At 36.1% G+C, this 113787-nt stretch overlaps 11 protein-coding genes across 14 annotated transcripts; 9 read left to right on the forward strand and 2 right to left on the reverse strand.

Moving 5' to 3' along the window:
* The first annotated feature begins 8446 nt into the window (after window positions 1–8446).
* On the forward strand, window positions 8447–16921 carry LOC133876663 (DNA topoisomerase 6 subunit B). Its single transcript, XM_062314917.1, has 19 exons — window positions 8447–8749; window positions 8878–8930; window positions 9384–9481; window positions 10407–10512; window positions 10668–10805; window positions 10952–11003; window positions 11153–11217; window positions 11699–11805; window positions 12090–12192; window positions 12338–12423; window positions 12522–12718; window positions 14184–14299; window positions 14459–14544; window positions 14746–14818; window positions 15679–15770; window positions 15942–16080; window positions 16173–16267; window positions 16370–16547; window positions 16625–16921. The coding sequence occupies exons 1-19, from the start codon at window positions 8653–8655 to the stop codon at window positions 16769–16771; spliced, it is 2028 nt and encodes a 675-aa protein (XP_062170901.1). The 5' UTR covers window positions 8447–8652; the 3' UTR covers window positions 16772–16921.
* A 1292-nt stretch (window positions 16922–18213) lies between these two features.
* Window positions 18214–19835, forward strand: LOC133876669 (pentatricopeptide repeat-containing protein CRP1 homolog, chloroplastic-like). The gene is made up of 2 exons (XM_062314926.1): window positions 18214–18407; window positions 18484–19835. Exon 2 carries the CDS (start codon window positions 18500–18502, stop codon window positions 19613–19615), a length of 1116 nt encoding a protein of 371 aa, XP_062170910.1. The 5' UTR covers window positions 18214–18407; window positions 18484–18499; the 3' UTR covers window positions 19616–19835.
* A 4072-nt stretch (window positions 19836–23907) lies between these two features.
* Window positions 23908–27068, forward strand: LOC133878296 (pentatricopeptide repeat-containing protein At3g62890-like). Its single transcript, XM_062316829.1, has 2 exons — window positions 23908–24692; window positions 24991–27068. The coding sequence occupies exons 1-2, from the start codon at window positions 24015–24017 to the stop codon at window positions 26185–26187; spliced, it is 1875 nt and encodes a 624-aa protein (XP_062172813.1). The 5' UTR covers window positions 23908–24014; the 3' UTR covers window positions 26188–27068.
* A 1024-nt stretch (window positions 27069–28092) lies between these two features.
* On the forward strand, window positions 28093–35515 carry LOC133877029 (dehydrogenase FPY6). Its single transcript, XM_062315259.1, has 12 exons — window positions 28093–28460; window positions 29198–29338; window positions 30073–30121; window positions 30279–30296; window positions 31540–31655; window positions 31729–31842; window positions 32315–32365; window positions 33839–33927; window positions 34050–34110; window positions 34189–34266; window positions 34468–34578; window positions 35188–35515. The coding sequence occupies exons 1-12, from the start codon at window positions 28335–28337 to the stop codon at window positions 35314–35316; spliced, it is 1083 nt and encodes a 360-aa protein (XP_062171243.1). The 5' UTR covers window positions 28093–28334; the 3' UTR covers window positions 35317–35515.
* Window positions 35516–39427: 3912 nt separating this feature from the next.
* LOC133877552 (multiple C2 domain and transmembrane region protein 5) lies at window positions 39428–43003 on the forward strand. Of its 2 annotated transcripts, none has more exons than XM_062315897.1 (2): window positions 39428–39819; window positions 40105–43003. In XM_062315897.1, the coding sequence occupies exon 2, from the start codon at window positions 40475–40477 to the stop codon at window positions 42797–42799; it is 2325 nt and encodes a 774-aa protein (XP_062171881.1). In that variant the 5' UTR covers window positions 39428–39819; window positions 40105–40474; the 3' UTR covers window positions 42800–43003. The 2 variants fall into 2 exon arrangements, with proteins under 2 accessions (XP_062171881.1, XP_062171882.1); XM_062315898.1 differs by lacking the exon at window positions 39428–39819 and adding an exon at window positions 39853–39979.
* Window positions 43004–52814: 9811 nt separating this feature from the next.
* LOC133877661 (uncharacterized) lies at window positions 52815–53994 on the forward strand. The gene is made up of 4 exons (XM_062316050.1): window positions 52815–53016; window positions 53100–53302; window positions 53388–53832; window positions 53981–53994. The coding sequence occupies exons 1-4, from the start codon at window positions 52815–52817 to the stop codon at window positions 53992–53994; spliced, it is 864 nt and encodes a 287-aa protein (XP_062172034.1).
* Window positions 53971–61428, forward strand: LOC133878169 (uncharacterized). The gene is made up of 4 exons (XM_062316678.1): window positions 53971–54299; window positions 54383–54561; window positions 54651–57635; window positions 58669–61428. Exons 1-4 carry the CDS (start codon window positions 54050–54052, stop codon window positions 61258–61260), a joined length of 6006 nt encoding a protein of 2001 aa, XP_062172662.1. The 5' UTR covers window positions 53971–54049; the 3' UTR covers window positions 61261–61428.
* Window positions 61429–76345: 14917 nt separating this feature from the next.
* Window positions 76346–79597, reverse strand: LOC133877433 (ETHYLENE INSENSITIVE 3-like 3 protein). Of its 2 annotated transcripts, none has more exons than XM_062315729.1 (3): window positions 79317–79597; window positions 76778–78944; window positions 76346–76684 (listed from the first exon to the last, which is right to left on the reverse strand). In XM_062315729.1, exon 2 carries the CDS (start codon window positions 78621–78623, stop codon window positions 76812–76814), a length of 1812 nt encoding a protein of 603 aa, XP_062171713.1. In that variant the 5' UTR covers window positions 78624–78944; window positions 79317–79597; the 3' UTR covers window positions 76346–76684; window positions 76778–76811. The 2 variants fall into 2 exon arrangements, with proteins under 2 accessions (XP_062171713.1, XP_062171714.1); XM_062315730.1 differs by having other exon boundaries at window positions 76778–78956.
* A 5008-nt stretch (window positions 79598–84605) lies between these two features.
* Window positions 84606–86068, forward strand: LOC133877662 (protein neprosin-like). Its single transcript, XM_062316051.1, has 6 exons — window positions 84606–84830; window positions 84923–85084; window positions 85180–85224; window positions 85377–85523; window positions 85612–85878; window positions 85973–86068. The coding sequence occupies exons 1-6, from the start codon at window positions 84606–84608 to the stop codon at window positions 86066–86068; spliced, it is 942 nt and encodes a 313-aa protein (XP_062172035.1).
* A 14211-nt stretch (window positions 86069–100279) lies between these two features.
* Window positions 100280–103731, forward strand: LOC133877665 (protein neprosin-like). The gene is made up of 7 exons (XM_062316054.1): window positions 100280–100436; window positions 100507–100628; window positions 101456–101674; window positions 101814–101972; window positions 102115–102159; window positions 102699–102845; window positions 103354–103731. The coding sequence occupies exons 1-7, from the start codon at window positions 100280–100282 to the stop codon at window positions 103729–103731; spliced, it is 1227 nt and encodes a 408-aa protein (XP_062172038.1).
* Window positions 103732–104025: 294 nt separating this feature from the next.
* Window positions 104026–107384, reverse strand: LOC133878036 (ETHYLENE INSENSITIVE 3-like 3 protein). 2 transcript variants are annotated; one of them, XM_062316519.1, is made up of 3 exons: window positions 107204–107384; window positions 104682–106848; window positions 104026–104574 (listed from the first exon to the last, which is right to left on the reverse strand). In XM_062316519.1, exon 2 carries the CDS (start codon window positions 106517–106519, stop codon window positions 104714–104716), a length of 1806 nt encoding a protein of 601 aa, XP_062172503.1. In that variant the 5' UTR covers window positions 106520–106848; window positions 107204–107384; the 3' UTR covers window positions 104026–104574; window positions 104682–104713. The 2 variants fall into 2 exon arrangements, with proteins under 2 accessions (XP_062172503.1, XP_062172502.1); XM_062316518.1 differs by having other exon boundaries at window positions 104679–106848.
* Window positions 107385–113787: the final 6403 nt, after the last annotated feature.

Raw genomic sequence — 113787 nt, forward strand, 5'->3', positions numbered from 1 at the left:
GAGAGCTCCTCCTCCATCTATTTCTGATATAGGAAAAAATCTAGACAAGCCAATTCCCAGAGAAGCTATCAGATAAAAAACCAAAAACACCAAGCCCTAGATTGGACCGGAGGCCAACAGCTTCACCCCTAGGTTTTCAGAGAGAGAGAAAACACGTAGAGGGAAGTATTATTTTCCAAAGTTTTTCTATATCATATTACTATCTTAGATTGATTATTTATACATCTATCGATCTCTTTAGAGTTTGAAACATATTGAATTGTGAAATCAAGAGCATCCATTAGCAACATTCAAGAGAAAACAGAATGTTGAGGTTGAAGGACTTTGTATTTTATTCATTTTTATAATTAGAATCTACATATTCTTCTGCAAATTTTTTTTTTTCTTTATGCTTTTCATTTTCAAACATGTTTACCTATATGAGTAATTTTTCATAAAAAAAATGTTCATTTTTCTCTGTATTTTTTTTTTTCCTAATGTTTATAATTATTTGTGTTTTATTTGTATTGAAATATAATAGCTTAATAGGCATCACACAAAGATTCTTATTAATTTTGTATTACTGCTTTGATATTTAGATTAAACTTTATATTCTTCTTGATTTTTTTTTTCTTTATACTTTTCATTTTAAATGATGTATACCTATGGGAACGAAGATTTAAACATGTTTTAATGTATATGGATTAAACTAAGATAAAGACTTATGTTTTCCGGAATTTAATTTTTTTTTTTTTCGTTTATGTGATTTACTCCATTTTTAACCATTTTTTGAAAGTGTTTTGGGGTGATTACCTTTTCCCCCCATAAACTACCGGCCTATGTCATTTTGCCCCCATGAACTACCACATCGACCAAAAAAGAGCATCAAACTACCATTTTTACATATTTTGCCCCATTTCGTCAATCTAATTCATGCAAAGACTTAAATGTCCTAACTCAATTTCAAAAATTACCTAAATATCCTCATTTAAAAAAAAAAAAAAAAAAAAAAAACTGAAGGAAAAGGTGGTGGCGGCAGCCACCCCCAGAGGTGGCTCCGGCCACCTCTGGGGTGGCTCGTGGGCCACCCACGGCCTCTGGGGAGGCCGGCGCCACCCCTTTTCCTTCGGTCTTCCTTTTTTTTTTTTTTTTTTTAATATATTAATTTTAATTTTTTTTATTAATTACTGTAGGGGCATTTTGGTCTTTAAATCAAACTTAACGGTAAAAAATGGCATATTCCATCTAAGTTAATAGGATTCCCTGACGGAATGGGGCAAAGCAATAAAGATGGTAGTTTGATGCTCTTTTTTAGTCGAGGTGATAGTTTGTGGGGGCAAAATGACATAAGTCAGTAGTTCATGGGGGGAAAATGTAATTACCCCAAGTATTTTTATGCTTGTGAAAGCAAAATAAGACAAAAATTTATTTGATTGTTGTGCATAAAAGGAATACAAATACTTTTGAAACACCAAAGAGATATTAAGCATTGAACTATTCATATGAGCACAGAGATTTTAACATGTTTTAATTTATACTTATTTTTGGTTATAAACTATTCATATTAGCACAAAAATTTTAACATGTTTTAATTTATATGGATTAAACTAAAATTAAGTGTCTTATTTTTTAGTTTATTTGAATGTTTTATGGAATATTTTTGTTTTCATTTGTATGATTTACTCGATTTTCAGCCATTTTGTTTAGTTTGCTATGTATTTTTTTTAGAATGTTCAGAATTATATAAATTTTATTTGTATGAAATGTAATATGTATCACACCAATAATATTAGAGGTTCCTGCTAATTTTTTTTTTATTAATGCTTTAATTGCATAGATTATATATATGGTTTAATTCGACCATCACCATGGCCGAAACACACATGTGAATGATTCTTACTATGCTCATGAATCCTAATCAAAAACAAACACATGCATATTAGGCATGATTTTATAAAACTAATTTATTGTTTATGCATAATTAACACGTAACAACATGTAAATTAATTATGTTTATGTTCCTATATATATATATGATGTTTCATGCGTAGTAGAAGTTGTGTAAACAATATTCTTATGCAAAACCTGTGTTTCATTGAAAACTAAAAACTATAACATAAACTTTGAATAAAAATTAAAAAGGATAGAAAACTTAGGGTATGTTTGGGTGTTTAATTATACTTTATTAGCTCATAACCCGCGCTATGTGCGGGATTCTTCATTATAAGTTAATTTTCGAATTTAAACACATCTTCATCGTACTTTTTATTATAGGTTAAAAAATGCTTGTAAAAAAAATTATCACACATCTTTCAATAAAAAGACAATAAAGATTAAGACCTTTAATTTTATTTTAACTCAAAAAAAGTAAAACTTTTAAAATATTTGTTCACATAGGTGTAGTTTATAATGAAAAGAAGTATAAAAAAAAAAATAGGAAAAAGAAAATCTAAATTCAAAATATTACAGCATAGGTGCTGTAGTTTTTCAATGGTCAAGATGGTGTTGTAATTTTTTTTACAGCACCTAAGCCAAATCTTACAAAATAAAACAAAAATTTTCACTCAACATTTAATGAAATCAAATAAATCCTCTCACATCATGTTCAATACTTAATCAAATAATTTTTTGCCTTATTTTGCTTTCAAAAGTAGATAAAATACTTCAAAAAAAAAAATTGAGTGAATCATACCAAAAGAAGAAAAAAAAATCAAATATATTAAAAAAAAGATCCTTAATTTTATTTTAATCCATATAAACTAAAACATGTTAAAATCTTTGTTACCATATCAATAGTTTAAAATGAAAAGAAGTTAAAAAAAAAAAAAAAAAAAAAAAAAAAAAAAAAAAGCGAAGCAAGAAGAAAACCTATAGATTATGATTATCAAAACATTAATAAAAAAAATTAGCAGGAGTCTCTAATATTATTAGTGTGATACATATAATGAAAAAGATCATAGATGTTAATCTTCATGAGACCAAAATAATGATTTTTATTTCGTATTATATCATTAAGTGTCATTATAGCTGCATTAAGTTATGTGATTTTTAAAAAAAATTAAAATTAAAAACATGCATTAATTATAAGTGGTCAGATTTTTTTTTCTCCAAAATTTTAATGTATAATATTATGGTAAACGTACTACATTAACTATCCATAATTGACCATATAGGTATTGCATGCATTAATTCTAAAGAAACCGTACAAGTAAGGTGAAAAGTTATATTACTATCTTAGATTGATTATTTATACATCTATCTCTTTAGAGTTTGAAACATCTTGAATTGTGAAATCAAGAGCATCCAGCAGCGACATTCAAGAGAAGAACAGAATGTTGAAGTACATAATTTTATTTTGTTTCATTTTTTTAAAGGACTTTTTTTTTTTTTCTTCTTTTGGTTTTGTGGAGGTTGAAGGACTTTGTGTTTTATGCATTTTTATAATCAGAATCTACATATTCTTCTGCAATTTTTTTTTTCTTTATGCTTTTCGTCTTCAACCATGTCTACTTATATGAGTAAATTTTCATAAAAAATGTTTATTTTTCTCTGTATTTTTTTTACTTAATGTTTATAATTATTTGCGTTTTATTTGTATTGAAATATAATAGGCATCACACAAAGATTCTTACTAATTTTGTATTAATGCTTTGATATTTAGATTAAACTTTATATTCTTCTTGATTTTTTTTTCTTTATACTTTTTATTTTAAACGATGTATACCATGAGAACAAAGATTTAAACATATTTTAATGTATATGGATTAAACTAAGATAAAGACTTATGTTTTTTGTAATTTTATTTTTTTTCGTTTATGTGATTTACTCAATTTTTAGCCATTTTTTAAAAGTGCTTTTGTGCTTGTGAAAGCAAAATAAGACAAAAATTTATTTGATTGTTGTGCATAAAAGGAATACAAATACTTTTGAAACACCAAAGAGATATTAGGCATTGAACTATTCATATGAGTGCAAAGATTTTAACATGTTTTCATTTATACTTCTTTTTCGTTATAAACTATTCATATGAGCACAAAGATTTTAACATGTTTTAATTTATATGGATTAAACTAAAATTAAGTGTCTTATTTTTTAGTTTATTTGCATGTTTTATGAAATATTTTTGTTTTTGTTTGTATGATTTACTCGATTTTCAGCCATTTTGTTTAGTTTGCTATGTATTTTTTTTAGAATGTTCAGAATTATATGGGTTTTATTTGTATGAAATATAATATGTATCACACCAATAATATTAGAGACTCTTGCTAATTTTTTTTATTAATGCTTTGATAATCATAATCTACAGGTTTTTTCTTTTCTTTTCTTTATACTTCTTGTTAGTGAAGTTCCTGCCCTTTGACACCTCAGCATTGCTAAGACACAAGCCAAGGCAAGAGATGCTGCCACAAGAACTCAACGTGTCAGTGGAGTAGAGTCCAAGCCAAGAGAGACAGCCACGTGTGTGCAAGCCAATATGGTAATCCAGCAGCATTCCAACAAATATGCAATTTGTCTAGCTGACTTACAAACAGGAAAGGAAAAGTCCAGCTGCAGAGTGCATGGCGCGACATTCAAATCAGACTCCACGATTGCAGATCAACGAATGTGTAGCTGCTGCCCTTATGCAGAAAAGGAAACTTCCAGCTGCAACAAGCCATATTTATCACAATGCAGAAAATGAAAGGTCTAGCGCCATGAAGCTGTGCCTACCACGATTTGATCTCTAAGGAAATATACATTCAATGTGTATATTAGACATAATTGACAATCCAATATTCTTTGTAATTACCTAATTGCTTGCCTTATTTACTAGGCAGCAAGTCTGTATATAACGACTAATGTACAATGTAAAAATCATCAAGAAAAAAACAATTTTCACACTTGTCCTTAATTTCTTTCACTTCTTTTCATTTTAAACTATTGATATGAGAACAAATATTTTAACATGTTTTAATTTATATGGATTCAAATAAAATTAAGGGTCTTATTTTTTAATATATTTGAATGTTTAATTTTTAATTTTTTGGTATGATTAACTCAAATTTTTTTTTGAAGTGTTTTATTTTTTTGTTTTTGAAAACAAAATAAGGCAAAAAAAATTATTTGATTAAACATTGAACGTGATGTGAGAGGATTTATTTGATTGCGTTAAATGTTGAGTGAAAAGTTTTGTTTTATTTTGTAGAATTTAGCTTAGGTATTGTAAAAACAATCACAGCACCATCTTGATCATTAAAAAAACTACAGCCTATGCTGTAATATTTGGAATTTAGATTTTTCTTTTGCTCTATTTTTATTTTTTTATTTTTTTATTTTTTTATTTTTTTATGTTTCTTTTCATTATAAATTACACCTATATGAACCAAATATTTTAAAAAGTTTTACTTTTTTTGGGTTAAAATAAAATTAAGGGTCTTAACCTTTATTGTCTTTTTATTAAAAGGTGTGTGATCATTTTTCTTTTATAAGCATTTTTTAACATATAATAAAAAGTACAATGAAAATGTGTTTAAATTCTGAAACTAAATTATAATGAAGAATCCCGTGCTATGCGCGGGTTATGAACTAGTACTCTATAAAAGAGTAGTTTTAGTATTACTAAACTTGTCTTTAATTTTATTTAATTTATATAATTTATATATATATATATATATATATATATATATATATATATATATATATATATATATATATATATATATATATATATATATATATATATAGTGGAAGAATGATGAATTATTGTTTAGGGGGGAGTTAAAAATAAATCAAGTGTAATGACATGCGCGCAATATAATTTTTTTTTTTTTGTTCTCTTTATATATTATGCTTCGATCTATTATGTATAAAAAATAATATAACTATGATTTTTGTTAATAATGGTAGTGGAAACATCCATTAATGGAAGTGTCGGGCTTAAGGTATTTTTTTTTTTCGACATGTCCACACAAGAGAGGGAGAGAGGATTTGAACTAGTGACCTCTGCTGCTTCATGAGGCATGGTCTCTAGCCCATTAAGCCCCTTGAGGACTTCGGGCTTAAGTTTTTTAAGGACATCTTCCATGACCAATTCAAAGATAAAGGTTTGGACTAGAATTGGATCAAGCCAAGAGAGTTAAAAAGGAAAGAGAATTTGACTGTTATGTAATGTTTGGTACGCAAAATGGGTATTTCAGTATAAAAATAAATAATTACTACTATAAATAGAAGAATGTGGAATTGAATAGTTGTTCATATTATTTGGTTTGGTTGTAACACTGGAATAAAATTTGATTTGTAATTAAATTTACTAAAACACCTAACAATACAATTCTAAATTACAATTTTGATAGACTTTTTTATGTAAATGGGATTTCAACTCATTCTCAAGCAAATTTGCCACTTGAAAACCACGCGCTCCCCTCAGTTTCTGGGCCTCAGGACTTTCGACAGCACTGGCCTCCTCAAATAGAGTTGAACTTCGACTTTGACCTCGTCATTAGAGTCATCAACACCGACATCTGGCTAAGTGTAAGACCTTCAATGACCAAGACCTTAGGCCTCGTTTGGTTTGCGGAATGTCTATTCCATTAGGAAAAGAAATAACTATTCATGGGAATAGATGAAGGTGGAATGGAATAACTATTCCTATTCTTTTGTTTGGTTGTAACGGTAGAATAGAACATTGCATATGTATTCTTTTGTTTGGCACAGTGCAATACATTGGTGAATGGAATCATATTATAATCAAATTTTCTAAAATACCCTTATAATACAAATATAATTTATATTCTTGAGGACATTTTTTTTTTCTTTATTTAAGAAACATAAACAATCATACTATGACCTTTTTTGTTTTTGTTTTTTTTTTTTTTTTTTTTTTTTTTTAATTTCATAGAGTTCATGGCTTCTTTTTTTTTTTTTTTTTTTCATATACATTTACGCTACAAAATGATTTATAAGGAAAAAAAAAAACACACACACACACACACACACAATCATCATATCACCATCATAAAAAAAATAAAAAAATAGATCATCTGCAAAGCCCTTTTTATTTTATTCTTTTTTTATTTGTTTTCTAGCAACAAACATTTATTCTTTGCTTACAAAGTAAAATGATTTATAAGAGAAAAAAATAATAATAATAATTATCATAAAAAAATAAATCATCTACAAAGCCCTTTTTATTTTATTATTTTTTATTTGTTTTTCAGTAACAAACATTCGTTCTTTGCTTACAAAGTTTTTCTCAAAGTACTAGAGAGGCTGATGTGCCGGCCAATGACTTTTGTGCCTCCTCCTGCAACTACAAGCTTATCAATGTCAGCTTCTTTTGCACATACTACAAGTCCACCAACAACAAAATCAATAAGACTATCGAGTCCCGCTCTCCTAGAGACTTTGATGCATGGCCATGGCACCCATATTGCCTCCATCGCCGTTGGACGCCATGTCTTCCTAGCGTCCACCCTGGGCTACAAGCGCGGCAGGGATGGTTTCCAAAGCCTGCCTTGTCGCCCACAAGGTTTACTAGAATTCCAAATGTTACAACTCTGTCATCTCTCTGAGTGTCAAGGGTGTTGTTATCCCCTACTATCTCGACGCTATTGCCATTAGCATTTTCAAAGCCTCCAATGTCGGCATCTTTGTCTCTCCCTAGGCCTCGGCCGATAATGGCGGCCCCGACGGACTCACCGTTATGAATGTTGCTCCCTGGGTCATCATTGTTGATGCTGGCACCATTGACAAGGATTTCTCAACCCACCTCTAATAGCGGTCAATTTTGGAGAATATTTGTGTAAATATTATTCAACATAAATGAATAGTAATTTTTTAGAATAGTTATTCCTACGTAATACTTATTCTTATGACTAAAAAACTTATCCTTCAAAATTAAAAGAAAAATTAATCATTTTTTTTAATTTTTTTTTTTGTTTTTTAAGAAATTAAGAAATTATTTTTTAAAAAAAATTAAAATATTTTCGTTTTTTTTTTCATAAAAATGTTCTTCTTCTTCTTTTTTTTTTATTTTTTTATTTTTTTTATTATTATTAATTTTTTTTTTATTTTTTTAATTTATAAGGGTATTTTTGTTTTATTAAAAAAGTTGTAAAGTCGTTTTTATCTAGCTTTGGAAGTACATCGACAATATTTTAGTAGTTCGGGGAGGGGGAAGGGACATTGCCTAAATTAAAAGTTTCGGGAAAACATTATCAATGAGTGATAGATTGAGAGAGATATGTGGACTTTAAATAAAATAAAATTGTTTGGAGAAACCAAATGCTCGTTTTTATATTTTAGCCTAGAAATAAACAAGGCAATAGTGAATAATTTTGGAGGGTCATATATATTAAATTGAACATAACAATGGCGCCAAATGCCAATGCTGCTCTTGCAATGCATAAAAAGCCATAGAAACTGGCGGGAAATTGGCGGGCGATTTTAGTCTGTAACGTTTTAGCTACACCTTTCTATATCGTGGATCGAACACCGTTAATCAACGTGGAGCAATCCTGACCGTCCGATAGAAATAAAACTCCCAAAGCTGACCAGCAACAAAATCACGCGCTACTCGGACGAGAACACCCTAGCGAAACTCTCCGGTACAAGCCCTAGCTACAGTTCCGTTTGCGTGCTCTGCTACTTCTTCGTTTCAAAGCTTTCGGAGCTGAAATTCTTGGCGGCATTTCCATGGAGACCACCGGAGGTAGCAGCGAGAGCCCACCGGAGCCGAAGAAAGGCAAATCGAAAACCCCAAGAAAAGCTAAGGAAAGCGTTCTCAAGCAGAGTCAGTCTCTATCTCTCTCTCTCTCTCTATATATATATATATGTGTGTGTGTGTGTGTGTGTGTGTGTGTTGTGTGTTTGTGTGTGTATGTATATCTAGGAATGATTTTTTGTTTTTTCTGTTTGCAGAGTCTCCAGCTGAGTTCTTCGCCGAGAACAAGAACATTGCTGGGTTTGATAATGTGAGTTTCATTTACTTAATTTTTGAAAAAATTTGCCGTTTCTTTTTCTTTTTAATAGATGTTGAGCAATTGTTGTGCTAAGAGTGCTGTAAAGTTGAAATTTGGTTAGGATTTGTGGGATTTGAGTTGAGGTGAATTTTGCTCGAAAAAAAATCAATTATGAAGGTGGGAAATTTAGAATCCGAATTTCGATAGTTTCTCAATAATTCAGTTGAGAATTTACTAAATTTTTTGCCAAAAGAAAATACAGTTTAAGATTGTAGTCTGTTAACAGCTAAGTGTTCAGAGAAATGTGGAATTTGGTCGTGAATAGTCCTGAATTTACATTCCTGTTTGAAAAATGTGGAATTTGAAGTAATGCTTTTTTATTGTTTCTTATGTTATTTCAGTTAATTTCCTCCAATTCTGTTTCGGAATTTTTGAAGTTTCGCATTGTAATTTTGTGGATTTCAGCCTGGGAAATGCCTTTACACTACTGTTAGAGAACTTGTTGAGAATTCACTTGATTCTGCAGAGTCCATATCTGAGCTTCCTGTGGTGGAAGTAACAATGTAAGTATGTTTGTTTATGAACAGATGAGCATGCAAAACCACGTGATTATGCATATGTAATCCTTGGGAATAGGGGTGTAAGATGAGCCCAACCGCTCGTGAACTTGGCTCGGTGAAACTCGATTCAGTCTTAGTTCGAATAATAAATGAGCCGTTAGTGAGCACAATAATATGTTTGAATATTAAACGAGACATACTCGTATAAACTCGGCTCGGCTCGAATAAGCTTGTATAAACTCGTATAACTTCATTTTTACAATTTTTTTTAGTATTATTTTAATTTGGTAATAAAAACATCTTAAGTAAAAGGGAATTATCTTCCTAATATGATAGATATAACTTGAATTATTGTTATTGTGAGTTAGTTTTAGAGATTTGTGTGTATATGAGTGTGTTTGTGAGTATGTATGGATATATGTGTGTGCGTGTTTGTGTATGTGCATAATGAATTTATATACATACATATAAACTTGAGATGAGATTATTTAAGATTCAAGATTCAAGTTAATTTATTTAATTAACTCAAATGATAAAATTTTACTATAATTAATTAACTAATGATTAGTATAGATTTACGAAAAGATAAACAACCATGATATTTACTTTATATAAGAAATAAATAAGTTAATTGAGCAGCTCGTGAACAAGCTCGAACTCGTTTGAAAAATAAATAAGTCAAGCTTGAATAGAATATCTAGCTCAGTGATAAGTTTGAGCTCGAATTGTGTTTGAAATAAAATAAATGAGTCAAGCTTGAACTTTCAATACTAAGCTTGAATACAACCCTACTTGGGAATGTATATTCAATATGTCAAGGATAAATGATATGCATAAGAAGTGTGGCTTTCAGTGTGTTGTTCCAGACAGTAATACATAAGCATGGATCTATGTAATGTTGTTTTTCAAATTGGTCTGGCCGTTGCAGTGAAGAGATAGGGAAGAGCAAGTTTAATTCTATGATCGGTCTTGTTGATCGTGAACGAGTTGATGAGGCATTATATGATGACTATGAAACAGCTAAGGCTCGAGAGGTATGTATGCTTCTGATGTGAATTTGTTTTGGTGAAAATAAGAAAGAAAATGTGAACAAATTGTTTCTGTCTTTTTTCTTTCTTGTTTCTTGTTTCTTTTATTTTTTTTTCAATCTTATCCATTTACTATGTTGTCATTTGTTTTCTGGCATCAGAAACGACTAGCCAAGCAAGCTCGAGCTCAAGAAACACAAGCGAAGAATGCTTCCCTTGGGAAGAAAGTCAAAGAACCTCCAGTATCAAAGGGTATGAAGGGTCGAGGCGAGGCTTCATTTTACAAGGTGACATGTAAGGTGTGCCAACTTTCCATCTTGACCTTCTACCATGTTTGTAATTTTCGCTGTCTTGATTTGCTGATTATATTGGTCTGATCTATGGACTGATTTCAAACTTGTCTCTGAAGTTTTAAAGTCATGTCTGTAAATGATTTTAAATGTAGGATAATGGGAGAGGAATGCCACATGATGACATCCCAAATATGTTTGGACGAGGTTCCACTCTTACTTGCTGGCTCAAGTTTCCATTTGATTACAGATTTGTCTGCGAATGGATTTGAGTACTTTTCTTAAATTGATGAGCGTATACAACACTTTATACTTCTAAAGCTAGTTGCAACCGTATGGTGTATTTATTCATGCAGTTCTGTCTGGGACAAAATATGGCTTAAAGCAAACGCGGGGAAAGTTTGGTCTTGGTGCAAAGATGGTAATATTTTGACATTATCTTGCCAACATGCATGGCTCTGCATCTTTTCTAGTTGTATTTGTTATACTCATGAACCTATGGAAATTGAATAACTGCACTGTGTTTTTCATAGAATTTCAAGGTATGATTCAATCACGTTGAATGGGACCTTGATAAAAATAGTCTTCACCAAATCTGGGTATATGTTCTGTTTTAGGATATCAAAAAATTCCAACTTTTATTATTTTTTAATATCAGTTATATCGGTGCATTTCCCTAATGTCCCTATGAAGATGAAATTTTCTACATTAAATGATATTAGGGGTCATAGACTATCTATAGGACATCCAAATGTACACATACAGAATGCAATGCAAAGTAAGCTTCTGCTTACAGTGCCCCACAAACAGAAGCTTATTTGCATAATCTAGTTTCTATGCTTGTCCACCTGACAATCAAAGTGCAGAATGCAATGTAATTGGACTCGTATTCACTTATGCAGGCACTGATTTGGTCTAAGATGAGTACAGGACTTCCTATAGAGATCTCGTCAGCAATGAAGGGCCAAAATTATGTTTCATTCTGCAGACTGGATATAGATATTCATCGGTATGACTTGATTATTTTAAAGGACACAAAGCTTTTGCAAAGTAATATATATGAATTCCACATATGCTTGTACAAATTGTCATATTTTTATATTTGTGTATATAGACATGTTTTACATGACATCTTGATGTTTTATATGAAGTTTTATGTATTGTTTCTGGAAATTTATATTTTTCTTATGAATAATTTCTGGAGCATTTTATAAGCTTTAACCATTACAGAATTGTGCTCTAGGGTTTTACTTCTGTTCATACTCATAAAGATAGCTTCATTTAAATATTCAGGAATATTCCTCACATTCATGTACATGAAAAACGAGACAGCAAGGATCGGGGGCATGGAGCTGAAATTCAAGTAGTCATTGAGGGAAATTGGACAACTTACCGTGTATGTAATCAATCATTGCAGCTCCAGAACTGCTGTAGCACTTTAAAGTTTTGCACCACATTCTCATCATGTTTGAAATGATACTTGAGAGCAAACTGATGGGGTATGTTTTGTTAACTAAAAAGTTTTCAATGGGCTTGTGCAGTCGAAGATCTTGCATTACATGCGACAAATGGCTGTCATAACCCCTTATGCCCAATTCCTTTTTAAGTTTGTCTCAGATGTACCTGAGTATGTCTCTCTCTCTCTCTCTCTCCCCAAATCATCATAGATGCACATACTTGTTTTCAACTCTTTCTGTTCTACTTGCCGTGTTGCTTTTTGTGTAGGAAGAATGTCACAATAAGATTTGCCAGGAGAACAGACGTAATGCCTCCAGTTCCTCTTGAGACAAAGCACCATCCCTCAGCTGTTGATTTGCTGCTAATCAAACGCCTGATCACGGAAACTTCAAAACAGAACCTTTTGCAGTTTCTGCAGCATGAATTTGTGAATATACCTAAATCATATGCTGAACGATTGATTGGTGAGAATTGGCAACTAAATTTTATCAGTCAAGCAAGTTAGCATATAATGCCCACTGCTGTAATGTTATGGTACTGTTTTACATTGATAATCAAGAAAGTTATGAAAAAGATTCCCTTTTGTTGCTATATAATCACTTAGAATAGAACTTCATAGTGTCTAACTTTTATGATGAATGTGGAGAGGAGCATATTCTGTATAATTGTATGTGAGAGAAACTGATAGTTGGCAAAGTGGCAGGAGAACTTGAAACAGTCATTAATGTAACAACATTGGATTAGAAGTGAGAAAAAACTATCAGTGAGCAACACTCATCTAATATATACCAGTTCCCCACGTTGAAAGTCATAAAATAATACAACCCCTCAGGCAGGAGCATATATGCCTTGGTATGATAAAAATTTGTGTGTGTGTGTGTTACTTTTGAAAAAAGGCGTTGAACACTAGTCATCTTATGCTTCAATAATTTACCTTGCTGGTGAAACAAACAGATAATCCTGAATTGGCAATTAAAAATGATGCTTTTGCTGTTGCCTTCACTACTAGATTCAAGTTCATCTTTCTTGTTATTGTTTCTACAATGTGTACTGAAGAAGCTTTTTGAGTATATTCCAATTTTGACTGGGAAAATAGAAAAGAGATAATATTGGATGTGGCATAATGATCAACCCCATCTGCTAGACATGATTAATAGTAGATGCTGGGAATCAATGTTTTAGGAGTTCATTACTGCCAGCTCTTATATAGTTATACAGATTGACAAGCGCCTCACTTTTAGGCATCGAATTCAGGAATATCATCGTCCCAAATAAATGTCTGATTGGTTCTTTATGGGGAAGCGAATATGTTGACCACCTTCTATCTATTTAGGGCGACAAGAATGTGAATACCTTTTCCAAACTTTCCATTCATGTACTACTTCATGATAGTCAAGTACCTTTTGCTGTTTTCCAGGTTATCCAGATTGAGATGAAATTCAGTATGGATCTTCTCTTTTGTATAAGAAAACAACCATCTATATTTTAGATCTTAAACCTAGCTGATAAGCCGCTTTGCTGCCCTACCACTTTAAGTTGTATGAGTTCAAAAAAAAAAAAAACAGGGAACTTACTCTATATAAACCCTTAAAAGGGTAGGCTGCCGGATAATATGGAACCAAATGGCAGGCTGTCACAAACTTTTATATGGAAAGTACCACATAAAGCTTCACTTTCTTTGTTCAATTTTGAAAGAGTATCAAAGAAAGCTAATGTTCTTTCCCTCCATAGCATGTTACAGTGATATGTATCTTGCTATGGTCAAGTTTGAGGCTTCATTTTGATAGTTCGAACTGTTGATATGTTGCTTAAATCTGAACAGTCATTCCATCCAATTTTGAATACATTTGAATTGTGTCCTCTGTTATTGTTGCTTTCCTTAGATGCTGAAGTTGATTCTTGGTAGTGATGCTCTATTGACTTTTGTAGGAGAAATGGGCTCAGATTTTAGCCCAAAAATGGCTGCCAAGTCTCTAACATCTCAACAAATAGTTCGCATCCATCAGTTGTTTCGTCAAGCTAAGTTTGATGACCCTAGTGGTGATGTAAGCTCTTGGTCTATGGTCCAAAGTTCTTCTGTTCGTTTGATTTCAATGTCATTTTCATTTTCAGTAGTTTGTTTTGATTTCTACATATCTTTCTCATTCATGGTCCTTCACATGTTAATTTTCTAGTTTGGCACATTGCTTAGAACCCTTTTTCAGTGTCTTAGTCCTGCAGGCGAATACAATCTTCGTCTTGGAATTATAAAGGAGCTGCATCCAGACATTGTTGCAACTTATTCAGGCAGGTTGTGTTTGAATGTTTTTTTATATCTGCTTCTTTTTCATTCTCTGTGAAACTGAGTTGTACAAATAGTATGCTAATATAATTCTTTTGTATTCGAAGTAGAATGTATGTTGTTAGAGTTAGATCGTTCCTCTGCTAATTCATTTTAGTTTTTAATTGTTTTTCATGAATGTGACTTTTTCTCTTTTACCGTTATATACAGTGCTCAAGTATTTGAAGGCCACCCATTCATTGTGGAAGCTGGTGTTAGTGTGGGAGGAAAAGATGTTAAGCAAGTGCGTGAGATACACTCTAGACAAATAACTAATTTAATTAAATAAATTACAGAAGCTGCAAGGGTTTTAGATATGATATTATTCTTCGTTGTGTTGCTTTCTTAAAGACACTAGATGAAACAACTAAGTAAAGAAGTTAATTGATAAATATAAAGGAAAAGGAGGCACTGTTCTCTTTTTTGCGTCTATTATGATTCGTAAAGGCTTTTTTTCCCTTTTTCTTTTTTCTTAGATGACAATAAAGGACTTGTTGGTGTTGGGTATAAATGTAGAATTTTTGGTATCCTTTGACAAGAAGGTTCTAGTGTTGATGTGGCATGTACTCTGCACTTAAACGTGTGTGATAACAGTCCACAGTTTTACCATATGCATATATAATTCACGTTGATATTGCAATAATTCGTATGTAGAGAAGGTCCTTGTACTAATTCACTTGGATTCATGGTCTGCGCCCATCCTTTGCTATTTACCTATATGGAACTTAACCAATTGAGAAATGTGTATGATCCTAGTAAGAATAGCACATAGAATACCATTCTTCTGGCAGGCTTCTTATCAACTTTATTATGATGTCAAGTCAATCTGCTGTTAGCAGTGGACAATGTAAGCGGCAGGAGTAGCAATAAAATATAAGACTTTACTCACACACACTTGCACATATTGACAATAACTGTGGGATGTGACTAACTAAAAATATGGAAGTGTATCCTAACTCTCGCTATTTTCTTGAGCATGGTATGTTTCTTAACCATTAATTGGTTCCAATGAAAAGCTAGTCAGATGGTATTACTTTTTATTCTCTAGCCATTCGATCAATGACTCAATATTTATGTAGCATATAATGCCAGTTTTAATTGCAGGGTTTGAACATATTCCGATTTGCAAACCGCATTCCACTTCTTTTTGAGCAAGGTGCTGATGTTGTCACCAGGACTGCCCTTAAGAGAATCAAGTAAGATGTACTCAGCAGCTGAATAATTTTTTTGCTTCCTTTTTTTTTTTTTTTTTTTTTTTTTTTGTGGGAGGATGAGATGTGGGGGTTAGTTTTTGTCATGATACCTCTGGCAATGAGAAAAGTTACAGAATTTTTTTAACAGAATTTCACTGAAATATCTTTTTTCAGTTGGAGTAGTTACAAGATCAACTATTCACAAGATAAAATTGGTGTTTTTGTGAGCATTGTGAGCACAAAAATCCCCTTTAAAGGCACCGGGAAAGAGTATATTGGAGACGACATAAGTGAAATAGCTACTGCTGTCAAGGTGGGGATTTTTCAGTTTTCATGTATCTCCAGGAAAAAAAGAACAATGAAAAAAAAGATCAAGTAAACTAACAGCAGTATTTGTTTCTCCAGTCTGCTATTCAGCAATGTTGCATCCAGCTAAAATCCAAAATAATGAAGAAGATGCAGGCACGTGAGCAGCAGGAGAGAAAACGAAATTTAAGCAGGTAAATCCAATACTTCTCGTCTGTCCTCTATGCATGAGTCCACTAAATGATGTTATTCTTCCTGTTTGCATGAACCGAAATCAAATTTGTGTGTGTTGGCAGGTATATCCCTGATGCTACGGGTGCTGTTTATGATGTTTTGAGAGATATGGCACAGTCTCATGCATCAAAGAAAAAGCGTTATGATGATGATGAGGATGCTGAACTATTAAGGAAAGTGTCTGCTCGTTTGATTACAAAAGAAACATTGAGGGAAAAGCTGGCTCAACATGTTGAGCAGGTGAGCTCAACTTGTATGGAATTGGGGCTCCTATCCAATGATGGGTTCTGGAGTGACCTTTTCACTTATATTTGCAGGTGGACTATGAGATGGCATTGGAGTATGCTACACAGAGTGGAGTGAGTGAAGAACCCAGAGAAGCTATGTATATACAGTCACTGGAAGCTGAAAATAAGTTCATTGACTTGCGTAGTCCCATCTTTGTTTTTAGACTCTTACAGTAGTAATTTCTTGCTATTCTTTAACAATTTTTTTTTTTTTTTTTTTTAATGCTAGCCAAAGAAAATTCATAGTTGTTTTCATACAGGTCACTCTCATCATCTATTTTATCAAAGTTATTGAAAGAAATAAAAACTTAAATGTTTGAGACGGGATGTAAATCTGTATTGTATCAAGAACCAGAAAATGTTTTGATTGTTTCCATTTTTAAGCAAAAGCAGGTTTCGATTTATGATTCTCATGAGAAGGTTGCAACTTGCAACTACTTATCTCCGCCCCCCCCCCCCCAACTCCTGATAAAATGATAATAGTTCTATTCGAACAGAAATGTGGCATGGCATTGCAACTGCTTATCTTTGTTTTTCTGCTTACCTTAGGACTTGTTTGTTTCACCGTACTCTTATTTTCTTTTGTTTCACCAAATGTCCCGAGCCTGCCTTGGAGCATTCTCCTTCTGCTAATCAAATGTTATTTTAGTTAGTCAGGATATTTAAATGAGAGCAAAAATAGCATTCGGCTTAGCAATACGAAAAAATGTTTGGCATTGCTCACTCACTAAATATAAAAACATAGCATTTTTTAATCTCTAATATTTTTTTTTTCTCAATAAAGAATATTTAAATAAAATAGAAAAATTATATAGTTAAAATAGAGAGCATGATGTAAATATTTAAAAAAGAAAAAAAGAAAGAAAGAAAAAGTAGAGAGAACTTTTTAGAAATAGAGAGGGGTTAAGTACATTTTTGCCCATGTGGTTTCAAATTTTTATTTTTCGCTGCATGTGTTTCATTTTTTATCACAGATAGTACCTAGGTTATTGGAAAAGACAGGAATGGTACTTCCATCTATTTTTCCGTCTAAAATTAACGGATTTTCATGTTATCGACACGTAACACATTTAAAATTGTGACACATGTCCCTAGATGCCACGTAAGACGCCACATCAGCGTTGACGTGGCTATTACATTTTTTTTAAAAAAATTAAAGGCTTTTTTTAAAAAAATAAAAAAATAAAAAATATGGAAGGGTTGGACCGGCCACTCCCAACCAAAACCTTTTTTTTTTTTTTTTTTCTTCTCTCTCTCTCTCCCTTGCTAAATGGTGATGGCCGAGCCATTGATGGCTAACATTTTTTTTTTAAAAAAAATAAAAATTTAAAAGAAGCCTTAATTTTTTTTTTTTAAAAAAAATGTGTAGCCACGTTAGCGTTGATGTGACTACTTACATTATATTTGGGAATATGTGTCACAATTTTAAGTGTATTTTGTGTCGATGATGTAAAAATTCGTTAGTTTTGAACAGAAGTATCATCTCTATCTTTTTCAATAGTCTTACTACCATCTTTGATAAAAAATAAAGTACAGAGAAAAAAAAAAAAAAAAACCACGTTGAACGATAACGTATTTAACCCAATAGAGAATGCTGTTAGAATTAGCACAATCCTTTCATTTGCAATTTCCGTCTCAATTAAAATTCGTTGGCAATTTCCGTCTCAACTGAAATTCGTCACGGTTATAATCTCAAAATTTGTAGAAAAGGAGGTTATTGAGGTGAATACCTCGGAGAGATCTCAGCCGTCTGTTTCATCCATCTAGTATCTCCCTCACCTCCTCGCCGGCCGCCGCTACGCTCCCTTCCCCAGTACACTCCTAATTCCCCATCTTCAAGATCGTAATTTTTTTTTTTTTTTCAATTTTTGTTTCTACTGCTACGACAGTAAGGAAGGATTCTCAATGGCGGGCAGAACATTAACATCTCGGACTCGGGCCTTTTTGCGGGCGTCTAACCCTACTCCCTCTCTCCCTCTGACCTTTCGTAAGCGTATCTCAACATTCCATGCCTCACCACCATTTCCATCGGTATCCTTATTGCCAGCATCAGCACGCAGCATAAGCTCTTCTTTTCCAAGCAGAGGGCATTCTGGAGCAGTGCTTCCGATAACATTCCATTCTATTTACAGACAAGGCAGATTATTTTCCGCGCAAGTAACCGCCGAGCTCAGCATACAAACCAGATTATCCAACCCAAAAGCAATCACCGAGATCAGTACCGAGGACCCAAAAGACTTGCTACAAATTTTCTGCAACGTGAGGACCAAAGAAGGCATCCGCAGCAATGCCCTCAAGATGCTCGACGCTTTGTCCAAAGATGGACTCACCCATGAGGCCTCGGAAATCTCCGCTCAGATCAAGGACAATGGTCCCATGCCTGGCGTGGTGGCACACACCGCCGTCATCGAGGCTTATGTCAATGCCAGCCAGCCCAAGGAGGCCCTCAGGGTGTATATGCGGATGCTTGCCGCAGGGATTGCCCCCAATGCCTACACTTACACGGTTCTTATTAAGGGGCTCGCTACGGATGCTAAACACACTGGGGACGCCAAGAAGTATGTGATGGAAATGTTGGGAAAAGGGATGAAACCCAATGCGGCGACCTACACGGCCGTGTTTGAGGCCTTGTCCAAGGAGAAGCAGCTGAACGAGGCCAGGGAATTTCTGGAGCAGATGAAGAGTGAGGGATTTTTGCCCGATGAGAAGGCTGTGAGAGAGGTCCTTAACAACAAGCTAGGACGATCATCTATATGGAAGCCCGCTTTTGTTGATGCATTTCTGTTGAAAAATAAGAAGAAGAAAGATCTTCTTATGAACAGGAAAGTTTGGTCCCGTAGATCTTCTATTTTGCCGGAATTCGTTGGTTGCTCCTTCCGAATTTACAATGGAAAAAATCATATTCGTTGTAAGATCACTGAAGAAAAGGTTGGTCATAAATTTGGAGAGTTTGCTTTGACACGGAAACGAAGAGTGAGAACAGCTACTACTGTACAGGGGAAAAAGAAGGGGAAAAAGTAAATTCAGCGCATTGATATGATCCTAATTTTAAGTGTTTATTTATTTATCATCAATTATCATGCTTTCCTACTTTTGCACTAGTCGTGCCGAGTCTGATTTTGTAGTGTCGAAAACTAAGGAGATTGTTAAGCTCCCATTTCCTATTTCCTGCGTCTTGTGAAAAGCTTGTAGATGCCGTATGGCTCATCAAGTAATGAATGAAAATTTACCTTTCATCTAATTTGAGGCAAGGATCCTCTTGAAGTGATTAAAGTAACTGTTGGTATCAGACTTTAAACCACCTCAAATCATTTTTTCTTCTCTCTTTGCTTCCCATATACGCCCAGAATTAGCATTAAAATGTAACATTTGAATGTGCATACAATCAGATTAGCTATATCTATAACGATTCGGGGTACTTAAGATGGTGACCTTCATATGTAAATTCTTACGTTAACACCCTTTTCCATGCTATGACAGTCTCTGCTGTTGAGCAGCTTCAAGTTATGGCTTCAAAACGACAATATAAGAGGCAGCTGCACAGCTAGAGGTACCTTATCTGTTAGCAGATCATATGTAGTCACTCCTGTAGTTTAAGTGTTCTTTTGCTTTTTATACTTCTCTCTGGTCTCTCTCTCTCTCTCTCTCTCTTCCCTTTTTTATTGTAGCTTGTTTTTTATTCTCTAATGGCACAAGTCTTTTGTGGCTCTTGAATGCCAACACTTTTAGGTTTCCTTTATACAATTGGAAATGGAACTATGATTATCGATCTTTTGGTTTTGTCATCATCAATCTGTAACAGACTATATGATGCAGGGCAAATTTCTTTTCTCCTGATCTGTCTCAGAATATATGAATCTTAGCATCGTATTAGGAATAAGTGGTTTGTTTTGATGTGGTAAAGGATTAGGAATGGTTCAAGCTTGGGATAGTAGGAATTCTTCTATTCATGGAACCAAATGTTTTATGGGGTTTAATTTAATGGTGTTAGGTGTAGTTTGTGGCAGCCAAGAAAAGTGGTCTAGTTAAAAGGGTTAAAGACTATGATCTTTGTTTGTGATAAAAGCAATATCTTTTGCATTTCTGAAATACATCAGTATTATTCATATGAAGTTGCATTTTTTAATATACTTTTTTCATGACGTATTTCGGGCTGTGAACCAAGTATGTAGTCCCTTTGAAGCCTATAGGGATATTCCAAAGATCACAGAACTCAGGGAGAAGTTTAAGAATATCGAACAAATTCTCAAGTCGCATGTGTTTTCTGATTTCTCCAGTTAAGTTTTCATCAAGGTTCTTGCCATATTTAAGAACCAAGTTTACATGACCCACTAAAATGCTAATGCTCTTATTTATTTATTTTCTCTCTTGATATTCTCAAATGAACTTATTTGTTTTTCTGGTAGTCAATTTAGACGTCAATTAATTTCCTTTTGGTTTCTTTTTTAGGCTTCAGATTCCTCTTCATTTTTTTAATAATCTTCATCTACTTTTCAAAAGATGGGCGCTGGACTTCGTGGATGACTAAACTTGCAATTGAGAAACTGAGAGCTGCCTTTTTAGAGATAACATTGAGATTACTGGTATGTCTAACTTTCTACTTTGTTATGATTATGCTTTCTTTATAAAGAAAATCACTTCATATGTCCTTTACTTTGAACTTAATTTTTTTCCATATCATTAGAATTGGCTAAGTTGGATAAAACTGAAAGGAGACACGCAATAAGAACAAATGAAGAAATGTGGAAGATCTTTCCTCCTTCAAGGAATGTTCCTTAAAGCCTCTGTATCCAGTTCTGTAAGAAAACGAGGTATCCTATCTACTTGTCTTTGACATCAAATCTTGATCTTTGTTAAACAAACATGAGTGGAGTGCTTCTTGGATGGCTATATGTCTTTGATAATCTTCACTATTTTAGTATAGAAGGCACATCCTTTTCAAATTTGTTAGCAATTTTTTTTTTTTAAAATGTTTGGAAGAGAACATTTTGAAATACCAACCTAAGGAAAATTGATGTTCAGACACCAACATGGGTGTTGTCACCTCTTATTTATGTTGAGTTTCGAGTCTTTTGACATATTGGTATGAAGAAAACTATATGTTTTCTGTGCTATATAACAAAGTCATCACTTATGAGCTTCTTTTCATTATCATGCAGTCTGCATCTTTCTGGATTTCATTGTTCCTTTTTAATTTTTTTCTTCACATTTAGTTTCCTTAACATTCTTTGAAAAGTAGAGAAAGGGTGAAATAAGTTGTAATCCTTTACTTTCATGCTACAAAGGTATTAAGCCCCTCTTGGTAGTTGACTGTCAGATAAGAATTCTACTGTTGGATCATATTGTGTAGAACCTAAGAATCCATGAAACAGCTCGAGGAGATACTTGATAATATATATATATATATGCACGTACTATCTCATAAATAAATCATGCCATGGCTATTCTTCTCTTCATTTTTAGAGAAGTAATTCTATAGTGCAGGATGAATTGTTGGCAGTGGCGACCTTAGTGCATGGTCTGGAAAGTAAATTTGATGCTGAAATAGCTGCAATGACACGAGTTCCATCGGGCAACCTTGAAAGTGTCAGTGACCAATCAGAGTAAGCACAGAAATTTGAAATTTTGAACCTTAAGTTCTAGTGCCTAACACAACTTAATTTCACTGTTGACCACATCCTCCTTTCAGGTATGTTAATCGCGTAAATATGATCCTTGCTAGTAGCGTTCCTGTACTTGGAAGCCTTCTTTCACCCGTTTTCTTCCAATTCTTCTTGGAAAAGATGATTATAGAGAAGATTGTGATACCTTAGGTTTTTCTTCTCAACATAGATCTTGGTAGCTCAATCGGTTGGAGACCACGCCTCATGAAGCGGAGGTTACTAGTTCGAATCCTCCCTCTTTCTTGTGTGGACATGTTAAAAAAAAACAAACCTTTGAATTTCGGTCCTTCAAATTATCAAAAAGTTTTTACTTATAAAAAAAAAAGGTTCAAGAATCATGCATATGGATTAAACAATATTTGTTTGGATTTGTTTTTTTATTATTGATACCTTAGGCAATATGTTTACTAATACAATAAAAGGCTTATGCATGTGTTTCAGAACCAACTTAAATGGTCTAAGTTGCATCATTCGTAGCTCAATTAAATATTTGTGTGGTTGTAGTTTATTCAAAAAGAAATGCTAAAGGTACCAAATCTTTTATCAAGAGATTTTAAACAGTCCTTTGAGGTGGGAAGTGCCCAATCCACTGTATTAGTCATTAGATAGCTATAAAGGAGGCAAACATATGGCAGGATTATTGCCCAAGTAAATTAGTACATTCAGGTCATTGGTTTATTATTTAGACTTCATGTTTTTGTGATGCCAGAGCCATAGTTGATGAAGAGTTGTCTGATGCTGAGCTGATGGCGCTGGCATATTTGAACAGAGAAGATCAGTGCAAGGATGACAAGAATTGGCATGATTAGACATAATTTGGGCAATAAATTATAGTGTGCAGTAAAACGTCCATAACCTTTGGCACCCGACTGACTCAGGTCGTAGCTCCAAAGAAAAAGAAAAAAAAAAAAGAAAATGAGGCAGGTATAAGGTGGGATCAACTCATTTGTCTAACAAAGACATCAAGAAAATATTTGGAGTATTATTACTTTTATTACAAATTTCTCGTGAAAGTCAATAATTGGTAAAATAATTAAGTTCTTATACCCATGTGAAGAGTGAAGAGTGAAAATGCTTTTTAAGAGTCTAAAAACAGGTTTATTTTTGGGAGTTAATTGTTGAAATTAGAAAATCATAGATTAAATTGAAATCTTGTGAAACCTGCGCAATTAAATTTGATTTTTCTTTTTCTTTTAATTCTTTTTAAGGGTCATTAGTAATTTTAATTAAGTTGTTCGGGGTTTTGAGATGCAACCTATAAATTCACATATTCGCCTCAATTTTTTTTTTTTAATTATTATTATTATTATTATTATTATTATAGCAAACAGATATGCCCCCAATCTTTGGCTCTTTTTGTCAATGCATTTTATGGGATGGATTTTGTTTTTGGTTCGATAAAGTATTTTGATGTCATATAAACATGAAAATTATTTTTGTATTTTTAGGATGATTTGCTTTTAAATTGATTGTTAATATATATATATATATATATATATATATATATATATATATATATATATATATATATATATATATTTATTTAAAAAAAAAAAAAAAAAAAAAAAAAAACGAAAGGTAGAAAACAAAAATTATGTTCTTTTCTTTTTCTGACGAAAAGAAAAACAAACTCGTCGGCCTATTCATTCCCGCGCTTTACAATCAAAGACAAGGAATACGTTCTCAGGAATGGCATTAGCCCAAGGCACCCACCGCTCTTCTCCTTGTCTCACACTTCTGAAATTTTGACCGTTAAAATGAGACGTTGTTACTCCACCTTAAGAAAGCCTTTAAATTCAAATCACAAACCCATCTCTCTTCTTGATTCATGCAAAACAATGGAGCAAGCCAAGCAAGCTCATGCCCAACTGATCACCACCGGCCTCATCCTACAACCTGTCCCAGCGAATAAACTCCTTGAGAAGCTCACTCTCTCAAGCTTTGCTTCTGTCCGTTACGCCCATCAAGTGTTTGATCAAATTCCCTGTCCTGACCTTTTCCTCCACAACACCATAATCAAAGCTCATTCACTCTCACCCACTTCTTCTTGTAATTCTCTTATTATATTTCGGTCAATGATCCGGGGTTTGAGGCTTTTGCCTAATCGGTACACTTTTGTGTTTGTGTTTAAAGCGTGTGGTAACGGGTTGGAGGTATTGGAGGGCGAACAAGTTAGGGTTCACGCGATAAAAGCTGGGTTGGAGAGCAATGTGTTTGTTACGAATGCGTTGATTGGGATGTATGTCAATTGGGGTTTCGTGGAGGAGGCTAGAAGGGTGTTTAATCGGAGCATGAATCGGGATATGTATTCATGGAATATTATGGTCAATGGGTATGTGGGGACCGGTGATATGGATCGAGCTATGGAGTTTTTTGACCTAATGCGTGAACGTGATGTTGTATCATGGACTACTGTAATAGCTGGTTACGTTCAGGTAATAGTGTAGTATATAAAAGTGTGAATATGACGTATGTGTACATTTCAATTATTATTATTATTATTTTTTACTCTGCAATCCCCATTCAAGAATGTTGTGGCAAAGTATTGTTTCCCTTTCATTCAAAACATTATATCGGTCATTATTATCCCATTATTTTCGAATTAGATTTGCACCACTAGTTGAAATGGACCATACAGAGTTGTCAGTCCAAAAAATATTGTTTTTCCTTTTGATAATAGTATTTTTATGGCGGATGGCTTTATTAAAAAATGGAATTGTTTATCATCTTTAGGTGGGTTGTTTCATGGAGGCCTTGGATCTCTTCCATAAGATGCTGCAAGCGGGTCCTAAACCTAATGAGTTTACCCTAGTAAGTGCTCTTGTTGCTTGTGCAAATCTAGCGGCATTGGATCAAGGAAGGTGGATCCATGTTTATATTGATAAAGGTGAGATCAAGATGAATGAGAAACTACTAGCTAGCCTCATAGACATGTATGCAAAGTGTGGACAGATAGAATTTGCAACAAAGGTTTTCTTCAATGAACATGGTCTGAGGAGGAAGGTTTGGCCTTGGAATGCCATGATTGGTGGTTTTGCAATGCATGGAAAATCCAAGGAAGCGATTGATATTTTTGAACAAATGAAGATTGAAAAAGTTTCTCCGGATGAAGTCACATTTGTTTCCTTATTAAATGCATGCAGCCATGGAAATATGATTGATGAGGGAAGAGGTTATTTTGAGTCCATGGCAACTTCTTATGGAATTGAGCCAGAGATAGAGCATTATGGGTGTATGGTAGATCTACTGGGCCGTGCTGGATTCTTGGAGGAAGCCGAAGAGATCATATCTAGTATGCCAATGGCTCCAGATGCTGCCATATGGGGAGCATTACTTGGTGCTTGTAGAATTCATAAGGATATGAAAAGGGCAGAGCGAGTAGGAAAGATAGTGAAAGAACTGGATCCTAACCATATCGGTTGTCAAGTTCTATTGGCTAATATTTATTCTGCTTCCAGGAGATGGAATGAAGCAAAGATGGTAAGAGAGAAAATCAAATTAAATGGAAGAAAGAAAATCCCAGGTTGCAGCTCCATCGAATTGAATGGTGTGTTCCATCAATTCCTTGTTGGAGATAGATCACATCCCCAAACTAAGCAGCTCTACCTGTTCTTGGATGAGATGACAGCTAAGTTAAAAATTGCCGGGTATTTTCCAGAATTTGGTGAAGTTCTGCTTGATATTGATGACGAGGAAGATAAAGAGACAGCCCTGTCAAAGCATAGTGAGAAGTTAGCCATTGCTTTTGGTTTGATGAACACAGCACCTGGAACCCCAATCCGAATTGTGAAGAACTTAAGAGTTTGTGGGGATTGCCACCAAGCAACAAAGTTCATCTCCAAGGTTTATGATCGAGAGATTATTGTCAGGGACAGGATTAGGTATCACCATTTTAAAAATGGAATCTGTTCTTGTAAAGACTATTGGTAGAGATGAAGATTGCTTTGTGATGAATCGAAGCTGATCTCAAATTTCAAGTTTTCCTCCTTTACTGCCAAATCTACAAGTATTTGGCTCCTCTGCATTACATTTTGTCAGCTATTTTTTCTGCTGAGAAGGTGCCAGTTTGAGTTGGTAATATAACGGTGCTTTCTTTGTGAATGTGGCAGTATCCTTTTGCATAATGAGTTGACGACAAAGAGCAATGTGTTCAATGAAATGATGAGACGCATAGGCTTTTACATGAGAGGAGACCAAGCCTATTTTCATTTGCTTTTGATGGCTCCCTCAGGGCATGAATGAGTTTGCATAGTCACCAAATGAAAAAGGATCTTCTAAAGGTTAAGGGTTGCTCAAGGGATGTGGGAGGAATCAAAGCCAATGGACAGAGCTATACAGATAAAGACTAGGGCCAACATCACAGGCATCTTGATGTTTCAACAGGGGTGCACTAGAAGTTAATCAAGGCATAGTAGAAGTCAATCAAGAAGAAACAACTGCTTCAGTAGCCAGCAGATAGACAAATTTTCGGAGCCACTGTCAGGGATCACCTTAGTATGATACTATCTGAAAAAAGGAGTCAATTCTGTGGTTGATTTTATGCAAGTTTCTCAGCATGAATGAATACTGATGATATGATTCTGAGTCCGTGAGAAGGGATAACAGAATAAATATAATGTCTAACACATTATTCTAGAGTGCAATTTTTTGCAACTTCTTTTTGTTTTTGCCCCGGTCAAATACAATGACAGACAAAATGGGGAAGCTCTGAGTTTATTCAGCTTGTAAATGTTTGGTTTGGTCAATCTTCTTATAGAGCCTCCCTCATCCAGTTATCCTACTTATGTTAGTTATGTATATCTTATGTTGTACTTGAGCAAAAAGGAGGAGAAGAAGAATAACACTATCCCTCAATCTTTGGTTTGAAAATACATGTAGCCTAAAATCGTTCTAGCAGTATAGTCCATGAACAAAGTTTCTTCCAAATTAGGTAGGAGAAAATTCTTTTAGCCTAATCTATTATTAAATTGATATGTGCTCAAAATACATGTAAGAATTTGTGATTCTTACCTGCATTGTGAAGAATGCAAATCACATGCATTTTGGACACATATCAATTTAATGAATTGGATTTAAGGAAATTCTTACCACCTAATTTGGAAGAAATCTTTGTTCATAATCCCTTTGATTTGTGGCAGGCTTGGATTCTAGTAGTCGGGCTCCACCCCATACTATTGCAACGTTATATTAGAAACCTTCGAATAAAGGCATAAAACAATTGCTTATAAGTTGTAAAATCCACCTGCTCGAAACATGTAGGTTACACAACCCCTCTACGTGAAATTGTCCAAATTGTATGCAATTCAAGAACTGTGATCCCTTGTCAAAGGCCAAAGTGATTCCAAGTACTTTGTAATGAAATTACATGTTATCAAAAACATGTGTAGGTGTAGACCTTGGATTTAACTTAGGCGCAGTAAAAAAAAAAAAAAAAAAATACAATATATATGCTGTAGTCTTTCAATAGTGTAAATTTAATTCTAAATTTTTATGAGAAAGAGAAAATTAAATTAAATTTAGATCGTTAAAAAAGCTACAACATATATTTTTTTTTACAGTATCCTAGCCAAATATGTTTCTTTCTGCTTAAAATATTTTTTTAATAAAAAAAATTATCAATTTCTCGTTGTTTATATATTAAAAAAAAAAAAAAAAGCTCCTCTATTTTCGTCAAATATATATATATATATATAAAACCCAGTCTCCATCCTTCTTCGGGCACATGTAAAACAATCCCCCAATTCCCAAATCTTAATCGACGTCAATTTTATTTATTTTTTAATCAAATTTCCATTGCTTTATTTAAAAAATTAAAAGGTCCTCTATTTTCTTAAAAAGAAAAAAGAAAAAAGAAAAGGCCAAGCTCCATCAAGCTCAGCATCTATCTCCGTCCTGCATCTGAGCACATGTAAAACAATCCCCATTGCCCAAATCTTAAGTATTGCTGTTGATTTATTGTATTACTTCCAAAACAAGCAAAGAGACACAGGCAAAAACAGAAAAACAAAAAAGGAAACCCACTTGGGACTTGAGGAAGTGCAGGGAGGTTGAAGAACCCAATTGCAGGAACTGCAGGAATGGAAAAGGAGGCGACCCAGATTGCCATACTTGGAGCTGGGATCTTCGTGAGGACTCAGTACATTCCCAGGCTCGCTGAGATCTCTGAGCTCTTCACTCTCAAAGCCATTTGGAGCCGTTCTGAGGTGCTTACAATTTTTTGTTCCTTTTAATTATTATGCCTTCCTTTTAGAATACTATGATAAGTCACAGTTTAATATTGGGTAAATTAATTAACTTTTCTAGTAAAAATCTAGCATATAAGGAAACTGCCATCCGAATGCAAAGCCAAAGTCTTTGGATCAATTTAATAGTCTAATTAGGATTTGAATGTTTGAATTAGGAAGTACATTATATGAGGAAATGCTCAAGCATATTCTTTTCTTATTTTGTTATGTTTCTTTATTTTAAAAAGAAAAACAAAATTCATGGTCTGTTTCAACGGCAAGTTTAATTTTAAAATATTTTTCTGGGATTTCTTTCCCATCTGCAAGCTTAAAACTTACCAGATGGGTACAATGCTGTGGACCTTGTTTCAGTGAAAGCAATAATAATAATAATAATGATAATAGTAATAATAATCTCATTCCGCTGGAAAGTCATTGTTTTTTGTGCTGTATTGCTAACAAGAAACTTGGGGATAAGGAAGGCAACAATGCAATATCTGTGTGTCTATTTGTGTGTGTGTGTAAAATTTTTGTCGATTTTCTGTTCTCCATTAGAAACAAGTGGACCTTGGGGAAAACAATATAGTAGTGGGATATCTGCGTTGTCTGTTTTTCTTTTCCTTTTCTTTTTTACTTCTCTGTATAAACAAACAGGACTTGGGGGAAAGGAAGATTTTAATGGGTATTCTGTATTTTTCATGTGTGTTCATATGTAGGAATCGGCAAGAGGTACTGTTGAAATAGCTCAAAAATATTTTCCAGGAGTGGTGTGTAAGTGGGGTGATAAAGGTCTTGATGAGATCATACATGATGATTCCATAATTGGTGTTGCGGTCGTTTTGGCCGGACAAGCTCAGGTATCTTATTCTTTTTTCTTTATTTTTGCCTCTTCCATCTCTACAAATTGGCTCATCGATCAGTTCTCATGTAATTAATATCTTTGCTCATGAGTAATAGATTCCTTTCTTTGTTTTTTTTTTTTTTTTTTTTTTTTTTGGGTTTTAATTTGGTGCTGAAGTGATTTAAAGTTGCGCTCTTTGCATTTCAAGTGAATTTTTAGAATTCTAGGGATGCTGATTCACACTGTAAATTCAAGTTTCTCTGCTGTATTGGTTTTACAATCATTTGTTGATATGTGCATACAAGAGAAGAAAGAGCTCTGAAGTATTGCCTTTTAGTGTCAACATATTTTCTGGTACATGCAAGAAAATAATATATTTCTTTTCTTTCTTAACCATTGTTTCAATCGCCATTCTCCTCTGTCCTCTGAATTGCTAGAGTAAATCTCAAAATTATCTTTAATGAATTATGTTAAGGAGAGAAAATTTTGCTTTGTAGAAAATGGGAAGTAGACTAAATATAATGACAAGTAAGAAGCATACTTAGTTGACTCCGGAAAAAATCAGTAAATCAAATATATAGATATTGAAATTCATCGAAGTGTTTAACCTAACTCCTTTAGAGAAAATTTCAGCACACCATTTCGGATGTCCCTGTTCAGTTTCTGTATTGTCCAAGGTGTGAAGGCTAATGACTTTAACCTTTATAATTATTGGTTAGATGTGTCTTACATGTGAAGCAATTCGTTCAGGTTGATATTTCACTGAGGGTGCTAGAGGCAGGGAAGCATGTCCTTCAAGGTAATTTATGTTTCAAAATAATCATAAACTGATGGCAGTTTAACTGAATCTATTACAGTAGGAAAAAAATTTGTATGCTTATTGTTCTGTACAATGCACTAAAATTTCCCTTTTTGGACGTGCCATGTGTTGCTCGGCTAATTTGATGAATCTGAAGAGAAACCGGCGGCAGCTTGTAAGTATGATGCATTTTCAATCGATCAAGCATTATCATATAGTTATGTATAACTGATTAATGACATATATTGTGATAATTTCCAACTCTTTTTTTTTCTTCGGGGTTAAATCTGTTCTTGGGTGACCAACTATACCCATAATCTGATCATGCCAGGAGCTGATATTTATTTGTAGAACAGTCGGTAGATAATGTCTTCCATATTCTTTCTTTGTAACCCAAATTCTCTTTATAAAGTTTAATTTGTCTACTTGAAAACTTATATAATTACTACAATTAAACTCTTTTAGATAAGTGCAAGAAATAACAAGCTTAAATTTACAGAAAGGGGCTAGAGTAAAGGTGTATCAGAGCCATATTGACGAGGACAATTTGCACATAAAGATTAAGTCTCACTTGTTAATGAAATCAACTGCATGGACTCCAGAAAAGTTCTGAGTGGCAGAACACTAAAATGAAGCTAAAAGTATGATATCTCTGAGCTTTCCCATGTCTTCTGTAACTTGGCCCAAGTAACATCATCTTCAGACACATGTTCTTTTTCTTCTTTCCAAAAACTCCATAATATATGAAAGAAATAATTAATTATCTAGAACTTCTGGCCCTTTGCTCTCCCAAATTTAAAATGTTCTGCTGGCAGAAACTTGTTGATCAATTTAGGCATTGTCACCTGGTTTTGAATCTTAGTTGAGTGTCAATCTAGCCACAGTTTTGCATTGGAGGTTGGGTGGTAACAGAAGGTAAAGGCCACCGTGCCAATGCCACGTAATTATAACAATTATCAAACTATATTATTGAGTTAGCTTTCATCTGGAGGGAAAACTGTTATCTCTGTATCTGGGTATTCATCAAACCTCAACCCTGTTAGTCAAGAGTCTCATTTGGCTCTTTGATGTCTTTTTGGAATGATGTAAGAGTGGTATACAACCACGTCCATGTTTCAAGAATATTCTGGCCCTTGTTTTTAATCTTCTGATACTTCATTGCCACCAATCCAACCATGCTTTTTATTAATTACTTTCATGTGTGTGTGTGTGTGGGTCTGTTTCACTAATTGTGTTAACATGTTTTGTTGGGAGTCCTGGGGTTCAAAGAGGGATCTTCAATCTTTCTCATTATGAACTTGAAATTTCTGGTCTTCTTTCTTTGGATTGATATGTGGAAGCATTCAATCTAGTATCAACAGAATTTGATATAAAGGATGTGTTTTGGAAACTTAATTCTTAAGAATTTAATATTGCAGCTACTAATGAGCTGGAAATTGCACTCTCAAGCTACAAATCTATTTGTGCCAATCTCCCTGGCCAGCCTATTTGGGCTGTGGCAGAAAACTATCGATTTGAACCTGCTTTTCTTGAGGTACTTGTTTCTGTCATATTTGAAATGGTTCCAATCGCTCTGGCTTGCCAGACACTGATTGTTGCTTCCACAGTGCAAGAAACTAATGGCTGACATTGGGGATATGATGAGCGTTCAAGTTATTGTTGAAGGATCAATGAATAGTTCAAACCCATACTTCTCAAGCTCTTGGAGGCGAAACTTTACTGTATGTGTTTCATAATAAAGCTGAATAACAAAATTACTTTTTCTTATTCACTAGAGCACTTGGCATCAAGCATATGCTTTGCATCACCTTCAGTGTAAGCTAGTTCTCAATATGCTAGTCATTAAATAATTTAAATGTACCTTATCGAAAGAGGTTCATAACCTGATCCAGTGGGAGAGCTTCCCAGAGAAGTGACTCCTATAACTACTCTAACGTAACCTAACCATATACCATTGAAGTTTGAGGTCAAAAGATTCTTAGGTACCTATACAACATGATGCAATGTTAAGTATGAAGAAGACTTCATTCTTCTGATCCTTGGAGCAAATGTAAAGAATTTACTTGATTATGCATTCTGGATTTTCAGGGATGCCTTGCTTGATTGTTAACGTAGCCAGCACTCTTCCCATATTATCATACTTGAATTAGTCCTTTTATGTCTTATTCTAACAAGTTTATTTTCTTATGGCAGGGGGGTTTCATTCTGGATATGGGGGTCCATTTCATTGCAGGACTGAGGATGGTAATCTCAAATTTTCTAATAATTAATGGTGGATAAGTCATGGTTTGCGTTGCTTAAAAAACATGTCCACCCATTTTTTGTGAAGGATATTGTTATTTGAATTCCGTATGTTAGAATCGTCTACATGTGTACTTGGACCTTCCCCCTCCACCCCACCCCCCCTCCCCCCCCCCCAAAAAAAAAAAACAAATTTCTCCTTCAATTTTTTCATTTACCCATCAAAGAAAAGAAAAAGAGAAAGAATTTTATGTTCTAATTATAGTCATACTAATATTCAATTTTGTTCTTTAGACTCTCATTTGAACCCCCTTTTCACGTCTCCTTACTCTCTTTTTTGTATACGAAATTTTAGACTATTGGACTCTGGCTTTCCAGAGTCCAAATTGTATTTATTGGGGAAAAATTGGAGTTTTAAGAACTTTCATTATATCGTAGCAGTTTTGCTAAACTGATGTACATAATGTCTTACCACTTTTGGGGCTGTTTCAGTATCAAGAAGATCAGAATTACTCAAATCATGTTTGGTAAACTGGGAAGTGCTCTGTTGGGTACATATGTGTTCTGAAGCAGGTTATGCATCAAACAGAGTTTTAAGAGATATTATTTATCTTGTGATTTGGGATTGGGGAAAAAGAGAGGTGTATTGCTAACCACAAATAAACCAATGATAACTCTTCCTGTATGCTTACAACACCATCTGTGTTGAAGTTGATGAATAAATGTTTTCCCGCTTTTTGTAATAGAACGTCCCCTACTGCCTTGTGGGCGACGGGCAGGAATAAGATAATACAGTACAAACATGATGCAGAAATAACCAAAAAGCGGTTTGTGATAATGCTGCCCAATTTTGATACTAAAAGCAGAAAATGTAGGGTTCATTTGTTAGCGGAAATGAAAGTGTGATTCATCTCAAGCTGTGGCATTATAGTAGTGAAGATCTTGGTTTTTAATATTTTAGGGGTTAATGGCCTGTGTTAACATGACCTAGAAAATTATACGTTGACATATCCTGAATAGGGTAGTTTAAGAAATATTTTGAAGATGGTTTTTAACATGGCTTTCTTATGTACTTATCAAAAAAAAAAAAAAACATGGCTTTCTTATGCCATCAGCTGGTATTACTTTCTCTGATGGCTTATTTTTTAAAAGCTTTTTTACATCCCTTAAAGTTGCTTATTCTTTCAAAAAGTTTCACATAAGTCCTTTTTCCCCGAAGGATAAAAAAGGAACAAGAATTTTGTGATAGCTCTTAATATGGTTCACTCTTTACGAAACTGTCTTAAAATGATTGAAACAGCTGACTTGATATTTCTTTGTAAGAAACATCCTTGAATGCTTAACATGTGAATTTGTGCTCAAAACTTGCAGTGTCAACTCAAAGATTCCTTATTAACATGGAGTGTGTTTTTTCTAGTACACTATCTATGCCATATTGTGATTATAAATGCGATTTTCTTGTTTTCATTTGAACAGCTTGTAGACAGTGAGATAGTCTCAGTGTCGGCTATGACTTCTCATGTGGACGCAACCTTACCCCCACCAGATAACATTTCCTCTCTGTTGTAAGTTTTGATTGCATGGAATTTACTTTCCAAGAATCTGAAGACCTCTTTTTTTTTTTACTCTTTCTTTCCTGACACAATTGGAAGACTGAAGGTGAATTTTTGGAATTTCTTTGCCTTAGTCAACTGGAGAATGGATGTTCCGGAGTTTTTGTGATGGTTGTCTCTTCAAGATCTCCCAAGGCATGTGGTAAATGATAGATTTACTGTAATCTTATGCACAGTTGAAGATATTTTAATCATAGTTGTTGCTGTGTTTAGATATTCTGGCGAGTTGTTGGCTTTAAGGGAACACTGCAAATTGAGCGTGGAAATATAGATGGACGGCATGGTTACCTGGTATATTGAGAATCAATTTTATTGTAGAATAGATTTTCACATATAATTAGAAGCCTAGAGTTCTTTATAAACTCATGAATTTAAATTTTAGAGACTAAAAATACTTGATTATTATCTCGATTCGTAATTTGACTTACCATATTAGCTTGTGATGGATCATGATAGTAGCAACCTCTTATTATGTCCAATGATGCATTACAGGTTTCCTTCTATAGTTCTGACGGGCAAAGCAAAAGCTCCTTTTTCACGTTCAGTGGAGTGACCGATGAATTAAAAACTTTTATACATGACATATCACTGGCAACGCTTAAGGTAGTCGAATATGTTACTTCTCAAGCATGTATGCATGGTTGGTTTCAATATTCTATAATATGGTGATTTTGGCAATTATTAGTGTATTGACTATGGAGGGTGTATATTACTGATTAGTTTTAGTGGTTGGTTTTAATGATTTTCTTGTACTTTTTTCTTATTCTATTTAGGCGTTCTCTTGTATACTTCCTATGTACTAGAGTTGCGTCCCTTTGCACTTTTTGAAAAGCATTACATTACTTATCAAAAAAAAATATTACTGGTTCCTGCAAAGAAAATGAGTGCAGACATTTTGATGGCATTCAATTTGTTGCAACAACTTCTGATTCTTAAACTTTGCTTTTCAGTATGGTGATGGTAGCAGACTTCTGAGTTCTACTGGCTAGACGGCATTTTCAAATTTTCATAGCTTTCTTATGCATAATTCTGTCTATTCTCTCATTTAACATTCTTTCCTTCAATTATTTGGACTTTCTGGAGACCAGCTGTTGGACAGCTTATTTTGATCTTCATAACTTCATTTGAGAAATCTTTGCAATTGAACAAGAATAAAATAAAATCCCATGTGTTGCCGTGACTGATCCGCAACTCCGATTTATTATTTTGCAGAAGGGGAGTGGCTATGAAGCTGATCCTCGCCTCTCTTTTGTGGAAGGTGCTAGAGACGTTGCTGTTCTAGAGGCAATGATTGAATCTGGAACAAGGCAAGGGGCCCTAGTTCAAGTGAAAAAGTTTTAGTTTGCTGATATATGGGATTTCTTCTTCAGTGACATGATCAGTTTTTTTTTGTGACATTTTCATATTAAACAGATTAAATTAAAATGGAATAGTCCTGAGATTTATGCATGTGGGTAGTATTCAAGGGATCCAGGGGCCAATTCATTCCTTTGTAATTGAATTAAATCAATAAAAATTGTGATGATATTTTGGAACACCATATAGGGAGAAGTTCATTTTCACCCAAAACCTCACTGGATATTCTGTCAGGGCCAATTAAGGTGTATGGGCCATTTTGATGATAAACCCTTCACATGTAGGCATTAAATAGTTGCATGGCACCTCCCAGAAAGCAGCTAGGAATGCATAATTACCCAAATGACATGCTAGCTGCAGCCTGCAACTTGCCATCTCCAATTCAGTCAACTTTAGTTGGATGCTGGAAAGCTTTTTACAGTAACAAAACTTGGACTCTGTATTTGGTTTCTTGATGTCACAACAATTACAGCTTAACTCAAACTAAAACGGGTTAAGATTCCATGTAAAATACTTCTTATTTGGGCCGTTCATTTTAGCTTAACTCAGAACAAAACGGTTTGAGACCCCGTGCACCCATGCAATACCACCGGATCTCAATTCCCTGTTGAGTTATTTTCCCTATGAGACTAGTGAGTTTCATTTCTACTACCATTCTGCAAATTGATGTGGAACCCTGCACTGATTCTAGCTAGGCAAAGCTTACACGCACATTAAATGTCATGTAAGAGTACGGATAAAAGTTGTTCTCTTGGTCGGGAGGGCTACTCTTCATGCCTCTCTTTCAGTGGTTTAATGGAACAACATTGATGAAGCCACAAAACAACATTTAATGCATTAATCAGGCTATTTTCACTGAAAAGGAATGGAATAGTTCCTGAAAATGCGTACGGCCAGCCAAACTTTTGAAATGTTTCTCTGCCACAACTCACAAGGACCATAAATGGCCTTTCTTCCTGTGATTACGAGATGGAGGTTACTGGCTGGCTTCAAAATCATTCGTTTCAGTGATGTGAGCAGGACTCATTCACTCTCCATGGTTAATCAGCATGTGGCCACGTCCGCTATATTGATGTCAACCCGACCATCTACAGAGAACTGTCACGTCAAAATTAAGAATCATGTGATTGAAAATGGGAGGCGGTGTGGGATGGAACATCATATGTTTCTTATTTTTGTTTTTAATTTAATATTTTGATATGACGTAAAGATTGAAATATTTTTAAGTTTTTATTTTAAGAACATAAAACAAAAAGTTTAGGAGACCCTTTCAACTTTTATTACATTTGAAATTATCTTTTAAATTTTAAAAACTCTTAATTTAGTGTATTTATCTTTCAAATTTTTGTTTTTTTTTTTTTAATTTCATCGATCCATTAGGATTTTACGTTAAATCTTAAAAGATGATATCAAAATTCTCAAAATATCCATAATTTTTTTATAATAAAAAAAAAAAAAGAGAAAATTGTAACGATTTAGGCTGTGGTCAGGATTTAATGGAATTTGTAAAAATATACACGCATGAATCTTTGATTTATTTTTTTTTAAAAAAAAAACAGAGATATTTAAAGTTGATTTCAGAAGATTCAGAAGAAAGGTGATAATAGGATTTGAGTGAAGGAGAGGGGATGACTCGGTTCCAAACCAACCATACCTAACACTAACTCTTTCACATTAATTATGTTGACAACCGCCATTGAAAGCTGCTGGGGCCAAAATGTGTCCATTTCCCTATCAAGGAGTAAATACCATTGATGACACAAGTATGCAAGACGTTACATGTTATTTTCGAGATTGGCCACCCCCATGAAAATACTAAATAGCCCTTTCATGTGATTACAATGTTGGTATGGTATGGTATGGACTAGATGATCCAACCTAGCACTTGAAGGCATAATTTGAGTGAGTATTCAATTCACCCCCTAGGCCACATGGAAGCAAATTTGGGGTACAAAATCACTCGCATCCGGCCAACTATTTTAACAAAATATTTGATGAGCTGCTAAAATTTGGTGAGTATTGAATTTACATGAACCTCACGAATCTAATGATGATTTTAAAAAGTGAGAGAAAGTGGAAAAGAATCAAAAAATGACGTATTACATGTCTCTGTAAACAAAATATAACCCTATTGAACATTACTAATGATAGACGTAAGCCTCTAAAATTGAAGCATTTCAATTTTTTACGTCTCTATTTGCTTTTTTTTTTTATATTTTTTTTGAATAAATGAATAAGAGCTTTATAAACCAAATAAAACACCAACATACCGACAAGCTGTCCTCTCTATTGCATTCGTTCCTTACTATCCTATATTTTCTATTCTTTTTTCGCATTTCTACACAAATCTACCACATTGCCAATCATAAAAGTTGTTGATTTCCATTCAAGACACTGTTACATGCGGATTAGGATCTTCTCAAATTATCTGTCCGATTTTGAGAGAATTCGAAGGAATTAAAGAGAGAGAGAGAGAGAGAGACGGAGATGCCATATTGAAACAATATACGAGTCTTGGAGAATACAATAATTATTGTAAATACAATGATACTATAAAAATAGAGCATAAGTAGTGAAACCCAATTTTTTTTTTTTTTTTTTTTTTTTTTTTGGAACAGAGATCTAGGAGAGACTAGAGAGTACAACCTGGAAAATACTCATGTGCTCACCAAATGTAAAAATTAAGGCATTTTTATTTTTTATTTTTTTTATAACATCATCTCAATAAATAATAAATTAAGAAATTCTCGAAAAATAATATTTAAATAAAATAATGAAAGTGGATAAGTAAAATCGAGAGTAAATTTGTTGAGTCGAATTGTTTGTTAATATTTTTATTTTGAGAAGAAAAAATTAAAAAGAAAAAAGAAAAATGACCAAAACATCTATTATTGGGTGCACCTAAACTTTTTAAATTTCAAATGGAACTATGATCGTCTTTGCCTCCTTGACTGGGGAACCACATTAAAGTAAATATCTAAATGCCCAAAAAATATAACCTGGGAAAACCAAGAAGATAAAATTAAAATAATTTCTCATCTTCCCAAGAATATGACCAGTCTCCAACCAAACCAACCGGCTAGCATGTGCCAAAACCGACCACAGTCCTCGCACGTGTGCCTCGGCATTCTTGTGCAAAATGAGTTTCCCATTTTAGGATCTCTTTATGTTTTATGCCATTTTGATATTAAGATTCTAATTTTTAATTCGATGAATTCAGGATTTGAATTTAAAAATTTATTTTAAATTCGAAATCTCTGTTAACATTTTTATCAAATTGATAACAAATATGTACATAAAAAAAATAAATAAATAAATAAATAAAAAAAAAAAAAAAAAAAAAACCCAAAAAATTAAGAGTCTTTTGGCTAGCTCACCCAACCCCACGACGGCAATTGCCTGGATGGCTAAAAGAGGGGGTGTCGCGATCACTTCTTTATTGACAACTCTTCTATTTGGGGTGACTGTGACTCAACACATGTGTTAAGGAGGGGTGGTCTCTAACTTGGGGTGGTCGTGATATCTTCTTTGTCTGTAAGGGTTGGCTTGCAGTTATTCTCTAATTTGTAGGTGGTTGGGTTTTGATTAGATGGGTGAGTTCGTCCAATTTTTTTTTTAATTTTTTTTTTTGTCATTTTTTAAAAATAAAAAGTTATCTGTAGTTTCATCACAAAAAATAAAAATAAAAATCTAAAATCGAGTCTTGAATTTACCAAATTAAAAATTGAAACAAAATCACATACATAAATCCTAGATTAGTTTCCCAATACAGTAAATACAATAAAAAGGTAAAAAAGTTGAACCCTTGCTAGTGGTATGTCTTTTTATTATTATTTAAATAAATAAAAAATTATTACAATACAATTTTTTTTTTTTCATATAAATTCTTTCTACTTTATATCACATTAATCACTTTTTTACTTCCACTCAAAAAAAAAAAAAAAAAAAAAAAATTCTCCGATAAAAGAAGGGGGATTACTAAACGGGCCTCAGTCTTTCACAGATCTCTCATCCCTCGTGACCCACGTACACAGACACGATCCCTTTTTATATTAGTTCACTCTTCAGCTTCCTTAGCTTCACTTTTCAATTTTCTATACATATTTTTTTAAAAAAAAAGAATAATAGATTTTTCATTGCTGCACATTAAAGAAAGCTCTTTGTCTCCAACCGTGCCTCAGGTCAGTGTTTAACTGGCGTGTGAGTGCGAGTGAGTGTATGTATGCGTGTGAACCAGAAGTACATTTTTTTCATTTCTTTGACCTGTTCAGCAATGCATGTAATAGATATTCTTTCAAGTTGGTTGGAGTAGTTGTTGAAAAATTCTGTTTGTTTTAGAGTAAGTAGTTGTTGAAGCTAGTGGGAAAGTTTACTTGTACGTTGAGCTTACTTCTTCAAGTTGGTATTTTTAATGGAGGGGTTTTGCGCTACATCTGTGTGGTCATATCAGATACTCACCCCATTATCTCACAGTAAATCCTAACAAATGTATGCTTTCTTTTCTTTTATTCTCTGTTTGGTTGCCAAGAAAATGCAAACCTTGATATTGGTATCTGTCATAATACTATATTTTCACTTGATAAAATTTAACCCCTCCTCTTGGCTGAAACTACAAAATACTCTATTAAGCTGCTGTGATTGTCTTATGGTAACTCAAAAAATTGAAAGAAAAAAAGTAATTTAATTTCAAGCTTTTCTTTGGCCCCCTTGCAGCAATCAAATGGAGGGATGTGTAATCATAGTAACTTATCATTTCTTGCTTTGATTTTGCAGGTGGTTGCGGTTTCTGGTTTAAATCTTTCACGGAAGCCTGCTAAGCGTTACTCTGCTACTTGTTGTGTGCTAGAATTGATTAGGTTCTTTTCTCCTTCCTTTGTTAGTTCACAACAAACACAGTAAGCCTACTAACTCATAGCTCTCGGGCATCTTTTTTGTAGTCACCCTTGTGTGAAAAGACTAAAGATTGCTGTAAACTATCGGGTTTTGGGTCTATGAAAAAGTTGACGTTTTCAGTATTAGTGATATCATCTCTGTAAATCCTTATTTTGTTTTGAAAGTTTGGTTTCAAAATCCTAAGTTTCTGTGTCTTCTACACTTCGAGTGTTTTTGAATCCCGTCTGGTTCTATAGTGTGAACTAGAAAAATGCAGAAGCCTCCGCAACTTCAAGATTTTGCTCTTAAGGAGACCTCACCCAAGATTGGCGCGGGTGCCATCACGGGTGATAAGCTCTCCTGCACCTATGATCTTGTTGAGCAAATGCAGTACCTTTATGTCCGTGTTGTCAAAGCGAAGGAATTACCTGGAAAAGATGTTACTGGTAGTTGTGATCCCTATGTTGAAGTGAAACTTGGAAATTATAAGGGAGTTACTAAACATTTTGAGAAGAAGTCCAACCCTGAATGGAATCAGGTTTTCGCCTTCTCAAAAGAACGAATCCAAGCTTCACTTTTGGAAGTGGTGGTGAAAGACAAGGATGTTGTGCTAGATGAGTTCATGGGCAAGGTTATGTTTGATCTCAATGACATCCCGAAACGTGTTCCACCGGATAGCCCATTGGCGCCGCAGTGGTATAGACTGGAGGACCGGAGGGGGGATAAGGTTAAGGGAGAGCTGATGCTAGCTGTTTGGATGGGAACTCAAGCGGATGAGGCGTTTCCTGATGCATGGCATTCAGATGCTGCAACTGTTGGCCCTGATGGTGTTGCAAACATTCGATCAAAGGTGTATCTTTCCCCGAGGCTTTGGTATGTGAGGGTCAATGTGATTGAAGCTCAGGACTTGCTACCCAACGATAAAAGTAGGTACCCAGAAGTTTTTGTGAAGGTTATCCTTGGAAACCAGGCATTGAGGACTAGAACATCACAAAGTAAGAGTATCAATCCCATATGGAATGAGGACTTACTGTTTGTTGTTGCTGAACCGTTTGAGGAACGCTTGATTCTGACTGTGGAAGATAGGGTGGGATCAAACAAGGATGATACCTTGGGGAAGTGTTTGATTCCTTTACAGAATGTACAGAGGAGGTTAGACCATAAGCCTGTAATCTCTAGGTGGTTTAATCTTGAGAAGCATATAGTTGTAGAAGGGGAGAAGAAGAAGGAGACTAAATTTGCCAGTAGGATTCATTTGAGGATCTCCTTGGATGGTGGGTACCATGTTTTGGATGAATCTACACACTATAGTAGTGATCTAAGGCCAACAGCAAAGCAATTGTGGAAGTCCAACATTGGGATTCTGGAACTGGGGGTTATAAGTGCTCGGGGGTTGATGCCAATGAAGACAAAAGATGGTCGAGGAACCACAGATGCTTATTGTGTAGCTAAATATGGGCAGAAATGGGTCCGAACAAGGACAATTGTGGATAGCTTTTTGCCAAAGTGGAATGAACAATACATTTGGGAGGTTTACGACCCATGTACTGTCATTACAATAGGAGTTTTTGATAATGGTCATATACATGGGGGAGATAAAGCTGGAGGGGCGAAGGATTCGAAAATTGGGAAGGTAAGGATTCGGCTATCAACCCTTGAAGCTGACAGAGTTTACACGCACTCATATCCCCTTCTGGTCCTGCAATCTTCAGGGGTGAAGAAGACGGGTGAAATTGAGTTGGCTGTGAGATTCACATGTTCATCTTTGTTTAACATGTTGCATCTGTATTCACACCCGTTGTTGCCAAAAATGCACTACATTCATCCCCTGTCTGTAATTCAGCTTGATAGCTTGAGGCACCAGGCTATGCAAATTGTCTCCATGAGGCTGAGCCGTGCTGAACCACCTTTGAGGAAAGAGGTGGTGGCATACATGCTGGATGTGGATTCACATATGTGGAGTATGAGGAGGAGCAAAGCCAACTTTTTCAGAATCATGGGAGTTCTAAGTGGGTTGATTGCAGTTGGAAAATGGTTTGATTCTATCTGCAATTGGAAGAACCCTCTCACAACCATTTTGATTCACATCCTTTTCATTATATTGATCCTTTATCCAGAGCTTATACTTCCAACTATCTTTCTGTACCTTTTCTTGATTGGAATTTGGAACTTCCGATGGCGATCACGACACCCTCCTCACATGGACACCCGGCTGTCCCATGCTGATGTTGTTCATCCTGATGAACTAGATGAAGAGTTTGATACATTCCCTACTTCCCGGTCATCGGATATGGTTAGGATGAGATATGATCGACTGAGAAGTATTGGAGGGAGGGTTCAGACTGTGGTTGGTGACCTGGCTACTCAAGGGGAAAGGTTTCAGTCTCTGCTGAGCTGGAGAGACCCAAGAGCAACCACTCTGTTCGTTACCTTCTGTTTCATTGCTGCCATTGTTCTCTATGTTACTCCTTTCCAAGTTGTGGCCCTTCTCATAGGACTTTATGTATTAAGGCATCCCAGGTTCCGCCACAAACTTCCTTCAGTTCCACTCAACTTCTTTAGAAGGTTGCCTGCAAGATCGGACAGCATGCTGTAAGCAATTGTGGCCTTCATAGCTGCTGTCTCCTCCCTATCATTTTCTCCATGTGCCATAGTTCTGCAGATGTTGCTGCAGCAAGAGCCGCGGCAAGTGGATCTTTGTTTGATTAATTTTAGTTGGTGTAGGTTTATGGTCCTTACAATATGTAATTTTCCTCCAGATTGTCATCTAATAAACTATTATCTATTGCAATATGTAAAATCTGTCGCCATTTTCCTTTCAAGATTTTTCGAGTCTTCATAAAGTTTGTATTCGCAATGATTTCGAATTGGACTGAGTTCTCTTTCAAACTAGCTTTGAAGAATTTCTCAATTTTATTTATTTCAATTCAGTCTATTAAACTGACATATGTCCTTAAAACATGTCATTCTTACCTGCATTTTTAATAAACTCTTGTCCTCTAAGATTTACAAGTGAAAAAATCTCACAATGCGAGCGGTAGGATAGTAAAAGTGGAAGGCATTAGATGGGGGTGAGGGAGAATCTTCTATTACTTTTATGTTACTTGTAACAGTAACATATGCTAGTTGATTAAGTCATTAGTTCTCAAAATAAATAATGGAACTTGAAGAGATTTTAATCGAATATCAGCCAAGGAAAGATACAACAATGTGGCATGTCAATGTAAAAAGCTTTGCCATTTGGACTGTTCTCGTAGTCGGGCGGCCCGTGTGTCAATGCATTGCCGCGAGCCATCCCCATAGTGGTTGGGGGTGGCTTTTATGGTGTTTTTTTTTTTTTTTTTTTTATTATTTATTTTTTTTTTTTTATTGATTAAAAATTTTATGGGATAAATTTAGTTTTTTAAGTGTCTAAATGAGGATTTTTTTTTTAAGACTTCGGACAAATATAACTTTTCTATTCAAACAAACAATCAACGCTAACAGATGGGCTTTATTACAACAAATTTGTAGTTTGATGAGCCAAGTGTATTCATTTGCATGTGCGATGTTTAAATAACATGCGAGAAGCACATGTTTTTTTAATAAACTTTCTTTCAACTTTGTTCTTGCCATTCAAAATGTATGTGAAATGCACATGTACATTGACACATGACATTTTTATGGACTGGGATTGGAGAAAGTTTCTCCAATCTAGTTTAGAGAAAATTTTTGTCAATCTTATTTTAGGATGAATTGAATTTTTTTTTTTTTTAATAATCAAAATAGCACATTAGCGTAGAGTAGCCGGTTCCAGAGAATGCTCGCTTGGAACACCGACTAGTTAGCTTTATGTTTTATTTTTTAATTAAGAATTGGTGATATGTTATTTTAGGATGACTTGATTATTTTTAAAGAAGTGCTATACTTACTGTTCTTTATTTTCAAAGTTTATTATCAAATGATGTGTTAATCATGGATAAAATTTACTATTTTGAAAAATGTGTTGTTATGACAATGACGAGTCATTTGGGAACCACTTTTGTAGAAACAAATTTGAAAAGTAAAACATCTTTATTTTTTAATCAAAATAGCATGTTCTTCCGTCGTGATTGAATATTTGTGGCTAGTGCATATCTATATTGATTATGAGTTGATGAAACTTGCATATGAGGGCAGTAATTCATGCTTGAATTTGAAAATGTAGGGTGATCTCAATTGACATGAATTGCAAAAAAAAAATAAAAAAATTATAATATAACTGTTTATGTTTTAAAAAATAAATAAATAACCGTAAAAAAATATATGTCAAAATTGTATTATAAGGGTATTCTAGAAAATTTGATTAAAATATGATTCAATTTACCATTGTACAGTTCCGTGGCAAACAATTGAATACATATTTAAAGGTTTCATTGCAATATTACAACCAAATTAATGAATATAAATAACTATTCTATTCCATCTTCTTAAACTCTGAATAATAACTTTTTATTTTTTCTATAATGAAATAGTCATTCGTGTATCAAATATGCCTGGCATATCCTTTTTAGAACTTATAAGAAAGAAGCCGATAAATATTCATGTATATAACTTGTTTAATTAGGTAATATTCTCAATTAACATTGTCAAACCCATTTGTTTTATCATGATAGATAGTTATATGGGAAAAATACAATTTAGCCCCTCCAACTACCATTGATTCTCTGGATGACACCCCAAACTACCAAAACTTGGATTCCGACCCTCCAAATTACCAACCGCTTGTTTTTTGGCCCCCCTCCGTCAGTTTGTGCCGTTTAAGTGGATGGAAAGTGAGTCACGTGTGCGGCACATGATTCTTTTAGCTCAAAAGCCCGAAAATGACATCTCTTTACACTTCGAAAATCCCATTTTGCCCTTCTCCTTGCACTTTGAAATACCCATCTCCTCACCCGAAAATACCCCTCCTTAAAGTTAGTGGCCTCCCAGCCGATGAGGATGGACTTGTCGGAGAATCTGTCGGTTCGTTTTATGCCAGAGAAACCTCTGGTTTCTGCCCAACTCTTTGTCTTGCTCTCCTCTTTCAGGCTCATGTCCTGGTGATCTGGCTGCGTTAGACCATGTTCCATGGCATTTGGTGCAGACCAATTGGACTCATGTATCTGTTTGAATTTCTATAGTTCTGGCTTTGATTGCCATTGTCTATATCCAAGACCACTTGGGATGGGAAGTGGGTTTTGGAGTGCCGGCAATTCTAATAGTATTTTCTGCTTTGATGTTCCTGTTGGGCTCTTCTCTCTAATCATGGCTTACCAAAGGGAGAAAAAACTTCTCAGTGACCGAGCAAGGTGAGGCTTCTATCCAGAATTTTATTTTCTCTTTTCTTGGCTACTAACCAGTTGCACAAAGAAGAGCAAGAAGAGTGTAAATGAGAGCTTTTGCTTGGTAGAAAAAGAGAGAGACAGAAACGGTTTTCAAAAACAATAAGCCATTCTCTTCTGCCACTACTAACGAAGCATTCAAAAGAATAAGCAAACAAAAAGGAAGTGAAACCTTTGAAGGAGAGATGCTTACTGAAGTTGCGTGAAAACATGGGGTGTTCTTCCTATTTTGTTTTCTCCTTCGAAGAGCCACTGATCATCATGTCGGTGACTCAAACTCATAAAAGAGAATGCCGAGGCATTGTGTTTCCTCCACTCGAAAGGACTCGCTCATGGAAACTTAAAGACGAACAGTGCCTTCCTCGACGTTAATTATCAAGCTGTATTGGGTGATTACGGTTTCCTTTTCTTTCTGGGTAAGGCTAAATCGGCCATTGCTGGCAAGCAAGGGACGTGTTTGGGTTCGGAATGCTCTTGTTGAAAGCCGTCTTCGGAAAAAAGTTGGACGACTGGAGGCGAGGGACAAAAAAAACTTTGTTTTTAGCCACTTGCAGTTAGCCACGTGGATTACGCGTGGTGAATCTAGTTGTCGCTAAATGTACATTTAGCAACGTGTAATTTTATATACGTGACTATTTAGCCACTTGACTTTTATTTTTATTTCTTTTAAAAAATAATGAAAAATTATATATTTTTAGCCACTTATTCCTTACACATGTCGCCAAAGTCAAGAAAAAAAATACACTTCAGTTTTTTTTTTTTTTTTTTAGGCAAGATCCAGCGAGATTTGGAGAAAGGGCCGGCGAGATCGGGAGAAAGGGGCCATGTATCCGGCAAGATCCGCGCCGGATCTTCGTCCAAATCGTCGTCGAGATCCAAAAATCAACTACTCTGACGACTAACAAAAAAGAAACCAACTACTCTGGCGACTAACAAAAAGGACAAAAAAAAAATTAACAAAAAGACCAAAAATCACCATCAAAAGGACCCATAAACCACCGGCCTCTTCTTCATCACCAACGATGAAAACGATCTTCTCTGGGTGTTGGCGATCGAGTCGTGCGTCCGGGTGGGGCTGAGTCGTTGTCTGCTGAGAAAAAAATACAAAGAAAGTGAGAAATTTTTTTGATGAAAATTGGGGAGACGTCCTCTGCTAGCTAGAGTTGAAAAAAATAAGAAAAAAAAGAAGAAAATGAGGAGAGACGAGAGATGGAGAGATTTCTAAAAAAAGAAGGAAAAAAAAAAATTAGGAAGATAGGCGACAGATCCGGCTTTTAAAAAGAAATGACAAAAAAAATTAAAAATTTGAAACAAACAGATAGGCGCGTGACTCTTCCCCCCAAAACATGCAAATGGCAACGTGGTCATAAAGCACGTTGCTAAAATGTTAAATTTTAAAAATATTTTTTAAAAAAATTTATTTGTTGAAAAAAATTTAAAAATTTTGGTCATGAATTTATGTGCCACGTGGCCAATTGGCGACGTAGCCAATAAACTACATGACTAAAATTTTAATTTTTTAATAATTTTTTTTTTTTTTGAATATTTTAACCACATGTCTATTATACATGTGGCTAATTGGAGACGTGTCTATTATACACGTGGCCATGTAACAACGTGTATTAATTACACGTGGCTAGTTAGACACGTGTAATTAATACACGTTGCTACATGGCCACGTGTATAATAGACAAGTCTCCAATTAGTCACTTGTACTAAATACACGTCTCCAATTGACTTTTTCATATTTTCTACTACATCTTGTCACGTGTTCATTATAACACGTGGTGAATTGGTCACGTGGCTACAGTAACAACTATTGGGGTTTGCATAGAGCACGCATGAGAGGTGAGATAATGGCATTTTCGGGCTTTTGGCTTGAAAGAGTCACATGTCACGCACGTGACGCCCTTTCCATCCACTTAGACGGCACAAATTGATAGAGGAGGCCAAAAAACAAGCAGTTGGTAATTTGGGGGCTAAAATCCAAATTTTGGTAATTTGAGGTGCCATATGGAGAATCGATGGTAGTTGAGGGGCTAAATTATATTTTTTTCCTAGTTATATTATTGCACCTATTATAACCACATAGTAAATTAAAATAATACGATCTCATTCGTTTATATGGTTGGATAATTTAATTTTTATTTGGTCAAGTAAATTTTATAAATAGTCTCTTATAATTACTTGTTCGAATTTGAAAGAATTCGAAAAAAAAAAAAAAAAAAAAAAAAAAAAAAGAAAAGAAAAAAGAAAAGGATCGTAATCCAATTGTCTATCTTTCTTCTTCTTTATTTATTTATAATTTAAACTGTATTATATCTTTGATCAACGTTTGGTTGCATTTCAGCAATTAAACACCAACAGTAACTTTGTTCGAATCCACACGAAACCAAGAGCATGCTGACACTTGGCAAAACCTTGGTTACTGAAAATTACATCACATCCAATTATTATTTTACAGATTAAACCAATTTTTATATTACTTATATATGAATGTCATTTTCATTAAAAAGTTTTCATAAAAAAAAAAAAAAAAAATTAAGTAAAATTGATAACTACACCACAACCCCCTAACTAAATTTCGTCATGTAACTACAAGACGTTCTCATAGTATGCAACACGAACATTCCTAATCCACCTAATTTGACTTACACATTTTTTTTTGTTTAATTTTAAATTATGTCATCTATCAGACAGGGAACTAAAGGGGCCAGTTAATGAAGGGTTTGATAATTTTTGAAATATAAATTCAATACAAAATTAAAGGGTTAGAGCTGAGGAGTCTAACCCATTTAATTAAATAGGTCGGGTTAAGGTATATAATCTTATACTCATATTTCGACATGATTCGAACCCAACACTCGACATAATGACAGGTAATTTTGACATGATCCGTAAATCCGACACAAACCCAATATAAATTTAGAGAGTTATGGTTGAAGAGTATAACTCGTTTAATTAAATTTGTCGAATTAGGGTTTAACTTATATAATCTTATACCATGCCTTGAAATAATTCAAACTCGACATGCTAACATGAATTGCCACTCCTAAGCCAAGCCCCCTCCTCCTTCTAGTTATAAATTTATATATAATTATATAATTAAAAAATTTATGTATTTATACTTATCTCTCTCTATATATATATACATATATATATCCAGCTTAATTTTATCCTTTATGTTGTCACTTCAAGACCCTAATCCAATAAATCTAAGATCTGAAAGCATAATTCATCTTTCTTTATTAGTAACATCAATCTCTCACTTTGCCCATAACTAATCATTGCAAACAAGGGTGTGGTTCGTTGAACCTTGGGGGCTCCAACTGGTCTTGTACAAATTTTTAAAAAAGTCTACACAAATTCTTCCTAAATTAACTTTTACTCCTCAATTTTATTTATTTATTTTTTTTCTCCATTCAAACTTAAAATTTTAGTTCCACCCCTATTGCAAATGTTACAAACATTTTGACATGTAAACGATAAAAGTAACGCTAGATGCACGACTTCTATCATATATATATATATATATATATATATATATATATATTTTTTTTTTTTCAAAATGACATGATTTTTAAAATGATTTAATAGTGATAGTAAAAGTCATATTATATTTGAAGAGATAAAAAAAATATAACAGTCTTGTATATTGCATTATTCTAACTTTTATTTTGTCATTTTAGTGAAACATGTCACGTGGCAAAATCTAAATAATAAACAAAATTAAGGAATATAATTTGAAGAAGAAATTTAATTATTTAGTTATTAACGTGATAAATGTTACATAAATTACCACCTCTCAATTTGCTTCATTTAGCTTGTTTAGAAATTTTCTATTGGAGTCATTTTAATAATGGGGTAATTTTATTTTATTTTCATTACTTGGCATTGTTTATAGTTATATAATAAGGAAAAAAATGTTGGCCTAATTTACAAATCACTTCATATTATATAAAAAATAATTCATAGATCACTGTGATAGGCGAAAATGACAATTTACTCCATAGAATTATTTTTCGTCCACAACTTAAAATAATCCATTTGGTTGTCACGTCATATCCAATTAAAATACGACACGTGTCACTATTTAATAAAAAAATATAAATATATTAAAAATATAAAACTAAAAAAAAAAATTATATATTTTTTTTTTATAGAAAAAAAAATGAAGGGGTGGCCGGCAGGTTTGGGTGGCCCGAACAACCACCCCGAGACTTCAAGGTGGTTGTTCGGGTCAACCCTCGCCACCTCCGTGGTCCGCAAGCCACCTAGAGGTGGCGCGTGGCCACCCGAGATCTTAGGGTGGCTGCCAACTAGGGGTGGCCATCAGCTACCCTTTCATTTTTTATTTTAAAAAAATTATTTTTTTAGTTTAATATTATTTTTATTAAAGAGTAGTGATACATGTCACATTTTAATTGGGTTTGATATGGCAACCAAACGAATTTTGTTAAGTTGTGGACATAAATTAACTCTAGTGAGTAAATTGTCATTTTCGCCTACCACATGAACTTTGAATTATTTTATTTTATTTTATTTTGAAATGTCCATACAAGAGGGAAGAGAGGAGATTCGAACTAGTGACACCCGCTTCATGAGGCGTGGTCTCCAGCCAATTGAGCTATCCCTTAGAGACAACATTTGAATTATTTTTAATACTACAGAAAGCAATTTATAAATTAAGTCCACCGCGTGAATTAATTTTGCATTTTTTCCCTACAATAATTAGTATATTGGTCAAAGTATTATCTATTTGTTTTAATAAAGGAATATTAAATGACTTCATGGTCGTTGTAAGAGTACGTCCAACCTTGAGGCCTGCTCCCGCGCTCTTACATGTTACATTTCAAATCCTAAAAACCAAAACAAAAACAGAAAACAACGAAACAATCATCGTAGCTTGCTATGTCCGGCGTCCGCCAAGAATCCAAGGTTTTCCCATGTAAATCCAACCACCGTTGCTCGCGTCACCACGGAAAATCAGTGGAATCGTGGATCCTAGACCCCTGTGATCAAAGCATTATCGAAATTTTGCCTTTTCATTGTCTTTCTTTCCCTTGTGCGAATATAAAAATTGTATAAGATTTGCCGAAATCCCAGGTTGTCAACGCAAAGACGGAGTTTTCGAGGCCAAGTTTAAAAGGGAATATCTGGGATATTGGATTGGAAGTGCTCGGAGCCACCAAGGAAGTGAGAGAGTGTTGTCTTCCGAGGGTTTAAGGAACAGTGTGGACTTTGTCGTGTACTTGTTGTTTAAAAATAAGAATGAGATCAGCAGCTTCTAGTTCAGTGTGCGGACGAACGGCCTTTCTGACGCCTTTTCTCTTTTCTTTACCGCCACTTGGCGTCCAATCCGACAAACCCGTTTGCCCATTTCAGCTCTCAGGTTAGTCTTTTCATTGGCCTTGTATAACCAGCTAACTACAGTTAGAGAGGGAGAGAGAGAGAGAGAGAAAGATGTGTTAATTGTTGTGTTGGAAGGTGGGGGGAAATTCATAGTCTTTGATATACTTGATTTCTGTGGTCTTAACACTTAAGAGAGAGTAGCCTGGAAATTTTTTACGTGTATTTAATGTTTGGCATCGTATTTCTGATGACAATGGCATCACAGAGAGTGGATACACAGCATATTAAATTGGACCGACCAGCGCTAAAGGAGTGCTATTCTTCATTTTATTCATCTCTAAGGTACGTTTCTGTTATGTTCTTGAAGTACTTTGTTGTTTGATGACGATGGAAGTGTTGGCAGAGCGGGTCTGGAATGATTTGAGTTTTCAAGATTTGCATTACAAAGGAATTTATACATTCATAGTTGGTGTTGAAAATTCTGTCTTCCAGATGTTTTACTTTTTGTGTGTGCGCCTCTGTGAATGAATCTAATGATGTAAGAAAACAATTCTACTCAGTTATCTGCATCTTTGATATTGTTAGCTCTATAATTATATATCTATGGGTAACTTTCTTTTATGTCTGCTGCTGCTAAATGACTAGAAGCTTCGATTCACTTATGCTAGCTTTAGGGGTGTAAATGAGCCGAGCTCGAGCCAGCCAGTGCCGAGTTCGAGCGAGCCAAAACTGAGCTCAAGCCGATTTCAAGCTCATTCATTACGAGTTTGAGCTCATTCATCATGAGTTCGAGCGGTAACAATTAAGCTCAAGTCAACTAAATGAGCTCGAGCCAAGCTCGAACTTGTGACGAGTTCTAAAAATTAAGTTTGGTTCGGCTAAGTTTGTTTTAAGTTAGATACTTTATTTAACACACAAAAAAATGGGTGAACTCATTTAAAAATTAATATTACATTATATAACATATACAACTTACAATATATATTTATATTTTATGTTAAATAAACTATGTAACTTACAATAATAAATAAATAAATAAATGATTTAATGATTGTTAAATATCTAATGATAATACTTATAACATATAATAAAATGATTACATGTCATATGACTCAATGTTATATTATTATATAATCATATAGTCCTATAATCCTATTATATTACATAAATAATATGATTAAGTATTTGGATTGTCATTATATCATATGACTAACAATTAAGTATTGATATTATTCATTTTTACTATTTTTTATACATATAACCAATAAATTATAATCAATTAATATATACTGACCAATGACCCCTATTATTTGTTATTAATTAATGCTAAATAAGTTATATATTAACAAATTAATATAATATATATATATATATATATATATATATATATATATATATATATATATATACGAGTCGAGCTTTAATAAGCGAGTCGATCCTTATACGAGCGGGTTCACGAGCTTTAACCGAGTCAAGCCGAGTTTATACGAGTTTGAATCGTTTAATAATCGATCATATTTTCGTGTTCACGAACGGCTCATTTAAAAATTGATTTGAGCACGAGTCGAGTTTAAATCGAGCCGATCCCGAATAAGCTCGCGAGTGGCTTAACTCGTTTACACCCCTAACTGGCTTTGTCCAATGTCAGTGTCCAGTTTTGCTGTTCTTCTTGGCTTGACTAAACTTTTCACTATTTAATTTAGAAACTCTCTCTCTCTTCATAAACAGACAATAAGGCATGTAAGAATTTGGTTGCATAATCTTACACTTGGTTTTGGTTTGGAATTCTAAATGCAAGGCTTGAATTACTCTTAGACACAATTGATGTAAGTTAGAACCCGATGGAACTTGAACTTACTTTGTTAGTTGATCTCAGTAGGTACTTCTAGTAGGAGTACTGAAGTACAGAGAGAGAAGATGGACCCAAAAAATTTGATAGAAAATCAATTCTTCAAACTGCATCCATGCCTGCCTGTGAACACAAGAATTGGGATTGTAGGTGCTGGTCCAAGTGGCTTATCAGCTGCTTATGCACTGGTAAAGCTTGGTTACAATAATGTGACTGTGTTAGAGAAGTACCATACTGTTGGAGGCATGTGTGAATCAGTCAAGATTGAAGGTAAAAGTTCAGAATTGTATGTACTATCTTCTAAACGTGGCTTGTTATGTCATGGATTAAGGTTAAATATACTATTCTTACAGGAAAAATCTATGATTTGGGTGGTCAAGTTCTTGCTGCAAATAGCTCCCCTGTCATCTTTCACTTGGCGAAAGAGACTGGGTCTGAACTAGAAGAAATGGACTCTCACAAGCTTGCCCTCATTGACAGCTCTACAGGGGAGTTTAAAGATATTAAAGTGGCAGATGATTACGTATCTATGATGTCACTGACCTTGGAACTTCAGGTCAGTGTCTTTATTGGTTTATATATGCATTATTTCTTGATTTTACAGCTTGGAAATCATTGAATCCCCATATTTCTGTCAATAGGAAAAGGCAAAGGACTCGGGTCGAATTGGTGTCCATGCTGTAAGTGAATTTGCTTCAGAATTGACCCCTGCATACCTTGAGGGTCATGGACTCAAATCTGTTCCTAAATCTGTGGCTTATGGATACACTGCTTCTGGGTATGGATTTGTTCAAGACATTCCTTATGCCTATATTCATGAGTTCACTCGTACTTCCATGGCTGGGAAGATTCGGCGATTCAAAGATGGATATACAAGTCTATGGGAGAAGATCAGTGAATCACTTCCAATAGAAGTTTACTGCAACACTGAAGTATTGGAAGTCAGAGGCAACTCTAATGGTGTCACTGTTGATGTCAAAAATTGTGGAGAAGTCAAAAGTATGGAGTTTGATAAGATCATCATATCTGGTTCTTTTCCTTTGAAAAATGGAAGCACTTACAGATCACCAATCTCAAATACTACAGGTCTGTTGATTTCTTTCTCGATTCCCTTTTCTTCTTCTTCTTCCTTTTTTTTTTTTTTTGTTTTTGTTTGAGGTGGGGAGATGCCTATTAATGTTATCTTATAGCAGAATATGAAACAGAAGCAATGGATAAGGGTGATCTTGAAAAGGAGTTGTTCAGTAAAGTACAGACAATTGACTACTACACTACTGTTTTGAAGATAAAAGGGCTAGAACACATGCCTCTCGGGTTTTATTACTTTGGTGAATATATGGATGACCCTGCAACAATTGGCCATCCGGTGGCAATGCAGAGATTCTATGCTGACACTGATATATTTTTGTTCTGGTCTTATGGCAACTCCGTTGATATTATGGGGCCAATGGTCACTGAGCTTGCAGTCAATGCAGTTAAAAATATGGGGGGAGAAGTAGAGAAGGTGGTTCTTCAAAGGCGATTTAAATACTTTCCTCATGTTCGCAGCCAAGGTATGACAATGACTTGCTTTTATGTAGTTTGTCCCTGCCAATTGGAATAATTTCTAAGCTTTAAATATAAAATTCAAATGCAGATATGAAGGACGGATTTTATGAGAAACTGGAATCTGAACTTCAGGGATTGAAGAACACATACTATGTAGGTGGGCTCATGGCATTTGAGCTTACAGAGAGAAATTCATCATATGCCATGGCTTTAATCTGCAAGCACTTCGCAAATAACAATTCCTTGCCAACGTTTCCTTATGTTAAGGTAGTTTGACAATCCAAACAATTGAATTGAATTGATCAACGAATTGCTAAAAATCGACATAATGAATTGATTTTTTTTTTTTTTTGCAGACTCTCTTTCCCTTGCAAGAAAAATGCTGGAAGAGTCCAATTGAATTAGAAGAATTTCCAGGAGTAGAATTTCCTCATTTTTTTTCCCTTGACGGCTATTTGAAGCACTGGGGAACTCATGGAGTCACTCAAAACAAAACCCTCTATACTTGGATTAATGAAGAAGGGGTGGCGATGTGCCAAAGGACTTATGGAGAACTTCATGCCAATGCTTCTTGCATTGCTCAGAAGCTCCTGACCAGTCGAAAACCGGTTATCAAGCCTGGTGACAGAGTTCTCCTAATCCATGTCCCAGGTCTGGACTTCATTGATGCCTTCTTTGGATGCCTAAGAGCTAAAATCTTACCAGTCCCAGTCCTTCCCCCGGATCCTTTGCAAAGAGGTGGGCAAGCGCTTTTGAAAATTGAAAACATTGCTAAATCATGTGGTGCAGTGGCAATTCTGTCAACCATTGGTTATCACTCAGCAGTTCGGGCAGGTTCTGTGAAGAATCTGATCTCTTTGACAGGAAAGAATGGGAAATCCACAGCTCGCTGGCCTAATCTTCCATGGTTGCACACAGATTCTTGGATTAAAAGCTTCTCCAAGAACCTGGTTTCAGAAGATCTAGCTGATCAATCTGAACCTCAGTCAAGTGATCTATGTTTTCTGCAATTCACTTCAGGTTCAACTGGTGATGCCAAAGGCGTCATGATAACTCATGGTGGGCTCATTCATAACGTGAAGTTGATGCGAAGGAGATATAAGAGCACCTCGAAGACTGTACTAGTAAGCTGGCTTCCCCAATACCATGACATGGGATTGATTGGAGGACTATTTACAGCTCTTGTTAGTGGTGGATGTGCAATTCTATTTTCACCATTGACATTTATCAAGAACCCACTCTTATGGCTTGAAACCATTAGCAAATATCAGGCTACTCACACTGCTGGCCCCAATTTTGCTTTTGAGCTAGTGATTCGAAGACTGGAGTACTCTGACAAAGATAAGGTTCACAAATATGACCTTTCTTCCATGATTTTTCTAATGGTTGCTGCTGAACCAGTGAGGCAGAAAACTCTAAAAAGATTTGTTGAACTTACCCGTCCTTTTGGCCTCTCTCAAGAGGTGATGGCTCCTGGGTATGGCTTGGCAGAAAATTGTGTTTTTGTAAGTTGTGCATTTGGGGTAGGGAACCCCATTGTCATAGACTGGCAAGGGAGAGTTTGTTGTGGGTATGTGGATCCAAATGATGCAGATGTTGACATCAGAATAGTCAATGCAGAGACTGGTGACGAACTTGAAGAAGATGGACACGAAGGAGAGATATGGATTAGTAGTCCAAGTGCCGGAATCGGCTACTGGGGTAGGGAAGAATTGAGCCATATAACTTTCAGAAATGAGCTTCAGAATCATCCCGGACGTAAATACACTAGAACTGGAGACTTGGGACGAGTCATTGACAGAAAGTTGTTCATTACTGGAAGAATTAAGGATCTTATCATTGTAGCTGGAAGAAACATTTACTCAGCAGATGTAGAAAAGACAGTTGAAAGCTCATCTGAACTTATACGCCCAGGTTGTTGTGCTGTCATTGGCGTTCCTGAGGAAATCCTAGAGGCGAAAGGGATTTCAGTTCCTGATGGGTCTGACCAGGTAGGTTTAGTTGTGATTGCAGAGGTTAAGGATGGTAAACCTGTTGGCAAGGACGTTGTAGAACAAGTTCAAGCCCGTGTTGCAGAAGAACATGGAATCAGTGTTGCTTCAGTCAAGCTGATTAAGCCCAGAACCATCAGTAAAACAACGTCTGGAAAAATAAAGAGGTTTGAATGTCTGAAACAGTTTGCTGATGGAACTCTAAACTTGGTACCAGAACCAATATTGTCAAAAAGAACGTTGGTCCGCTCTTTCACTACAGGAACTTGTAAGGAGGGAAAAACACCTCGGCCTGAGCTAGTGAGAAGTTCTCTTCTACCAAGCCCCCCAAAGCTGAGTAACAAGGAGATAGTGGAGTTCCTGAAATGCCTAGTTTCCGAGCAAACAGGTATTCCAATTAAGAACATCTCTGCCGCAGAGAATCTCGTGTCTTATGGAATTGATTCGGTTGGAGTGGTCAGAGCGGCTCAAAAACTTTCAGATTTTCTAGGAGTGCCAGTTGGGGCTGTAGATATCTTCACTGCAACCTGCATTTCAGACTTGGCAAGCTTCTCAGAAAATTTACTAATGAAGTTTCAACCGCAACTCATGAGCTGTCCATCTGAGACTCCAGAAACTGAGATTGATTCCGCCAAGCTTGTGATGGAGATATCGAAGTCCCGGCAATTGGGTATCTGGTTGTTCCAACTTCTGGCTCTTATATATGTTTCTGCCATGCTGGTCTTTCCTGCTTATTTATCAATATCTGCCTTTATAAGTTCCATTTCGGCGATCCATATGGCAATAGATGGAATTCCCTGGTTGCATTGTTTGATTTCCCTGACTTTAGCTCCTCTTGCTTGGATCCTTTGCATATTATCCACATGCATTTGCATTGCCTTCTTTGGAAATTCTTTCTTAAGACCAAACTATGCCTTGACCACTGAAATTCCCATCTGCTCAATGGATTTTGTTAAGTGGTGGGCACTTTACAAAGTCCAAGAAGTTTCTTCCAAAGTTCTGGCAGTACATCTGAGAGGAACAGTGTTTCTCAATTACTGGTTTGAGATGCTTGGAGCAAGAATTGGATCCTCAGTGCTGCTTGATACTGTTGACATCACAGACCCATCTCTGGTTTCCATTGGAGATGGAGTTGTGATTGCAGAAGGGGCTTTGGTCCAAAGCCATGAGGTAAAGAATGGAGTCTTGAGCTTCCTCCCAATCAGAATCGGTCGAAATTCTTCAATTGGCCCTTATGCTATAATCCAGAAAGGAAGTGTTTTGGGAGAAGAGGCTGAGGTACCACCGTTGCAAAAGTTTGGCGGAGGCAAACCTCTATTTAAATCTGCTAAGGCTAACAATGTTCAGAAGGTAAGTGCTATTCGGATTCTCCCTCTGACATTAGCATAGGCGTCAAAAAATATGCATTAACTACTGTGGATTATTCTAAAAGGTTAAAGACTTGTAGTAGCCATGCCAACACATGTTATATTACACTAGATGCATATGTTTTAAAGAATCTGAATATCTTCGTGTCTTTGTTTTATGTCAATTAGCTGCATATTATATAATTGTTTTAGGTTTTACTTACTTTTCCAGTTGCTTCTCATACATAGCAAATATTGTATACACACCGGGCACTATGCCTTGTTTTTCTTGTCTTCCGAGATGGCGGGCTTATTTGGCAAAGACATTTACAGAATAGAGTAGTTGGTTATTAATTTTAAAATTAGTAAAAAGTAATGATGTGATATAAAGTAAAAAGAATTTATATAAAAAAGTGAAAAAAAAAAAAATTTGTATTGTAGAGAATTTTTTTTATTTGAATAATAATAAAAAATTATTGATGTGATATAAAAAATGAAAAAAGTGAGAATGTTTTGATGTTGATTAGTATTAGAAAATATGAAAAAAGTAAGAAAAAAAACTTACATGAACAGTAACCCGCATTACTGTATTCCGTTCCGTCTTTAACAAACAAGGCCAACATCAAAGAACCTATGCTTCTCAAGTCTGTACGTATTACTTGAGAGATTTTCTTTTCTTTTTATTTTTCACCAATAAGGCACCTCAACAAAGTGTGAACAAGCAAAATAGGAAATCGCCCATCACACCATTACAGGTACATCTTAAATTTCATTCCTTCTCTTTTTATCTTGCTAGGAAATCTTTGAATTTTAAGGCACGACCATGTGGTAAATATGATTTTTGGATTTCTTACTTGCATATGAAGCTATCTGAAAATTTGGCATGTTTTATCTATTCTGTATCCTTTTCTGTTTCGTGCTTTTAGATTATACAACCTTGCGTTGACACTTTGTCTACTTCTAAGAATATAAACACTACATCATTTTCATACAACTAAGAAATAATCTAAACTAATGTTCTTTGAACAAAATTTCAGGGTCCAGTAGCAACAAATGTTGCCAGTAAAACTCAAACTGAGGCCATTTACCACTTTGTCGGCATCTATTTAGTTGGTTTACTCAGCTCTCTCTCAGCAGCTATTATCTACTTTGTCTACATTTGGCTATCTCAAAAGCCTCTTTCTCTTCAATCCTTCACATTTATTTGCATAGCTGGAAGCTTCCACTGGATTCCATTCACAATCATTGCATATTGCTTGATGTTTGCTCAGGTCCCTTCAAAGTCGACTAACTTTGCCGTCACAATTGCCAGTGCATACTTACTTCATGGCATGATACTCAGCCTACTCACAAGTGCTTTAACTCGGTTACTAAGTTGTAAACAAGAAACAAAACAGTCCCACTTGATAACTTGGCTTCGCCACCGAATTACCATAGCCTGCCACCTCAGATTTACCAAGCTCCTATCCGGAACAGAGGCATTCTGCATGTACTTACGCCTTTTGGGTGCAAAAATAGGCAAGCATTGTTCTATCAGAGCCATCAACCCAGTTTCAGACCCGCAGCTAATTTCAATAGGCGCTGGAGTCCATCTTGGTGATTTCAGCAGGATCATTGCCGGGTTTTATTCTTCCAGTGGGTTTACTAGTGGGGAAATTGAGGTGCATGATAATTCAGTTATTGGGAGTCAAAGCCTAATCCTACCTGGTTCAGTTGTTCAAAATGATGTTATTCTTGGTGCACTTTCTATTGCTCCAATGAATTCAGTACTCCAAAAGGGTGGTGTTTACATTGGGTCTCAAACTCCAGTCATGATTAAGAACACAATGCATGGTTTGGATGAAAGGATAGAAGAGATGGACCTGAAATACAAGAAAATAGTTGGTAATCTTGCTGCAAATTTGGCTGCCACAACTCTGAAGGTTAAAACAAGATATTTCCATCGAATTGGTGTTAGTGGGAAGGGATTCTTGAAAATTTATGACAACATTAAAGGTTTGCCGAATCATAAGATCTTCTGTCCAGGAAAAAGCTACCCTGTCATTGTTCGACATAGCAATAGCTTAAGTGCTGATGATGACGCAAGGATCGATGCACGTGGTGCAGCAGTGAGAATTCTTTCAGATAAATCAGGTGGTCACTCCCCACTCCTTGACCTGACACTAAAAACAGGCAAGGCATTTTATGCCCGTACAATTGCTGATTTTGCAACATGGCTAGTTTGTGGGCTTGCTGCAAGGGAGGAGCATGTTAAGCGAGTCCCACATGTGCGTGATGCAGTCTGGACTTCCCTTCGTCGAGCTGACTCATATGCTGAACTGCATTACTACTCAAATATCTGCAGGCTCTTCCGGTTCACAGATGGACAGGAGATGTATGTGAAGTTCAAGCTGCGGCCTTATGATGAAACTATCAGTGAGGATTTTGGTAAGGTGGAGCCTATTGGAATTCTCCCACCTGAAACAGGTGCAATTCCTAGGGATGACAATGACACTCGCCCTTTGCTTTTTCTTGCTGAAGATTTCCAACGCCGTGTGAGTTCACCTAGTGGGGTTCATTACATTTTCCAACTGCAAGTCCGGCCAGTCCCACATGATGAGGCCACCCGTGACATTGCACTTGACTGCACCAAACCATGGGATGAGGCCGAGTTCCCATATATCAATCTTGGGGAGATTAGTATTGATCAAAATCTCTCCAAGGAAGAATCACAAGGATTGGAGTTTAATCCATTTATTCGATGCCACGAGGTTGATGTCATTAGGGCTTCATCATGCTCCCAGAGTGCTTCAATTGATCATGGTCGTTCGTTGGTATATGAGATTTGCCAGCAGTTGCGGAATGGGAAACCTCTTCCAGAGTCTTGGAGGATCTTTCTTGAACAATCTGACGTCAAAGTAGATCTTTCTGGTTGTCCAATGGCTGCAGCATTGGAGAAGAAAGACATAAAAACAGTGACTCTTGCCAGGACTTGGTACCAAACCTTGTGGGCTATTTTTGCTCAACCATTACTTCAAATAGTTCTGCCTTATTTCATGATGGGTTTAGTAATATTTACTCCTCTGAGCTGGGTTATGAACTTGAAGGATGCCAAGAAACTCCCACTGCATTGGTTGCTTCCTTTCTTTTGGGTGTGTTCAGGCTTTCTGGCTGGATTAGCATGTGTTGTTGCAAAATGGGTTCTTGTTGGAAAGAAGAAAGAAGGTGAAACAATACTGATTTGGAGCACACGAGTCTTTATGGACACTATATGGCAGGCCTTTAGAACTTTAGCTGGGGACTATTTCATGGAAATGACGAGTGGTTCTATGTTGTTTGCACTGTGGATGAAGCTCATGGGTTCAGATATTGATTTGGACCAAGGGGCTTATGTGGATAGCATGGGAGCTTTGTTGAATCCTGAAATGATGGAGATTGAGAGGGGTGGATGTGTGGGAAGAGAAGCTCTACTATTTGGACACATATATGATGGTGAAGGAGGGAAAGTAATATTTGGAAAAATAAAGATTGGAGAAGGTGGGTTTGTTGGAAGTAGAGCTGTGGCAATGCCTGGGGTGAGAGTGGAGGATGGGGGCAATCTCAGTGCTCTCTCCCTTGCCATGAAGGAAGAAATTGTTAAGTCAAGGTGAAGGGTTGTTGCTTATATATCTCATCCCTTTTTTCTTTTAAGCGCTTATGTCTCATCTTTAATGTGACATGTAGCAGTCTTTTTATGTTTACAGGGTATACATGTATGTATGTATAATGGCTGGTCCTTTCAATAAATTACCAACACTAAAGGGATTTAAAAGATTAGAAATGATCAAACTCTCTCTCTCTCTCTCTCTCTCTCTCTCTCTCTCTCTCTCTGTGTTGTTGGGCTTGGGAACTTTTTAATTGGCTGACGTGGTAGTGCCGCGTTAGTTTGTAAGCTCTTTTTTTTTTTTTTTTGAACAAAGACAAATATTATTGCTACTTCAAGAAGAATACATCCATATTGATCCTATGAAAATAGGATCTTAGGGACCCGGTTGTTCCCTAAAAACAATGTTACTAACACTCGATGGGGTGTCTTCCAGCCAATAAAGATCTATATTGTTATAAGAGGCCATCTTTGCTAGATTATGAGCAGCCGAATTACAATCACGTGGAATAGCTTGAAAGTTGGTTGACCAAAAAAGGTGCCTCTCCTGTTGGATACTTTCAATAAAATGTCCCGCCTTTGAGAATAAAGGGGGTTCCGACAAAATTTCCTTGACCACTTGAGCTGCATCTCCTTCGAAAATCACCTCCCGGAAACCAGCTTCTTTGCTGAATTGCATAGCTTGCAGAGCTGCCATTATTTCTGCCGTTTTTGGGTCAGTCATCACCTGTTGTGTTATGCTCCTGGCACCCATGCATAATCCTTTACTGTCACGTGGTATGATGCCCTGACCAATCCATCCCTTAGCCACATTTAAAGCTGCATCCCAATTTACCTTAATCACTCCATCTGGTGGAGGAATCCAGCGTGTTTGTCTTCTACTTTGTGCCTCCCCCCTACCTTCAGAAAAGGACGACTCCCTTTCTTTGATGTTGCATCTTTTGAATTCCAAAAGTGATCTTGAAGCTTCATTATAGACGGTGTTGGGATGCTCAAAACGCCCCTCGAATATCCATGTATTCCGACGTAACCAGATGCGTCTAGCAATGATTGCCATTAGCTCTAGATCTTTCTTTGTACCCCGTTCCACGCAATGAGCGAAAAGCCCTTTAAAATTGGTGCCTGCATAACAATACTTTTGGAAAACAGATACAGAACTACCCCAAACATCTCTGGCAGCTGGACAGAGCCACAATGCATGGATAGCGTCCTCATCTTCCAACTCGCAGCAAGGACAGGCTTTCATCTCAGTTACCTTCCTACGAACCAGGTTTACTCTTGTGGGTAGTAGCTCATTGCAGGCCCTCCAAATAAAAAGCTTTGCCACATTAGGAATGCCTAAAGCCCATACAGACTTCCAAAAATCTTCCTCCTTTCCTGTATACGAGCATTGACCCCTCTTTGATTCTTGCAAATCCATACCCAGATGATATGCACTCCGAACAGAGAAATCACCATTCGCTGTACATCTCCATGTGAGTTTATCCTCAGACTTCAAAGGGTTTAAAGGGATGCTTGAAATTACCTGAGCTTCCTCCTCCATGAATTCAGCTTGAATGATATCCACCTTCCATCTCATAGTATCCTGGTTAATTAAATCTACCACCAGAGAATTTCCATTTAGCCTTTTTGGAACAGATTGAACAGAAAATGTTGAGGGGGTTGGCAACCATTTTTCACCCCAGACCTTGATCTTTCTTCCATCTCCAACCCTCCATACAAGGCCTTTGCATAGAAGATCCTTGGCATAGAAAATGCTTCTCCAAGCATAGGACGGCTTGGCCCCCAATGGTGATTCAAGAAAGGAGGAGTGGGGAAAATATTTTGCTTTAATGATGGTGGCTGCCACTGAATTAGGATCTTGCATGAGTCTCCAACCTTGTTTTGCAAGAATAGCTTTATTGAACATTACTAGGTCTCGAAACCCAAGTCCCCCCTTATTTTTGGGTCTTCCCATTTTGGACCAGCTCATCCAATGAATCTTAGAGTTTTTTGACATGTGGTTCCACCAAAAATGTTGCATCATTTGGTTTAACTCCTTGCACAAACCAATAGGTAACTGGAATACCCCCATACTGTACGTCGGGATCGCTTGCACCACTGCTTTTAATAACACCTCCTTCCCAGCTTGGGATAAGAATTTAGTCTTCCAATTATCAAGCCTTCTAGAAACTTTACCAATAATATCCTTGAACGCACTTGTCCTGGATTTGCCAACAAAAGTGGGCAGCCCTAAATATGAATCAATTCTGTGAGCCTCTGACAAACCCGAAAACTCCAGAATTTCTTGCCTTCTTGTTTGGCTGGTATTCCTGCTGAAAAAAATAGAAGTCTTTGCCAAATTGAGTTTCTGGCCTGACCCCTTCTCATATATACCCAAAATTCGAATAATGCGTCTCCATTCCACTGCATTAGATTTACAAAAAAGCACACTATCGTCAGCGAAAAAAAGGTGACTCAACCTGGGGCCCCTAAAAGAAGTGGGAACACCAGTTATGACACCGTTTCTTTCCGCCTTGAAAAAGAGGGCACTAAGAGATTCGGCACAAATTAGGAATAGATAAGGAGAGATGGGATCTCCTTGTCTAATCCCTCTAGAAGGATTAATGTGCCCTGCTGGGTTTCCATTGATAATCACTGAGTAGGAGACAGACGTGATACAAGTCATCACCCACTTCACCCACTTTTCTGCAAACCCCATTCTAAGCATCGCCGCTTCCAGGAAAGACCACTCCACTCGATCATAGGCCTTGCTCATATCTAGTTTGATTCCCATGTAACCCTCCTTACTCCACATCCTTGTCTGCATTGTATGCATGGTCTCATATGCAGCTAGGATGATATCAGTAATTAGTCTCCCCGGAATAAAGGCACTCTAAGTAGGTGAAATGATGGCAGGGAGAATTGATTTCAGCCTGTTTGCCAAAACCTTAGAGAGCACTTTATAAATAACATTACAGAGACTAATTGGACGGAACTCAGAGACACTGCGAGGGTTAGCAACTTTAGGAATTAAGGCTATATGTGTGATATTAATATTGGAATCCAGTATTCCAGTATTAAAAAAGTGAGTAATAGCTTGACAAACCTCCTTGTGGACCAGCCCCCAATTTTGTTGGTAAAAACATGCACTGAATCCATCTGGGCCCGGGGCTTTAAGAGGGTGCATTTGATGCAAAGCCCTGGAAATCTCCTCCACAGTAACAACCGCCACCAGGTCGTTGTTCATCGCATCCGTTACCTTTTTGTCCAAGGCTTGGATGCACTGATCCACTTCAAGCTGTGGTCCCTCCATAAAGAGCTCTCTAAAATAAGAGACAAAGGCCTCTTCAATCGCCTCCTTAGTTGTGCACCTCTGACCAGTGATGTCTTGTATTTCTAAAATTCTGTTTCGACGATTCTTTTGAGTGGCTGCAGCATGGAAATACTTAGAGTTACGATCACCATGCTGCAACCAGTTAACCTTTGCTCGTTGTTTCCATTTGAGTTCTTCCTGTTCCAACAGACTGTCCAGCTCCTCCACTATACGTCTTTCCTCGTCCATTTGTACCCCGTTTTCATGTGACTGGATAACTTTGAGCTCCTGTTCTTTTCTTTTTATTGTATCCTCCACTGCATCTGCATTCTTCCCCGCCCACTTCTTCAGAGATTTTTTGCAACTCGACAATTTTCCTTGAACGATATTCCATGGGTTAATAGATGGTTGTTTTGCCCTCCATACCTGTTTGATGAGTTGGTGAAACTCCCTGTGTTTACCCCAGCAGGCTTCATACCTGAACCTCCTGCACTTGCTCCACTTGACATCCCTCGAATTCGAGAAGGTCACCAATAAGGGGTGATGATCTGATTTATTCCGTGGAAGCACGTTTACTGCCACAACGTCAAACAAATTCGTCCATTCCTTGTTCGCCACCGCTCTGTCCAGTCTCTCCCGAGTTAGATCCACACCACTTCTACCATTACACCATGTAAATCTCGGCCCAGAAAAACCCAAGTCTGAGAGGTGACTGTCCTCCAGAGCATTTCTGAAAGCTTGCATCTGACTTGAAGATCTATACGAATAATTAGACTTTTCTGATAACGACACTATTTCGTTGAAATCACCAACACATAGCCAAGGTTCCGGATCCATTGAGGACAGAAATCGTAAGAGACTCCAAGACTCTGGTCTATTTGTGGCTTCTGGGTTGCCGTAGAAACCTGTAAATTTCCACTCCCTGCTATCGTTCCCGTTCTTAACAATTGCATTAATATGTCTTTTACTGTAATTTTGCACTTGAATATTATTCTTAGCACTCCACATCAGCGCTAGACCTCCGCTTCGACCATGGCAGTCCACTACAAACAGGCCATCCAATCTCAATCTAACTCTTACATACTCCATCGACTTACTTGCGAGCTTGGTTTCCATTAAGAAAACCACATCAGGCTTCTTTGTCCGCACCAATCGGCGGAGGATACGAACTGATCGGGGGTTCCCAAGCCCCCGACAGTTCCAGCTCAAGACATTCATTTGGCTGGCGGGGGCTGTTCCACAGCCCCTGCCTTTCCTGCTGATTTATTTGAGAGTAAAGCGACATTTTTCCTACCTTTCTTCGATTTCGGTGAAGCACCCTCATCGTCCAGCGTCTCATCCTTCCTCTTCCCTTCCGGACTCCCCCCGTCAATGGGATTTTCTGGGAGTAGTCTTCCCTGTCTGACCCGCTTCTTCCATGAGGTAGTTGACCCCCGAGTTTCCCGTTTACTGCCTCCGTTGGTATCTCCTGAGGCTGCTTCTTTTTTCTTTTTCCTTTTGTTCAGGCCAACAGTTTCTTCTATGCTGGGCGACGCGTTGATTGGGTCTGCAACCTCACTTGTTTGCTCTTTACTCCCACTCCGGACACGTGGACGATGATGCTGGTCTAATATTTCCTCTCCCAGCTTATTTGGACCATCAGATGCACCAATGGGTTCATACACCATCCGACCAGCGCCACTATCCCACTGTCCCAAATACTGAACTTTGGCCCCATTCACGTGCAATATTCCTTCGTTACCTTTTGCTTTTGCCGAGTGTGCCTTTTCCATGCTGGGTTGTTCCCTGTCCATGCTGGCCTGTTCCCCGTCCATGCTGGTTTGTTCCCTCTGCAAGCTAGTGTTCGGCAGCAAGGAGTTCCCCCCACCGTCTGACTCCTTCTCCGACGTTTGAGGACGCCGTTGCTGGAAGGCGCCAGGTTGGAAGCTCTTGTCTGGCCTTTCCTTACCCTGCCCCTCTGTAGTTGGACGGCCTCCTCTCCGCACGTCACCCCCTGCTTCTCTTCTGGGAGGGAATGCTACCCGAAGCCATGGCCCATATGGGTACCCCTCTTCGTCACCCTTTTTCTTCCCTGCCCCCTGCTCAATGCATCCCGTCCTCCCATGTTTTATGACCCCACAATTGTAGCAGAATTTAGGCAGCTTTTCAAATTTGAAAGCTACCCAATTTGAGCGACCCTGAAGGTGTAACATGCGTCCCCGCGCTAGAGGGCTTGATAGGTCTATCGAAATCTTCACCCGTAAATATTCACCCCACCCAGCCGCTTCTTCCCACACGTCCACTTCTTCCACCACCCCCACTGAAGCCCCTATCTTTTCACCGGTTGTTTTGCCCATGCATGCCAATGGGAGGTTGTACATCCGGATCCAAAAAGATTCACGTTCAAACTTCAGCTCTTTCGGCGGGGTCAGCCCATCGAAGTCGGCCAAAGAAACCAAATATCCATCAAAGATCCACGGTCTCCCTTCAAGGATCCGAGATTTGTCCTCTCCATATTCAAATTCTGCAATGAATAAATTCTCACCAATTACATTGAACATTAACTCCCCCATCGGACGCCAGATTCGGGTCAAAGGGTCCTTGTAGTATTCCTTCGGAATAATCCGATCTGCAATCATTTTCCCCACAATGCACGTTCTCCCCCGCTTCACCAGAGGCTCAATCTCAGGTGCTTCTAACGAGACTCCCACGTTTTCTTCCTCCCGAAGGGAGAATTTTCCCCACTTGGAAGATAGCTCCTCCATCATACCACCACAGCCACTAAGAAAAACCACACCCTTGTTAAAATAAAGCTCTACGTCCAGGGACGAGAGGGACTACAGCTTCACCTCCTCGTTCGCTAGAGAGAACTCGGAGGGAAGGGCCTATTTTTTGTGGGTAGTTTGTAAGCTCTTATAAGGGTGTAATTGTGGTGCTAGTACGTACGCCTATCAATTTTCTGAAACTAATTTCTTGTGGGGTACTAAGCAGTTCTTGGATCGAGAGAAGAAGAAACATTCTTGAGTAGCTATTAGACCATGCTGATCTTCGACGAGGATGAGTCTCCCTCGAAACTCTTCGAGGTTGCTCCCCCTTAGAATTCAACTGATTTCCATCTTGTGATGCAAAGGATCTTGCAGCTCATCTCAAGAACAGAGGAGGTACCCTCATATTTTCACAAAAGTAAAGTAAAACGCATTATTCTTGATCCTCTACAGAAGAGGCTAAAATTGAAGCTTCTGTTAGAGGATAATTACGTCTTGGAAGCCAAGAACACGTTAGACGAGATTCAAAAGAGAAAGACTGATCTGGTGCAAAAGGTGAAGTTGTCGCTCGAGGAGATCAAGCGGACCAAGTCAAAGAAACCAAGATTTCAATTGGGTTCCCATGCGCAACAAGTAATTTGTAGTTTTTGGAGCGCTCTTAGTCGGGAGGACAATAGGGGACTGTAACGACCCAATCCCAAAGACACAATATTGTTTGTTTTTGGCTCATTCGAACAAGATTTTTCAGGAGGTCGCCCATCCTGGTACTACTCTCGCAAAAGCACGCTTAACTGCGAGCTTCTGATAGATTCATGGCTATTACGGCTATCACGACTTTAAAACGCGATGTGTCAAGAAGGGTGTGTTTATACATATAAACACATCTTCATTCCCTAGCGAAGTGGGACGTCACAATCACCCACTCTTGGTACCCAGCGTCCTTGCTGGCGACTCTCATGTGATCACCCCATTCTTAGCATCCCAAGAAGTGTCCGCTGGCGACTCTCATGGGCTTGGTACTACAAAAAAAAAAAAAAAAAAAAAAAAAAAAAAAAGGCATTTCTTGGCATTTTTTTTTCTTGACCTTTAATTTAAATGTAAGTATCCTATTTTTTAATGTGGCACATTGTTGAAAAATGTCAAGAAACAAAAAAAAATCATTCTTGACCTTTTACAATGTGCTAGAGTATTTAATTTTCTTGACACATAATTTTATGTGTCAAGAAAATTGTAATTTTTTTTTTTGACATTTAAATATGTGCCAGAATATTATAATTTAATGACATGTAAAATAAAATTCCCGTCATTTACGCATATGCCAAGAATTTTTTTGCAAAAATCGAAATCCCGCCTAATTAGTTTTTGTTTGCCGCTTGATATTCTAGCTAGCCCCACTTTTCTTTTAATAACTAACATTAAATCTTCCTTTACTCTGATAATTAGTCGATCATCTCTCTCCCTCTCACTGATCTCTCTCTCTCTCTCTCTCCTCCGAGAAGCAGTGTTGCCCTCATCTTGCCGCTGCCGATGCCATCGACTCCAGCTGCTGCCCTCATCTCAATCTTTCAAGCAATCTTTCCATCGATCGGTATGTTATCCCCTCTCTCTCTCTCTCTCTCTCTCTCCCGATCTCTTCCACTACTGAGGATTTCGATTTAGGGTTTTATTCTTTTGTGAGGTAAAACCCAGGATTATGCTGGAAATTAAGATTTTGTTGCATGTTCTATGTAATTTAGGGTTTCGATTTAAGGTTTTATTCTTCTGTGGAGAGAGCGCATTTTTTATTTAAGGATTTTATTGGAAGTGCGAATACAAGAAACTTATCTGTGTTTCGTACTTATTTTTTCTCTTCAAATATAATTTAACGTATTTGCCTAAGAAACAATTTGGATGTTTTGGAACTTGGGTTTGTATATTTGTTAGTTTTTCTGTTTGGGAATTTTATATTCTCCATTTGCGTTGCATAGATATAAAAGGCTATTGTCGTTGTGTCTGAATGTTGGCATTGGAATTTGGAGAGATCTTATTGCTCCTATTTTTTAATGTTCTTCTTGATGGTTTCACATAACAGCATAAAAGTGTTTGTTAAATTGTCCCAGTGACCAAGCGGAGTTTTCATTACTATATAATGCTGATTATCAGAGATTCAGTGAACTATATATTATGAACTTTTAATAAATTTTTTTAGTAATGTGATAATTGGGTGGCAAAAGAAAAAGGATAAGACATTGGGAAAATGATATAGTTGCATTTGAGTTTTACTAGTCCTCCAATGATGAGAATGCATACTATGTCACAACTGCATTATTCTCACTATGTACATTCTGTCTAATGCTAACCCTGTATTCTACTAATTAATGAAGGATTTTGAATTTGAAGAGCTGGAATAAGTCTTACAGTATTATCCCCAAGGGTTCTATGGAGTTGACAAAGAAGGCAGACCAGTTTACATCAAGAGGCTTGGGAAAGCTCATCCAAGTAGGCTCATGCGCATTACCATAATAGATTGATACTTAAAGTACCATGTCCAAGAGTTTGAAATGGCTTTATAGGAGAAATTTCCTTCTTGTTTGATTGCAGCAAAAATGCGGATTTGTTCGACAACAATGATACTAAATGTCCAGGGCTTGTTTCTGACTATGGGATTTTCCTCTTAATTTTTTTTAGTAGCTAGTATAGTACTTGGATGTTTCTTAATTAATAGCTGTGATTGTTTTATGTTCTTTTGTTATATTAATTAAACATATGATATGTTTTCCCCTGGTTATTTGTTAATTTCGTTATATATATTAACAAGTTTTATAAAATTTGATTATATTGGAATTATTCCAGTATAATCAAATTTTTTAAAATTGGAAAATAGGTTTCCTGGCACATAAATAATGTGCCAGAAAACTAATGGAAATTAACCAAGGTTTCCTGACACACGAAATATGTGCTAGGAAACAGGAAACCAAATTTCCTAACACATATATCATGTGACAGGTGCCAGAAAACCAAATTTCCTGACACATATATATCATGTGTCAGAAAACCAAATTTTTTGACACAACTTATGTGTCAGGAAATTTTCCTGTCACATAAGTTATGTGCTAGGAAACAAATTTTCTCGACTATAAAGTTGCGACATTAGAAATAGGTGAAGAATTAAAAGTCAGGAATTGTTTCTTGACCTTTAATACCTATTTCCTGGCACATGATAAACGCCAAGAAAGGCTTTTTTTTTTTTTTTTGTAGTATGTGCACGCTCCCCCCATCTCAGGCTAAGTAATGGCTCTGATACTATTTGTAACGACTCACCATCAACGATACAATATTGTCTGCTTTTGGCTTCCTCGAACATGACTTCCATAGAGGTCACCCATCCTGGTACTGCTCTCGCAAAAGCAAACTTAACTGTAAAATTCTGATAGGTTTATGGCTTTCACGACTTTAAAACGCGTTGTGTCAAGAAGGGTGCGTTTATACATATAACCACATTTCCATTCCCAGATGATGTGGGATGTCACAGAAACTGTTGAGAATCAGAATAGAATAGCTCAAAGTGTTTTTGGACAAGAAAGACCTGGGAGAGGCTTAGGAACTTTTGATGGAAGCCGTAGATTTCTTTTCGGTTGAAAGGTACTTGGGTATCTGGTTATGCGGGGGGTGTGAAGGAAAAAAGGCGGGTGTGATTGGGTTAAGTCAACATATAAATAATGTCCATCTGAAAAGTTTGCCACTGAACCTCCCATTCTTTGGGACTACCGACGGACTTTGCGGGAACATTCTTGAAGAGGTTTATTTGACAGGCACGTACGACGATTTTGCCGCCTCTCTCCTATTCGACGAAGAGTATTTATTGAGAAGAGCAATTGTGCCTGGAGCAATCGATCCATTCATTCATTGGCTTTTAATGGATGGTACCTATCCTGTGATTGAAGAAAGCTTAGCAGCGTGGACAAGCTTAAAAGAAGCGAGTAGGAGCCAAAGAAGGCAACTGCTGGAGAATCTTGAAATTGAACACCATTTCTTTGTGACAACTTTGGCCCGGAGAAAGAAATATGCAAGAAGCCAGTCTTGAAGATTGAGAAGCTGTTCAAAAAAGAAAACAAGAAGAGACAAAGTCACCATCCGCACAACACTGCTTATGACTCCCTCCTCTTGAAGAGATGGACAGAGCTAATTAGGGCTCAACCTCACAATGAAGGGACCGCCGATATGCATGGAGCAATCAGAATGCAGGCGGCTCTGTTGGCTCAAAAGGTAAGTGGATGTGCCAATTTTAGATGGTAAATGTCTTTTATATATATATAGCTTTTAGGTCATGTGAAAGTTGTTTATAATTTGGTTTAAATAACATTTTAGTACATGTGGTACGTATAAAACTCATCCTCAACAGATATTTACTTAATATTATGAGTAGTTCTTTTGTCATTGAATTATTAGATATAACAATTGAGAAATGAGATGACACGTACGTTTGCGCATGCCATGCATGCAGATTTACGGACTTGATGACCTATACATGGAGATTAATGCTGCCACGGTTTTCACGAGGATGAATCTTGAGGAATTCTCTAATTGCGACAATAGAGGTTAATTTACACTAATTGCTGCTGCTTTCTTGAATTAATGTTGTTAATTATATATAATTACCTTAATTTGGCTTCGATCTGTTTAAAATATTCAAATGTTTTAATATATGTTTCCAGGCAGAGCTGCAGCATATGTTCGACCAAAAGGCAACAGATGACGCGGAAATCTAATATTGTAAAATCAAAATTGTAATTTTACATTTTGATTCAATAATAAACGTTGTATTACAGGCCGGCCAGGTTTTCAGGTGATATAATGAAGATTCTAGTTATTGCAGGCTTTGAAAGAGATTACATGTTGATAGGAAATAAAGGATAAAACGACTCCAACTTAGAAGCAAACGTACTCCTACAATAATCAATAATTACAAACGAATGAAACAGATGAAATATTACTTAATAATGTACGTAATATTTCATTCAAAAAGCCGCTTAATTAAATACAAGTCAAATCCTACCCGTTAAGCAACTAGAACGTACTCCTAAACTTAAAAGGACTCAACAAGCGGATTTATAGGACCTGTTATTCAGTCAGTCAAAGTCTCAAACATCTACCGCTCAAAACCCCGCCCACCCAAAAAGACTACGTCAAAAGATCAAGCGACCAATTCAGATAAAAAAAACATCTTATCAACAAAACAAACAGCCGTACATTAAGTAGAGCTGTGGCCATGTCTGGGGCGAGAGTGGAGGATGGGGGCAATCTTAATTAGTGCTCTCTCCCTTGACATGAATGTATACATGTATGTTGGCTGATCCTTTCAATAAATTACCAACACTAAAAGATTAGGAATCAATCTCTCTCTTGTGTAATAGTCCCATTAATAGTGAGTGGGCTGAATTTAAGTAGTGAGCTGAATGGGCTTGGCCCATTCCAGTTGTTAGCCTTCAGCTTAGGGCTTTATCTATTGATTAGTTATTTGTTTACTGTTCGTTCATCAATTTATTGTTCTTCCATTTCTCCATCAATTCATCATTTCTATTCCAATTTCATTTACCAATCCAAAATTACCGTAACTGGTTCGGTACTGTTACAGTGTGTTGTTGGGCTTGCAGTCAATTCTGACAAATATTTGATTTACAAACCTGAATTTCTCTTTATTTTTGGTTAAATATCCATATTTTGGCGCAAAGCTGAATTGATTAGAGATGGCTTTATATTCCTCAAAGAATGTTGAAGAGTAATATTTCGTGCGACAATTCCGCTCTCAGCCTCTCGCTTTTGATGAACGGGAACATTCATGAGGACGTATATTTCATGGATTTTCACGGGTGGATTAGATGGCTTTACATTCCTCAGATCTTGAAGAGCTTCTTCACTGAATGTTAGCCGTTCCACTTGCCTATCTGTACCATTATCTCACAAAAAAAAAAAAAAAAAAAAACCTTAGCCACAAGGTTTTTTGAAAGGTTAAAATAAAAAAATTCACATAGGGTGCACACATCATTTTCTTTAATGCCAAATGTTACTAAAAGGTGTTTCTTATAGAGAGATATACGTCTACAACTTCTGTATAATTCTAACAATTTTTTTTAAAATCAATTATTGAATGTGTAGGATCCACATATAAAAAAAAGGAAAATAATTTTTCTACATTACGTTACCCTATATTAATCTTATACTAAGACATATAGAGTGTGAGACCCATGCATTTGGATCCCATATATTTGAGTTCCATATACATGGGTCTCATACCCTATGTATGGTAATATAATGTAGGAATAACACATCCTTAAAAAACAGATTCAATGGTTAGTTTTTTTTTTTTTATAAAAAAAGTGAGTTATACATGAGTTGTGTCAAGAGTTGTACAACAATTATTTGTCTTTTTTGTAATGAGATGGTAGTTTAATGAGGTTATTTGGTGATTTAAGTGCCAAAAAAGTGGTAGTTTGGGATGGAAGGTATCTTTTCCACCATTTTTTATTATTATTATTTTAAAAAAATAAACATAGATTGATAAGAGCACTCCCATCAGTCTCTCTATATTGGTTCCATTCCCTATATTTTAGGAAAAATTTCATAAAAAACACCGAAAAACCTCCCACAGCAGATGCTCTATATTTGGATAAGGGAGTTGGAAATCAACAGTAATTTCCTATGTATACATGTCTACTGTTCATTCCCAATCCAATGTTTTAATTTAAAAAAGTCTCTCCTCTCTCCTTCCCCCATCCTCTTCCTTGTCACCTGCGTCACCTGCACAGCTTCACCTTCTGCAACGAATCCGTCGACGGTTGAAGACCGACAGTGTGGTTCTGCCAGGGACCAAGCGAGGATGAGAGGAACTGATCACTAGTGGCGCCATTGGGCTTGGCTATGATCGTGGAGAGGACGCCATCAGCCAAGAGGGGGTTGGTGGGCCCTCCCACAAGGACCGGGTTGTTGTCGCCGGATTCGTTGGTGAAGGTTCGCCACTCGGAGGCCTCGCTGTCTCCCAGAGTCCATCCTCGAGAGCTAATAGGCGAATATTTCTCCATCAGTCTGACTTTCGGTCGCTTGACTTCATGGGTAGCCACTTGGCGAACTGGGATTGCGTCGTGAGGGAGGAGCAGGTGATTTTAGGGGGGGAGACTGGGAGAGTGATGGAATTTCGGAGGGTAGGGGGTGGGAATGAGGAGGCATGTGGCCATGGCGGTATGCGGATAGATGGTGAGAATTGAGAAGGAAATGAGAGGCTTTCGGTCTTTGAGCAATGGTTATTGATTGGTTTTCTAAGAAATCATTAGTTTTTGCAGGTTCTTTGTTGGTTCTGTGGATTCGTAATCAGACTTCTTGCGGATGAAAGGTTCTGCAATTCATGTTCTTCGAAAAAAGGGGGAAGGGGGGGTTGGGTTTTTGCTTCTGGTGTAAGTGTGAGACAGAGAAGACGAGAGTGCAAGAGAGCGAAGAAAGAGTTGGTTGGTAGAATAAAAAAGTAGGAAAGAGAAAAAAAAAAAAAAAAAAAAAAAAAAAAAAAAAAAAAGGAATAAAATAAGAGTAAGAAATAGTATTTAATTGATATAAGGAAATATTAAAGAATCTATTGTAAAATGTTTTTTTAAAGGGAAGCAAAAAGTATATTTGTTCCCTAAATATAAGGAAAATGGTTGGGAGACTGATGTGAGTGCTCTAAGTGTGAAAGGGCCACAAGCTATAGAGGTGTAAATCCGGGCCGGTTAAAACCAGACCGGAACCGAATCCGGGCACTAACCAGCACCAGAAAACCGAAAAATCGGAAACCGGGTACCTAGGGTACCTGGACCCGGTCCCGGGTACTGGTTTTCAAAAAACCCGGTTATACCCGGGTACCCGGGACCGGGTCCATTAGTTTATTAAAAAAAAAAGCCCCTACCCTTTTACACCTTCATAGCATCAGCCTACCCAGGGACCTTTCGGTCCTTTCCATTTTCTGCCTTTTGAGTTTTGCCCTAAGCCCTTTTCTTTTAGAAATACGCCGCCTGTCTTCTTCTTCACACGTATCACGCCCACACCCACGCCCACGCCCTGATTTCTGAAGTGGAGGAAGCCTTAATCTGAGGAACAAATTACATGAGCTCGAGCCAGGGTTTCTGAGGACAATCTGTAGGCCACACACGGACCACACGGTCTTCTTCTCCTCCTTCATAATAGAGAGATTAAGACAGAGAGGAGATAGGGGAGGGAGATCGTGAACCCAGAAGCGAGACTTGATCATCCACAGGTCGCCAGTTACCGGAGAAGACAACGACGTGATACCGGAGAAGATCCGTGACCCGTCGAACACGAGAGGAACCAAAGTAGACCCGATTCTTCAGTGGGTCAAGCCAATCGGCGATGGGTCGACTTCGGTGGAGCAGGGGTTGTGACTTCCGGCGATTCATTCCGTGACCCGTTCAACACATTTTTTTATGGATTTTCTGGGTAAATCCTCAAAATAGTAATCCTTGTAAAATAGTTGATTTGGTTTATTATTGTTGATTTATTTTGATAAAATCCCCTGTTTTTGGTTGGAGTGGCCGAATGGAGTTCATGTTGGGTGTTGTTGGAATTGTGGTGTTTTGGTTCTCATGGTGAGGTGAGAGCGGTCGCGCAGGTTCAGGAGATTGGGTTTTTTTTTTTTTTTCTTTTTTTTCTTTTAAATTACCCGGTCTGTATAACCGGTTAACCGGTTACTAAAATCTAATAACCGGGGAACCCGGTTCCGGTTCCCGGTTTTGGCCAATAACCGGGAACGGGAACCGGATTTACACCCCTAACAAACTATCTATTTAAGTATAGGTAGTAAACAAGTAAAAAAAAAAAAAGAAAAAGAAAAAAGTTAGTGCCTTATAAAGAACTAGAACCAAAAGGCAATCATTTTGAACATTAAATAAATTGCCATAGGGAGTTGCTCAGGTATCTGAAGGGACATTCATCAAAAAAAAAAAGAAGAAGAAAAGAAAAGAAAAAAGAATAAAAGATATGAAGGGACAATAATAAATCGAAGTAATCATAAACACACGTACTAGTAACAATGAATGAAGAACACAATGAGCATATCTATAAAAAAAATGATCGTTCAAACAGAAAAGGCAAAAATATCATAACTTTCATATTTACCCAGTCTAAGAAATTGAATTATTTACAAGAACCCCACAACTGTCATTCCTATTGAGAGCAAAGTGAGGCAAAATATTAACAGGAAAAGTCGACCCTCTGCTCATTTTGTTTTCAACTGATGAGTTAGGAAGATTCAAGTTCCAAGTCACCTCATCTAATGCACAAATGATAACCACTGAAAGTAGAAACATGTCCAGTGAGTGGGGTAAATACCTTAAGCTTGGTCAACAATGGATGCTGCACTTTAGCAGTCCCTGGACAAAAATAACATGAAAAAAAGTCAGAAGGCCAAATTCTTAAATCCAAATAATAAAATGAGATACATGTTAACAAGAAACATCACTTACAATCTAAGCTCTGACTTATAAAATCTAATAATTTTTATGCGCCGAAGCATTGGATCAAATCATCATCCAGCCAAAAGTCCTCCAATGTACTAGGGCCATCAATTCCAAGATTGAAGGGGCTGTTCAATCCTCCACAATCTAATGACAGGCTATCAATTGCAGGGCCAAACTGAGAATCAACAGGTCGACTTTGCTCGTTGTTAAACATGTCTGCTACAAAGCAGTGCAAGTCCCCTCCAGGAATCTCGTTTGCACTTCTATCCAGTGCGGGGACATTGACTCCAGCTTCCTCTGGCCTAATGTGAGGTTCATTCATTACGTTATGAGACCGCTGCCAGTCATGTGTGTGCCCATATTCCCCTGGCGGATTATACAAGTTGCTAGCATCTCCATGATGCATCCCAGCGTTTTGCACCAGCGGAAAAAGCAGAGGCCTTCCATCCACATACATACTCTGAGTAGAAATTGCATTGTCAGAAGGTAGAGCAGAGAAATTATTAAATTCAGATGCAGGTAGCTGGGGTTGGACATCAATATCTTTCTCCGGGGGCCTCAAAGCTGCAATTGTACCATTTTCCTGTTGATCTCCATGGATCTGGAATCCAACTAACTCCAAATCAGTGTGGTTTACATCAGACAGAGAGATTCTTGGCTCAACCTGTAGACGTTCATTCTGAGACAGTGCAGGCGCTTGATCAGCAGGGTTTGATCTGACACGGGCTCTTTTTCTCCTCGGTTGCTTTTCCCCTGGATCTTTATCCTGGACAGGAGTGTTAGTGCGTAGATTTTCTAAAGGTTCTACATCCATCAGCTGATTTCTCCTATCATCTTTAGACGAAACAGAACCGAGACCATCGTCAACACCATCTACATCATAGTCACTGTCACTACTAATCGCAGCTTGCTTATTTTCACCATGGCCACCTCGTCGCGTCTCAGTTACACCAGATGTCCCATTATCACTACTGGGCTGCCGAATTAGGGCTTCCTCTCTGCTTAAAACCCCCAACCAGATTGCACTCTCCTTCGCTGTCATCTTATCCTGTAAGCACTTTGACTGGCGGACATGTTTCCTTATCTTTGCAATGTCAGGTGACATATGCTTTATCACAGCTGTTAATACTCCAACTTTCCACATCTTCTTCAAATCATGTGGTTTCTTATAAGGAGGACTTTGACCATGGGGTAGCCCTAATTTTACCCACCAATCTTCATTCCCAGTAGGCCACCAAGGTGGCGGAACTGCCTTTTCTAGTGGGTACTTCCTTTGAGGGGGGTCACAGTGTTGCATCAAAGAAGATAAAAGTGACCCAAGAGTTGCATCTTGAAGGTCTTGCAAAATGCTCTGAGAGTTCCCATTTCGAATGTTATCCGCCTCACTCTTGGCAAGGCACTCCGCGTCATACTTGGCTATAGCTGCTGGCCCATTCTTATCAAACTTCACCTTTTCTTTCCACCAAGCCCTTATGTTATCAGAAGCACCACTAACTGGCTTGCCCTTCTCAGGAATGATCCCATACACAAATCCCCGAGCTTTGCAGACTTCCATCAGCTTCAGCATATACTTGAGAATCCCATCTTGTGCTCTCGACATTTTCTTCCTCCGAGCCTGATCAGAGGTCTGCTTGGGCTTCTGCTTCTCTGCAGCTCGCTGCGCTGCAAGCTTCTGTTTTTCCTTAATCCTTCTGAGTTTGATACGGTCCTTCCACATTCGCCTCTCCAAATCATCTGCTTCAATCTCTTCATCACTAACATCTTTTTCTGCTATGTTTTCACACCTTATGTCGTCAATTTCTAAATCCGAACTGTCGCCTAATGTGTCATCAACCATCATAAGGTGCTCCATTGAATCAATTTACAATAGCCCTCGCTGGGTTGCTGAGAAAAATGATTCCACTAAAACAAACAGTTGTACCAGGCTCCTTAAAAGCACAAGGTTCACTTTTATCGGATATCAAAATCAACCCACAATCAATTTTTTTTGAGTATTTGCTTTCTTTTCTTTTCCTACCTTTTGTCAGCAATCAAACGCATAATTATTGATAAGATCCAAAGAACTCCAAAAGATTCAGGCAAACAACCCGCTTCCTCTATTCAATCAAAACCCCATCTTTCTAATGATCTTAAACAGCCGCTACCTTTCGTCCAGAAATCACAAGGCCACTACCTATAAAAATTCCTAAAAGGAGTTTAGAATATGACAAATGAAATTTATATACAAGACCCAATATATCCCTTATCAGATTTATCAACAAAGCCACCTCTCAAAATTTCCACAAAAAAAGTGAATCTTTTTAACAGATAGAAGAAACGTCCCAGTTTCATAGGCCCTGTTTGGCATAGTAATTCAAATACCAAACTCATATTCTATAAAATCATACGTAAACAGTCCCAAAATAAAACCAATTGAAACGGGACAGAAGAAATTTATTCAACTACTTCTCAAACAATTCAATAACAAAAAGACCAATAGACAGATGATAGAGAGAAACCCATGAGATTGATATTTTGGGTATTGAGAAATGAAATGAATTCTTACCAAATTTCAGCTCAAAGCTCTTCAACTTCAATCATCTAACATGAAAAGTCCCGGATTTGAATGTAAACTTTGCAAACCCTCGAAAATGGAATTTTTTTTCCTTCATTTATCGAGGAGCTGACCAACAAGAGATGAAGATAAAGATGAACCCAGAAAAAGGCATGTGAGTTTTGGCCAGGGAAAAAAAAAAAAGAAAGGCTGAAAATTCGGTGCAGAGAGAGAGAGAGAGATGCTGAGGCGGCCAAGGGGACTCACAAAAGGTGTCACAAAAAGTCAGAATCACCCCAAGGCAGCTGTTCATTCATGGCCTTAATATCTGCATCTGAGCCGAAAAAAAATAAAAAATCCTGCATCGTCAATTACGTAATCATGGTGGGACCCATGAGTTTCTCTTTTTTTTGAACGTGTAAAAAACAAATTTGATATCGTCTTTCTCTTAATTCCACCTATTTTTAGAAAATTTTGGCAAATTAAAAGGAGAATACCTATTATTAATGCTCTTTTAGGGCAATTTTTTGTTTCTTTCTCTTTTTTTATTTTTAAGTGTCATGTATGACATAAATGAGAAAATTGTTTTGATTTTTTTTTAATGCTTTTTGTATTTTAGATTATTTATTAATTTTTTTTTTAAACAAAAGACAGAAGAAGAAAAAAACTTTATCAATAGGGGAGGGAGAAACCTAGTCCTTTTGAAGCAATAGGGAGTTGAATGATTAGATTATGACATACAAAAAAAATTTTGAGAAATGATAGAGGTATTAAATTTTTTTATTAAAATATGGGTAATTAGATGATTTGAAGCTTATTTATTGGTATCCGAAGAATTTATTTTTTATTAATTATTTTAATTATCTTTAATGAATAAGTTCTATATCATTTTAGTACCCATATCTTAGTAAAAGATTTATTACCTCTAGCATTTATCAAAAAAATTAATTTTATGTTCAGAAGATAAATCGTCTACTTGCATGAAATGAGATAGTTATTTAGAAAGCAACAATCATTTCTCTGCAATATATATGATTTATATATGATATATGATATACCCATATAAGGGTTGATGTCATCTACATATTAAGGAATCACTTGTCTCTTGATTTGTTTGCTCATCTTTTATTTAATGATAATTGATGTAAATAGTATATAATTCGTCCAAAGAAATTTGAGTTGCACTATTTTTACAATTGTTTTGTAAACAAACATATTAGAGAGAGTCTATTTTCTTATTCTTTGCCCATAATTTTGGAAATTTAACTAGCTATGGTAAATGGGTTGGTAAATAAGGAAAATGTTTGGTATTAGAGCTTTTAGTACAATTCTTTACAAATTCGCATAATTCATATTTTAGTGGTTGATTAAGTATTACATAGACTGCCATATTAATTTGTAAACGTAATAAATATCATATGAAATGTCGCGTGACAGTTAATATTTTATTACCTGACAAGATTAAAAAAATATCATTAGAATATACTATTAACTCCATTATTTCTATTTTCTCTCTTAGTACAAAGACACACCATTCATTATATATGGATGTAGAAATAATACCTTCCCTCACATAAATGATAATGATTGAATTTTGTTAACATTTTTCTTCTTCTTTCATAATTGGCTATGGATGAATTCTCAATAATATAGCCTGGTAGGATGGAGTTGGTTCCAGGGCAAGAGAGATTTATGGGTTCAGTGATGTCTACGGCAGCATTGTTGGGATTTCCATGAACACAATATTATATTATTAGGGTTCATGCACTTAGGTTTTTTAATTCTCTTATAAAGAACCCTCGACCTCTCCTTTTAAGATGGACATGATCGACCACATGGGTCCATGCATGTATATATTCTTGTATATAGTAATAAAAAATAGGCAGCACTTCACTGTCTAAAAGGTCTGAAGTAATTAGTGGGGATGATTCCATAGAATACAATCGAGGAGCTAGAAGCAATTTTTTATTTATTTTTTAACCAAATATAAATTGATTTAATTCCAATCAAACCTAAATAGTCAATATTCTATCAAGAAAAATAAATCAAGCCTAATTAATATGAAAAATCCTATATTCCAACATTTATAACGAAACATTTTCTTACAAATTGACGTAGTACTATATATATATTAGTCACTTAAATGTGAATTGTTTCATGATCGATAGTCAATCTATATGTGGTATTTACCATATTTAAAAATTGATATGATAGTCTAGATAGCATTTATCACGTCAACTATTAAAATATGGACTACCCCGTGAATTTATAAGAAGTTGTAGTAAAAATTGTAGTACTCAAAATATTTTTTATTATGTTATGGCTAAGAAAGGAAAAACAGAAAAAGAAAAAGGGTGCGGTGTATATATATATATATATGAAAAATGTTTGGTTTCCATCTTTTGTTCATCTATTGTCTATCCCCATATGATATAGCATAAAAGAGATGGAAAAATTAACCATTAATTCATTAATGGTGAATTTGCAAAAGAGATAGATAAGAGATTAATTAGTACCAACTCTTTTTTTTTTTTTTAATTTAATTTATATTGTGACAGATAAAAAAAAAATTAAAAAAAAAAAACTTTGATGAATAGCATAATGAAAATAAAACTTCCCTATTTATACAGTAAAACTTCTCTTACTGTGCAAGTGTGCAACTCCTCATGGAATCGTTGCCCTCCTCCCTGTGAATCCTTAGGGGTTAGGTTAGTAATTCTGCTGCCTAGAATTGTTGATAGTTGCTCTACGAATTTATTCTCATAATTATTATATGTTTAACCCAATGGATACGCTTGTTTGAGATTATAATTAAGTGCGCCAAAAAAGCTTTAAAAACGTCAATGACACACCCCAAAGTAAACAAATAAATTCCCCTCAATCACTTTATAAATTATTTTTAATTCAAAATTCAATTATTAATTCATTTCAGATCTAACGCTAATTTTAATATCACATAAAAAAGTATGTATTTGGGAGCGTAGATAATTAAACCAATATATCATCCACCTGAATTATGAAAAATGGGTTGCTTCCGTGGAGGTGATGGTGTAAAATTTCTTGTAAAATTCCTCAATTTACCTTCTTGTCAACATTCAAAATGACAAAGATCAATCGTCATGTTTTTTCCTAAGCAGCTCTAAAGTCGTACTTGGCTCCATGCAATGTGGAGGGGACGAGTCTTATATATATATATATATATTAAATTTGTTATTGCAAATAACAATGCATGCACATTGTACCTAGTCCGAGAGAAAAATAGTTGAAAAAGACAACTTTTTATTTCAATTTCACAATTTTGTTAGGGTTTTCTATTAAATCGATCTTATCAGAATTTTCAAAATATTTTTATTTTTTTAAAAAAAAAAATCAAATATTCAGGCATAAGTATTTTTACAAATTGTGTTAAATTTTGACCAACATCTAAATCCTTACAATTTTTCATTTTTTTTTTCTAAAACAAATTAATGAGGAGTATTTTAATAATTTTGACACCCATCCGTTAGGATTTAACGGATTATTGAAATTGAAAAAAAAAAAATTGAAAGATTGATACATTAAATTGACGTTTTTTAAAATTTAAAAATATGGTTACAAAAGTAATGAAATATTGAGGGTGATAAGTAAATTTTGACTTTCCATTAGTACTCTATCTAGGGTAGGGTTGGCAATTTTTGACACGACCCGCGAACCCGACACGAACACGACACGAAAAAACCGAGTTTGGGTTTGTTATAATCGGGTTCGGGTCATAATCGGGTTGACCCGATTATAATCGTGTTTGGCGGGTCAACCCGCGGGTTGACCCGCCAACCCGATTATGACCCGATTGCACGGGTTGACCCGATAACACGATTACCCGCCAACACGATTATAACCCGATTACCCGGGTTGACCCGCCAACACGATTATAACCCGATTAAAAAAAAAATTGAAGGTTGAAACATGTGAAAACAGTGAAATTGATGTCGTGTCGGGTAAACGGGTGACACGTTTTTAGTCGGGTTTGTCGGGTCGTGTTCGGGTTACCCGATTATTAATCGGGTTGTGTTCGGGTCACGTGTCACAACCCGATTAATAATCGGGTCGGGTTCGGGTTGACACGTTTATATAATCGGGTCAGTCGGGTTGACCCGAACCCGACCCGTGAACCCGAATTGCCAACTTCTAGGGTTCTCCATGCATAGACAACTTCTTTGAGGTTCTTCAGCACTTCCTCGATCACTTTCATAATTACCAGTGTTGACCTTTTCACAACCGAAGAATACTCATTTCCATCTAAATGTATGTGGTTTTGGATTAAGATTGAATGGATTGTGACTGCCTTACCTTAACTTAATTTGGTAAAAGCTTTCTATTTATAGAATATTCAGTTTCCAATTAATTATAACGATGTACCGATCGAGTGTATATATATGTGCACTGTGCTTATCTTGTTCTTCGTTTGCGACTTTGTTTTTCAATGGCCAATACCAAACTAAGATGCATATTTTTCTTGCTAGCCGTATGTTATGTGATGAGTGATAGATTTGTTGGTGGAAAGGAGTTTGTTAAGCATAAAGGAACTGTTAAAACTATTGAGGTCATAATGAATATTAATTACAGCTTTCTTAATTTTATTTTGATTTTGATTTTAGATAATCTCCTTCTCTCTTCTTTTTCTTTTTGGTGGCTATATATTTTTGAAAAATTTTCAGGCTTTCTTGCTTATTTATGGTCTAGTAAAATCTTTGCAGGGTAAGAATGGAGATGTAATAGACTGTGTAGATATCTATCAACAACCTGCTTTCGACCATCCATTGCTCAAGAATCATACTATACAGGTTTCTTTATTGTTTTTCCTAACTTCGTTTATGTTTTAGACTATGTAGTTGCTTTATTATTATCTCGATCAGTCGTTAATATATTGATAACATGGTTAAATTTTTTTTATAATTTTTACAGTTTTTCTTCTTTTCGGGTGGGCTGTCATTCATATGATGGTGCATGTTATATCGATGCACAAAAAAAAGAAAAAAAGAAAGAAAGGAAAACAAAAACCTATATATGATTGAATCTTGCTTATACATACTAAAAGAAAGATGGGAGGGTTTAAGCTTTAGTGAAAAAAGAAGGTTAATTACCTCCAATAGCTTCAAAGTTCAAACTCTTCCTTTCAAACGCATGCATGAATCATTTTGGATATCAAAATTGATCATTAATATGAAATGCTTTAGAAATTTTGGGTTTGGCTTTTTATTGTGGCAATTGAAGAATAAGAGACTAATTAATTATAGCAATTTGTTGGTGGTTAATAATAAGATGGAACCCCATTCCCGTTCCATTCCAAATGTAACAAATGGAGAATTTTCTGATGCCGAGCTGTTTCAAGATTTGCATGAGAATGAGCATTGCCCCGAAGGAACAATCCCAATTATTAGACATGCACGAGAGGATGAATATTATCCACACGGTGCTATATCCGCAGCTGCACGTAATCAAAAGAAGCTTAATATCCGCGTTGATTTAGATGCTAAAGGTCATGAGGTATATCATATATTATCAAATGACTGTTTTTTGATCGAATTAGATTTCTTTTTTCCCCTTTTTACATATGAATTATATTAATTTGAAATTAGTACGCTGGAGTTGGACTAAGTGGTGGCAAGTACTATGGAGCACGTGCATTTCTTAACGTATGGAAACCTGCGACATTAGGTAATGGGGATCTTAGCTTTGCTCAAGTAGGGGTTCAAGCAGGTCCTCCAGACCGACTAAACTACATTCAAGCTGGATGGATGGTAATTAATTAAGTTTAACCAAATATATATAGTCCTTCTTGGAAACATAAATGTGAATTAATTAAGTTTAATAATTATATTTCATGGTGTTCCAGGTTAATTCGCGAGACAATGAACCGAGGGTATTCTTATATTGGACTGTAAGTTGGCTTATTAATTTCCTTCCTTAAATTAGCACATCATGCATGTTTGTCAAAGAAGAGATCGATCGTCTCCAGTCAAATTAAATCGCTGATCAAAACTATATATATATATATATATATATCTCTGTGTGTACGTGTGTGATTTTAAGAGTGATGGAAACAAAAAAACTGGGTGCTACAATCTCAACTGTCCTGGTTTCGTGCAAGTAACCAATAAAATTGGACTTGGTGCTGCCTTAAAGCCTCCATCAACCTACAAGGGGACACAATTCTCGATACCGATAGCCGTATACCAGGTATATATTATGCACATGTCTATTTCCTGACATTAATTTCTCTTTACATATTTCTCACTACATGCATTCTCCAACTTATGTGCTTCAGTTTAGAGGAAATTGGTGGCTACAAGTGAATGAAATAATGCTTGGATACTTGCCTAGCCATATCTTCACTGATTTAAGAACCAGTGCAACTGCAGTTAGCTGGGGTGGACAGGTTTTCGACGCAGGGAAAATGGGTCATCACACATCAACTCAAATGGGGAGTGGACATTTTGCGAGTGAAGGCTTTGGAAAAGCAAGTTATTTTACACATGTTGAATACAAACATGAAACAGGATACTTCTTGGCCGCCGAAGGACTGCGACAATATGTAACAAAACCAACGTGCTATAGTTTAAATCTAATACCGAAAAAGAGTCAAGACTTTGGAATCTATTTCTATTATGGGGGTCCTGGGTTTTCAGCAACATGTCCGTAGAAGAAAGGGAAGAAGAAAAATTGATAGATTGGTACTAATAAGCCACATATTGGCCGGAGGGATCAAAATTCATGTCCTGTAAATGCTATCACCACGTACAACCTCTATTGTTCAATATTTATATTTTCAATAATATTCTTTGTAAGCTGAAATTTGGTAATTCCATAAGTTTATGTGCATATACCCAAATGTCAAATGAAGGTGATCAAAGGTCATAAGCACGTAAAAATGACAAAAACAAAATCTCCACATTAATGTACTCACAGTAAAATGTTCGAGATCAACTAGTTGAAGATTATGCAAATGTTGGGCCGAAAATTAATGTGACCATTAATTTCTTTTTTCAAATTGTGATTTTTAATTTTCTTTGGTTACAAGTTATTTTATTTCATACTAAAAAGGGAATATTCTAGTACAAACACTACTTTAAACATGGCACACTTGAAGTTTAAACACCCATCAAACGAAACTCTCTAAAATAATTGACACAAGGAAGTATGTCTTTGATATTCATCTACGGTGCATGTTGTGAAACCCTAGAAAGTTAATGTCACAATCTGAGAAAAATACTAACAACATATGCGCCAAAATTATAATTCGAACTCCTTGAAATCACTTATAAAGTCCAATCTCATATATTAATTAAGATATTAATGTACGACTTAACACCTATGAAATATTTTAATAATCCACCTACCCAATGTTGGAATAATTTATAAGGTGTCACAATCTGCCCCACTCAAATCTTTGACGTCATTGACAGAGTTCACATCATGATACAGTGTCCCATGTTTCTAGGTTGCTTCGATATCGTTTGTCACGACTCCAAAAAAAACGTTAATCACGTCTACACAATAATTCTAAAAGAACTAATTAAAGTTAGATTGCATGTGACGACCCATCATCTAAGGGGTTTATTAATAGTAGATAACCTGCAATGTAATACCCCAGTAAAGAATTAGGGTTAAGAGTACCCTAATTATATATAGCATACGATGTTTAGAGTTGGTATTAGTTGTAGGAAGCGACTTTTTTTTTTCTTTTTTTTTAAAAAAATTTTGGGTTTCACAGAACGTTCAGTGAGGAAAACCAAACAATCAATGCAACCCTCATCATGAACGTTCTACTCGAGAGTCGAACATTCAATGAAGTTATAAGTGATTAATTTTGGATGTCCCTAACCTTCAAAGCGTGCATGGTACATCTTTAAATGGGTATTTATGACCTCACTACTAAAAACTAGGGCTATACAGTCAATTCATTTCCGGCGCAAAAATGACAATATCGACGATTATTTGCATCCCAATGCCTTGAATTGGGTGGAAGATAGCCTCTCCCTAAATTACGATAGGATAGAGTTGGTTGTGGCCAAAATACATGTGCCGAGACTAGTAATTTTGGTCTGGCTCTTAAATGTCGGCGCCAAGTTAGGTATGGTTTTAGTGGGCACTTAGTACAGCGTCAGCGTCGGGGTTTCATATGTTTATCAGCGCTGAAAACCCGACGTGTCTCATTTCGCCGGACAAAATACTTTCAAGAAAAGAATCCTTAAGTGCGAAGAGGGCGTCGAAGCTGCAGAAAAGAAGAAGTAGCACTAGTAACAGCACATAAGCCGAATTCGTTTGTAACACTATAGATTGATAGAATGGTACTAATAACACTATCAATACAGCAGCTACACCTACTTCAGAAACCACACATGCAACAGTAGTCACCCAAAATCATGCACAGCCAGCAGCTACAATCCCTCCAGGAATCACGCATGACAGCAACAACCCTTCTCCTCATTTTTAGCTTACACAACCTAGCTCTTGTCTCACCAACAGCAGCTGTATAGCCACACTAACACCTGACAGCAGAGGCTAGAAATTACTCCATTCTTCTTTTAGTTCTTTACATTGTATTCCTCGTTTGTAAAGTGCCTCTGATGTTTTCCTTCTACATTGTATCACACTAATCAGTGTTGTAACCTTTGTACAAAAGTTGTAATCTCTTGTCATTATAAATACATAGTATACTCCTCTATTTTGGCATGCTTCCAAAAATAGAGAATTTCCAAACTTCAGAATTCTTCAAACTCTCTTTACTCTCAACTCTTCTAACTTGATATCAGAGCTCTTTGGCTCATCCCCTCTTTTGACCCTAGCCACTTTGAAATCATCCCTTTGAAGTGGCCGCTGATAACTCTACTCCTGCAACCTCTGCAACTTTTGTTTCCCAAACATTACACCTTTGGTGTCCTTGAAACTTGATGGTCCAAACTTCATAAGTTGGACCACACAATTCCTTCCAGCTCTACGAACCCGTGAACTCTTGGGTATCTTTGATGGCACTAAGCCTTGTCCCTCAGAATTCATCCTTGATGATGAGGGCAAACCAACATCAGTTCGCAACCCAAATTTTCTGGTTTGGCAAAAGAAAGACCCAGTTTATACGGCTTGGATCAATGCTACTCTCACTCAGAGAATCATTTCTGCCGTCTATGGAATGAACACAGCCCGCCAGGTTTGGTCCTATCTCTCCAACCGATTTACTCCAAACTCCCGCACACAGATTTCCCACCTCAAGAGACAACTTTAGACTCTTGATCAAGGATCTCAACGTTGTTCTGACTACCTTCTTACTGCCAAAGGCTTGGCTAACCAACTTGCTGCAGTCGGCAAAGGCGTAGAGGATGAAGACCTTATTTCCTATGTAGTTGGAGGCCTTAACCCTTCTTACCATCCCTTCATTACCACACTCAGCTTTGTTACTCGAGATAGCCCAATTTCATTTGATGCCTTTCAAATGGAATTACTAAACTATGAACAACTCTTGAATGCCTCTCAGAAAACTATCAAACCTGAAGGTGGACAACTTGCCTTCTTTACACAAAAGCAGAACCACAGCAGCAGCTCTCCAGAAAGCCCAAGTTTCAGCAAGGCTATAGGCAACCTTCTCACCCCTTTCAGCAGTACTCATCATCTCAGCAGCAAGCTCCACCTCAGAGACCAAGTTTTCCCACCAATATACAATCGGGTAAAACCACAAATCCTTCCTCTTCTTTTGTGTCTCCTAATCGTCCTCCTTGTCAAATTTGTGGGAAGAACAATCATCAAGCTTTGGATTGCTACCATCGGATGGACTTTGCTTATCAAGGTTGCCATCCACCCTTTTAACTTGCAACGATGGCAGCAGTTACACAGAGTACAACTAAATCGGAGCAGCCTTGGTATCTTGACAATGGTGCTAACCATCACATCACCCTGGACATTGAGAATCTCACCTTGCAGCAATCGTATCAAGGGACTGAAACTGTGACAGTGGGCAATGGAGGTGGTCTGCAAATAGCCAACACTGGTTCTTAACTACTCTCCTCTTCCAACACTCCTTTTTGTCTTAAAAATATTTTACATTGCCCACATGCCTCATCTAATTTACTGTCAATACAAAAATTTTGTAAAGATAACCATTGTTATTTTATTCTGACCGCCACTTGTTTTCTCATCAAGGATATATTGACCAAGGAAATCCTCCTGCAAGGGCCGAGTGATGCAGGTCTTTATCCCATCTACCTCAAGCAGCTACAATCCAACCATGTCAAGTCCAAAGCTGCATTTTTATCTTCAACAGCCTTTCTTTCACGCTTTTTTGCATTCCTAGGAATAACAGGACCTCTTGATGTCTAGCATTCTCGACTTGGACACCCAGCAGAATCTATCATCAATCGACTTTTACAACAATCTCTTTTGCCATACACTGGGTCTGTAAAACGTACCAAACTTTGTGAGTCATGTCAAGTGTCCAAAAGTACAAAATTGCCCTTTTTGAGTTCTAACCGAGTGTCCACACATCCTCTTGACTTAGTTTACTCAGATGTGTGGACCTCTCATGTTGTATCAATTGGTGGCTGTAAATTTTATGTAGTTTTCATTGATGACTATTCTCGATTCTCATGGATGTTTCCTTTGCGTCAAAAATCTGAAGTACTCACATGTTTTGTCAAATTTAAAAACTTAGTTGAGAACTTCTTTTATTGTAAAATCAAACAAATCCAAACCGATAATGGGGGAGAATATGTCTCAGCTGCCTTTCAACACTTCACTACCACTCATGGCATCTTGCATAGACTTACATGCCCTTACACTTCTGAACAAAATGGAGTTTCTGAAAGAAAACATCGCCACATCACTGAAACCGGCCTCTCTCTTCTTGCTCAATCTGGCATCTCTTCCTCTTATTGGGTGGATGCCTTTTTAACTACCACCTATTTAATCAATCGGATGCCAACTACCGTTTTGGAGAATGTTTCTCCTTTCTTTAAACTTTTTCAAAAACATCCTGATTATTCTCTCCTCAAGACCTTTGGTTGTGTTTGCTATCCTTTACTATGTCCTTACATGTCTCATAAGCTGAATTTTAGGAGCAAAAAGTGTGTCTTCATTGGCTATAGCAGCAACCAAAATGGTTACAAGTGCCTTGATCTTCAAACCAACCGTGTCTACATCTCTAAACATGTGTTGTTCGATGAAACTCAATTCCCAGCAAAGGATCTTCTTGCATCATCTTACCCTACAATGGATGCTCCTTCCGGGTCTGCACTTCCTATAACCTTAGGTACCTTTTCTTCCCTTCTTCTCTCTTCAACTTTTCTCATCACTGTTCTTGATCACACAGTTCCCGCTTCTCCTCTTAGTGATCCTCCATCTTTGGTCCCTACCTCAGCATCTCTTTCACCATCCTCGGACTGCCCCTCCTAATTCCACCTCAATTTCTGCTGAACCAACCACTTCTCCTATTCCTTCCTCTTCTCCACCACAGCAACCTCGGATGCTCACCCGATCTCAAACCAACTCTTCCACACCTAAAATGTTTCCTGACTATCACATGTACTCTGCCACCAAATACCCCTTTCAAGCCCTCACATCTATTAGTCTTCCTGTAGAACCCCCAGACTTACAATCAAGCTATGAAACACCCATGTTGGTTAGATGCTATGCAAGCTGGGTATGATGCTCTCATCTCCAATAAAACTTGGACCTTGTGTCCTAGATCATCTAATCGGAAGGTAGTGAGAAATAAGTGGGTTTTTAAACTTAAACAAAAATCCGATGGCACCATTGATCGGTATAAAGCCCGACTTGTTACTAAGGGCTTTGATCAAGAAGGGGGAATTGACTTTCATGACACATTCAGTCCGGTTATCAAACCAGCCTTTAGCCTTGGCCGTTCACTTTGGATGGTTTATTCATCAATTGGACATCTCCAATGCCTTTTTGCATGGACTTCTTGAAGAGGAAGTGTTCATGGAACAACCAAAAGGGTTTGAAGATCCTGCTTTTCCAGACCATGTGTGTAGACTCCACAAGTCTCTTTATGGTTTAAAACAAGTCCCAAGGGCTTGGTTTATGCGGCTTTCTCAAGCCTTATTAGATCTTGGTTTTGAAAGTTCTGATGTAGATGTCTCTCTATTCCATTTTCATTGTTCTTCAATGACCATCTTTGTTCTCATATATGTTGACGATGTACTTGTTACTAGCAATTCGTGTCCTGCCATTTCTCATCTGATTTGTAGGCTACAATGTGAATTTGCTGTGAAAGACTTGGGCCCTTTATCCTACTTCCTCGGCATTCAAGCTACCCGGGGTTCACAAGACTTATTCTTGTCTCAGACCAGGTATATTACAGATTTGCTACACAGAACAAAGATGGAAGGTTCCAAACCAGCTCCTACTCCATGTGCTTCATGGGGAAACTTATCTTGATTTGCTGGAAACTCTTTGGATGATCCTATTGCCTATCGACACATTGTAGGTGCTCTACAATATTGTACACTCACTTGGCCTGATATTGCCTATAGTGTCAATCAATTGTGTCAATTCCTCCATGCTCCAACAACTGTCCATCTTACTACAGCCAAGCGTGTTCTTCGCTACCTTAAGGGCATAGTTCCTTTTGGCTTTCACTACACTAAAGGATCCTTGAATCTTAATGGCTATTGTGATTCTGACTGGACAGGGAGTCCGGATGACCGCAAATCCACAACTGGCTACTGCATTTATCTTGGTCCTTGCCTCATTTCCTGGGCTGCTAAGAAGCAAGCGATTGTGACCAGGTCCAGCACTGAGGCTGAGTATCGGTCTATGGCTTTTGTTGTTGCTGAAATGTATTGGATCCGCATGTTATTCAAGGTGCTACAGGTTCCTCTTCTTTCTACTCCATGCTTGTGGGTTGATAATATCAGTGCCCTCTCCCTCTCTTCCAATCCTGTTTTTCATGCCCGTACTAAACACATTGAAGTGGATTATCACTTCATCAGAGAAAAAGTCTTCAATAAGGATCTCCATGCTCGGTACATCTCCACCCATCATCAAGCTTCGGATACCTTCACCAAAGGATTGTCTACAACCCGATTCCTTCTTCTACGTGACAAGTTGATGGTTTTTCTCTCCCCATCAACTTGAGGGGGAATGTTAACACTATCAAGACAGCAGCTACACCTACTTCAGAAACCACACATGCAACAGTAGTCACTCGAAATCATGCACAACCAGTAGCTACAATCCCTCCAGGAATCACGCATGACAACAACAACCCTTCTCCTCATTTTTAGCTTACACAACCTAGCTCTTGTCTCACCAATAGCAGCTGTACAGCCACACTAACACCTGGCAGCAGAATCTAGAAGTTACTCCATTCTTCTTTTAGTTCGTTACATTGTTTTCCTCGTTTGTAAAGTGCCTCTGATGTTTTCCTTCTACATTGTATTACACTAATCAGTGTTGTAACCTTTGTACAAAAGCTGTAATCTCTTGTCATTATAAATACATAGTATACTCCTCTGTTTTGGTATGCTTCCAAAAACAGAGAATTTCCAAACTTCAGAATTCTTCAAACTCTCCTTACTCTCAACTCTTCTAACTATAAGTCACATATTGGTACCAACCGCTAACTGCTAACCGTTCAAACCGCTAACTGGCTTCAAAGGCGGTTGGAAATAACCACTAACAGCCTAGAGTAGGAGGTTAGCGGTTATAATCGCTAACCGCCTTTATATATTAAATATATATATATATATTTTAAAATTTTATATACAGAAAATAATAGATTTGTTTTGGGCCACTTTAGTATATAAATAGGTGGGTTTTCATTTGTAAAAGCATTGTGTGTTTGGCAACAAATTTTGGAAACTGAATATAATTTTGATTCAATTTTTTTCAAAAATAAATAATATTTTATTCAACTTCTTCAAAAACAAATCATATTTTATTGAACTTTTTCTAAACAAATCATATTTTTTTCAACTTTTTCTAAAAGTCAAACCTCGAAATTCGTAAACAGAATAAAAATTCAATTCTGATTTAAAAAATTCAACACCTAGGGTTACACATTACGTCCAATGTACTCAGGTCTGGTTTGTCGCAGTTGGTGGTGGTTGGTGGTGGTTGGTGGTGGTTGGGTGCTGCTGGGCCAAGTCTCGTGAGATGGCCCGTACCTTGCACTCACCGAATCAAGCAATGGCCGGCTCTTTTCCAGCGAGGGTAGTGGTTGTATTTTTTCTGTTTGAATTTGTATATTCTTGTCTTTTCACAGTGTATCTTTGCAATGGGTTGATATTATATGGGCTTTTAAGTGGGTTTAGCTAGACCAGGCCTCTTATCATTAGTTGGGTTGTGTTTTATTATATTGAGAGGCTAAAATGTATGTTCATGTAATGTTAGTCTGTTGCATTTGATTTATCCTGACTTAGTAGGTGGAGATTCTTTATCTCTGGTTACTGCGTTGGCCTACAAGCAGAACTTTCGCCTTCAGGCGGTAGAATCGCCATCTACTTTACTCTTGTAATTGTGTTGACCTGTGGTCACTTGTAATCCATTTTTGGGGCTCTTATCAGTAATGAAGGTAATGTTTAAAAAAAAAAAAAAAAAAAAAAAAAACACTCCAAAAGCGCTTCAACCTCTTCAAACTCTGATTTCTTGAAGAACAACTCCAATTCCATCCAAGCATTGATGGGGCCGGGAACACCAAAATCGGTGTTGACACCAAGCTCATCGACTCACTGCCTATACGGTTTTTTTTTTTTTTTTTTCCTAATGAGAACACTCACAACAAAGCTCATCAAGTTCAACTTATTGGGCCAACAAAACCCTCATTTTTATTAAAAAATAAAATAAAAAAGGCAAAAAATATATAAAGTAAGTCCAAAAAATAGATCAAACACTCAAAATAGGCCAAAAAAAAAAATACACAATCTTTTAAAAAAGAGGTTAGCAGTGCGGTTGACTATTTAACTGCTAACCGACAGTCATTAAATAACCATTAACGGATTAGACAGTTAGTGGAGGCAGTCGTCCATTTATAATAACCACAACTGCCTTTTCACTCCTACATGGGATTGGCAAGCAGTACATTAATAGAAGTATAAAACTCAGGAGGTTGGTTGTCCTAAGTTTATTTTTATTTTTTTAATTTCCTTTGGCCATAATGTTATACCAAGTTGGAAACCAATTGTGGTTTTATCATATATCCCTTAATTCTCCACTTAATAATGCTTCCCTTTACACCATTTGTCATATACATTTTATGCCCGTTGATAATGCATGTTTGAAGTAGTTTCATTTTCTATTTTATTTTTTTAAGTGTGACATAAAAAAAAAAAAAAAATAGTAAACCCCACTTAAAATATGTCACGCTCCAATATGAAATATATGTAAATAGTGGTATTACTCTAACTTATGTTAGCACCTCATATTTTGTGTTGTTAGAAATGCTATAACTTTTATTAGAAGTCCCTCATAAACTATAATATCCCAAATATTTTCCTTTTTATAAAGCTATCTTAAGATATATTTTTTTAAATGTATGGAATATTTGAATCTTTTATAATAGTAACTGTAAACACAAAGTGGACCTTTTAATGTGGTCTTCTTATTTTAATATATCCATATAAGTTTTTTTTAAGCATAAACACGTTATTGAAAATTTAGGTCCACCATCAAATGAGGTTCTTCTTTATTTTTCTTTGCTTTTTCAATAGTTGATTCAAGCCCTTAATAGCTCCAAAGCAGTACTTGGCTGCATGCAATGTGGAGAGGGCGAGTTTTTATTTTATTTTATTATTATTTTAAATTTGTTATATATTGCAAATGACAGTGCATGCACCTAGCCCCATTGTTTAATAATTATGCTTAATTAACTCTCATGATAAAATTACACTTATGTAAACCTCTTTCGTAAACCATTTTTGAAACATTTTGCTTGGAGAGAACTACATGGCCGGCTGTGTACTGTGTTTTAGGGTTTTTGTGTAACTTTTTCAATTTAACAACAAATAATAATAAAAATAAAAATCTTAAAAAGCTTATTTTGGATCCATGAAAATTCAAAATCATTATCTTTTTCATTAAAGCATACTATACTAATTACAATTAAGCTACTTAACTTCTTGGAAGTAATTTGGAAAATAAATTTGTGGCTCATGCTTAGTGGGCTTATAATCCATTTAATTTAATTTACATAGGCTGTACTAAACAGTCTATATATGTATTTAATGCAGATGATGAACTGAGACTGCGAAAATGGCTGTAAGTATAAATTACTTACTGAGGGTAGTACTAGATTTCAATAGTGTTGTGTTTATGTTTTATTTTAATTGGATGCGTGTGAATGATTATTGCATACTGTGAACAATCAACCTATTAATATTGGGAGTCACATTTCCCAAAGGTTCAGGATGGGAATAGTGCCTGAACCGAAAACCCTAATAACTCATATTGATTGGAACGTCTCTCAAAGTGCTAGTAGAGTGACGTGAAACGTACTCTGCTAGTGCGAAAATAAGCTAATAAAACATAATGTAGGGGGGACGGCTCCGAGATAGACGCTAATCAAGTGACAGTTCTAAACGAGTGGAGTACAATGACTATATTCAACTGTTTAAAACTTTGCATAGAAAATTTTCATCTCATCATTATGTTATTTCTGTCCTTAAATAACACAGAATCCATGATATTGTTGAATGACAGTTAGCTCACTTAAGGAACTATGGGGTTGTGGAAATAACTACCGTCTCATAGATGTTTGTGCAGATCCTGGAGATTATGGAAAGGATTAACTGCTAGCTTAAAAGTTCTAAAGCTAAAGTAGTTAGGTTTTAGTGCTTTGTGCTTGTCAATGTTTGTACTATTTTGTATGTAACATGTTTAGGAGTTTACTTGTATTTAGTAAGTTTCCATGTATCCTTTCGTGTCATATGTGACACATGTTTCTTTGTAATTAGTGTAAATGACATTAAAGGACTTTTAATAAATGTCTAGAGGAATTTCAGTCAGCTCAATGTACTGTATTATAATTGCCAAGTCTTTATGTAAAAATTATATTCCATTGCTATTTTATTACTCTGATGACGTCGTAACGTCACGTGTAAAATCGAAATTTTCACTTACGCCTTTTTGTAAAAAGCTGGTCGTTACATTTTAAGTAAAAAATTGGTGAATTTTATAGGTTGAACCAATTTTGTCATGATTTTAATAAATTTATTATGTTTTAATGAAAAGATCATGAGTGTGACTCTTCATGATTCCAAAATAAAGATTTTTTTTTTTCGCATTATATCATTAAGTGTCATTATAGCATTAAGCGGTGAGAATATTTTTAAAAATTCTAAAATTAAAAACTTTTCCTTATCATATATATATATATATATAAAAGCTGAGTTCTAACTTAGAGTTGGCATAGAATTGTGACATATGGCGTGAACTCATCATTTTTAAATACTGAACCGGTCTTTTAAGTAAAAAAACCGGTGAATTTTAAAGGTTGAATCGGTTTTGTCATGATTTTAATAAATTTATTGTGTTTTAATGAAAAGATCATGAGTGTGAATCTTCATGAGACTAAAATAAAGACTTTCACATTATAGCATTAAGTGTCATTATAGCATTAAGTGGTGAGAATTATCACACCGACAATATAAAAAATTCTTGTTAATTTTCTATTTTATGCTTTGGAAATCAAAATCATGGTTTTCTTCTTGCTATTTTTCTTCATACTCATTTTCATTCTAAACTACACATATGAGAACAAAGATTTTAACATGTTTTAATTTTGTGAAATGTTTCTTGCACACACTTTGTATACAAAGTCCTACGTGGAACACACTAAAAAAAAAAAAATTAAAAAATGTAATACGTATCACATTATCAATATCAGAGATTCTTACTATTAATCCTACTATTAAAGCTTTGATAATCAGAATCCGGGTTTTTCTCTTTACACTTCTTTCCTTTTTAAACTACACGTCTGAGAATATTTTAAATGTCTTAATTTATATGGATTAAAACTAAAATTATGGTTCTTTTGGTAGTAAAATTTTATGTGATATATTATATATATATATATATATATATATATATATATATATATATCATCCAATGTTCTATGTGCAATGTAGAGGGTTATGGCTAGTATTTATAATAATAAATTCCATTCACACTAGAGAAAAGTTACCAAAGGTCATTGCCTTTTTCTTCTCTGTTTTAGCTTGTGCGTTAGCCAACAATTTTGCATGATAACCCCCGCAAGGCAAGAAAGAAAAATCAATTATATATATATATATATAGAGAGAGAGAGAGAGAGAGAGTACAAAAATTCAAGCAGATAGCCACGTGGCTATAGTAACCATTACTGTAGCCATTACTGTAGCCATGTGGCCACCTCGCCACGTGTTCTAGAAGAGCGTACATGTCGCTGAATGATTCAACGACGTGGTTAACAGACCACGTGGCCAGATGGCCACGATTGATTCGGGCACGTGGCCGCATTCAGCCACATGTCAGAAGCCACATGCCACATGTGGCCACATTCAGCCACATGGCCACATGCCCAAATGCGGCCACATGTCAAAAAGCCACGTGGAATTCGGGCACGTGGCCATGTGGCCACGTGGCTTCTATCCACGTGGCTAGATGTTGTAATTTTAAAAAATTACAATTTTTTTTGACATGGGAGAAAATAATCCAACGCGTGGCGTTCTTGGCGACTGGCCTATTGCATGCGGCATGTCACTAATATATTAAATATATAATACATTTACATATTGATGCATAAAATTGAAATAATATATTTGACGTATTAAAAATATAAAGAATGATATACCTCTCGATGTCTATTTTTTTTAACTATAAGTAAGTTACCAAATGATGTGTACTTTACATATGAAAATAATGAAATAAATCATTTAAAAAATAAATGCAACTTTTAATTAATACTACGTACATATTTTGGTATATTCTTTAGTTTGAACCCTAACCCTACTTTAATATGTATATAGCATGCATATATATATATATATATATAGTACACAAATGTTTTTTAATTTTTTTTTAGTTTTTTATTTTTTTATTTTTATTTTTTTTTTAATTGAAAAATGACATGTAGCAAGGGTATTATAAACATATTTCGACAAAATGAGCCTTTTTAAAACGTTGTAGTTTGGGGGACCAGACTCTAAGCGTTAGCAATTCGTGAGACTACTTGCAAAACGACTAGCAGTTTGAGGAGCTAAACTGTAATTTTTTCTAAAAACCAAGGTAATTTTATATTTTCTACCGATGCAGCAAAACATTGAAGATATTGTACCTGTGCTTCCTCCAATATATACCCGGAGGCAAGATAAGAGCCTGGATGACTCAGGATTTATGCGAGGACTGTGGCCTTAATCGGCTAGGCTTCTTTAGACATTCACTTTTATTTTGTCCTAGCATAATGTCTAACAAGGACAATGTGTTTTGTGGGTATGAAAGAGTATGGTATTATCTACCCTAAGTCATTGAATGCATGGTGATTATAGGATTCATGAATGGGCTAATTAATTCTATTTATATAGGGTGGGAATACGAGCTTCCTCACGTGTTCAAAAATTGGCCCAACCCATTATGGGTCGAAAATAAAAGTGAATGACTTATGACTATATCTACTAGCTAGTCCACCTAATAAGAAATAAATCCAAAGGAATACGATCTCCTATTGTAGATTACTTGATTTTTCATTATAGTTAGCATCCTATATATCAACTATTGTAGAAGTATCACTTGATGGTCAGTTTTCCCAATTTCGTTTCGAATGATCTTGTTCGTTAATTCTTGATCTAATGAGGGGATTTGTTTTTATGGCTTGTTTAATTGTCCTTTAAATTTTCTTTTAAACTGCTCTATGAAGTGAAGTGTTTTTTTACCTTTCTTTTATAAATATCAATCTCTCTTTTACATTAAACGAGCAAGATTATGCTGTATTTAGTGAGAGTCGTAATGAAAGGGAGAGATTGGGAAATAGTCCTAGTGAAGAGAGATTCTCTCTCTCTCTCTCTCTCTCTCTCTCTCTCTCTCTCTAACTTGCTATTTTCTTCATGTGTTCTAGCAAATTAAGGCCCTCCATTCACGGAAATGGATCTTCTCCATTTCATTTGAAATTTGTAGACAATCGGTGGTAAAAATAGGAGTAAAATTATCATTTTAAATTTGTAGACAATTCTGTCCCTACTTTTTTCACTTACCGGCTTCTCTCCATTTCGAGGGTCCATTTGCTCCATCCACATACATGCTCTGAGTGGAAATTACAATAGTGTCTAAAGGCGGAGCAAAGAAATAATTAAATTCAATTAATTGTAGTTACCAACTTGCGGGTTTTCATACATGCTATTAGCACGAAAAAATTAATTAATTAATTAATTAGCCAACATGCCAGAAAAAAAATTGTGTTTTTAGGTTGCTTTTGTATTACAATTGTTTCTTAATTTACATCTATATTATATGAAATTACCAGAGTTATAAAACCAGTTAAAGGTGGTTCTGTCCTAAATAACAGTACGATTTAAAAATAATTTTATCATAAACCTTTTTATTAAATTCTCATAATAATTATGAAGATATCAAATTAGTTTATGTTTAACCGTGCAAAAAAAAAAAAACAATAACTAAGCTAATTATATATGTAAACGTACGGTTCTTGACTAAACTATATATATTTCCAGTCTAGGGTTCTCCATAAACAACTTATTTTGAGGTTCTTTTCTCACTTCCTCACTGTTGTAATTGCGTGCCTGTATTGACCTTTTCACAGCCAAAAAAAAAATTGAATTCTGCCTGAATATTCAAAACTAAATTAAAGATTGAATGGTTTGTGACTGCCTTACCTTAACTTAGGTAAAGGCTTTGTATTTATAGAATATTCAGTTACAAAAGAATTAATAATGATGTAGTGAGTATTTATATATCTTTATTAAAGCTGAACAAACTTGTCTTTGGCACGTTGAGCAATGGCCAAAACCAAACTAAGATCATGCATATTTTGCTTGCTAGCCGTGTGTTATGTGCTGAGTGATAGATTTGTTGGTGGAAGGAGGATTGGTACCATGGAAAGCAAAAGGTTATTTCGGCATAAAGGAACTGTCAAAACTATTGAGGTCATAACGAGTATTATATATCTCCTTCTCGATCTATACTTTTTCTTTTCGGTGGCTATATATTTTTGGAAAAATTTCAGGCTTGCTTTTCCAAGGTCTAGTAAAATATTTGCAGGGTAAGGATGGTGACGTTATAGATTGTGTAGATATCTATCAACAACCTGCTTTTGACCATCCGTTACTCAAGAATCATACTATACAGGTTTTTTTTTATTGTTTTTTCCAACTCTGTTTATGTTTTATACTATGTAGTTGCTTTATTATTGTCTCAGTCGTTCGCATGTTTAAACGATTTGGATTATTGCAGACATAGTTGAAATGTATAGCAAAAAAATTTATAATTTTTACAGTTTTTCTTCTTTTTGGGTGGGCTGACATTTCATATGATATATGATGGTGTTATATCCATGAAAAAAAACAAAAAACAAAACAAAACAAAGGAAAGCGAAGGCCTATGATTGAATCTTGCTTATACATACTCAAAGGAAAATTGAAGGTTTAAGCTTAAGTGAAAGAAGAAGGTTACCTCCAATGGCTTCAAAGGTTAATTACCAAGTTCAAACTTTTCGTCACTAGTTAATTATTAATTAGTTTCATTATGTGAAATATTTAATTGAAAGGTTACCTCGAATGGCTTCAAATATTTACCAAGTTCAAACAAAAGAAATTATTGAGTAAAAATTTGAACTTAAGACGTACATACTTTGATACTATTTTAAATTACAAGCTGTCCCGAGAGAATTAAATAAATAAAATAATAATAATATTCATAATCATAATAACAACTATTTAATTAATTAATATGATTAACATGGAACTTGGGAGAGCTATGATAGGAATGAAGCTTACTACTTAAAAACATAATAATTTCCATATCCTCTCAAACGCATCGATCATTTTCGAGATCTAAATTGATCATTAATTAATATGAAATGCGTTAGAAATTTTGGTTTAATTTGGCTTTTTATTCCGGCAATTGATCGAGGAATAAGACTAACTATAGTGATTTGTTTGTGGTTAATTAATCAGATGGAACCCAGTTCCATTAATCCAAATGTAACAAACGAAGAATTCTATGATGCCGAGCTGTTTCAAGGTTTGCATGAGAATGAGGAATATTGCCCTGAAGGAACAATCCCAATTAGACATGCCCGAGAGGATGAATATTATGCAAATCGGGCTATACCTCCAGCTGCTCGTCGGAAAAACCTTAATGTCCGTGTTAATTATGATACTAATGGTCATGAGGTATATCATATTATCAAACCACTCTTGTTTTCACATGCATTAATATCTTCACAAACTAATTTCAAATTAGGTTTGTTTGATTTTTTGATCAATTTCTTTTTCTCCTTTTAACATATGAATTATATATGTTTGAAATTAGTACGCTGGAGCTAGTGTGAGTGGTGGCAACTACCTTGGAGCACGTGCATTTCTTAACGTATGGAACCCTGCGACAAATGATGGAGATATTAGCATTGCTCAAGTAGGGCTTAGATCAGGTCCTTCAGACCTACTAAACACCATTGAAGCTGGATGGATGGTAATTAATTAAGTTTAACCAAATATATATATTCCTTCTTGGAAATCTAAATGTTGATCAAAACAATTACAAACTTTTGTAACATACAAATTAAACCGAGTATTTAGAGGATAATTTCTCACCAATAATTTCATGGTTCCAGGTTAATTCGCGAGACAATGAACCCAAGTTATTTATATACTGGACTGTAAGTTGGCTTATTTCCTTCCATGCATGATATAACTTAAATTGGAATTAGGAATTCCCATCAAAGCTAGCACTGTTATATATTGCATGCATGCTTGTCAAATGAAAAGATCTCAACATCTAGGATGGTGGTTCATTGGCCTCAAGGTACTCCCTAAGTGGTTGAGCAAGTACTACGTACGGTGTGAGTTCGACTCTCGAAATGGGAATCCGGCCTCACTCCTAACTAGTATTAGCTGCCTTGAGTCCCACTAATGTTTTGATGGGGACGGGTCAAGCTATGTTTCAATTGGACTTGAGGAAGCACCTGCGGTTTCTACCGTCTAGGTCTCTCTTGTGCGATTCTCAACGGGCAAGTGCTACTATATATAGTCACTCCCAGGTAGAATAGCCACTTAAGTCGCCCCTTTCTATGTTTTCTGTAGCTTAGAAAAAAAAAAAAAAAAAAAAAAAATGAAGAGATCATCTTGAGTTTCGAGCTAATCCTTAGCATGCACATGTCAAATCGCTAACCAAGTTATATATGATGTTGTAACTAAGCGTGATGGATACAAAACAACTGGGTGCTACAATCTCGACTGTGCTGGTTTCGTGCAAGTAAATCGTATATTTGCACTTGGTTCTCCCTTAAAGCCTGTCTCAAGCTACAACGCGAAGCAATACACGATAAGGATAAGCATATACAAGGTAAGTAAACATGTCTATTATTTTATTGTTAAATTATTGTTTATCCTAAAAGTTTAAGTGGATAGGAATAGATAAATTTCATTACTTAAGCTTGGTTTGGTTCGGATAATAGACCCCTGAATTGAATGATCATTATTTTGTTTGGTAGAAGTCTATTCCTTAAGAAAATAAATGCGTATTCCTCTCAATGAGATCAATACTTTAATACTCTCTCTCACGTGTGGATTCAAATTACCTTTAAATATGTGAAACCCAACACGTGAAATATTTAATTAAAATTATGGGTAAATGACGGAGTCAAGGTTCGAACAAGAGACATTTGGCTCTAATACTATCTTAAATTATCATTTATCCTAAGAGCTTAAACTGATAAGAATAATAAATAAATTTAATCACTTAATCAATACCTTAACATTGTTGACATTTTTGCTGTAAATTCATTTCCTGGTTTAGCAAATTCTCTTTACATAATATTGCTCACTAAATTCTCCAACGTATATGCTTCTAGAATAATGGAAATTGGTGGCTACAAGTGAAAGACCAGGTACTTGGATACTGGCCTAGCTCCATCTTCACAGATTTAGCAACCAGTGCTAGCACAGTCAGCTGGGATGGAGAGATTTATGACTCAGGGCAACAGGCTCATCACACAACAACTCAAATGGGGAGTGGACATTTTCCGAGTGAAGGCTTTGGAAAAGCAACTTACTTTCGCAATATTCAATACATGGATGACAATGGAAAATTCAATGACGTTGAGACGGGACTGGAACCATATGCAACAAAATCTGAGTGCTATGATATACGTGTAGCAGTCCATAAGATAAGAGGCTTTGGAACCCATTTATATTTTGGGGGTCCTGGGTATTCAGCAACATGTCCTTAGAAAGGGAAGAAAAAAAATGGCTAGTATTAGTACTAATATATAAATCACATGGTGGAGGTATCAAAATGTCCTGAAAATGATATCGATCATCACAACATGTTTCGTCCAATATTTAATATTTGTATTTTCAATAATGTATATCCAATATTTGAAATTTGGTCATTCCAGAATTTTTGTGCTTATAGCTAAATGTCAAAATGAAGTTGATCAAAGTTTAGAAGCATGTAAAAATGACAAAAACAAAATCTCCCCGCTATAGTGACACCAAAGTTTTCAAGATCAACTAGCTAAAGATTATGTAAATGTTGGATTTTTGTTTTTAAATTGTGATTAATTTCCTTTTTGTTACAATTGATTTTATTTCATCCTCTACCAAGGGAAGATTTTCGTCCAAACACTACTTTAAATGTAGCACCTAGAAGTTAGAACGCCTCCAAACGAAACCCTCTGAACTTGATACAAGGAAGTGTAGCTTTGATACTTGTATTAGCATCTTTCTAGTTCAACTAAACTGGAGAGTATCCGGTTAGTTGTAATATAGGGGCATTTTTGTCCCCGAAAATATGAAAAGACAAAAATGCCCCTACATAATACACATATAACTAACTGAGTTGATCTTTTCTCTTATCCATGTATGACTCTTATCTCTCTCTCTCTCTCTCTCCATGTATTCTACCCCTCATCGTGCAGGTTTCCAAGGCGGGACAACAATGGCAGAGAGCACAGCCACAGTTGACCATCAAAAGCATGTCAAAGAAAAGGGAATGATACCATCTTTTATTCTTTCTTCGACTGTTGAAATCTTCAAAAATAACATCAATGGATGCTGCACTTTTGCAGTCCCTGGACAAAAATAACATTAAAAAAAAAAAAAAGAGGAGTCACAAGGCCAAATTCTTAAAACGAATAATAGAATGAGAAATATGTTAACAAGAAACATCACTTACAACCTAAGCTCTGATGTATCAAATCTAATAATTTTTTATGAAGGAAAGTATTTGATAAAATCTTCATCCTCCCAGAAGTCCTCAAATGTACTCGGTTCATGATCAATTCCAAGATTGAAGGGGCTGTTCAATCCACCGTAATATAATGACAGGCTATCATTTGCAGAGCCAAACTGAGAATCAACAGGTCGATTTTGCTCGTTGTTAAACATGTTATTTACATAGTAGTGCAAGTCCCCTCCAGGAATCTCGCTTGCACTTCTATCCAATGCGGGTACATGGACTCCAACGTCCTCTGGCTTCATTTGAGGTTCATTCATTGCATTCTGAGACCGCTGCCAGTCATGTGTGCGCCCATATTCACCTGATGGACTATAAAAGTTGCCAGCATCTCCATCATGCATCTCAGTGTTTTGCACCAGAGGATAAAGCAAAGGCCTTCCATCCACATACATGCTCCGAGTGGAAATTGCATTGTCAGAAGGCAGAGCAGAGAAATTATTAAATTCAGATGCAGGTAGCAGGGGCTGGACATCAATATCTTTCTCTAGGGGCCTCAAAGATGCAGTTATACCATTTTCCTGTTGACCCCCATGAATCTGGAATCCAACTAACTCAACATCAGTGAGGTTTACATCAGGCAGAGAGATTATTGGCTCAACATGTAGACGTTCATTCTGAGACGGTGCAGGCACTTGATTGGCAGGGTTTGATCTGACACGGGCTCTTTTTCTTCTCGCTTGCTTTTCCCCTGGATCTTTATTCGGGACACAAGGAGTTTTATTGTCTAGATTGTCTGAAGGTTCTACATTCATCAGCTGATTTCTCCTGTCATCTTTAGATGAAACAGAGCTTACACCATCTACATCATAGTCACTGTCACTACAGATCGTAGCTTGCTTATTTTCACCACAGCCACTTCGTCGCACCTCAGTTACACCAGATGTCCCATTATCACTACTGGGCTGCGGAATTAGGGCTTCCTCTCTGCTTAAAATCCCCAACCAGATTGCACTCTCCTTTGCTGTCATCTTATCCTGTAAGCACTTCGACTTGCGGACATGCCTCCTTATCTTTGCAAAGTCAGGTGACATATGCTTTATCACAGCTGTTAACACTCCAACTTTCCACATCTTCTTCAAATCATGTGGTTTCTTATAAGGAGGACTTTGACCATGGGGTATCCCTACTTTTACCCACCAATCTTCATTCCCAGTAGGCCACCAAGGTGGTTGAACTCCCTTTTCTAGAGGGTACTTCCTTTGAGGGGGGTCACAGTATGGCATCAAAGAAGATAAAAGTGACCCAAGAGTTGCATCTTGAAGGTCTTGCAGAATGCTCTGAGAGTTCCCATTACGAATGTTATCCGCCTCACTCATGGCAAGACACTCCGCTTCATACTTGGCTATGGCTGCTGGCCCATTCTTATCAAACTTCACATTTTCTTTCCACCATGCCCTTATGTTATCAGAAGCACCACTCACTGGCTTGCCCTTCTCAGGAATGATACCATAAACAAATCCCCGAGCTTTGCAGACATCCATCAGCTTCAACATATACTTGAGAATCCCATCTTGTGCTCTAGACATTTTCTTCCTCTGAGCCAGATCAGAGGTCTTCTTGGGCTTTTGCTTCTCTGCAGCTTCTTGTGCTGCAAGCTTCTGTTTTTCCTTAATCCTTGTGAGTTTGATACGGTCCTTCCACATTCGCCTCTCCAAATCATCTGCTTCAATCTCTTCATCACTAACATCTTTCTCCGCTACGTTTTCACACCTTATGTCGTCAATTTCCAAATCCGAACCGTCGCCCAATGTGTCATCAGCCATCATTAGGTGCTCCATTGAATCAATTTACAATAACCCTCACTGGGTTGCTGAGAAAAATGATTCGACTAAAACAAGCAGTTGTACCAGGCTCCTTACAAGCACAAGGTTCACTTTTATTGGATATCAAAATCAAGCCACAATCAATTTTTTTTGAGTATTTGGTTTCTTTTCTATTCCTACGTTTTGTGATCAGGAACCAAACAATGCAAAATTATTGATAAGATCAAAAGGAAACACCAAGAGATTCAGGCAAACAACCCCGTTCCTCTATTCAATCAAAACCCCATCTTTCTGATGATCTCAAACAGCCGCTACCTTTCTTCCAGAAAACAAACAGCCACTACCTATAACAATACCTTAAAAACTTCAGAAGATAACATTCGAAATTAATACACAAGAACCAATACCCCATATCAGATTTATAAACAAAAAGTCACCTCTCAAAATTTTCACAAAATCGTATCTTTCTAACAAATAGAAACGGACTAGCTAGTTCAATAGTAATTCAAATACCAAACTCATATTCTATAAAATCACACGTAAACAGTCCCAAAATAGAACCAATTGAAACGGGACAGGAAAAAAAAAAGTTATTCAACTGTTGTTTGAGAAAAAAAAAAAAAAAAAAACAGATGATAGAGAGAAAATCCCTGAGATTAATTGAGATATTGGGTATTGAGAAATGAAATGAACTCTTACCAAATTTTCGCTCCAAGCTCTTCAACTTCAACGTATAATATGAAAAGTCCCGGATTTGAATGTGAACTTTGCAAACCTTCAAAGTTGGGATTTTGTTTTCCTTCATTTATAGATGAGTTGACAAATTCAGGGCGCAGAGAGAGAGAGAGATGGTGAGGCGGCCAAAGCGGGTCACGAAGGTGTCACAAAAGACAGAACCACCCTGCATCATCAATTACATAAGACAAGGTGGGGGCATTATTTTCTATTAAATACCGTCCAATAACGAGGTAGCTTTTAAAGTTATTATTTCATCAAATTTATCATTTGATGTGTCATATGTTTAATAATAATTTTAAAAATTGTCTTATTGTTTGATGAATATTGATATGACATGTAGAATTGCTCTTTTTGATAGAGCTAGTAAAATACAAATTTGATATATTTTTTTCCTCTATTAATTCCACCTATTTTTATTAAATTTTAGCAATTTAAAAGGAAAGTACTATTATAGTATCTTAACATTTTCCTTATTCAGCTTCAAAAAAAAAAAAAAAAAAAAAACATTTTCCTTATTTAATTTTCTCAAATTTAACATAATGAGATAGTATTTTTTTTTTTTTTTTTTTTTTTTGTTTCCATAAGCATTAAAATGAGATAGTTCTTTAGAAAGCAACAATCAAAGAGTATATATATTAAGAATCACTTTCTTGATTTGTTTCCTTTAATTGAATCACTCATACAATTCTATCTATTTATAATTAATGTAAAGAGTATATATAATTCATCCAAATAATCACTTTTTTTACAATTTTTTTTGTAGACAAACATGTTAGAGAGAATTTAGGGTCCGTTTGGGTTTGCGATTTTAAAAAGTGCGATTTAAAATAACGATTTTAAAATGTGCGATTTAAAAAAAATGATTTTTAAAAACGCAGTAAAGTGTTTGGCAAAATCGCAGTTTAACCTTTAAAATCGCAAATTTACCTTTAAAATTCTGCGTTTTCAAAAAAGCATCATCTTATCTGCGATTTGAAAAATCAGATTTTCTGCGTTTTCAAATCGCAATTTTTAAAAACGCAATTCCCAAACGATCTATGTTCTGCGATTTGGTTTAAAATCGCACTTATTGTCTACGAAATCGCAATCCCAAACGCACCCTTAATCTTCTTCTTCTTCACCCATAATTTTGAAAATTTAATAGCAGCTATGGTAAATGAGTTAATAAATAAGAAAAATAGTTGGGGTACTACAACTCTTTACACCTACATTTTATAAAAACAATTAAGTCATAAATGTGATAAGTATAATATGAACTACTATATGGTTCATATTTTATTTTTTAAAGCAGGCAAGCATATCTTATTAATAATTCAATTTTAAGTATACCCATTATATATATCTCATTGCTCCATTAGATCTATAATATTAATTACACTATTAATTCTTTGAACCATTATTTATCTTCTCTCTTAGTACAAAGACACCATTCAATATTATATATGGACGAAGAAATAGATCATGATGATTGAATTTTAATTTTCTTCTTTCATTGTTTTTTTCTTTTTCTTTCTTCTTTTTTGGGTTGGGGTGGGGGGTGCAATTTGTCTTGTTCTTGAGTGATAGTGATAGGCTGGCCGGACGTTACTTCCCACTTCACAGGGTCAGAAGATTTCTGGGTTTAGTGATGGCTCCGCCGACAGCGTTGTTGGCATCTCCTAACGACAGAATTAATTAGGTTATACCTCATTAATGTAATTAAATGGTTATAAAACAGATAATGGAAGGCATATTTCAGTCTTTTACAACAGTAACTATATACATAAACAAATGAACCTTTTAATGTGGACTATTTATTTTTATATATTCATCTAAGTTTTTTTAAGCATATAAAACACTAATTGCATAAACAATTTGAGTGATCTTTACTTGGTAACTCCACCCACCATCAAGCTTGGGTTTTTTTTTTCAAAAGTTGACTCAATTAGCCTTATTAGCTAGTACTTAATTGGATATCATGATATGATTGATCTCACTAATGGCTACGTTTGTATTTACATGTGAATAATAAAGTAATTAATTAAGCAAACACAGATTATGGAGTAAAGCTTTACAAGCGGGGCTGACTCTTTATTCCATAAGGACTTGTTCGACCCAATCATACCATATCATCCTTAAAAGAGGGCTCTGGGTGAGTTATTTTAGCTTTAAAGTATTACTTGGCTCATGGCCCCAAGCAATATGGGATTGGCTGGGAGGGACTACTTTTTATTTATTTTTTTTTTATATAAATTTGTTATTGCAAATGACAGTGCATGCACCTACAGCCCCATTGTTTAATGGCTATACTTCACTTATAATCCCTTTGATTTAGTGGTGTCAAAAAAAATGATTTTAAAATACAATTAATGAAAACAATTTTTATAAATGTAATTAAGGTAAAATTGTGTATTTTTTAAAAACGCACTACCTTGCATGCCGCGCAAAAATGTAGATTTTTTCACTTTTTAAACCGTAATTTTTTTCAAACCTAGTCACAAATGGGACACATTTCACAATTTTTATTTTTATTTTTATTTTTAAATAAAAAAATTTGGTTTACAAAATCATGGGACCAAACACATTCATTTACTGTTTATTTTGAATGGTTATATATATATAAGAGTACTAGTAGCAGATGCCTATAAATAGTTTTCTTCTTTAAAATAAGAAAATTTTGAAAGAAGTTCCAAAAAATTACTACAAGATTTGGCCACAAGACTACAAGATTTGGTAGTTCTCCTCCAATGATTTGTACTCTGATTGCTTTGTTTGAAAAACATGGATTTGAGTTTTCTTTTTTATGTTTTTTTTTTTTTTCAATTGTTCTCGCAATTGGATTTTGTGGATGTGATTAAGGTGGTTATTTGTTTGTTTGGTGACAAAGTGAAGGAAAATAGGAACAAGTTTCTCAGTCATCTGGCTGTGGTGTTGGAAAATCATTTCCGGTAGACCCATCTTCCAAACGCGAGAAGGGGGAAGGAGAGAGAAGAGAGCCCTTTTTTTTTATTATTAAAATAATGGGCTGGAAAGCAACAGTGCTTCCCAACAAAAAAATGCAAATTTAGGGTATCTGCTAGGGGTTAATTTTTTTTTTTTTTTTTATGATATTTTTCCTAAACATAGGAAAGGAAACCAATATACATAGACCGATGAGAGCGCTCTTAGTTGTTATCAAGATCACACTCTCTTCTAAATCTACATTAAACTCATGATCTAATCTTCTTATCTCCTCCTTGTCAGTTGATATTATGAGGTAATTATTGTTGGTTTCTTTTTATCATTAATTAAAGAATTACTATTTTTGGGGGTCTTTATTTCTCGATGGGCCTTTTAAGAGATTTTGTTTCTTGAAGAGAACTTATATATTTGGGGACTAGCTTGATGGTCAGTTTTCACGATTTACTTTGGATGATCTTGTTTGTTAATATTCTCCCATGCCGATTGTTTCTTCAAGGCAAAACATTTAGAATTAATTTTAATAAAAAAAAAATGTAAAAATCAGTCTCTTAACTTGCTTGTGCATGAAAGTGGTCATTTTTTAACATTTAAAATAAATGGTTAAATATATTTTTGGTCCCTGAGTTTTGACAATTTTATTTTTTAGTCTCTGAATTTTAATTCGCATCACAGATGTACCTCCGTTTTGGGACAATACCAAATTAGTATCTCAGTCAAATTTTCCGTCCAAAAACTAACGGTCTACCATTACAGTAAATAAATAAAATTTAAAAAATTTAACAATTAAATAAAATATTAAAACTTAAAATAAACAACCCCCTTTGGCCCTTATGAACCACCCCCAAGGGCTAAAACATTTCAATTTTTTTTTCTTTTTTTTTAGTCATGGGGTGGCCGAGGCCTGAGGGTCGGCCACCCCAGACTAGTCATGGGGGTAGCTCAACAGCCAGCTTCTTTTTTCTTTTTCTTTTTTTCTTTTTTTTTAAGTTTTTAATAATTTTTTTTAGCTTTATTATTTTTTAAATTTTATAATTAATTTTTAAAGATTTTTTATTTTTGTAATTTTTAATATTGTGACAAGCGTCAACCCTCAGGAGTTGACACGTGGCGAGCCGTTATTTTTGGACGGAAAATTTGACTGAAATGCTAATTTAGTATTTTTTCAAAACGGAGGTACCATCTATGATACGAATTGAAACTCAATGACTAAAAAATAAAGTTGTCACAACTCAGGGACCAAAAAGGTATTTAACCCTAAAATAAAAGTTAATGCAATATGCCTAAGGGTCCGTTTGGATTTGCGATTTCAAAAAGTGCGATTTAAAATAACTATTTCAAAATGAGCGATTTCAAAAAAGTGATTTTTAAAAATACAGTTAAACGTTTGGCAAAATCGCAGTTTAGGCTTTAAAATCGTAAATTAGCCTTTAAAATTCTGCGTTTAAAAAAAAAAAATCATCTTACTTGGGATTTGAAAAAGTAGATTTTCTACGTTTTCAAATCGCAATTTTTAAAAACGCAGTTCCCAAACAATTTATGTTATGCAATTCAGTTTAAAATCACACTTATTGTTTACGAAATCACAATCCCAAACTAAGGTTGGCAATTTTTGACACGATCCGTAAACCCAGCACGAACACGACACGAAAATATAGGGTTTGGGTTTGGGGTAATCGGGTTCGGGTCATAATTGGGTAATCCCGATTATAACACGTTTAATTTTTATTTTTTTTAGTTTAAAAAACAGCAATTCAACAAAAGCAAAACTGAAATGAGAAAACCCTAGCCGCACCGCATCACTTTTCTTTTCACTTCACCTTCTTCACACGACATGCCTTCTTCACTTCACCTTCTGGCTTCTTCATGCCACATCGCTCCTTCACTTCACGATTTATCTTACGACGGGGATCTGACTCATCTGAGCACCAAGAGCGACGTGTTCAGCTTTGGGATCTTACTATTGGAGATCATCAGCAACAGGCACGCCATCAACGTGAACTACAACCCGCCCTCAGTGGTCGACTGGGCGTTGCCATTGATCAAGCACGACGAAATCTGCGACCGTCGGCAGGGGCGGTCCTACATTGGGGCTAGGGGGGCCGTGGCCCCTCCAAGCCCCAAAACTTTTTCCTAAATTTTTTTTTTTTTCACAAAAAAAAAAAAAAATAAAAAAAAATAAAAAAAAATTAGTTTTACCCCCTTATTTTTTAATTTTTTAGTTTTGCCCTCTCAAATTTTTTTTTTCAATTTGGCCCCTCCATTTTTAGAAGCCTAGGTCCGCCACTGACCGCTGGATCGATTCTCTGATCCAACTGTCCAAGCCTAGTCGAACCTGCTCTACCTCATTAGCGGTCAGCTCGTGTCCTCCGTCCTCGTGGCCTGTGGAGTGAGGCTGTGCCGGTGAGAAGTGCAGTGACCCAGTGAGCATGTGTTAATTAAACGTGTCTGTGGGTTCGTGTCGTGTAACCCAGTTCAGTATCGGGCCATGTTCGAGTTTAATTTTATGACCCGATTAATAATCGGGTCGGATTCGTGTTGGACCCAATTGTGTTTTCGGGTCAGTCAGATTGACACTGACACGAACCCAACCCGCCAACCCGAATTGTAAGCCTATCCCAAACGCACCCTAAGTGGCCTCATTGACTCCTATTTAAAATGCTAATGAAATGAAGATTTATATTCATATGCAAACCATGTACATCTATTGGTTTGAAATTGAGCATCATTAAATGGGTATTTGCTTATTTTGTTTTATTTTTTATTTTTTATTTTTTTTCTGAAAAAAAAGCTGATGCCAAAACTATTGCCCCGCAGAATGCCTGAAATACCCTCCTCCACCCAAAGAAGTCGGAAGCGTGCATCATTTTCCTGCAAGGGTATTGGTGTAATATGGATACCTGGCAACGCAAATGACACGATGCCAGTGTGATCTTCTGGGCCCTATTATTATTACTAATGATTTGGACGAAGGCTGTCATCACGTACATCCTTGTCCCAGAGAAAGGAAATGCTCCAATGAGTGTTCTCCACGTGCCTGCCTCCTCTCACGCCGCCACTACCCGCTACGAGGATGTCTGTCGTGACACGTGCCGGACAAAGCCAACGGTTTCTTATCTCGGAAAAAAGCCGAACGCCCTATGAAAAGCCAAATTTACCCTTGTTCACTTTTGCTGCTTTGCTTTCTTTTAATCGTAAATTTATTACGATCAAGGGTTAAAAGAGTCTTATGCAGATCAGGCTTCCCTTCTGTTGCATGTAAATACGAAATATTGGAATTCCAAAACAACCCCTGGCTGAAGTTTTCAGGGTTGATTTTGATATTCGGCCAAACATTTGCAAATTGTATCTCTGTCAATCAGCCTCATCACTTGCATATCATGCGCTACAAACGTATGTTTTCAAAAGGCTTTACCTGTAAACTTTGTCCTCTCTCTCTCTCTCTCTCTCTCAAAGCTGTCTGTTTTGGTTTCTGAGCTCAACAAAAATGGCGCTTAGGAAAGCTCTCACCTTTCCAATCTTTATGGTCATGTTAATGGTGGCTTCAATACCATTTGTCCAATCTTCTCGTATCCGTGAGTTTAATCCTCTCTCTCTCTCAAACACAC

This window comes from Alnus glutinosa, chromosome 9 (assembly GCF_958979055.1).
Source record: "Alnus glutinosa chromosome 9, dhAlnGlut1.1, whole genome shotgun sequence".
Taxonomy (NCBI): Eukaryota; Viridiplantae; Streptophyta; class Magnoliopsida; order Fagales; family Betulaceae; genus Alnus; species Alnus glutinosa.

Excerpts from the sequence above, each read along its gene's own strand:
- LOC133877661 (XM_062316050.1), top strand. The coding sequence starts at position 52,815 with ATGGACCCAAAAAATTTGATAGAAAATCAATTCTTCAAACTGCATCCA. Across the intron at positions 53,017-53,099 it reads TGAATCAGTCAAGATTGAAG|GAAAAATCTATGATTTGGGT; the intron begins GTAAAAGTTCAG and ends CTATTCTTACAG. Across the intron at positions 53,303-53,387 it reads CACTGACCTTGGAACTTCAG|GAAAAGGCAAAGGACTCGGG; the intron begins GTCAGTGTCTTT and ends TTCTGTCAATAG.
- LOC133877662 (XM_062316051.1), top strand. The coding sequence starts at position 84,606 with ATGGAACCCCATTCCCGTTCCATTCCAAATGTAACAAATGGAGAATTT. Across the intron at positions 84,831-84,922 it reads TAGATGCTAAAGGTCATGAG|TACGCTGGAGTTGGACTAAG; the intron begins GTATATCATATA and ends ATTTGAAATTAG. Across the intron at positions 85,085-85,179 it reads ACATTCAAGCTGGATGGATG|GTTAATTCGCGAGACAATGA; the intron begins GTAATTAATTAA and ends ATGGTGTTCCAG.
- LOC133877552 (XM_062315897.1), top strand. The coding sequence starts at position 40,475 with ATGCAGAAGCCTCCGCAACTTCAAGATTTTGCTCTTAAGGAGACCTCA.
- LOC133877665 (XM_062316054.1), top strand. The coding sequence starts at position 100,280 with ATGGCCAAAACCAAACTAAGATCATGCATATTTTGCTTGCTAGCCGTG. Across the intron at positions 100,629-101,455 it reads TCAAGAATCATACTATACAG|ATGGAACCCAGTTCCATTAA; the intron begins GTTTTTTTTTAT and ends TTAATTAATCAG. Across the intron at positions 102,846-103,353 it reads TAAGGATAAGCATATACAAG|AATAATGGAAATTGGTGGCT; the intron begins GTAAGTAAACAT and ends ATATGCTTCTAG.
- LOC133876663 (XM_062314917.1), top strand. The coding sequence starts at position 8,653 with ATGGAGACCACCGGAGGTAGCAGCGAGAGCCCACCGGAGCCGAAGAAA. Across the intron at positions 11,806-12,089 it reads CTGGATATAGATATTCATCG|GAATATTCCTCACATTCATG; the intron begins GTATGACTTGAT and ends TTAAATATTCAG. Across the intron at positions 12,719-14,183 it reads ATATGCTGAACGATTGATTG|GAGAAATGGGCTCAGATTTT; the intron begins GTGAGAATTGGC and ends TGACTTTTGTAG.
- LOC133878036 (XM_062316519.1), bottom strand. The coding sequence starts at position 106,519 with ATGGAGCACCTAATGATGGCTGATGACACATTGGGCGACGGTTCGGAT.
- LOC133878169 (XM_062316678.1), top strand. The coding sequence starts at position 54,050 with ATGCCTCTCGGGTTTTATTACTTTGGTGAATATATGGATGACCCTGCA. Across the intron at positions 54,562-54,650 it reads CAACGTTTCCTTATGTTAAG|ACTCTCTTTCCCTTGCAAGA; the intron begins GTAGTTTGACAA and ends TTTTTTTTGCAG. Across the intron at positions 57,636-58,668 it reads AGGCTAACAATGTTCAGAAG|GGTCCAGTAGCAACAAATGT; the intron begins GTAAGTGCTATT and ends ACAAAATTTCAG.
- LOC133877433 (XM_062315729.1), bottom strand. The coding sequence starts at position 78,623 with ATGGAGCACCTTATGATGGTTGATGACACATTAGGCGACAGTTCGGAT.
- LOC133876669 (XM_062314926.1), top strand. The coding sequence starts at position 18,500 with ATGGCGGGCAGAACATTAACATCTCGGACTCGGGCCTTTTTGCGGGCG.
- LOC133877029 (XM_062315259.1), top strand. The coding sequence starts at position 28,335 with ATGGAAAAGGAGGCGACCCAGATTGCCATACTTGGAGCTGGGATCTTC. Across the intron at positions 28,461-29,197 it reads CCATTTGGAGCCGTTCTGAG|GAATCGGCAAGAGGTACTGT; the intron begins GTGCTTACAATT and ends GTTCATATGTAG. Across the intron at positions 34,111-34,188 it reads TCTCTTCAAGATCTCCCAAG|ATATTCTGGCGAGTTGTTGG; the intron begins GCATGTGGTAAA and ends TGCTGTGTTTAG.
- LOC133878296 (XM_062316829.1), top strand. The coding sequence starts at position 24,015 with ATGAGACGTTGTTACTCCACCTTAAGAAAGCCTTTAAATTCAAATCAC. Across the intron at positions 24,693-24,990 it reads TAATAGCTGGTTACGTTCAG|GTGGGTTGTTTCATGGAGGC; the intron begins GTAATAGTGTAG and ends TATCATCTTTAG.